Source organism: Xenopus laevis, chromosome 5L (assembly GCF_017654675.1).
Source record: "Xenopus laevis strain J_2021 chromosome 5L, Xenopus_laevis_v10.1, whole genome shotgun sequence".
Lineage (NCBI taxonomy): Eukaryota > Metazoa > Chordata > Amphibia > Anura > Pipidae > Xenopus > Xenopus laevis.
In genome coordinates this window covers 133,164,757-133,308,935 of record NC_054379.1, presented here as the reverse complement: position 1 = coordinate 133,308,935, position 144,179 = coordinate 133,164,757, and the positions used below count along the sequence as shown (strand labels likewise).

The following is a 144,179-nucleotide window of genomic DNA, read 5'->3' as shown; positions in this document are numbered from 1 at the left end:
TGGATGTGGATTTTTTTCCAGCACAATTTTTCACAATTTAACAAAAGAAACCTGTGAGAAATAACAAATGAAAATGATGCCAACTAAAACCAAGATGCTATGTATAAGTCAATGGGAAGTGTATCTTTACCATTCAAGTTGAATGAAAGTTGAAAATGTCAAGTTTTTTTGAAATGTTATCAACTGTATGGAAAAATAAAATGTGGTCATGGTCATGCTTATTTTTTTTCCTATAATCTCTTTTTTTACCAAGATTTTTGATAAATGTACCCTAGTAGCCTTTGAAATCATTGTAGTTCTGGATATTATGCCTGTCCTTATAGACCAGGGGTCCCCAAACTTTTTTTTATCTGTGAGCCACATTAAAATGTAAAAAATTAGGGAGAAACAAAAGCATGAAAAAGTTCCTGGGGGCCCTAATAAGGGCTGTGATTGACTTTTTGATAGTGCCTGTGTAGACTGGCAGCCTACAGGAGGTTCTATTTGGCAGTAAATCTGGTTTTATACAACCAAAATTTGCTTCCAAGCCTGAAATCCAAAAAAACACCTCCTGCTTTGAGGCCACTGGGAGCAACATCTAAGGGGTTGGCAACATGTTGCTCAAGAGCCACTGGTTAGGGATCACTGATATAGACATACCAGGGAATCTAAACTCACAAAATTCCCAGCAGGGCATACTACAGCCTCGCTATCCTCACTGCAAAACAAAAAAAACATTTCTGTTGCTTCAGGAGAAAAGTCTTAGGGGCACATTAAGCAAAACCACACACAAACACAGATTGCAGAAAAAAACAATTCTTGCTTCAATGCTTCCTATTGAGTACTAGGGCACCTTGACAGGTGTTGCCTGGTGTAATTATTCTTGCAATCATTTGTTGTTTAACCACTCAAAATCACAGTCATGTTTGACCTTGATTTTTTGATGAATTAGCCCCTGTAGTGTTACATCTTTATTTAGAATAAGTGCCCATGAATACATAATGACATAGGTGATTTCATTATTCTACATCTATATATTGGCCCCATGTTTATGTGGACTTCTTCTGGGTACTCAGATTTCCTCCCACACAGTAAAAAGACATAGTGGCAGCTTAATTGGCTCCTGATAAATTGACTGTGATTGTCAGTTCTACTAGTGCCGAGACTAATGTGAATAATGTACAGGCATGGGACCTATTATCCAGAATGCTTGAGACTTGGTTTTTTTTCCTGATAACAAATCTGTAATTTCATGCCTTAAATCTACTAGAAAATCCTTTAAACATTATGAGAACATATAATATAAGTTCAATTGATTTATCAGCCTTTTCGAAGGCTAATTCTACAAACCAATATTTTTAGATATTTGTTAGGCCAGCTCCAACATGCAATACTTAGGCTGGAGCTGATGCAATGGCTTCAGAATGCTTCTTGGCTGGATACGTGTGGATTAACTAAGTAACGTTTGGTGGACGTGTCAGTAAGAATAAGCTCCAACAGTACTTAATCACAAAAGCAGTCTGCTTACCTGATCACTGCCTGGATCGGCTTCAAAGCATTTCTATTGTACCTTCGTCTAGAATATTTACTGAATTTAGCTGACTAGTAGACTTTTTTTTTTTTGTTCCTTAAAATATACCTTCTCATATATCCTAGTTTATTTCACTCTAAATCCGTTTTGTTAAAAAAGCCAGAATATATTTCTTATTCTTTCAAAATGCTATTTAAAAAAAAAAAAAGTTACACTTTGTTTTGTGCAAGCTTATAAGTCCTGGCATTTGTCCTCCTATCATATGTCTTGAAAACAATCTAAGTTTGAAATGGCTGCTCTTTTTGAGCAAAGTCAGGGATCTGAAGACATTAAGGGGCCGATTCATGAAGCTCGAGTGAAGGATTCGAATTAAAAAAACTTCGAATTTCGAAGTGTTTTTTGGGCTACTTCGACCATCGAATGGGCTACTTCGACCTTCGACTACGACTTCGAATCGAACTATTCGAACTAAAAATCGTTCGACTATTCGACCATTCCATAGTCGAAGTACTGTCTCTTTAAAAAAAACTTCGACCCCCTACTTCGGCAGCTAAAAGCTACCGAAGTCAATGTTAGCCTTTGGGGAAGGTCCCCATAGGCTTGCCTATGTTTTTTTGATCGAAGGATATTCCTTCGATCGTTGGATTAAAATCCTTCGAATCGTTCGATTCGAAGGATTTAATCGTTCGATCGAAGGAATAATCCTTCGATCGTTCGATCGTAGGATTTGCGCTAAATCTTTCGACTTCGATATTCGAAGTCGAAGGATTTTAGTTCCTAGTCGAATATCGAGGGTTAATTAACCCTCGATATTCGACCCTTCATACATCTGCCCCTTAATGTATGTTGTCTACTATGTCTAAGCTGTTTTGGGATATGTTGACGATAAAATTACATTATCGCTGCAGTGCATGCAGCATGTTGCTTTAATTAATGCTAATAAATATGAATGTGCAGATAAATAAATAGAAATATTTTGTTAACTTTTATAGAGCAATACGTCCATTTAGCTGTTAATAAATACATGTCTATTTACTCTATAACTAAAAACAATTGTATATCATAAAAAATGGTTCTCAATCAGGCCTCAGCCTATAGTATTTACTGTATGTATCTTTTCATATACTTAGCACTTACAGCTATGATTAATCAGTAAGGTAAACTATGTTATAGAAGCCTATAACAACCAATCAGATCTTTGCTTTTAAGAAGGCAGTAAACTGTACCCGCTGATTGGCTGCTAAGGTTTACCAGTACTGGAACAGGCTGAATTTTCTATTAAATTACCTCATGTTTGTTTTTGTTTCCTATAGTCATCTTTTAGTCAAATGTCTCCATAAATAGGTTATTATTTACTGAACTCAGAAGTAAAGTTGTTATACCATTTAATGCACCTTGTATGTTTTTGATAAAAAAATAATCATGAAAAGTACAGTGTGTATTTTATACATTGTGTTACCCAAGTGCACGTTTCCCCATCTCCCTGATCCCTCTAGATCCTCAGTTTATACCCTATTAACATAATCTGCATGGCCCTTACCTTATGCTGAGTATATGTGGAAAAAGAATATGGTAGAAGATAAGACATTTTTGAATTATCTATTCTGCCTATTGCTTTGTTGTCTGAAAATGCACAGACATTATATGTAATTGGTCTTATTTAGGTTGAAGATAACCTTTTGGGGCTTTTTAGAGGAAAGAGACGTCACCAGCAAGGACACAACCCAATCATCTCTAAGCCAGTGATCCCCTTACATATTTATAAATAGTTATCAGCACCTCTTCTCCAGTGTGAACATCCCCAATTTGGCCAGTCTTTCCTCATAGCTAAGATTTTCAATACCTTTTACCAGCTTAGTTGCCCTTCTCTGTACCTTCTCTAATACAATAATGTCCTATTTGAGTGAAGGCGACCAAAACTGTACGGCATATTCTAGATGGGGCCTTACCAGTGCTCTATAAAGTTGACTTTGAATGAGAGAAAACCATGATAGTCTGCTGACCATTTCCCCAGCCATAGATTTTACAGTTACGATATTTCCTGGAAAAAATATTTCCAGGAAAGATTGTTCATTTCAATACACATGTGTAGAGCTGAATCATCAGATATACAGGTAGAAACAATAGAATTCTACCTGTATCTGTTTCTGATGATTCAGCTCTAACAATGGCTGATGTTCGGGTGCCTTCAAAGGAGACTGATCAAAATATTTTGGCCAGCCTGATTGACGAGCCGACCGCAATCTAGGTCTTCTGCCTTTGTCAAAGGATACTCCTCATTCATGAATATATTTACTGCATAGCTGTAGAAATGGGAATTTATATTAATAGGGGTTACTTTAGTTAAAATGTTTGTTTTTAGAGGAGCTTGGGTCTTCAGACAGCAGATCTGTGACAATAGAGGTATAGCATCACACACTGAAAAACCATCTTACCACCAACATTGTTGTACTGTGCAGCAGCCAACCAGACACTGCCATGCGATGGTCAAAGTCTGCATGAAGAAAAGACATACTTTATAAGAGGCCTTGGAAATAGGATACGCAGCATGTTATATGACTCAACTGAAAAGAACGTTGAACACTAACTGGAAATAGGTTTTGCTTGAAGATAACATGTTTTAATGAAAAATGTGGCAAAATACTGGTAAAATATACTCTTGTAATCCTAACAATGTTAACCTTCCATGACCTTTATTACAATGGATTATTAAAAAAGAATTACGTCATTATAAGAGTAACCCAAACACATTTCACATGTTGGTTTAAATCAAGTCCACCACTTCTTCCCCTCTCCTCTGTCTCTACAAACGGTTCTTTTCCTGAGTTTGACATTTGTTATACAAAACTGTGTGGAAGGAATTACTGATGCTCAACAAATGCTTACATTTCACAAATTAAATGTACTAGGGTATCATTAGCCCTGCATGGCGTTGCTGTTCCCAAGAGCCTCAACGATCTGCAAAGCCTTCCATATATATGAGTATATACAGTACTGTAATATTAAATGTATATGAAATGCACTAGATGACCAAAACTATCAGCCCTATTAGAACTCCACAAATAGAATCATCTTGTATATTTTTTTGCAATTTTCTATCAAGATGCAGATTCCTTCTGCTCCTCACCACTAGTTAAAGTTTTGTTAAAGTTTTATTAAAGTTTTGTTAAAGTTCCAACAGTTTATAGAAGTTTATTCTCATGTGCTGGTGAGAAAAGAGGAAGTACATTTGACTTTATGGGGAAGTTATTCGGTAGTTTGTAATTTTTGTTTTTATTTATCATTTTCTTATGACGGGCTGGCAACATTGTTCATTACACTTCTAACAGTTTTCAGCAATACATCTTTCATTTAATTGACTCTCTCACTGCTATGCTTATTATTACGAAATTTGCCTGCTGTCTGTCTGGTAATCTTACACAGTGGGGAGCTCTCATATATTGTCTGCTCTCTCCCTGAGAATAGGTACCCCTTCTATTCTATCTGTGCCAGGCATGTATTGCCTGTGTCATTCTTATGCTGCTCTCTGACACTTGCGTTGTTTATGCCAATCATATGCTGCCTACTCCTGCTGTGCCATTTCTGCTGTGTGTGCTATGCATTTCATCTTCACTGAACCCTGTGTTAAATCTTCTTCCAACGCTCTCTAAGCAATTGACAACATGACTGGCATCCATATGCTGCCCAATTCTATCTGTGCTTATTGTGTTACTTCCTGCCCTCAATTCAACATGTTCCACAACTCTACCTGCACCCCGTAATAAGTTCTGTGAGCCTTGCTTTTAGTGTGCCACCACCCTTAATTATAGCTGGGGTTGCTACCACCAAGTGTTGATAAGGATAACCTACTATATAAAAAAGACAAAGCATATGGATGCATTGTATATTTCATTTACTTTCATTTATGTTCCTTTGTTGAAGATTCATGGCCTCTTAGAAAGGAAAGTAAAGGGAAATTGTTTCTCCCTTGCTACCATATGCTGCTATAATACCAACAGTTTTTATTCAAAATAATCAATAGATGGTTTTTAGACGTGACTTGATGCCTTTTTAAAACTGAGATAATACCAGGTTACTGGTATCAACATGCTTAGTACTTAGCATTTTTTTACCCCAAGTTTGTTGATTTTCACCTTCCTTTGTATTAGAAGGGGTAACTGAGTTCAAATTCAAAGAAGGCACTAGCTCACTTAGTTCTCTCTTGTTCTACTTAAGTCTCCTCCGGGTAGTCCGGTTTCCTCCCACACGTCAAAATACAGCAAGTTTAATTGGTTCCTGACGAAATTCATCCTCGTTTGTGTGTTCATGGATCTTAGATTGTAAGTTCTACAGAGGGAAAGAACGGATGTGGATGAACATGTACAGTTTCTCTAATGCAATGCTTAAAGGAGAAGGAAAGCTACAGAGGCATTTTATAGCCAATAGATTAGCTGCAATAGTGCAAGCTAGAATGCTATATTTATTCTGTAGAATGTTTTACCATACCTGAGTAAAAAGTTCTAGAAGCTCTCTGTGTAGGATAGGAGCTGCAATATTAATGTGGTGTGACATCACTTCCTGCCTGGGCTCAGATTACAGTAGAGAAGGGAGGGGGGGGGGAAGAGGAGCAAACTGAGCATGCTCTTGCCCAGGGCAATGAGGTTTAAGCTGAAGGCAGGAAGTCTGATACAGAAGCAGATGTATACACAATAGAAGGAAAGAAATGCAATGTTTCTTTTGACAGGGGACTCAGAGCAGCACTACTTTGGGGGTTTACTGGTATATTTAGATGGACATTTCTGATAAGGCTTATTTAGTTTTTACCTTTCCTTCTCCTTTAAAGGACAAGGAAAGGCAAAAAAATAAAATCCCATTTTTACTTTCTTTAATGAAAAAGAAACCTATCTCCAGTATACTGTAATTCAAAAATGTGTACCGTTTTTATAAGAAACCTGACTGTATGCAGTGAAATTATACCTTCATTTACTGCTGTGGATAGGAATTGTCAGATGGTCCCTAACTGCTGAGCAGGGAAACAATCATACTAATGAACAGCAGGGGGAGCCCCCATCTTACTAATCAGCCATGTAGCATTCAAGCAGCTTTGTTTATGACGATCCCTAAGCAGCCCAGACCACACTGAGCATGTGCACGGTCAGGGTCAGGCAAAGATGTTTAACAAAGTTACAAGATGACAGCCCCCTGTGGCCAACTTTGAAAGCATAAATAATTTTTTGATTAGGCTTTGTGGTGCAGTAAGTTCATGCTTATGTTTAGTATACAAAATACAGCATTTATAGCCTTATTCTATTTTAGACTTTCCTTGTCCTTTAAGCTTAATTTATTTGTGACCACTGCCTCCCCCCCTTTAGCTCTGCTACTGACTGAATAGCAAATTATCAGTTGACAAAATGCAGTTCATTGAGGCATGAATTGAATGATTTTATTTTTTGCATTCATTTTCTTCTACTCTTTCTTTTATGCTAATTTTGAAGCCACTTAGTCTGCCTGTTAGTTTTGGAGTACAGGAAGGAACCCACACAAGCACAGGGGAACATAGAAACATTATACAGACACTGTCCTGGTTGGAATCAAACCCAGGTCTCAGTGCTGCAAGACTGATATATTGATTCACGATATCCAGCTGTTCCTGCTAAACTGAAACCATAGCTAAAGCAGCAGGGACTTGTTCTGTGACAGACCCTTTTCTGTGCAAACAGTGGAACATAACTGATCATCGAGGGCACTATAATGAGCATTCTGTTTGTAGCTTTTCGTAGAAACACATTATTTAACCTGTTTGTTTCTAGGTATGTGATACATACCTATAGCTTTCTGAATATACAGAGGTACCCTTAAACGCAATGGTATTTATGGGTTAATGCTTAATATAAAATGCTTTTTTGTTCCTTTATTGCCAGAACCCAACTCCATACCATATGTGATCACACAAGGCTGGTCACTCTCTCTCCCCACTATCTGCAGATATACACATGGGCACACAGCAGTTATTGCTCTAATAAATATTGTTTGGGGATTTGGTTTATATTGAGGGAAGATATAACTTTTTACGTTTTTCTTTTAAACATCAATGTCAACAAATGACCTTATAAGGTGTGGTAGTTAATTGAATATTTACTGCTGTCTGTCTTATTTTTATTGCTTGTCTGACTTCTTATAAACTGTATGCCGCTCAAAAGGTTACAGCGGTTATTTCTTAATTCTATCCAGATCTTCTAAACCTTTAGAAGATAATCCATACAGAGTAAGAAGCCGATATTTTTATCTTCCAGCACAGGACACAGTCTGCCAATTATTCTACTTGTTCGCGACTATCAAACAAGAAAGCCAAAGACAATGTTACGTTGAAGGAGTAACAAATAAATAACAACATTACACCATAAAATTTTGCAAAAAAAACCCATTTTCTGATTAATTGCAGTTCAGGATTTTAAAATTCTCTAGCCAAGTCACTGATTCAAATTGTACTGAATAAATAAATCCTAATGATGAGTTTCTAGTGAATCAAAAACACTCTAAAGAAACTGTAGAATGCCCTGATTACTATCTTAATGCAATTTATTTCAATCTTTTTATTCTCTGGCTCATTGTGTGATATAAAGTACAAAACCAAAGCAAGGGAGAGAATCTTGTATATCGTTTTTCTGTTCACACATTACCAGAATGTCTATGACAATCAACTGGTCCATTATGGAAGGATTGTTTAGGAACATTCAAGGAAATGCAATTATAGAGCAGTGCTGGGGCAAACCAGGAAATTACTTGGAAATTGTTTTGGCAGCATAATTTAAAGAAGGCCCTGTAAGAATATTAAACTGGTTCTTCTGGGAATTAAACACTTTTTTCTTTCTCTAATGGTATTAATTTGCAGTCGCATATGCTATGACTCTCTAGAGAACTTTGCAGAGTACATTCTGAAGTTCTATATTACTAAAGATTCCATCAAAAGAGAACAGCACGTAGTAGTTAAATATTTAAACCTGATATACCGTTTGCAAGTATTATATTCGATGTCTTATATATGTACGATGCAACTTGCATATTAGTTTAATAATGCTAAAGGGAAGTTTTGTTGTAAAGGATTATTGGGCACATAACATGACAGGGGCAGCATCAATCTGACAGGCCTCTCAGAACAACACAAAGCTTCTCCGCCCTTTTCTTACAAATAACAAACCAACCACATGTGATAACTTGGGTGAAAAGTCCGCAGCTAATTTATTAAATCACATAAATAACGACCAACATAAATCAACAACAGCGTAGGGCAATGTACAATCACATTTATATAATATTGAAATATTAACTTTCTGATCTGATAGCTGCTGAAGATGCAAAGAATTGTACCCAAGACTGAGGGACCCATCTGCTGTCCTTCCTAGGAGTGGCTTTCCTCCATAACTCACGCCCCTTTTACCAGGCACCTTCCATCCATTTTGCCACAGGCCTCATCCCTGTTGCGCCCTACACTTGATACCACTATCACCAGATCCCCTCTTCCAGGGGAGCCCCTCCCATTGCGACACTACGTTATTACACTACTACCCTCTTGTTGGTGGAAAGGCGGGATCTGTTCTCCCTTCACTTCCTTCCTCTTTTTATCCCTCATGTCTCCACCCATCTCAACAGCAACCCAGGAACTACAACACAACTGTAATCCCTAACCCCCTCTTCTGGTCCCCTCCTTCCTAACCCTGTCAGTTCCTGGCTCACTCCACACTGGCATTCTGGCTATAGAAACTGAAACAAGTTTTAGGTGCCATTTTATCTTTGTTTATGTTCTTGTTTTTAAATCACTGTAAAAAGGAACGTTACTGGTCACATCTTTCACTATCGTGAAAAAATGAACTATTATTGAAAAAGCTAAGCTCACATTCACTAAACATTCATTCCTGGTTTGCTGAGAGCACATGGGAGGTTTCTATAAAGATAACATTATAAATATCCCATCCATACTGATCATGGTTAAAATATTCTTCTATAATCTTCCTAGTCACCCCTATTTAAAAGAATTCGTTTTTGCATAGCTGAATTTTAAACATATAAGTGTTCATTTTAAGGGCAAATGCACGCCAGCAACAAGTAGAGGCTATGCAGGATATTTAGTATTATGAAGGTATGGGAAGGTGGAGATTATTATTAACATGTATTTATAAAGTGATAACATACTCTGCAGCACTGTACAGTAGAAGGTTGCATGCATCAAACATGTAGATTACAGACACAACTGATAATCAGTACAGCCCTTGTGAACTTTCAGTCTTTCAATCTGAATCAGAGTTTGCCAAATGTGCAGGATAGGACCATCCCAATGTAGATATAAGGTGTGATTTTTGATCATCTGTGGTGCTTTCAGTTCACTTACCAGAGTCCCTAGACCAAACCATGAAACCATACCGAGTAATCCAACTGCCAGATAGTAAAGCATTACCCCAAAGGTGGCAACTTTTACACTACTGAAATTTGGCATAGTGTTGTGATGCCTGTGTGTGGCTGATTGTCTTCTCCAAAGACAACACAAAGACTCAGCAGAGAGTTTTCCATGTGTAGATAACACGCTTTTGTAGAACCTTATCTAAGCCTCCTTTTCTTTCTCCAGTTATACGATCAGTTTCTAATAACAAGATGTGCATATTGAAACATTAATTTTGCATTATCCAGAATGTTTCTTCTAAGGGAAATAGTTTAGTCATAGACTTTATTTGTTTAAAAACACAGAACCATATGCTAAATTCAACTAGAACCTAGAAAAGCTTTTATTATATACAGCATGCCTAGACCACTGAGTATTGAATGTTTTCTCATGACTGGGGAGGCCCTGGCCACCCCATCATACCACAGAACCTTCAGATTTACCTTCACATTTATCATATAATGTAATGGTATGGGACCTCTTATTTAGAATGTTTGGAACATTTGGTTTTCCTGATAAGGGGTCTATTCAAAATTTGGATCTCCATATGTTAAGTCTACTAAAAAAATAATTTAAACATTAACTAAACCCAATAGTATTGTTTTGCCTGTAATACAGATTAATTATATCCTAGATAGATTTAAGTACAAGGTGCTGCTTTATTATTACAGAGAAAAAGGAAATTATTCTTCCATATATCTCTTAATTCTCTTGATTAAAATGAAGTATATGGGAGATGGCCTTCCCGTAATCTGTATCTTATTGGATAATGGGTTTTCGGATAATGGATCCCATACCTGTATTTGGAATTATTTTTCAACTCGGAACAAGAATTATTTTACATATATTTTATACATCTGAAGTGAATGTTCTTTCACATTTTTGCTAATGTTGGGAATTAGATTGAATTTAAAAATTCTGCTCTTGAATGTTTGCAACCAAATTGTAAAGAACAAAACAAACACATCTTAAACATTTTATAAAGTTCTGAGAACACTTCAGAAGCGATAGTAGGTACTATCTTCTACATTTCTGATAGACTGCTACTAGGTGTTAAAATACTTTGCATTTTGATTGTCACCTAAAATTATAATTACCTGATTTTTCCAAAACATTCTGCATTGAGTGAAATGTATAAGAAAATAACATAAACATGGTCTAGGGTTTACTAAATACTTTTTCCAAACCGCACCATTTGCCATTATTCCCTTATTGATGCGTCGCCTCACACAACTAAAAACAAATTGTTGCCCATAGACTTCAATGCATTTTGTGCATTTTTTTGTGAAATGAAACAGGTTACTACTCACAACTAAGGTGTTGCTCACCAGTGTCCTAAAAGTAGGTGCCTATTTTTCAATTTCAGCCTTGGAGACAAGTTTTAAATGCATAAAGGCCAAAATCCAAAAAGGGCTATTAAATAGCCAATCATAGCCCTTATTTGTCAACCCCCGGAATTTTTTGCACGCTTATGTTGCTCTCCAACTTTTTTTACATTTGAATGTGGCTCATGGGTTAAAAAAGGTTTGAGCCTCTGGTCTAAATGAAGACCTACTGCACATGTAAGGATGGTCAAATAAAGTTAACTTTTCAGACAGAAAATTTTTCAGGCAAAAACACAGGTTTATTTTGGCAAACTCTTGCCAACATAAAGGTAACAGGAACACAGTCCATTAGCGTCTGAACAGTGGCAGAACTACCGGGGGAGCAAGGGGTGCGAGTGGGCCAGGGCCCGCACACTGCAATCTGGCCTGAAAATCGTGTACGGAGGGGGGCCAGGCTGTGCGTCACGCACCAGGGTCCGTCCCCCTCTAGTTGCGTTACTGCGTTTGAACAGTATGCATTGAAGACTTTTCCCCACTCTGGGGTTCTCACCACACAGGGTGGCTTCCACACTCTGGAATATTCTGGGCTTTTCACTAATCTCTACTGACTCTCCCCTCCCGAGACACCAGCTCACCAGTCTCTGGCCTGTCTCACCTTCTGGCTTTCCTCAATCACTTTAGACTTTCAACCACCTGCTCATGTTTCCCTCTGCTCCTTGCAGTGACTACAGCACCCCCATGTAACCTCTCCTGTTTTGTGCCCTGCTCAGAAAGACTTAACACTCTCACTAGAATTAAATACCTTTCCACAGGACAGCCTTCCTGTGGAAGTGAGGTCCAATACTGGACCACTGGAATGGATTGGCTGTTCCTTCCAGAACACTTTGGGGTATATTTACTAAAGGGCGAAGTGGCTAAAGCTAGCGACAATTCAACAGCATTACCGCCCACAGGGACATGGCCAATTTACTGTAACGGTAGCAGGCACCAATTCGCTAGTGAGAGAGACTGGCACTAGCGGTCATTCGCACTCATTCGCCAGGCGACTTTTCGATCTGGTGAAAGAACGCTACTCCGCAAATTCACAAAAATGCGAATTTTACTGAACAGTACCACGTCCGCCAGAGTTGCCTTCGCCACCTCAGACCAGGTGAAGTGCATTACAGTGGCTAGATCTTCCTAAATCTACTGTCACTTACATTATATTCTGTGAGCTGAAAATGCATCAAAGTTCAAAAAACGCTGGCGTCTTTTCCTTTTTTCAGCCTGATTTTATTAAGGGTCCTTGGACATGTGTTTTTAAAAAAGCAATTTGTAAGAATATGCACCAACATTTTACATGAAGACGTCCATACAATTTCTCACCCTATGCAAATTGACCTGAGTGCAAGATCCATAGTCAAGTTTCGCTAGGCAGAAATGAACGCTAGCGCATCTTCACTATCAAATGCTTGCATTGCCAAAGTAACGTTAGGGAAAAGTCGCCCTTTAGTAAATCTGCCCCTATAGCTTCCAGGGCCAGACTTAAAAAATCCTTTAAACAGAGAAACCATCCTTTGCATCTGATATGTCCCGTTGGGGAGAAGTTAAAGGCAAAATTCACATTTTGGCAACTTTCTTTGATCATTCTACCACACACCTTTAATAGGCGTATACAATCTGCTCATTGTCAGAATATATAGGCAAAGTACAACTATAATGATTCAGAATATTCACCTGCAAAACAGAATACGATGCAACTGGTATCTCACCCTAGTGGATTGGATAAGTGTGTGCCACAGATCACTGAACTGATCGCAATGAATCCTCTGCACAATATAATCTTAAGAAATGTGACTATAAGCAAAGTAGCCTTAGAAAATATGAAGAAAAGATTTTTCTGTAAACTACAATGCTGACTATGTCTAGAAAGAGTAAACGAACTGTGTTGCTAATTCATTTTAATGAAATTTAAATGAATTAATTAAACAACAAGACAAAAACCTGCACTGTAATAAAAAAAAACATATGCTTGTATTTGATATCTTCTCCAATGCTTTAGTTATTTTGGATTCATGTCACACAGACACCACAGCTTGTAGCCTGAAAGTCTGGCCTTTCTCAGGATCATATGGGAAACGTGTGGCACCAGGTTTGGATTCATTCCAGTTTTTCAAAACATTTGCTAGCCTTCTGGAACCTACACGTAGTTCCATATTTCTCGTCATGCAAATAATTTAAAGAGACACATAATTAAAAAGCATTAATTAAAACTGCAGGAGTCGGGTCATATATGAGTTAAGCCAGAACTCGGCATTAAAACCGTAACAAAGCATAGCATTATGACCAAGTCATTTCTCAAATCACATTTTAATGACCACCAACAAAAACCTAAATGACCCTGTAAGGATATGCTGGTATTTAAAAAGCCTCTTTGCTGAATGTTTCTCACAGGACTGTGTTGGGTAACCAACATAATTAAAATTTACTTGCTATAATCCTTGTTTGAAGAACTATAAAATAGAGTGTCATAACACAAGGTTTACTGGTTATATCCTAAATTATGCAGGTTAAAGGGCAAAGTACCAGATCCCTGTTGGGGAGGGTTCTGACTATCCCTCAATAAATCTTACATCTTTCATTAAACACTCTGTATAGAACATTGAAGATTTGCCCAATGATTTGAAATGAAAATGCGCAGGTCAATCACTGAGATCCAAGGACTTGTTTAATAAGAGGATTTTCTTGAGTCAAACACAATGTCAGAGCCTTCTTACTAATCCCCTGTTCTTGCTGCAGGGCACAATTACATTGTCTGACATTATATTGCTCATCTTTTCACCCAAAACGTTTACTTATTCACATCTTTTTTATTAATTATTATTTACACCCCCAGACACTCAAAATAAATAAAAGAAAGGCAACCCATATGTGCAACCCATGTGAAAAACAAATAAAGGCAAAGCAAAGGATTACAAACACATTCCAGGATTATTAGGTGCTATGTTTAAAAACAAATAGCCAAAATATATATATATACTGGCCTCACATAAAAAGGTTCCTTTTTGGTAAGACCCTCAAATAATGGATGCTTAAACATTCTTTAAAATACAAATATATTTATTTTTAATCTTTGTTATAGTTTTTGAGAAGCAGATTGTTTATTGGAATATTTCCTCAATGTAATATTTTTTTCTGCTGCAAATAACAAATAAAATTTATGGCTGTACTGGATTGCATATTTCTGATCATCATCATCATCATCATCATCATTTATTTACAGTATATAGCGCCAACAAGATACGTAGTGCTTTACCTTAGTTATAACAAACAGGGAATAAATGGTGGATAAAAAACCAGGGTTACAGAGTACAATAGGATTAGAGGGCCCTACAAATTATAATCATCATCGTCATCATTTATTTATATAGCGCTGTCAAGATACTTTACAAAGTAAAGGTTAGGGTACAATTGAGACATTAGGATTTTAGAAACAATTTTGTGATTTATGATACAGCAATGATTGATTCAGGGGTGATCCATGGGCTGCTGCCTCCTGATTCAGAAACCCTGATGCCGTCCCGCTCTGTGCTTAAAAGTCGGATCAGGTCAAAAGAGGCTGCATCGCTAGCGCAATGAGCGCGTACTGTGCTTTCTGCACTAGCAGAGCCAAATTTCCAGTTTAAAAACCGGAACTTTGACTCTTAACGTTACAGGAGGCGGCTTTTTGCTGCCCCTTGTAACTGGCTGTTCACTGCCACCTAAGGCAAGGTGCTCACTTAAGGTGATTACTTAAGGTACATTAAATAAGCTTCTTTAAATAGGTGGGTCTATAAGGAGCCTTTGAATGTTTGGAAAGAAGGAGAAAATCTGATAGCTCAAGGCAGAGAGTTCCAGAGAAAATCAGAAGCCCAAGAGAGTTGTGAAAGGTGATTTGTTGGAATACCTGCAAGGAGTAGGTAATCAAGGTGGGAGATGATAAGAAACTGAATAAGTGTGGAAACATAAGCAGTGTCAATGACCAATGAAAAGCGAGCATGTCTGGCAAAAGGCTAGTGTGCTATCACCAAAGAGTGCTTGTGATACAATATACTGTATATATTAGTTGTGGGAAAAGTAATTCAACTGTACCTGATATTGGCCCAGATTCAGTTAAACGAGAATACATTATTTTATGGTTTACCATGTGAAAACTTTTCTCCTATATCAGTTCCAGTTTTTCCCAAAGACTTAAATACAATTTTCATGTGATACACTGTGAGATAAGTTTTTCTCCTTGAATTGCATCTGGCAAATAGATGCCTGAGCTGGAGTTCTACAACAAAATATAGTGGAACAACTGTTTTGTAAAGAAGGAAAATAGGGAAAAATATATAACCATTCATTTATTGTAGGGCCCCTATTTGTAATAAAATATTTTTGCAAGGGGATATGAGGTCAGATGTAAGCTCATAGGAGAGCTATGTATTATCATTGTCTCAAACCCAAAGAGATTCAAAATGCAGCCCATTAGATGACAAGGCTAAGTGATAAATTCCTGATTTAGCTCAGTACAGATAATCTCGCATAATCTCCAGAAAGCTATAAATTACAGTAAGGCCCTCTCCCAAAGAGATTTTTTCAGCAAATTATTCTCATTTTTAGAAATGTGTTTTTCTCTGTACTTGATAGCAACTAAGCTGCATGAGTCCATAATGGTGGCAAAACAATTCTATTGCATTTATTTAAGGGTTTATTTATTAAAGTCTGAATGGCAATAACTTGAAAAAAAATTTTAACTACAAAATACGATTTGTTTGTGGAAATTTTTATTTTAACCCCCGAGGATGGAAAAGTTAGAATCCGAAAATCCGGCATCTCAGAATTGCTGAGGTTGTATATAAGTCAATGGGAGAGCTCCCTAACCTATTTGGAAGTTTTTGTGGTCTGCGCCGGAATTAGCCCGAAAATCTGACTTTTCAGGTTTTTCAGACAAAAAAACGAAAAACTCGGGAAAAAGCCTGAAAAAATCGAGAGATTAGAGAAAAAATTCAGAAAAATTTGTACAATGATTTTTTCATATTTGTCCCCAATCCGATGAAATTTGATTTTTTATTAATAAATAAGGTCCAATCATGGATTTTAGTTTGGTTGGACTTTTTGGATTAAAATAATCCGTAAATTTCGGACTATGATAAATAAGGCCCCTAATGTTTCAATTTTTTTTGCAGAATTAAGGTACGGTGATCCAAGTTACATAAATATCCCTTATCGGATAAAACCCAGGTGCCAAGCATTCAAGAAAAAAGATCCTATACCTGTACTGAGACTAATATCCTCAGCTATTAGATGCTGTTAGTTAGCCACTGGATTAATATGATATAGTATGTGCCAATATTGTGGCACAATGTGTTAAAATCATCTGAGATTTTGAGTGAATCTAGAAAAGAGCGGCTGTGCTTCCTTCGGGCAGAATGAAGTCAGCTACATGAGTTTAGCAAATGTATTCATGGCTGCTCTTTACCTCCATAAATCTTTTCAACACGTGGCAAGGCTGGTTGGTTGCTGGGAAGAATTAGACAACACTCTGGGGTTCCTGGATTTACTGCCGGATGTTTGTCAGTTCCAGATTTGGTTTTAGAAATCCTGGTTCTTAATGCAAGCCTTGGAAACCTGCAAGCCTGCCATGTGCAGGAATATTACATTGTGAGCAATGCAACCTACAGCGAACAGATGCTTGTTTTCTAACAAAGAAATGAAACAAATCAAAGCAATATATTTAGCTTTATGTTTTCTATAAGCAATCAAATCTGAATACATAAATAGTATATCGGGTGATGCTGTGCACAGAGAAAAAAAATATAATTTCCATGTTCTGTTAGAAGTAAATATAGAGATATACTGGATATCTTTATCGTTATTTTGCCGCCCTTAGGTTTTCATAAAGGAGCACGTCTATGCATTATATAGAAGTTAGGCTATTAATGGATATTATTTCACATATATATATATATATAATACCTTTCAAAAGGGAGAACATGTATGGGATGTTATCCAGAAACCTGATATCCCGAAAGCTCCAAATTATGGAAAAGCCATCTCCTATTTTATCTAAATAATTAAAAATTTTTAAAAACGATTTCCTTTTTCTCTGTTATAATAAAACAGTACCTTGTACTTGATCAAATAAGATAAAGTTGATCTTTGTTGAAAGCAAAGCAAGACTATTGGGTTTATTTAATGTTTAAATGCTTTTTTTAAGTAGACTTAAGATATGTTGATCCAAATTATAGTATTACTGTATTGGGATATTTTTATTCACACCCCTGATATCTATACCTGATCTATCTATCTATCTATCTATCTATCTATCTATCTATCTATCTATCTATCTATCTATCTATCTATCATCTATCATCTATCTATCGTCTATCTTCTATCTATCTATCTATCTATCTATCTATCTATCTATCTATCTATCTATCTATCTATCTATCTATCTATTGTCTATCTATTTATCATCTATCTATCTAATTGTCTATCTATTTATTATCTATCTATCTAATCTTCTATCTATCTATCTATCTATCTATCTATCTATCTATCTATCTATCTATTGTCTATCTATTTATTATCTATCTATCTATTTATCATCTATTTATCTAATCGTCTATCTATTTATTGTCTATCTATCTATCTATCTATTATCTATCTATCTATCTATCTAATCGTCTATCTATTTATTATCTATTGTCTATCTATCTATCTATCTATCTATCTATCTATCTATCTAATCGTCTATCTATTTATTATCTATTGTCTATCTATCTATCTATCTATCTATCTATCTATCTATCTATCTAATCGTCTATCTATTTATTATCTATCGTCTATCTATCTATCTATCTATCTATCTAATCGTCTATCTATTTATTATCTATTGTCTATCTATCTATCTATCTAATCGTCTATCTATTTATTATCTATCTATCTATCTATCTAATCGTCTATCTATTTATTATCTGTTGTCTATCTATCTATCTATCTATCTATCTATCTATCTATCTATCTATATATCTATCTATCTATTGTCTATCTATTATCTATCTATCTATCTATCTATCTATCTATCTATCTATCTATCTATCTATCTATCTATCATCTATCTATCTAATTGTTTATCTATTATCTATCTATCTATCTATCTATCTATCTATCTATCTATCTATCATCATCTATCTTCTATCTATTTATAATCTATCTATCTATCTATCTATTGTCTATCTATTATCTATCTATCTATCTATCTATCATCTATCTATCTAATCGTCTATATATTTATTATCTATCTATCGTCTATCTATCTATCTATCTATCTATCTATCTATCTATTGTCTATCTATCTATCTATCTATCTATTGTCTATCTATTATCTATCTATCTATCTATCTATCTATCTATCTATCTATCTATCTATCTATCTATCATCTATCTATCATCTATCTATCTATCTATCTATCTATCTATCTATTGTCTATCTATTATCTATCTATCTATCTATCTATCTATCTATCTATCTATCTAATCGTCTATATATTTATTATCTATCTATTGTCTATCTATCTATCTATCTATCTATTGTCTATCTATCTATCTATCTATCTATCTATCTATCATCTATCTATCTAATCGTCTATATATTATCTATCTATCTATCTATCTATCTATCTATCTATCTATCTATCTATCTATCTATCTATCATCTATCTACCTAATCGTCTATATATTTATTATCTATCTATCGTCTATCTATCTATCTATCTATCTATCTATCTATCTATCTATCTATCTATCTATCTATCTATCTATTTATCTATCATCTATCTACCTAATCGTCTATATATTTATTATCTATCTATCGTCTATCTATCTATCTATCTATCTATCTATCTATCTATCTATCTATTGTCTATCTATCCACACACATATAAAAAAAAAAAGAACTAATAGCTTATAAACTGTAAGATAAATCCCTCAAATTTCGAGAGAAGCATTACATAGGTTGTCACAGTGATTGGTCTTTACTCACATATGGAAACTTTTACAGACAGATTAGTGAGAAGTTACAGTGGATTCTTTCATATATTAGTAAGCTGCATTGCAATATTAGTATTCTGTAGAAGAGGTCATTTTTCAGGATTCCTTGCTGAGCTATCACGTTTATTGCATGATTCAAAATTACCCGTAGGTAAGATTGCTTGTTTTACATGGACTAAAGAAAGCATTACATCAACCACAATTAAAATCTGTATACTGTTCTGCAACATGTGGGCTCTTGTGTCCCAATCATATACGGAAAAACAGAATTAAATCAAAAGATGGAATAAATTAGCACGGCTGTTTGAGCTCATGCAAGAACTCGAGTAGGAGGTATAATATTACGTTTTTGTCCATTGTATTAACCATTGCAAAGGCTGCAAGTAACCCCTATTAAAAGAGTAATTATATATTATTTCCAGGAAGGGGTTAAATTCCAATTAAGTGAATAGGCTGACTTGTTTAGACTATGGAATGATTAATTTTTCTTGGGGAGTCAGCACAATTTATTTATGAACACTTGGGGTGCTGTTATTACCAGAGGAGAATTGTTAATCTTGCCTTACAGGGGAAATTTATTAAATAACTATTTACAATTATTTCATATTATAGGGGTCATTCACAACCACAAGTGCTCTGTCCACAGTAGAATTTAAGATGCAATCACCATGTTTGTCACAATGCAGTGTTTTCCCCACAATTCCATCACCACCATTGGTAGCAGCTTCTAACGCAATTGCACTTGCATTTTGTCTTACAATGAGAGCTTTACTGAAAAGCTGCTATTCTGCCTCTTACAAAGAATCTAGTCACTGCATAAAATGTCTTAAATGGGTATGGCACCTCTTTGGCACCTTTGGGGCTAATTAAAAACTAATTATGCATTCCCACTAAGGCATGTAATGAATTTCAGAGGGCAAACAGCCTCTGGCACAATGTGCTTCTTACTGCAGCAGACACCCATGGGATCAGTGTTGCCCCCTAAGAACACCACTAGTAAACTCACAGACTGTACTCACTTGCTTTTTAGGAAATGTTCCGCTTTATGTTGATATCCTCAACATTTTTTGGTTTTTTTGGTCCCCATGAAGCCCCTGTTGAAAGGAACAACCTTACATGCTTAGGTGGAACAAAAGAAGCCTGACTTGTTGTCTTAGGATCACTGGTGAGCTTCAACCCATAGAAAATGTGCTAGTATAGGAACACACCGACTTCCAGATGATAAAAATATAAATAGGTTGCTGAACAGATGTTGGGGGGTTGAAATATCCTGGAAGTTTTCGAGAGCTTAAACTTCCAACTTAAGATAAACATTACAAATTGCATATATGAAAAGCAACAATAACATTGCTGTTTCAGTTTGAAGAAAGGTGTTAATGGGAAGCTTATCCATTTTCACCCAGTGCTTCCATAACCACAAAAATGCAAAAGAAACCTGCAGATCTCAGGCTAACAGTCAATCTTGCAGCAGGCAATGCATTAGCAGAATGTTCAGGCATGGATGAGGCATAAGCAAATGCATTTTATTTCAGTGATACCATAGAGGGGTGGTTCGCCTTTGCGTTAACTTTTACTAGGTTATAGAATGGCTAATTCTAAGCAACTTCATTTTTTTTATAGTTTTTGAATTATTTACCTTCTTTTCCTGACTCCTTCCAGCTTTCAAATGTGGAAACAAATACTCCATAAGGCTACAAATATATTGTTATTGCTTTTTATTACACATCTTTCTATTCAGGGCCTCTCCTATTCATATTGAAGTCTCTTATTCAAATCAATGCATGGTTGCTAGGGTAAATTGTACCCTAGCAACCAGATTGCTGAAATTGCAAACTGGAGAGCTGCTGAATAAAAAGTTAAATAGCTAAAAAAAAACACAAACAATAAAATAATTGCAAATTGTCTCAGAATATACTGTAATATATCTGACAGGTATGGGATCCGTTATCCGGAAACCCATTATCCAGAAAGCTCTGAATTACAGAAAGGCCATCTCCCATAGGCTCCATTATCATCAAATAATCAAAAATTGTATTTATTTGCTCTGTAATAATAAAACAGCACCTTGTACTTGATCCAAACTGAGAAATAATTAATCCTTATTGGAAGCCTATTGGGTTTATTTAATGTTTATATGATTTTCTAGTAGACTAAGGTATGTAGATCCAAATAGTAGAAACCCCAGGTCCTGAGCATTCTGGATAACAGATCCCATACTTGTACTAAAAGTTAATTTAAAGGCTTGGGGTGAAGGCAATTTCTATTGCAATGAGACCATAAATTTGAACAGGTTTATTTGTTATAATAAATTGGTAATTCTGCACATGAAATGTTACATTTCTGTTTGTTGTTGTGCTGTAATTATCAGCTAGTTGTAATAAATAGCTTTTCTCCTGGAGAATAACATATATATATATATATATATATACAGTATATATATATATATATATATATATATATATATATATATATAGTGGATAATGTACCCCCTACTGTAATTTATAAAGATATTATGTTACCGAGGAGTTATGTGACCATATAAAAGCACGAGGCCGAAGGTCGAGTGCTTTTATACAGGTCACATAACTCCGAGGTGACTTCTAATATCTTTATAAATTATAGCAGGGGGTACATTATGCATTATAATCTACAAAGATGTCTGGCTCTGTTCTGCCTTTGCCTTCTTGCCTGCCACAGGTGATGTCATAGGGGAAAGGCCAAGGAAGTAGGGAAACTTAAATCAGGACTGGAGACTGAGGTGGGAGGGGGAGTGTAAGTTGAGAGGGAGGTTATGTGAAAATTGGGTGAGTTGGTGAGAAAGAATGGAGAGAGACCAGAGAGGGGGTTAGACAGAGTGGACACAGAGATACAGGGAGTCAAAAGTCAGACTGTGTCAGTGCAAGATGCTTCACACCCCTCCTGCCAGCCTCTCCCCATCTGCAATGAATTTTGAAGCAGCACCAGAGCAGTACTGGTTAAATGGGAATGAGCTAGAATCAGCCTGTCAGCCAGCACGGACTGACACAGAAAACCAGCATACCTGCTCCTGCTGCAATCCGCTCCGCTTGTCACCCCTTTGATAATTACTCCTCCCCCTCGCCAATGAATTTCCCCGCACTAACAACAAGGGGAGGGGTATCTGAGCAGACAGGGATCAGCAGGGGGAGCACATGAGACGGAAGCTATGAGGGGCCATATCTGACAGGGAGTGAGAGAAAAGGAGCGCACTGTGCTGTAAGTAAAATCTGAGCCTGCGAGTCAGATGGGAGGGGGGAAGCGTGCTGAGAGAGCTGCAGGGAGAGAGCAGCGGCGGAAGTGATGTAACATATAAACGGCGCGTTCTGATGTCAGAACGCGCCGTTTATAAGGATATCATTTACAGTCTGGTCCCATAGGGAAATGACCAGACTGTAGATTATATATATATATATATATATACACACAATACGGAATGCTTACAGATCCCAACATGGTGGGTAACAATGTTTTATGTTATGAAGGAAAGGGCAAGAACACATTTGGAAATGTTTATACTTGAAGGCTCTTGGGATAGAAATGATGATACTCTTCTCATTTCTTGTTTTTCAGCAGTACAATTTCAGCAATGAAAAGAATAATAGAACATAGACTTAAAATCACCTCTTGAAGGAAGTTGAGAAAACAATAATGAAAGTCATGTCTGTGCATGTTAAAGAAATGAAGCCAGAGGACTTATCTACACTAGGCCATACAGTAATATAGTGAATGTTAGGGGCACATTTACTATTGGTCGAAATATCGAGGGTTAATTAACCCTCGATATTCGAACCTTGAAGTTAAATCCTTCGACTTCGAATATCGAAGTCGAAGGATTTACCGCAATTCGTTCGATCGAAGGAAAAATCATTCTACCGAACGATTAAATCCTTCGAATCGAACGATTCGAAGGATTTTAATTCATCGATCGAACGATTTTCCTTCGATCCCAAATTGCTAGGAAAGCCTATGGGGACCTTCGGTAGGTTTTAGGTTGCGAAGTAGGTGGTCGAAGTTTTTTTTAAAGAGACAGTACTTCGACTATCGAATAGTGGAATAGTCGAACGATTTTTAGTTCGAATCGTTCGATTCGAGGTCGAAGTCGTAGTCGAAGGTTGAAGTAGCCAATTCGATGGTCGAAGTAGTCAAAAAAACGTAGAAATTCAAAGTATTTTTTATTCTAACCTGGACAGTGGCATGCCAGAGGGGGATCAAGGGCAAAAATGTTTCTGAAAAATACATTGTTGACACAGCGCTGCGTTTTGTGCTGTAAAGGGCAGAAATCACACTACATTTCTAAACTTGTGTAATAAACTGCTTTAAAACGTCCGTCGTCTACATGCCAATCAAGTCGTGTAAAGGTTACAGCCTGTTCACACGCAAAGACAAAACGCGGCGCTTACTGCAACGCAAAAAAACGCAAAGAGCTTTCATGAATGATACCGTCAATATATTATTGCAATATATTATTGCTGCTTGAAAAACGTCACTCAGGTGGTGTTTCTGGAGACGGTATTATTATTGATATTTAGACAGAATGTGAACAAGCTCACACAGCTAGGTGGCCGTTGTTTGAAGAACACACTGGGCAAATAATGCCTGCAAGTGCACTACTATTGGTGCACTACTATGAAGAACAGCAAACAGCACTGGACACGTTAAAGAACAGTGAGATAAGTAAAATAAAAAAATATATATATATATTAAAAAAAAAGAATTACTCTGGTTGGTGCTGAACTACTAGGAGCAGCACACCAGTCCCACTCCCCACCCCAACACAGCTAGACTAATAGCACTGGGCTCTTATAGTAGCAACTAGCAAAGTAAAAAAACAAAAAAGAAAATAAAAGCAGTCCTTACAAGGACTATTGGGTTACAGGCAGCAGTCAGCAGATGAGAGATCAGCAGCAGTGCCCACAGCAGCTACATACAGAGCACTGCAGTAGAAGGTAGATTACTAGCCAGCAAAGCTACCTAACCTAAAATGTCCCTCAAATCCCTGCAGAGTTCTGTCCCTACAATACAGAGCAGTATCAAGTAGATTACTAGCCAGCAAAGTTACTATCAACTGTCCCTCAAATCACTAACAGCTCTCTCCCTACACTAGCTCTTCCAAGCACACACAGGCAGAATGAAAAAACGCTGCAGGGCTTCAGTTTATATATGGAAGGGGAGTGGTCCAGGGGGTGTGGGGGTGGTCCAGGAGGGGAGAGCTTCCTGATTGGCTGCCATGTATCTGCTGGTCTGGGGTGAGAGGTCAAAAATAAGCGCCAGCTATGGCGAACCCAAATTGGCGAACGTCGCGCGACTTTCGCGAACATTCGGCGGACGCGAACACCCGATGTTCGCGCGAACTAGTTCGCGGGCGAACAGTCCGCTACATCCCTAGTCATAACAGATTAAACCTGTCATGACCTAACAAAACTTCATACACGCCCTTGGGTATTGTTATGTTTAAATAGGAAAAGCAACTGAAAGGTAGAGCTATATGCAAAGTGTATATGATGGTGCACAAAATGGAAAAAGAATAACTGATATGTAATGTGAGAAGCTGCAAAATAAAACCCAACTTAGCGTGTGCTTAGTATTTTCCTGCCATCCTATACAAAAAGTCCTGAAACAATCCTGCAAAATCTTGTTATCTAAGAAAATTTCCCCAATGGTTTAAAGCATATTGACTTACACTGAAACTGAACTAATGAAAAACGTAGGGACTTTTCTATTTGTGCAAAAGGCAGTTATTTTGTTAGACTTTGTACTGGAATAAGTTATTTGACTGAGCTCTAATTCATCTGCTAGGAAAGGGAGCCCCCCCCATAAGATATATTGGATCATTGATCTTACACACAACTGCTGCATGAAGACAAAATAAAGAAAAACAGACACTGAAAGAGGAATAGTGAATATAAACTTGATTATTTCAGAAACAATGGAGAATTTTTAATTTATTGTATTTAGAATGTTTCTTACTTCAGTATGAGGAAGATTAAATTGAATTTTTATTTTCGCAATAGTTCCCCTTTAAGTTTACAGTATTGGGTGAAACATTTGAATTCTAATTGAAATGCTTTGGTACTTGCTATCTGTACAGCATTTTATGGACAAACCACTCCTTATATGGCAAACAATTAGGCACCGTTACTAAATCCTGTAATTAATGAGACTCCCACATTATTCCAAAACTATGGCATTAGCCCACCCATTAAGAATATTCTTTTAGGGCCTTTCAATCTTCTTCTCCATCTGTTAGTTGCAATTTCCAATCCCAAATAGTAATACTTATAGCTGATTAATTTTAATTTCTCCCCTTTTTTCTGTGCCAGCCCACATGTTTCTCAGGATATAAATTGCATTTGCCGTTAAACACAGACAGTATTATTGCTTCCCATCATTGCAATAACCAATACAGACAAGACTCTCTTAAATAATATAATCACTTTTCCCCATGAAACTCTACCCAACCCACAACCAAACTCATATTTAAGATCTAGTTCTAGATACTTAGGTACCTTGTGCCCATTTTATAATCCAATGTCTTGATCATTGTATCCCCTTCATCCTATCCCTAAGAACTCCTCCCCAGGTGAGAATATGCACAGTGTGAAAAGTAACAGTCATTACTGGTGAAATCTAGATATGTCAATAAATAAAATAATTTCCCGCTAGCTCTGAACAAGTTGGAAGGGAAAATAATGGCAAGTGTGAGTAGTGAATGTTAAAAACAAAGCTATTAGCCAGTCTGTTACACTAAATGGCAGTTTAGTAATGTTGCCATAAAATTCACTCTTTTAATGCTGAATCACCTTTGTTTGAAAAAAGTGTAGAAAATCCAGTGTGATTGCATTAAAGATATTGTATGCATGTATTACTTTATTTGTAAAGTGCTGTTAAAGGAGAACTAAAGCTTAACTAACTAAGAACTAGAAATGTTGTACACAAATGAACTACTATGTTGTGGAGAAGTAGCTGTCCCCTCATAAAGATGATCAAAAAATCTTGCACAGATGCATAATTAAATCTTATAGTGATTAAAGTATTGTTGTTGATGATGGGGGGGGGCTAGGCTTGCATGGGCTGTGATGTCAATAAACACTGCAGCTAAGTATCTGCATTCTCCTATAGACTCCTTCAGGTAAAATGGTTACATTAAGGGGCAGATTTATCAAGGGTCGAATTTCGAATTTCAAAAACTTTGAAATTCGAATTCAAAAAGACCAAACAAAATTAAATCAAAGTTTTTTTTTTTGGTCAAATAGGTCCTTTTTTGATTGAATTTGAAACATACGAATCGAAGTAATATCGCATTCGATCGAGTTTGATTCAAGGTTTTGCCAAAAAAACCTTAGATTTTTTAAAGTCCACCAATTGACTCCAAATAGGTTCTAGGAGGTCCCCCATAAAACAGCAAATCAGCAGGTTTTAGATGGCGAATGGTCAAAGTCGAATTTTTTTATTAACAGTACATGATAAATTTCGAAATTCTAATTTCTTTCAAATTTGAATCAAAATTGGACTATTCCCTAGTAGGGATGGTTGAATTTGTCCCGTATAGTTTCGGCAAAAATTTGCCGCCGGCGAAAAGTCTATGGGCGTCAAAAAAAATTTTTCGTGCGGTGAATTTTTTTTGACCCCCGTCTTTTTTTTTTGTTGCGCTAAGTCTATGGGCGTCAATACTGCAGCGAAACAAAAAAATAAAAATTCGCCCATCCCTATTCCCTAGTCGAAGTACACACAAATTAGCTTGAAATTCGAATTTTTTAAATTTGATTTTTCACTTCAATTCCGCGGCGAAACAAGGCGAAAAAATTCACCCATCCATATTCCCTAGTCGAAGTACACACAAATTAGCTTGAAATTCAAATTTTTTAAATTCAAATTTTTTAAATTCTAATTTTCACTTTGAACTTTGATCAATCTCCCCCTAAGAAATCTTTGAAGGCAATATGCTCTGTGTAGGGTATCTTTAGGGGATTAGAAAAAATCCTGGCTTTAATCATATCTAGGGCTTTAGTAGTAATGCCATTACTAAGGATTTTAGCGAAAAATGTAATTGCTAGAAAGTTTCACTATAAATCCAATGTAATAAATTTAGCACTCCAATGGGGAAATGTAATAAAAGTCGGTAACAGAATAAATATTTGCAATGAGTAAAGTTATGCCTTTGTGTGAACAAATGTGCCTTTGTGCAAAGGTAATATAGCTGTTTAGAGACCACTTCCGACGGGGGAAGAAGGTTTGCAAATTTTCTAGTTTGCGCCAGTGTGCAGTGATTGTAATAAAACTTCTTTCTGAAAAAATTATTATGTTTGCTCCAAAACATAACGACACCTTCAAGCACTTCTTAAAAGTGGGCAATGCGCAATTAAAATTTGCAATGCAATAACAGTTTAAGGACAGAGACTCTTACTCAGATTCGGGGAGATTTAGTCGATTGGCGATAAATCATCACTTCTTCAGGGTGACTAATCTCCCAGAACTGCCTCCCGCCCGGCGGGATGGCACTCGGAGCGCTTCGTTTTTCGAAATCACCCGAAGTTTACTTCGGAAAACGAAGCACACCGATTGCCATCCCGGCGATGACATTCTAGCTGCCGAGCAGATCGGGGAGATTAGTTGCCCTGCAGAAGAGGCTGTTGATCGCCGAGTGACTAATCTCCCCGAATCTGAGCGTGTGTCTCTGCCCTAAGGAAGAGTATTACATTGCGAAATACTAATTTTATTTCTTATTTGTGCAAATTGTTTTGCTCTTTGCAACTTTTATTTCATTCCCCCACAAGGGTCTTGTTCAGTACATCACACCAAACAGAGACAGATACTTTCTACTACAATAAAATCCCTAAGTGCAGAAATTGGTGCCAAAAGCCACCTCAATGATATCAGTGGCGTAACTAGTTGTTACTGGGCCCCATAGCAAATTCAATTTAGGGCCCCAAAATATTTATAAGTTGGCCTATTTTACCAAGATATATTAAAATTGCTAATTAATTAGGGTCTCACTGGGCCCCCTACACTCCTGGGCCCCCCTGCAACCGCAGGGTCTGCTTCCTCTATAGTTACGCCCCTGAATGATATCATCATGTAAAACACACATCATGAAGGAGAGTCACATGTAAACAGAGAAGTGAATACAGTGAAATGATCACAGTGATCAGTAACAGAAAGATTAAAAAGTGGAATCAGATGAAAGTGATCCATGATAACATGTTTTGCTTTCATCTGAATCCACTATTTTGTGTGTATAGCATAGACTGTTTGCTTATGTTGCAGCCATGTCAGAAATGTTTGTATCAAGCAGCTGGTTGCTCTTTTAGAATAGGGATGAAATATGCTAATAAAACGTCAGGGTTGACTATGGCAGATTGAGAAGGAAACAAAATCAGTATTCAAGTATTTATTTAAAGGACAGAAACATTACAAAGTGCAACACTTTCTCTAAATGAGTAATAGTAAGCCATGCTGACACTCAACACTGAGTATTGGAAAAGATTATGTAAGCCTTAGTTCATTTACACATTTCTTGTTATCCAAATAACTCCAAGTCTAATTATTCTGTCTGCATTATAGTCATCACATGCTTTCAGGAAAATTATAATATCCAATTACATTGGGATCATTAAGAATAGCCTGGGAAAAATATTCGGGAACAACTTCCCTTTTAATGGAGTGTATGTCTGCTTGAGTAATATTGCTTACAACTGACTTAATGGTGTGTAAAATCAAACTACCCATCATGTCGGGATTCATTTTAAGAGGGAAATGTGGCTTTTGGAGAATGCTGGGATTGCAGTTCATGGATGCAGATGCCTGGTCTAAGAAGAAACATCAGCGAAGTGTTGGGATTACATTGAGCAAATACCTATGGTTACCAGAATTGTTAGAGGACTGATGGGTATTTACCATTGTCAAAATACAAAAAATAGTAAAAGTTACACATAGTTAATTTTATTAAGCACACACACCAGAGCCAACGATAATCAATTTAGCCTGTTTATCAAAATTTGTGAATTTTAGATATTTTTTTTTAATCGAATAAACACAACATTTTACCAAACTCAAACTTTTGCTTATTTGAATAAAACTATGGGTTTCCAACTCTCAAAATAATAAGCTTTTAGATGCTGAATTTTTAAATTAAATTTTTTAAAGATTTTGGCGCTTAATAAATCTCTAAAATTCAAGTTTTGAAATATAATTCTAATTTGTGATTTTTATCTTAATATTTGAATTTCTAAATTTAAATTTGCCCTAACTGGCTCCCATGGACTTTAGTGGCAACCGCCTAAAACCATTAGTAAAGGTGGTTCTTTGAGAGATTCAGGCGCCTCCATCTGGCATAATTTCTTAATTTCTTTGTGCAGGTATGGGACCTATTATCCAGAATGTTCGGGACCTGAGGTTTTCCAGATAAGGGATCTTTCCATAATTTGGATCTTCATACCTTAAGTCTACCAGAAAATCCTGTAAACATGAAATAACCCCAATAGGCTGGTTCTGTTTCCAATAAGGATTAATTATATTTTAGCTGGGATCAAGTAGAATGTACTGTTTTATTATTACAGAGTAAAAGGTAATCATTTAGAAAAATTTGGATTATTTGATTATAATGGAGTCTATGGGAGACAGCCTTTCCGTAATTCAGAGCTTTCTGAATAACAGGTTTCTGGATAATGGATCCAATACCTTTACTTCATATTTTCTTTGTACTTTATAATGCACTAGTCAGAAGCTTCTCAAACTATGTGGGACATTTTTAAAAATCGTTTAAATTGTTTTTAAAGTACTAAAGCTAGTTATACAGGTACATAGGTCTTCTCATGTAATATTCAGATATAATACACAAAAGCCATGAATATCCTGTAAATTATATCCTTATAAACGGTGAGTTCTGATGTCATCAGTTATAAACGGTAAGTTCTGATGTCATTTCCATCACATGACTCACTGAAACTTGTGTATTATAATAAATAAAGTACCCCCAGTTGCAAAATATGAGGATATTAGAAGTTACCGAGGAGTTCCATGACCTGTATAAAAACACTCGGCCTTCGGCCTCGTGTTTTTATATGGTCATGAAACTCCTCGGTAACTTATAATATCCTTATATTTTACAAGAGGGGGTACTTTATTCACTATATAATATACAGTATAATAACAGCTTATGCTATAATTAAAAGTAAATGCAGATGTAACCTGGAAGGAGGCAAGAACAACATTTTCCCAGGTACAACCAGAAACCCAGAAAACCATAAAATGGCTGGTTTGTAAGGTCACGCTTTATGTTGTAGATAAGCATTTAATGTTTTACTTTTAAAGTAGATACTAAAACTTCAAATTCTTAAGTAAAGTTTGACTTTTGACACTCCGACCCCAGTCCAGGATAACACTCTCCTCTTATCTTGAATACTTTCTTATGTCTGATAAGAGAATGATATCCCGTCTTGTCTCTTGCAAAGAGTTTTGTTTGTTAATCTGAACCACTTTTAACATTTCATATTTTACACCAGTTCCCAAACACCCATAGCAAAGAGGAACAACAATAATTTTATACCATTATTTCCTGTCTCTGTGTATTTAAGAAAAAGTACTACAAAATGTGTTTTGATTTATTGCTCAAAATGCTCTAATGGCAGAAACACATAATACATTCAAAAATAAACATTGGATGCCTTTTTCATTTAAGACTATACAATATTGCTAGCATGAATGTGACAAAACACCATTATAATTAAGGTTTGTATATTGCCATCAGTTCTTTTTATGATGGATTCGTTTTTTTTCTACAAATGTATATAATTATATATAGTAATTGGTACTGGCACATTGACTATCCTTTAAAATCTTTAATAATATTACTTTTAATAATGCATTTCTAAGACATGTGCCCAATTTTAGTCATTCAAGATAAATATTTTTTTCCAGAATTGGAAATTTTAGTGAAATGTCCCTTCAAGAAACTATATGACATATTGATCTAGGAACTATTTTGCTCTTTACCCTGTAATTAAACATCTAAATAGGGATTATATGAAATAGAAAGTTGTGATTTATGCCTTTTTAAGCTTCAGTAGAAAATGTTGGTGTAATGTTTGTCTGTATATGTCTCGTATTTTTATACCTACGGGAGACAATGGTGCTATATAAATATTAATAATAAATAATAAAAATAAATAATAATAAAAAATAAGGTGTAGCTAGACCTGTGGATATATTGATCAGAAGTTGATCTGTGTTCTAAAGAGAGGCTGTCTAATTGAAGACTGAGGCCCTCCAAAGTTTTTACTCATAGACTCCATTAACTTCTTTCTATGACATTGCATAATAATAAAATATGAAAAAAATTTCCCTCTCCATGGAAAAAAATGGACATCACTGTCCTAGAGATGCACAGTATCTACAAATACAAATCTAGGTCATGCTGTTCCTTTCTCTTACATTGTGGTTGATATTTCAAATGGTGCCGATGCCAGATGGGCAGGCAAACAGTAGTTGTTGACCTCTTCCTGGGAGAGAAGAGGGGCCCCTGCAATTTGTTCATAGTGTCTGAATGCATAATGAAAATGCTATGTCCTGTATCCCAAACCCAGAACAAACACAAGGTTCCGATCATGGCTCACACTTCTGCCCATAACAGCTACTTTCCACGTCTGGAGGAGCCCTTCGTTACTCGGATGCTGCCAGGCCTATAGTGAGAGAACCAAGGCAAGGGTTCTGGGCAGGCAAGGGAACCGAAAAGTCTGTCAGGAAGGACGGAGAAAGTAAGTGTTAAGGTGGCCAGACACGGCCATACACGATGTCGCCAAACGAGCGGATCTCTCCCCGATATGCCCACCTTGAGGTGGGCAATATCGGGCTGATCCGATCGTGGGCCCTAGGACCCAACGATCGGATCCTAACGAATAGTAACGGGCGGTCAGATCGCGGGACCACATCAATGAACCTACCGGATTTTTATTCCCATCCGAAAGTCGGCTAGATCTCAATCTGGGAAGCCCGTCGGGGGGCCCCATACACAGGCCCATAAGCTGCCGACTCGGTATGTCGGCAGATTTTATCGGCCCGTGTATGGCCACCTTAAATTGTGGAAAAGGTCCTGGTTCAATACCAATCAGGCAGTGCAGTACAGAATCAGGAACCAGAAGCATAGTCAAGGAAATCTTTGCAAAACTGTGTCAAAAATTCACCACACGGCTTATTTTGCTTTTCGCAAAAAAGAAGAAAGGAGCACAAAAAAAAAAAAAGATGCGTGACAAAATGCTCAACAAACACATTTGTAATTTTATCCTGCCCCTCTCCTTACACATCAACCAAAGAGATCTGAGCCATCCCACTGCCTATATAAGGACATACACATAAATATATGGTTTATTCCTTTTAATGTGGGATACAAAGCAACAAGATTTATTATTAGTTGTGCCTGTGTTTGTAAGGTAGTAGTATATAAAGTAATATATAAACTAAAGATAGTCGTTTTTGCTCAAACACCAACATAGTGTAGTAGTAGATACCATTACCAATCTACCAGAGGTAATGTCAAAAATTGAAAAAAAGCTGACAACATGGGAGCCTTTTTCTCTATTGAAAAAGCAATTGTAGCATTGTGGATAGGAGATCCTCTAACAATGTGGGCATGTGTGTAGCAGTATACTGAGCAACACATGCCTGTGATTTTGCCCTCCCAAGTTTTATTGGCAGTCCCAAAGCAGAAACATGATGTCACAAAAAAACTCCCTTAGACTGTAATGTCGTTTGCAACAAAAGTAGCATACGACCAAAAAAAAAAAATTGTTTCCCAGCAAAATATTCACAACAAAAAAGTTTTACAAATTTTTCACTGTTTTACCAGTTTCAAATTTTTTTTTAGTGAAGCAAAATGGGTCAGATTTGCTCATCACTAGTCTTTATAGAATGCCGAAATCTAATAATTAGTAATGAGCGAAAAATTTCACCATGTACAGATTCGCCACAAATGTGCCTAAAAAAATTTGTCCTGTGGCTCATTTTGCTTTATGCAACAAAACAAAAATGATGTTGTAGCCTTGTGGTAGAAGGTTCTCTAACAGTGTAGAGCATATGTGTTGGAGTGTGTGTGTCCTCCAAAAACAGAAACAAGGTGCCATGAAAAAAACATACAGATTTGCTCATCACTACTAATAAAGTCTGATAATGTATTCTTCATTTGTTCTTGTCGGTCTCATATATTACTTGATCCACTGTGAAACAGGAAACATTTTCTGCATTTGGAGTTTATATTCAAGTTCCCTACATTGTTTTGCATTGTTTTCTTGTTAACACATGTACATTATTATCACAATATGGTTATTGACCCCATGGGCAGACCTCAAAAACATCAGCACTTTTGTCTGAAGATACCAAAAGCCAAGAAACAAACTAGATTTGAGTGGGGCCTGGATTTTATTTCTTTGAGGTTCACATTTTAAAAATCTAGTTTGTGTCTTTTGGATTTTTGAGACCTAAATTGGGAAAATAATCTTGTCATATATCTTAGTGCAGCAAAAGAGTAGGTGGGAATAGCATGGTCCGTTGTACAAACCCTACTGTCTACTAGATTGAAGAAAAAGTGTGTTTAAGGTATATAAAGAGGTCTTGGCTGTTGGCTGGCTGAGGGAGACAGGGAAAGAGGGGATTGGACACTAGTAGAGGGACGTAGCAGTCCAGCCATCTCTGTACACAGAGACTTCTCTGAATGTTACAAAAGCCAACACATGGCAACAGAGAAGTGGTTAATAGTAAAGGGGACTCGGGAAGTTCAGAGGGGATTGTGTTACAGGCAACCCCCTTATGCCTAACAACAATGAGCAGATTGGAATAAAAGACTGAATATCACCTTTGCTCTTTCTCTAGTTATGGAAGAAAATCATACCATATACTAAGAAAGCAATACCCGCATCATTGTGACATATTTTGTATTTTATACAAATGATGAGCCAAATTCAGTATCTAATATAGCCTGTTGCTTTGGATTGAGATGAGTGATTGCCCACTCTGCCGGTGAATTTAATATTTGTGGAAATAAAGTGATATAAACACCTTTTTATGTCAATATCAAAACAAAATTCAAAAACAACTGAAAAACGAAAGCCCATATATACTGTAAGGGGAAGATTTATCAAGGGTCGAATTTCGAAGTAGAAAAAACGTCGAAATTCAACTATCGAATAGAATCCTCCGACAGTCGAATCCGAAGTCGGAGGATTTTATACATCATATGATCGTATTCTGATCGTAGTACGATCGTACGATCGTACTTCGAAACAAACAATTCGACCAATTTTATTGTACGATCATACGATTTTCCCAAAAAATCCTTTGACTTAAAAAAAACTTAGCAAAACACAAAGGTGGTCCCTCATAGGCTAAACAGCACTTTGGCAGGATTAAGTTGGCGAAGTATTGAAGTCGAAGTTTTTTTAAAGAGACAGTACTTCGATTATCGAATGGTCGAATGGTCGAATAGTCAAAAGATTTTACTTAGAATCAATGGCTGAAGTCGTAGTAGCCTATTCGATGGTCAAAGTATCCAAAAATTACATCGAATTTTGAATTTTTTTACTTCGAAAATTCCCTTGAATTCACTTAGATCCTTGATAAATCTGCCCCTAAGTGTAAAATACCTGTTCTGTAATGTAATGAAAACACTGCATCAGTTCTAGAGGATATTGATGACTCTCTAATATAGAGCAAAACCTTTTTTTTTTAAGTCCTTTATATATGAATGGTTTACAACTCCAGATCACCACCATTCATACAAATGCGAAACTTGTATCATTGTTTTGCTCCTCTCTATCACTGAATGATCAGGGAAATGAAAAAGTATTTTACTATACTATCCATGTTGAAGTTTTCTTGAAATACAAATAATTTGCGGGGCTTGAGGAGTTAATGTATTGCCTTTCTGAAAACGCTACTGGTGCCAGAAGAAATTCAAATTACAGCAAGAGCAGAGTTGGTTCATGAGCGTTCTCTGGTTACCAGCCCTCCTTTCTTTTTTCACAAACCACATGCAGTCATGGATTTAAAGTGTGCAACCATACCATAACCTAATATTTTAATACACCAAAGTTGCAAAGGGAAATATTGAATGTGGTCCAGAGTCTTTACCCGTAATTCAGAAAAAAATGGGAACTTTTTATGAGAGCATGATAGATTATATCCATAAATGCCAACTCCCTCATGGAAAATTGGATTTTCAAGTGAAATAAAGCAAACTACTCCAACAGTGGTTACTTTAAATCTCATCTGTCTTTAAATGGTAAACCAGACTTGGTAAACCAGAGTGAAAACCATAAAGCATGGTAAGAGTAAATATAGCCTTATAGACTTAAAGGGGCAAATTTACTTATGGTCGAATATCGAGGGTTAATTAACCCTCGATATTCGACTGTCGAAGTTAAATCCTTTGACTTCGAATATCGAAGTCGAAGGATTTACCGCAATTCGAATGATCGAACAATCAAACGAAAAATCGTTCGATCGATTAAATCCTTTGAATCGTTCGTTTCGAAGGATTTAATCCATCGATCTAACGATTTTTCTTCGACCAAAAAAAGATAGCAAAGCCTATGGGGACCTTCCCCATAGGCTAACATTGACTTCGGTAGGTTTTAGGTGGCGAACTAGGGGGTCGAAGTTTTTTTTTTAAAGAGACAGTACTTCGACTATCGAATGGTCGAATAGTCGAACGATTTTTAGTTCGAATCGTTCGATACGAAGTCGAAGTCGTAGTCGAAGGTGGAATTAGCCAATTCGATGGCCGAAGTAGCCAAAAAAAATTCGGAATTCGAAGTTTTTTTTATTCTATTCCTTCACTCGAGCTAAGTAAATGGGCCCCCAAATGTATCAGAAAAATTATTAATTATTAATTCGGGAATCTGACAACAAAGTTCACAAAATAAACAATTTTGTGCGTTCTGTACGTTTATCCAATAACACCAAATATGTATCCATAGGCTATATAGTATTTATGCTGTGCCAGCAGGTGCCGTGCACCTATTAAATTACAAATATTTATATAAATGTCTACTTATTTTTTAGACAATTGGATAATTGTTTCTGCTACTTGTTGACCCTAAATGACACACCAACAGGTCACATGACTGCAGAGGGTATTGAGATTATAAAACACAATGTATCTTTTTGTCCAGCAATATAAATGTTCTTCTTATACAAGGCACCTGCTGCTGACCATAACTTTGTTGTATAGTTCCATTGATTCTTGCCTCTTATCAACTACTTTGCTTGAAATATAAACAAAGCAGACAGCAAACAAAAATTCTTTGTCATTTTGTTGCACCATGAAGTGAGCTCAGGTGGCAAAATCCTGTCCAATTTTCCTGATACGGCATCTTACCTAAGGAGTGTTTTTTCTTCTATTGATCCCATATACGCAACATAGATATTCTGAATCTCATCCACATAAAACAACAATCCGAGTGCATATATATAATAAAGCAATCAAGGGTTTGTGCCTGTCAGAAGACAATATAATATAATTGGATTTCATTTCTAGTGAGCAAGAGGGCTTTGTGGAATATGGTGTATGAACTGAAAAACAGTGACCTACTGGGGATCAGTAAATTTGTAAAACAACAGACAAATAATCAGAGATAAAAGTCTACCCTTTTCATTGTTCATTATTTCATAGTAGAGAAACTGTAACAAAAGTTAGTTGTCATCAGTGAAGACACACAATTCTAACAGATAAATGGATATTGCCATAAACATTGTATGTCTTAGAGTACTTTCCATGTGTAGATTAGTAACCTGCCGTGGGTGACTGATCTCCTGCAAATGCTTTCTCACCAGCAATAACGTATATCGCTGGTGGCAAAACATATGCATTGCCTCATTTTTTAAAAGTTGCCTCGCAAAGAAACTTGGAGTGACAAACAAAGCGGCTTGTACCTGCACCCAACCCCAGGCCCGGACTGGCAATCTCTGGGTTCTGGCAATTGCCAGAGGAGCTGCTATAAGGTGCCATAGAAAGTCACTATTTATTGGGCTGGTAAAGGGCTGTTTGGGCCTCTGTGTGGGCTGATTGGGCCTCTGTGTACCTGAAATGCCAGGGCCTATTTCCATTTTCAATCCAGACCTGCCCACCCTAACCCATAAACCTTAACCAGCACCCAACCCTAACCTGCAAAGTGTTGCCATTGTAGGACCCGCATCCAACCAGTACTCGCGTCTTTTCATTCTGTACACTTCTGTACAAGCCTCTGGTTCCAACACAGTGAAACTTTGGGAGCAGTGGAGGAGTGTTCTTCCCTAATCTAACCCGCACTCAAACTTAACTCACAATGGTTGGCAAAATTTCAACAAGAACCCGTCCAATTTACATACTGTATTTCCCATTGTACTAGTGAATAAGGTTGTTGCCTAGGACTAAAATATTGATGACACTAGGGGGCAGATGTATCAAGGGTTGAATTACGAGCTCATGGGAGTTTGTAAAAACTCCCATGAACTCCCATGAACTTGAATTTCTGAAAAAAAACAGCCAATTGAAAAAAATGTAAAAAAAAAAATAGAATTTTTCAAATTCGAGTGAATAGGATCGACCAGCAAACTCAAATCGAATTTGAATCAAATTTGATTTGAGTTTTTTCATGTAAAAAAACTGATTTTCAGGATGTCTCAAAATAACTCCAAATTGATTCCAGGATGTCCCCCATAGGCTAAAACAGCAATTTACTAGGTTTAAGGGGAGGGCGGATAGTCGAATTTGAATTCTTACATGATAAATTTTGAAATTGGAATTCAAATTTTTTTAAAAACTCGAATCAAATTTTAACTATTCCCTAGTCAAATTACACTAAATTAACTCGAAAATACTAATTTTTTAATTCAAAATTCACATTTTCACTTCGACCCTTGATAAATCTGCCCCTAGATATCACTAGTGATTAACAACTAGTGATGGCAAAATTTCATATTTCGCCATTTTTTTGTGTTCTCACAGCAAAATTTTTGACTTTTGACTAATGTATTTTGTGCAGAAAAAGCAAGAAGAAAAAATTCCTATTGACATTAATGAATTTCACAAATTTTCACTCATCACAATAGATAACACACACATATATGCATCATAAAACTGTTTCTTTTTTACACCTTCAGCTGAGTTTAATTTACAAGGCTTTATCTGTGAAAACCTCAAAATAGACATTTAAAAAAGCTCAACAAAAATTTTAAAAAGTATCTGTAAAAATGTAACTAACCTTCATATTTTTCATTCCTAAATCTAACATATCAGTAAATTGAAAGGCAAGCAGATCAATTACCTCTTGCAACGTAATCCTGTATCACATGGTACTTTCATGAAGTAAACCCACTACAGAAAACACTTGAACGGCTTCCAGAACCTCTCCCACAGATTCCAATTTGTGGGGAGAAAATAACTTTTGGTAGTAAATTCTACCCAAGAAATTAGATAAAGAGTTCAAAAACCACAAATAGAAACACACAACAGATCACTCACAGAAATCCATTTTAATAGTGGTTATCAGTGTCGGACTGGGCCGGCGGGACACCGGGAAAAAACCCGGTGGGCCCCGGGCTCTAGTGGGCCCCGCCGGCCCAGATCCGCTATTTAGTTTGGCTGCGCGACCCCACTTTGTCGGGGGTCGCGGTAGAATAGAGGATCTGCGCATGCGCACAAAGGTATTGCAGCGCGCGTGCGCACAAACGCGGCGCCGCGCGCATGCGCACTGCTCCGCTGAAGCACGCCGGAGAGGCAGCGGGGCCCTGGGGCAATAGCCCCGGTGGGCCCGAAGCCCCCCAGTCCGACCCTGGTGGTTATTTATTATTTAAAAAACACAACAGCAAGTCATGCAACCCCATGGAATTCCAGGAGAGCAAATTATGCTGCAAAAGTTAAAAAAAACAGCATATTGTGCCTAATTTTGCACATTGTCCACTGCTACCGTTGTAGGGCTGTTCACCTTTAAATTAACTTTTAATATGATGTAGAAAGTGATATTCTAAGAAAATTTGCTTGGTTTGCCAATAAAAAAAACATCAAAAAGGTTATCAGCTTTAATGAAAAACACACATTCAATACTTTTAGGACATAGCAAAAGTGTCCGGGACTGGGCTCCTTTTTCCTTTTCAATTTTCGGGTCATGCAATCAATAAGGTTAATGGCAATTTGCAATTTGCTGCCGTCAATGCCTCCATACACTCTATAAAGCTAATCGTATTATGTTCCCGTAGCGGGATTTAAATACGCCCTGTCTATTTGCTGCCTGTCAATCTTTATTGGAAAATCTCAAAGGAAATTAGCACATCTTTCATAAAATCTAAAACACATGTCTCCAGTTGCTGATTCTTTATTAGCCTTGAATGCAAAAGCCCCATAGCAGAGTCTAAATGGAATACATCCCAAGAATGTGTACTCTACTGTCACTGGGCCACTTCAATACAGCGCTGAAAAGGCGAGTAACAATGCCGAATGTTTGCTTATGGGGCCTTAATGAGCTTCATTGTGTTTGTATTTACACACTTGTGAGAATTTTCCCCCTTTGAACAATAAGGCTGTGTAGTCAGCAAAGAAAAATACACAACTATGTCAATCTTAGCAACACTGTACAGAAGTGGCAACCTCCACAAAGGATTTGGTTGAATAAGTAACCAAATCTGAATCTTAATTTGCATGTTTTGATCTAGCCAGCAGGGTACTGGACTATTTTACGTGGATGTTCTTTGTGGCTAGCACACAATATGCAAATAAGGGCACATAGGTGCAGCTTTTAGTAGCTCAGTCCCAGACCTAATAAAATTCCACCACTGCATCATTTGATCTAAAGTCTTGTGGCTTGTGAATCCTGAACCAATTCCTCAGGTCAGTGTTTGTACAACATTCCTTGGTGTAACTAAAATTCTACTATATGGAATTTAGTGTAGTAGCCAGAACAACAAATACATATTTACCCCCCACCCAACTTCTCCCTTTTTTATCTTCAGTCTGTGGCCTCCATGAACTAATTAGAACCAACTGGTTGGGGATATAGTTAAGCTTGCCATGGACGCAAAGATCCGATCGTATGAATCCTCGATTCATACGATTTTGGGACCGTGTGTGGAGAGTCACCATCATTTTTCGTCCCATGGAGATCGGTCGTTTGGTCAATCAGACAGGTTAAAAGATTTCTGTCGGCTGCCGATAATATCTCTGCATGTATTGCCGAGCAGACGATTTTCAGTGGGAGACTGTCACTAGCTTTTGTCGGACATAACTTTCATATGATTACTGTCAGGGGCAGAACATTGGCTGATCTGTTCTTTTACTACTTTATTTGATATGAAAGGTTAGTGGCAGCAGGGCCGGATTTACATAATGGGCGCCCCTAGGCCCACTGCCGTTCGTCGCCCCTGTCGCCTTCCCTTTATTCATGCAAATTTTCATCAATGGGGATTGGTGCATGGGAAGGTTAAAAATGAGTTTAAAAATCCAGCACATTCCAGTGTTTTTGGACCAATGTGGGTGTGGTTGGGCAGCATGCCGCCCCCCTAAAATACTGCCGGCCTAGGCCTGGGCCTAGGTGGCCTTTCCACAAATCCGGGCCTGAGTGGCAGGTCGGGAGATGGGGAAGTCCGATCATTCGAGAATTCGAACGATCGGATCTTTGCGTCTATGGCCAGCTTAAGGCTTGGAAAAGGTAGCTAGTGTTTCCACCTGTTTTGACTCAGACAGGCCGTTTTTTGGAAGAATTGTCTCAGTCAAAACTTTCTGCCTAGTTTTCCAAATAAGGAGATCTTGACAGGACTCCCCCAGACTGACACAGCAATCAACCAATCGCTGATCAACACATCACAACTCCGCCCCCCTGACATCATGACCCTGCCTCTCAATGTCACTCATTCTGCCAGTGTTGTCACCACCTACTCTGATGTGACCCACCTTCTGCCTGGACTTGACCCAATGGAAAGCAACCCTCAATGGAGTAACTGCCGCTTTAGGTTGGTTGGCGTCGGAGCAAAGGTGAAGAGGTGGCCTTTGATTTTAAACTAGCATTGGCATTGATGGACAGTAAATTATTGCTATGGTGAAAGGCTAGTGCTTGTTGCAGCTGGGGTGAGTCCTTGTCAGTCTGGCAGGAAGATCTGTTCTGATATAGTGGTTTATCATGGGCGATGGTTTAACCCTTATTTGTGTGGACAGATTTAAGGAAAATTTTTGCTGTCTAAGTTCTGGTGGGCGCTTAAAAACAATGGCTCTGGAGCAGTCTAATAGTTGAGATATTGACCAATAATAGAAAATCCCAATGCTCTTAGCTGCAAGAGAGCAACAAAAGTATATACTGTAGTGTATATATATACCATTTATGTGTGAGGATTGAAAAAAACAGGTGCACAAAAATGATTCCTGGTTGTCCCAGGAGACTGGGTAAAACATCTTGGATCAATTAGACCGCAACTGAAATGCATTAAGCTTATTTAGATGGGTACTCACATAACCTCCACTTGGGTATTAGCATATCAGGATCTCTGTTCTATGAAAAACTCACTAAAAAATATAGATGTGTGGAGCGCCCAATAGTGTAAAACACTTCTTTATTATAAAGCTTAAAAAAGTATTGCATTTACAAACAATCCTTATTATTATCTTTATAATGCATTATATTATGATTTTAGTATTTTTGCATTCAGCATTCTGTGAATGTTGGGAGATGCCTGGGTCATGAAATATTTTTGTGAATGAGTTGCATCAAACTATTTAGAATTAAATAGGTTTATCCAGCCGCTCAGAATTCACTTTGAAACATAAGTGGCTACGATCGAGAATCGGGCCTGCAAAAAGATCGATCATAATCCAACTGAATGTCTAATGCATGGATGCGCGCCTGCTGTTTTCTATTAGGCAGCCACAACAAAATGAGACATTCTGCTCAGGCTTATCTTAGGGGACATTTAATGCAGTATATAGAGCTGTACCTGTTCCTGACCACTTAAGGTACACAGCCAACTGAAGCATAATACAGACAGAACTTCTGTAAAGTTCATAAAAAACTTAGGAGACAGATATATAATTGATAAAGAATTCTGACTTCTTAGAATGACAGAGCCCATAAAAATAGATGAAAAGGCATCACAAAGCAGTATTCCGTGCCATATTAATGTTCAACCGAACCACACTTATTTAATTGTTTACTGTGTATTAAATTCTATTTTTGACACATCATAGTGTGTGACTTGGTAAAAGGTGTCTCCTGAACATTCTAGTTATCGTCACCATCTTCTTAACCAACATGCTCAGAGTAGGCTTGGTATACGTTGACACTTGTTATCTTGTCCAGTCTTGACCAACTTGGCTGTTATCAGTGATGAGCTAATTTGTGGTGCTTTACTACGTATGAGTTTGTGAAACCACAACATTTTGCTTGAATGCATTGGAGTCAATGTGAAGATGAAACTACTAGGTGTTTTTAGCTCAGCAATAGCATATACTGTACATTGACGTACCTACTTTCCATTATCCTACAATAGGAAAAAAAAGGCTCCTAAAAAAAGGCTGCTAATTTCTTTCAACACAGAGATAGAAGGGGGAAGGCTTGGGAGGGCCTTTATCCCATTGGTTGACGTGGAAGGTAAACAGCAGATGATGATGTTAGATTTTTCTTTTTCTATGCAACAGATCCCGTAGACCACATGGGAAAATTCAAGGGTGGTTTCACAAAATATTTAACCACAGGCAAAACTGTAAATTTCATCACAAAACTCTACTGAGGGAAAATGTCATATATTCCTATCATTACACCTGGAGCAGATGGGCCACTTTAATCAAGTCGGTTAAAGGGGATGTCGACCTTTGACTTAACTTTTAGTATGATGTAGAGCGTGATATTCGGAGACAATTCATTTTAATTTATTTGTGGTTTTTGAGCTATATAGCTTCTTCAGTTTGCAAACTTGTCATATCACGTCTAGACTTCTGTAACTCTCTTTTAATTGGCCTTCCCCTCCAGAGACTGTCACCTCTCCAGTTCATAATGAACACTGCTGCGAGGCTCATACACCTCAGCAACTGCTCCTCCTCTGCCTCGCCATTCTGTCAATCCCTGCACTGGCTTCTGCTACCTTTTTCTTAATGACCCTGACATTCAAAGCACTTCATAACTCCCCACCCTACATCTCTGAACTCAGCTCTATATACTCACCCAACTGCTTACTACGCTCCTCTACTGACCTGCTACTCAACTCTTCTCTCATTACCTCCTCACATGCTCGCATTCAAGACTTTGCAAGGGCTGCACCCCTCCTCTGGATCTCTCTCCCATGGTCTGTCCGACTTTCTCCCAACCTTTCTGCTTTCAAGAAATCTCTTTAAACGCACTTCTTTCGAGAAGCCTACCCTCACTCTGCTTAACTACCAAACGCAACACCACATACAGTACCACATTTCTCACCCACTTAATTCAATCTTGGCCACTCCCACACCTTGTGTATTACTCCCTTCCCTTTAGAGTGTAAGCTCTTTCTGCATAGGGCCTTCCTCACCTTTTGTACCGGTATTGATTGTGATGTATGTAACTCCATATGTTCTATGTATATAATTCATGTGATTTAGTATAATCACATTTACTTTACAGTGCTACGCAATATGTTGGCGTTAATAAATGCATTGATTTGAATGAAAGACTGGAATATTAATAGGAGAGGTTGTGAATAGAAACATGAGCAATAACACGTAGCAATAACAATAAATGTATAACCTTGCAGTACATTTGTTTTTAGGTGGAATCAGTGACCTCAGAAAAAGTCAGAAGAATAAGGCAAATAATTCAAAAACTGTAAAACAATTGAATAGTTGCTTATAGACGTTTGACATACTAAAAGTTAACTTAAAGGTGAACCACCCCTTTAAAGTGTCCATAAACTGCATAGATTTTGGTTAAGGAAAGAGTGAAAATGAGTCTTTCTTTTTCTAAAGAAAACTCCCTTAAAGGAATACGGCTTGCATTTGTTTGCATGTGCCTGAATACAATGTGCCATATTGAAGTATTGGCAAAAATGTCTTCTTTTCGTTTGGAGAATGTTATTGACACTTTTTTTTTGCTTGCATCAAGAAATCAATTTTCTAGTAATTATATCACCATTTGTATTTGCCTTTCTAGCAAACATCAGCAGTTCTGAATGCTGTATGGCAGCGTTCTAGCCGTGCGTTTATTATTGGTGTTACAGTTCCGTAATACTAAGTAGTATCAATTACCAAGAATCATTTACATTTACTACACTGCTGTTTGGAGATACTGTATCTTAGTGCTGTCCAACTTCTTGCATGATGTGCATAACCTGGAGACATGATTGAGGGCCAAAAAGCTTATGTGCTGATAGCACCACCAGTTGCACTTTATATCCAATTCAGAAATGAAAACACTCTTTAGCATATTTGCATGAAAAGCAGTAGTGCTGGTTCTTTCACCTGAATTCCATTGAACACAGTTGGAGGTGGCATGGAATAATATTGGGCATTTTGACTGATATTAAGCAGAAAAATGCAGAAGGTGAGAATACCCCACCATAAACTTTAAAGCCTGGGCAAAAACAAAATTGTAATTTGATAAAGGAAGTTAATATCCCTTATAACTAATACAGCTGAATTGCATACCAGCACATGCTCTGAATGGGATATTGATTTCCTTAGGGGAAACCAAAACAATCAAAGCTAACTAGTTGTTTTCAGATAGATCATCAGAAATAACAACCTTTTCCAATGACTTTCTATTTTCTATGTGTGACCATTTTTCGGATATTGAAGTGTAAAGTGTAATTTTTAACCTTCTGAAGCAGCCCTGGGAGGCGGGGTCGCTGACCATGTAAACTGTTCTAAATTGATTTAGTTGATACATTTCTTATCTTTGTCCCTGCTGAGCAGAATCCCTGGGTTTCATTACAGGCAGTTAGAATTGATACAATAGTTGCTAATATTCCAGAGATGCTGCTGAAAAATATATCAACTAAATGTTACAAAATTGTAACAGTTCACAGTTTGCATTAGAATGATTGAGCTGCCAGACAGAGACAGGACAGGAACATTCAACTTTACACTTAGATTTTGGAAAAACAGTAAATAATACAGTAAATAATGGATAGTAATTGAAAAAAGTCTTTATTTCCGGGGAACAATCTAAAAATAACTGAATTAAAAAAAGTGTTTGGAAGGTGAACAACCCCTTTAACTTATAAAAGGTTCAATAAAGGTTTAATCTTCCTCCATGGTCAGAGATGGTCAATATGCCTTACCCGCCCTTTTTATTACTAAAGACATTTCTGATATATCAGCTTGCCCACTTTGGATAAGTATCATATTTAGAGAGGTTCTCTACATTCCTGAAAATGCCAAATTAGGTTATGTTACACAAAAAAATGTTTTTGCTGCATGTGATATTATCTCAGTCCATAACCTTAAGGGCTGAAGGGGCCCAGAGTTAATAACTTTAAATGGCCTATAAAGGGTAAGGATTTAAACCATCAATTAGGAAACTGAAAGGGACTGCAATAGAGAAACCTATGCAATCACTTTACGCTTGAACCAGCCCTATGAGATTGTGCCATCTACTGCAGGTACCTCACCCTATATGCCCTTTAGCTCCCACTCCACAGTCGCTTCTCCACACCTTCCTAAGTGAGCAGCCTCACAGTTTAGGAATCAATAAATATACAGATGGTCTAACCTTTGCTTCTATAACAGGCTCTGCTCTTCTGGGGCGACTTTCCACTAGATGTTGGTGAAATTTGCTGCCATTCAGCCACAAGACCATTAGTAAGGTTGAGCAATGCTGGTGGGGATTAGGTCTGGATTGCAGTCGGCCTTCCAGTTCGTACCACTAGTGATCACTTGGGTTGAGGTCATGTCTCTGCACAGGCCAAGCTCTTCCTTAAACTGTCGCTACAAAGTAGGAAGCAAGGAATTGCCAAGAATGTAATTGTATGCTGTAGCCTTAAAGTTTGCATTCAATGAAATCAGGAGCCTTAGGCCAAATCATGAAAATCAGTCTCAGACCTGCTAAAGCCAAACATTACTGTTGGTATTATGCATTCAGTCAGGTAGTGTTCTCCTGGCAACTGCCAAGCCCAGATGGTGAAATGACAGATGGTGAAATGTTCTTTATCACTCCGTCTGATGCTTTTCCACTACTCCAGGGCCCAATGGCAGTGATCACTACCCTACTCCAGGTTTCATTTGGTATGACCCTCCCTCCCTTTGAATAGTTCTTGTGCTGACAATGCTTCTGGAGACAGTTTGGAACTCAGTAGTCAAGTGGGAGCAGTTTCAAGGGAAAACTTGAGTGTCAGGATACTTTTTCCAAAAGAAAAGATCTCTGGATCCTTTTGGCCATCAGACACCTTTTAAAAATAATAGTAAGTCAATGTTTTAAATAGTTTCTCAATATTAACTCTTTACGACATTTATGAGCTTGGGGTGATGGTTGTCAAACAATAGATTCATGAGTGTTTAAGTTACAAATAAGCAACTCTGACAATTTGTCAGCTCCAGGTGTCAAAGTCAAAACTTGTGTGAAACATTAACTTTTATGTCTGTGTTTTAGCAAACCTGAACCTCAACAGCTTCCCTCCTGTTAAAATGAGATACTTAATTTTCTCCTTTTCAGCACAAAACCATGGCTTCCATATAGTTCAAATTTTTTAAAAAAATCCAAATTTGGAATATTAATTCCCTGCAGGCCTTATTGCAGAGGGAGTCTCTCACTCTCTGGAATCTGTAAGCTGCTCAGACTAAACAGTCACAAATTGGAGGCATCCATCAGTTTTATGGCCATTTCTCCTTATCCTGGATTCAATTTGTTTAACTACTTCAAAAAGATCTAAGTTCTCAATGGCTGCTCATTTCAGCACATATTAGCTTATTAAAGGCGTGTTTGTTTTGTGATACATCCAAGAAGAACCACAAAGGAAAACGTCACATAGTGAAATGTATTCATTATTTCAAATTAATATCATCAAGCAAAATGGGAGAATGGCGAAAGATACATCTAATTGATTGTTAGGGCTTCCATTGCTCCCTTTCAAACATAACCATACTCAGGGTTAGCAGCATCCTGCTACAGTATAAAATAATGGGTAAATATGACATTTTTGTCAGCAGTTTTATAAAAAGAACTTGTCTCATCTATGGAGCTGATCTATTAAAAGGATATTTTTGTAAATTCAATAGTTTTCTTTTTTTCAGTATAGTCAAAATGTACGGTGTGCGTATCAAACATACAAATACTAACTGATACAGAAGGTCCAGACATCCCTGCTCATCAGAGCTTATAATCTAAAGAAATAGTGGGTATGGAGTGGGAAAAATTAAGAGGGTTATTTATCAAAGGTTGAATTTTATTGAATTTATCGAAGTTTTTGGTACCTCGAATGAACTCACAACTCGAATGGTTTCTAATTTAAGAAAAAATTTAGATGATGTTTTTGTGGATTCAAGCTATTTCCAGGTGTGGGGTATAATAAATCTCAAAATAATTTGAGTTTTTCTTTAAACCCAAAAATTAGATTTTTGACCAGAAAACACAACTCAATTCTTAATAAATAACCTTAATAAATAAGAGTCAGCAAATTGAGTAGTACATTAGGGGGCCGATGCATCAAGGGTTGAATATCGAGGGTTAATTAACCCTCGATATTCGACTGGGGAATGAAAATCCTTCGACTTCGAATATCGAAGTCGAAGGATTTTGCGCAAAAAGTTCGATCGAACGATCGAAGGAATAATCCATCGATCGAACGATTCGAAGGATTTTAATCCAACGATCGAAGGATTATCCTTCAACCAAAAAAACTTAGCCAAGCCTATGGGGACCTTCTCCATAGGCTAACATTGGGTTCGGTAGCTTTTAGGTGGCGAACTAGGGGGTGGAAGTTTTTTCTTAAAGAGACAGTACTTCGACTATCGAATGGTCGAATAGTCGAACGATTTTTAGTTCGAATCCTTCTATTCGAAGTCGAAGTCGTAGTCGAAGGTCGAAGTAGCCCATTCGATGGTCGAAGTAGCCCAAAAAACACTTCGAAATTCAAAGTTTGTTTACTTCGAATCCTTCACTTGAGCTTGGTGAATTGGCCCCTAGGTAATGGGTTAGCCGACGGGACGTGTAAGAGATGAGAGTTTATATATATTATATATTGCCATGTATTTTTTTTTAACTGAATTTTTTCATGTGGGAAGAAATACAATAAAAAAAGCCCTTTGACTCCAATTAATTTGACGCAAGAAAAAACAAGAGAGAAGACACTCACTGACTCCACCCATTTGAAATGTGGAGAGGAATAAAACCCATTGGCTCCAAATGCATTTGGTGCAAGAAGGAATACCGCATTCAATTGAATTTGATTCAAAGTTTTTCCAAAAAAAACTTTGATTTTTCAAAGTCCACCAATTGACTCCAAATAGGTTCTATGAAGTCCCCCATTGGCAGGTTTTAAATGGTTTTAAATTTCTATATTCAAATTTTTTCATTTCTTTCAAATTTGAATAGAATTTGGACTATTCCCTAGTCGAAGCACACAAAAAATAGCTCAAAATTTGAATTTTTTTCATTCTAAAATTCACCTCGACCTTTAATAAATCTGCCCCTAAGTGACCAACATAAAAAGTAGCAACCACTTGAAAAATGCCTTTCACTTGTCCCTTGTAATGGATCATTTCTGGGATCGCAATGTAGAAATCACACATAAAGAGAAATACACAGTTTTATAAATAGACCATTTATTTTACACCACTTTTTACACCATTTCTCTGGATGTAAATCATTATACACAGCTTTATAAATAGGTCCATATATGTGATCTGAAACGTATTTACTTTACCTTAATTACAAAATGGGCATACGCATGTACTACAGTTTCCTTAAAAGAAACATGGATTTTATAACAAATTTCATAAATGACTTTGCAGTAAACAAGGTCTGAGTACATGAGAGGGTTCCAGGTGGCTGTTATACAGGTCAATGGAAATAAAGAGAAAAGAGACCTTTACTCAAAAAACAATGATTTTATTTAGTAAGAAGAATATTAATATTATTAATATCATTTATGTTTGTTGTGAGTGGGTGTAATTTATTCAAAAATGATTTAACTACTGTATGCTGATTCTTTTTCTCACCACATAAGAGAATTCTCCAGCTTCTATACAATGTTCCCAAATCCATTCTTTTGTGTAGGAACTACAGGGGGATTTTGAAAGTAGGTACAGGTATGGGACCTGTTATCCAGAATGCTCGGGACCTGCGGGTTTTCCGGGTTAATGGATCTTTCCATAATTTGGATCTTCCTACCTTAAGGCTACTAGATCATGTAAACATTATAGAAACCCAATAGGATTGTTTTGCATTGAATAAGAATTAATTATATCTTAGTTTGGATAACATATTACAAAGTACTGTTTTATTAATTCAGAGAAAAAGGAAATTGTAAGAATTTGGATTATTTGGAGAAAACGGAATCTATGGGAGTCAGCCTTTCTGTAATTCATAGCTTTTTGTATAACAGGTTTCCAGATAATGGATCTATACCTGTACAGAGAATTTTCGGCAAGATTAATGATTGTGCACAGGGACAATTTTGAGCCCCAAACTATTCTGAGGTGGCCTTCCTAATGCCCCTTACCCCACAGACTTACAGTGTTACAACAGTAAGGAGCTAGTGCAATTAAATAAATTACTGAAGAAAGAGAAGTTAGAAAAAGTATGGTTAGTCAGCTACCCAATATTAAAATCACCTTATCCATTACCCTTCTACATACCCTAAAAATAGGGTGCTATTTCATCTCATTGCCAGAGAATTCTCCAGGTTCTATACAATCTTCCCAAATCCATTTTTTTGTGCAGGAACGATAGGGAGATTTTGAAAGCAGGTACAGGCATGGGACATGTGATCCAGAATGATCGAGACCTGGAATTTTCCGAATAATGAATCTTTCCATAATTTGAATCTTCATACAGTATCTTAAGTCTACTAGAAAATCATGTCAACATTAAATAAACCCAATAGGCTGGTTTTGCTTCCAATAAGGATTAATTATATCATAGTCTGCTACTGTATACAAGCTACTGTATTATTATTACAGAGAAAAAGGAAATCATTTTTAAAAATGTGGGTTATTTGGATAAAATGGAATCTATGGGAGACGGCCTACCAGTAATTTGAACCTTTCTGGATTATCAGTTTCCGGATAATGGATCCCATACCTGTAATACCCTTTCTGGACCATATGCTTTAGAGTCTGGCCACACGGGCAGATTCGGGGCGACAATCTTTTTCTTCGGCGCGTAATCTCCCAGATCTGCCTTCCCCTGGGTTCTGCCGGCTAAATTGTAAATCGCCTGGGGGCAGGCACACGGAGCGCTTCGTGTTCCAAAGTCGCCCGCAGTTTCCTCGTGAGGCAATTACGGCTGACTTCGGAAAACGAAGTGTTCTGTGTGCCTGCCCCCAGACGATTTACATTTTAGCCGGCAGAAGGCAGGGGAAGGCAGATTGGGGAGATTAGTCCCCGCAAAGAAGAGGAGATTTGTCGCCTGCCTCCCGAATCTGCCTGTGTGGCTAAACCCTTAAGCTATGGACAATGCATAGATAGGAAATTCTCACAGCATGGGATGGAGATTCCATGTTGAAAGGTGTATTAGATTGAGCAGACAGAATGGCACCAGTACCTCAGGCCTGTAGCGAAATTACTAAGCAAATAGCAGATTAGTTAAACCCTTTATATCCTTAAAAATGTCATTAAATCTCCGACATGAAATCAAATGATAAATATAAGATAAATAGGAACAGTAAATAAGACAAATATATAACAGAATTTCTATGGTTTAGTTACTTTGGCAATTGATTCCTTAGATTCCTCGGTTACAGGACATTACCGGGGATAAGTATTCTCAAACTTGTTGACTTTGAAAGTTCCCATGTATGGGTACATGTAAAATGTAAACAGTAGTAAACAGCTGCTTAAATGTAAGTTGTACATTGTTATATTAACATGAAATTGTCCAGGCCCAGTGTGACAAGAGATCCTTATCTGCCATTACTACTTATGTTACCTATAGCGATGTTAGTGTCTGAATTAATCCACTCGTTAACTTGAGTTCCCCCACGACAGCAGCGCAGACAAACTATAAAAGCTGTTATTCATTGCTGTCGTTTATCTAGTACTGACATTTTAAGATGATGATGCAGTGATTTAGATGAAAGGTCTCTTCCCCTCTCAGTATGTCTATAATCAATCATGCTTGAGTCTGTGCTGGTATTTGATTAAACAGCAGTTTTGTGTTTAATCCATAGGTAGACCAGTTAGTGACCTTTCCTCTACTAATTATTTTCCAATAGTTACCCTTTACATGTTCCCTAATTATTTAAATAGATTAAAAAATAAACAGTAAAACAAAATGACTGGAGGAAGTGAAAGTCTTCAGAATGAGAACACAAATGTATAAATATTGCACTTTGTCTGAGTAATCAAATTAAAGGAAAGAGGTCAAATTAGGGTGTACTTGTGTAAATGTGTTATTCTGCCAAGATAGACCATTAACAAATACTATAGTGGGGCTCATTCATCAACACTGAGCAAATTTGCCCCTGGGCAGTAACGCATAGCAACCAATCAGTGCTTGGCTTTTTTTTATAGGCAGCTGCTGATAGAACAATCAATGTAACAATTTGATTGGTTGCCATGGGTAAATTTGCCCAGTGTTAAAAAGTAACGCCTACTGAGCCTCAATTAAATGAAGCCCTAAAACAAAATTCTGGAATTTTTTTAAAAAAAAGGGGCAAGACAAAAACCATAGATCAGGCTTATGTAGATCTAATAGTTTCTTGTTTTACCAAGTTATAAATTGTCTTCATGTAGTCAATCAAAGTAGCATATGAGGAGTCATTTACAAGTACAAGGGTGCTCACTTACAGAGTATTTGCACCCCCAGAGTCGATGTTCTCTGCACTGAGCTCCGGGTGAAAAATACAACAGCTCAGTCTATAATAATAAGTCAAATCAACTGGACTTGCTGTATTTTTTTTTTCCTTAAAGACGTTTCCCTAGTCATCCTTTTTCAATTCTGAATTGAGATAGAAGCATCATCAAGGAAAAGGAAAATACAGCAAGTCCAGTTGATTTGACTTATTATTATAGATATACCATGACCTGGATGTATGAGGACCTTCACAGACAACAGGTCAGTCCTGTCCTAACACCTGCCCCAAGGTAGACTCTAAGGATAGGGCCCCTGGAAGGCTGCACCGCCTACAACCCTGTACCTTGCACCTCTGAATGACATGCAAGTTACTGGGTGGGATGGGGGTAGGATGGTAGATGCATATGTGCCTCCCCCTGCCCACCCCTCAGCAATAAAGCACTGTCTGATAATGTATTAGTGAGCTTCGAAATGGAATACAGAATACTTGGATCTTTCCTGCCTGCTTCCAATCTGCACCTGACCCAAATCCACCTGGTATTTCCATTTATAGGCCGCACCTATAAACAGACACTAGTAGAAGACGGTTGACGGTTGTTCCTGAAGCCGGCACAGAAAGGTCGTGAGCTGGGTGAGCAGAATAAAGAGCTCAAGCCGAACCTGCTTGAGTTTAAGCGTGGGTTTCAGGCTGGCGCACACATCAGTACTGCATTGTGCGTTGTAAATGAGGCCTGAAGTTTACTTAACCAGACCGATATAATTCTATTGGTCAGCTCTGGAGTCCGGAGTTTGATTTCAGCTTGGGCACTTGCTGTAAGAGATTTCAATATTTTCCCATGTCTGTTTAGGGGTCTTACAGGTACTCTGTTTTCCACCAACAATGAAATGTACAGACAGTTTAAAGGAACAGTTAATAGATGGTAAATAGATAGGCTGTGCAAAATAAAAAAAAAATGTTTCTAATATAGTTAGTTAGTCAAAAATGTCATGTATAAAGGCTGGAGTGAGCGGATGTCTTATATAACAGAACAGAACACTACTTCCCTTTTTGGAGCTCTTTGACTGTGAGGGGGGCCACATGGGACATAACTGTTCAGTGAGTTTGCAATTGATACTCACCTTTCAGCTCAGATGCAAAAGCAAACAGTTAAGACCTATTTGCCCCCCCTCAAGTCACTGATTGATAATTGCCTGATAACCAATCTGTGGAAACCAAGAGAGCTGTTCTGTTAGACATCCAGTCACTCTAACCTTTATATAGTACATTTTTAGCTAACTAACTATATTATTACTAACTAACTATATTAGAATTTTTTTTTATTTAGCACAGCCTATCTATTTACCCAGTTTTTATTTTTATACTGAACAATTCCTTTAAAGGAATTTTTCAGTGTAAAAATAAAAACTGGGTAAATAGATAGTCTGTGCAAAATAAAACATGTTTCTAATATAGTTAGTTAGCCAAACATGTAATGTATAAAGGCTGGAGTGATTTGATGTATAACAAGTCAGTCAGGACACTACTTCCTGCTTTTCAGCTCTCTTGGTTTACACTGACTGGTTACCCTGGCTACTAGGCAGTAACCAATCAGAGACTTGAGGGGGGCCACATGGGTCATATCTGTTGCTTTTGAATCTGAGCTGAATGCTGAGGATCAATTACAAACTCACTGAACAGAAATGTCCCATGTGGCCCCCCTTCAAGTCGCTGACTAACTCAGAGTTATAGAGCTGAAAAGCAGGAAGTTGGATTCTGGCTGTTTTATTAGACATCCAGTCACTACAGCCTTTATATATTACATTTTTGGCTAACTAACTATATTAGAAACATTTTTTATTTTGCACAGCCTATCTATTTACCCAGTTTTTATTTTCACACTGAACTGTTCCTTTAAATGGCTCCTGATAAAACTGACCTTAATGTGTGTGAATGTGATAGGGACTTTAGATTGCAAGCTCTACTGAGTTAGGGACTGATGTGAATGATGCATAATCTATATAAAGCACTGTGGAAATGTGTTGGTGTTGTACGTTAGGTAATAGATAATTTATAAATAAATAAACTAGGGTATATAAAGCTCATCACTATGTTCAGCTCAATTATTTAGGGGCATGGCCACTGTTCATAGAGAATTGAAGTTGTCCATGCATTGAAAGGGCCAAATGATATTCTGCTAACTACAAAACTTCCCCCTCCAACAAGCCTACCTCATGTCTACCATCTGACTGCAACATGCTTTTTTGAGAGACCTGTTCCTTGCATTTGCACTGCGGTTTAAGTGCTTAAAATCATCAGTGGGAGGAACCCACAAACTGAACAATAGTCACTAATTTGGAACATTTGCTAAATCATTTCCACCAGATGTGCCCATATTTTCTTAGACCAGTTGCTTAAAGATTTTAAGGCTGAAGACATTTTCTTTAAATGGGGTTTCATAAAAAAACAGTAAAAAAAACAGTGAATGGAACGTCTTAAATGTAAACACAATTAGAAGGATAGAAGTGCTGCCATTTCCAGTGGTTGAGGCATTGGGTGCCAAGTCTCTGTGATAGCCTGGTAAATAGGATGACTGGCTTTGAGGATTTTTCTGGATGCCAATATAAGTTAAAAATCACATGAAGATAGCAATAACCATTCTCTGAGGTGCAGCTGGCTATTCACAGATGTCATGTTCTTTAGTCTTTAAGGCACACATTGACTTCTGCTTCGTAGGTTGCATTTGGCCCTGCAGAGAAGCAATGACCCCTTTTCATCACTAGGGCAATGATATACAGGCAACATGTGGCCCTCTCTAAGATTAGTTATCGCCATCCATAAATGTCTCAGTGGGTTCTCTGGATTCTGTCCACCCCACCCACCCTGTTGACAGATAAAAGCTGTGTGAGCTGCATTAGTGGCCAGGCAAAGTCCGCTCAGACTTGATGTACCCTCTGCAAATCTTCTGTGGATTCATGAACATTATATGCTACCTAGTTCATAACCGATAATGTGATATTGTACAGTTATACACTTGTGATTTTTTCCAGTACTCTGAAGCTACGTTTGATGAGCACAAGGGCAATGCTGTGTTTAAAGGCCTTGTAGATTTCATATTTTTGCAAATGGACTGTCATGTTTTTATGTTATTTGTGGTTCAATGTGTGTATGTTTGCACTATAAAATATGTTGATGCTTTATAATACAAAACATATCTCTCTCCTAAGAGGGAACTTGTTCATCCTCAAGTAAATTCTTTATCATGGCTACCTATTAGGCAAAAGATAGCATACAAAATCCTTCTGCTTACATTCAAAGCCCTTCACTTCTATGCTCCTCACTACATTCCCTCAATTGTCTCCCCATATGTTGCTGGCCATCTCCTCATCTTTTCTCAAAGCCACTGTCTTCTCACTCCCCACACCCACTGCCACCTACCATCTTAAACCTTTCTATCTTGCTGTTCCTTACCTCTGGGATTCCATCCCTGAATTTCTTCACAAGGAACACTCTCTGAACCCCTCCAAAAACAAACGCACATCCTACCTTTTGGAGCACAAGAACATAACCTGCCAGTTGTGGAACTTAAGGCCCAATGCCTAAACCTTTGTGTACTTTTGCCCTCATATTTCACCTGTACTGTATGTCATTCACCCACTTAGACTGTAAGCTCTACAGGTCATAAATTCCTTTCAATTTATTTATTATTTATTATAATGTTGTCCTCCATCTGTGTAAATTTTATTGTATTCTAAATGGTACAGCACTGCATATCCTCATATCGCTTTATAAATTAATTTATGTAAGCAATACATTTCAGCAGTATATTTGCATTTTCATGGACATGTATTTTCTAATGTGCTCACATGTTACACTTGACGGGTACATGTTACATTAATCCAGCTACTCTGCAAATAGAGTAGGGTAGAGATAAGTGAAAACACTACACAAGTTTGAAAGTCTATGATTTGATTTATCATCAGTGATGGCACCATTGATATTTTTTCTATGATAGTCATTGTGTCAAAAAGGCAAAGAAAGGCCCCACGCTATTGGTCATATTCTGTTTTATTAAATACATTCCCTAGCTCACCCCTTCATCCAGTTTAGCCACTTTTTGCACACTTTTGCACACTACCCAGCAGCACTGGATCATTGGATTGGTGGAGGTACAATACAGTATTGTTAGAAATTTATCTCCAGTCTTCTGAAGGATTGCATCACTCATGGTTCATTGTTACCAACAGATCTGCCACATCTGGAGAGCATTCAAGAGTCTGGAAAAAGCAGGTAAAGCTGGATCTAATGTTGTGTTGGGGGACGTCTATTTAGCATTTAAAAAATTCTGCCAGAAGGGGTCTGGAAAAGTGATAATGACACAATTCCTAACATTGCCAGAAATATGGCAGCATGATTTTAAGGTCCTATACACTATATACTATAGAGCAGTGGTGCTGGCCCATGTGGGGGACTGAGAGCACTGGCAATGAGAATTCACTCTGGAGTTCTGTTAAGTTTTGAGGAGTTCTTCTAGATTCAACTGGAAGCCCACCCTGAAGGCCATTGAGGGTGAGATCTGGGGTGAACACATTTTGAGGCCATTGCTATGAACTCTGGCTGAATGGCTGATGTTGTAGCATTGGTATTGGGAAAGGGGGTTGCTGACCAGAGTTGTGATCTCTTAAGGGGGCTAGAACAAAAAAACGAAATGACCTAGACAGTCCCTGCCCCCACCTGTAGAATAAAACTGTGATGTCCATATTTTTAAAACACCAGTCATATTATATATTACAAACAATACTGTGGACATAAAAATAATTATGGAATGCAAACTGTTGCCAGGGGAAGGGAAGGCCTAGCTTGCAAGAACTTAGCAAGAACTAACAGGAACGCTAAAGCATATTTAATCATGAAACGGTAAAAGAGTCCCACATTGTTTCATAAATGGACCTGATGAGGAAATGAAGAATTGTGAATTTTACAAGTCTCCCTCTGAGAAATATTTTTTAGTTATTAAAGAGCAATTGGACTTTTTTTAGACAAGGTGAAAGCAAATGTAGCTACAAATTACTGGCAGAAATACGTTGGCTCATGCAATATAGGTTAATTAGACTCTGGACTGATTTATGGTATTGTTTCCCATATAAATTATTTTCATTGTGTAGTACCACAGTATGCGCTTGCCATTCCCTTAGGGAATATGTGGTGAAACACTGAGTGACATGTGTAATAGACTGCTTTAATTAAAGTAGTGTAATGCAAATTTCCATTCTGTTTAACCAAAACACAATAGATTTTGTTTTTTGAGGTAATTGAATAGATTAAAAGGCGAGGAGCCTCGCTGGAACTGGTTAATGAACTCTGACTCTGCACGAAATCTTGTTATTAATATTAACCCGTTCACTTCATTTTGGAAGGCAAACCTCATGCTGTAGATGTGCCTAAATCTTCATTTCTAATCCTGCAGGAAATAAACTCAATGTACACTCTTTTATAGGACTCATAATATAATAGAGATTGGACAAATATGAATTTTTAAAGGAAAAGTTCACCTTATTATTACGCTTCCTATTCTGCTTATTTCCAGTCTGCTTTTAGAAAACCTAGTTGTTAGTATCACTGACCTCGACATAAATGGACTGTGAGAGTATAAGTTTATTGTTAAACCTTTCTATGGTTTATTTTTCTTGTGGCTTCCTTCTATTCTCATTCCTTTCTGATTTCCAAATGGCTGCCTGGATGTAAGGGTGATTAAGCAGGCAGAATTTAAAACCTGACAGCTGCAGAAAAAGAAATGTAAATATTTCAAAAACCACAAAAAAATACAAATCAATTAAAACAATGCTGTCTATGTCATACTAAAAGTTCATTTTAAGGTGAACTATCACTTTAACAGTAATAGACTTTCTCTGGTGCTATTTGCAGGATATCTACTGCCAGTCTGCCGCAACTGATAATCTAATCAAGGGGTGTGGGATGTTGGGGTTCTATGCAACACATTAGCCTCAGTTCAACCTTGGTTTATTCCTATTTTCAGCCTGTCTCAAGAACTGCATTTAAATCTTAAGGCTTTAAACTGGAACATAAATAAATAAATATGTTCAATTCAACAAACAGGGAATTTTGTTTCTTGTTGTGCAGTGAAAACCAATTCAGGGAACATTGCAAGAGACCGCAGATTCAGCTGGCTGCAGCAGTCCAAACGGTGCCAGCTGACTGTAAAACCATAACAGTGATTGGAGCTGCAGGCGTGAAATCGTTTTTTCCAAATTGCCTGACAGCTATGTCAAGCCCGTTCTTATTTTCATCTTCCAACAGCTTCTTTGATCTCCCAAATACGCTAAAGACCCACCAGCTGGTTCTGCTTAAGGGAGTTATATATTGATGTCTCTATCTTGAAGAACAGGTCCAAGTATCATCGGATTGTCTAATAAGATTCCCAATCAAAATAAAACTCAGATGTACTGTATGTATATGTATATGTGTATGTGTGAGTCAGTTTATATTTACTTATAAAGCCAAGGCTTTTGAAATAACTTTGAGCTTTCTTTTTGGCATAAATTCCTTATGTACAAGCTTTGGATGCTCTGTTTATTAAAGCGTGTATATCTACCAAACATTTACCCTTCAACACATTTGGCTGAGCCAAGCAAGTCTAGTAGTCATGCATAGAAACATGCACAATTTTACTAACTACACTGGTTTGCTAGATACTGCAGTTTTTTTCCATAAAAGTCTACTTGCAGCTTATTAAATATACTACCTATCCATACACCAATACTAAAGATAAAATGCAAGAAAAAGCTAAAATGTAGAAAAAAATGGCAATATCACTCAATAGAGCAATTGCATTTACTGTATATTGCATTATAGGCAATACTGTAGAGCACTGTATACTCAGGGGTACAATAAAATGCAACAAACATTATATATAGGGAATAAAGTACCCCCTCTTGTAAATTATAAGGATATTATGTTACAGAGGAGTTTTGTGACCATATAAAAACATGAGGCCAAAGGCAACTTCTAATATCCTCATATTTTGCAACTGGGGGTACTTTATTTATTATAATACACAAATTTAAGTGAGTCATGTGACAGAAATTACATCAGAACTCACCGTTTCTAACTGATGACATCAGAACTCATCGTTTATAAGGATATATTTTACAGTATATTCATGGCTTTTGTGTATTATATAGTGAATAAAGTATCCCCTCTTGTAAAATATAAGGATATTATAAGCAACCGAGGAGTTTCATGGCCATATAAAAATGTTTTTATACAGGTCATGGAACTCCAAAGTAACTTCTAATATCCTCATATTTTGCAACTGTGGGTACTTTGTTTATTATAATACACAAGTTTCAGTGAGTCATGTGACAGAAACGACATCAGAACTCACCGTTTATAAATGATGACATCAGAATTCACCGTTTATAAATGATGACATCAGAACTCACCATTTATAAGGATATAATTTACAAGCTATTCATGGCTTTTGTGTATTATATTCATAGATTACTACAAGGATTCGTATCAGGACATATACTGTATGAGTTATCAATGAAATTATTACAGATGAATCAAAATTACGTAGCCATAGAAATCCATGGAAACATTATGTCAAAGCTAATTGTTACAAATACATGTTTTTGACATTCTAATTTTAGTTCATAGTCTAAGAACAAGTTAAATATTTGTTCTTCTAATGTTGCATTGGATAAAAGATCCAAGAATGCAGTGTATTGTTTAGGTCAAGGGTCCCCAACTTTTCTTTTTTATCTACAAGCCACATTCAAAAAAGTTCCTGGGGTGAAAGAGGCTCTCTTTGGCAGTACATCTCTTTATATGCAACCAAATCTTGCCTCCAAGCCAGGAATTCAGAAATAAGCAAATACTTTGAGGCCACCATTTGGGTGGTGAGCAACGTGTTGCTCATAAGCCATTGATTGGGAATCACTGCCTTAGGTAGTAGGGTAAGGATTCTGAATATAATGATCAATAATTTAACCTTTTGGGTAACACAAATTAGTCTAAAAAGAGACAATGAGGTTTCTTGGTGGATTAACTACACTTTTGTGCCCAGGACATATAGGAAATATTGCCAATAAAAAGACCAGATTCACTTCTATCATGATTCTACAGCCCAATTTTTATAGTGTGTTGTAGTGTGTTATTTAACCATATTTGGAATATGGGGCAGATCGATCTGATGCTTGGGCACTTTAGTAACTGGTCTAATGTAGTGATCATACACAATACTCAAGGAGTGGACTCATAACATTAAAACATTAAAAGCTCCCCCACTACCCTGGACCCTCCTGGCATTTCCAAATGATCTGCTAAATTGCTTGCTCATGGTTTAACGATTTGAATTCAAAAAAGCCTCAACTCTCTAAAGCCAAGCTTCACGTAAGGTGTAATGTGATAATGGTCTAAAGTCTATTAACCTAAGTCCTAAAGCAACCAATTAGCAAGTAGCATTTACTGGTTAGCTGTTTGAAAACACACATCTGATTGGTTGCTGTGGGTACTAGATGTGGCCAAAAGCTAGACTTTTTATTACATTAAACATTAGCCATAAAGGACAAATATGGTGAAAATCACTGGGGGGATTCCCCAGTTGTTACACTTGTTTTCCTTGTTCTCCTTTCTATTGCTCCTCTTTGCTGTAACATCGGCCTGGTGTATACTACTAACAGTATCACTCCTCAATGGCCACTTTAGCTCTCTTGGATCATGCACATGTGTGATGCGGTGTGGGTGGCTTAGTATTTGAAACAATTTTGCAACATTGAGTTGATACATTTCTCAGCAGGATCTCTGGAGTATTAGCAACTATTGTATCAATTCTAACAGCTGCCTGTAATGAAACCCAGAAACTCTGCTCAGCAGGGACAAAGATAAGAAATGTATCAACTAAATGTATCCATTTAGAACAGTTACAGGGTCGGCGACCCCCCCCCCTCCCAGGGCTGCTTCAAAAGGTGAAAAATTACACTTTACACTTCAATATTAGAAAAACAGTCACACATAGAAAATAGAAAGTCATTGGAAAAAGTCTTTATTTCTGGTGATCTAGCTGAAAACAACTATTTGTTTGAAGGTGAACTACCCCTTTAACTATAAGTTCCTTGGGTTTGCCAAATGTGGGTTATTATTGGCTATTAGTAACCCAGTGTGGACTGTCTTCAAACCTTGCATCCAAGCCAGAAAGCCAAAAAATTAACACCTGTTTCTAGTGCATTAGGATCAACATCGAAGGGGATGTTGCTTGTGAGCTACTGATGTAGACATTCATGAAGGTGAGCATCCCCTTTGCCAATCATCATAAGTTTTAGTTCAGCAACTGTCACAAGTCTGTAGGTTGTGTACTCTAGATCTATAGAAAGGGTTTTCACAATTTATGCTTGAAAATAAGACACACTTATATTCATGAAACATAAGAGTTCTAAACATGAAAGATAACAGTTTAATAGTGTAATAGTGTAATAGTGTAGTAACTTTAAGTAATGTAATCAGGCCTGTGATAAATCTCAGAAGAATCCCTACTGGTATCACTGTCTCTTAAACAACTGGAGAGAAATGTGTTGAACAAGCAGCCCTGGCCAAAAATAACCATTGACTAAATATACTTCAATGTAGCCGAGAGAGTGCCATATTTATTACCACCAGGAAAATCTTCTAGGCCAAATACTTCTTTCTTGCATCTAGATCAAAGCAAAGAGAAGTGGTGGTTTTTATTTATATTTCCTTTTGAATATTTGTAACCACAAGCTCATATATGTTTGAGCTATTATGGAATTAGAAGAACGTTTTTTTTTCCTAAAGATGGGAATTAGCAGAACAATTCAAATCTCATCTCCACAGACTGAACCCAGCAATTTAGCCAGAGTAGAAAATATGGAGTAGAACAGAGATGCATTTTCTCAAATGGCTTACAAACCTCAAGTATGCACAGAAACCCACTTAAAAAGCACAGAATAGCACGTGCAAAACCATGACTCTTGAGGCCTAGGTGGTCCCTACCTCATAAACATTACTCCCCTCAGGGCAGGTTACCAGTCTGTGCTACACTTCAGCAATATCTTGTAAGTAGAAGCCTGTGGCTTCACTAGTGATATAAATGTTTCCCTGGTTTCTGCTAAAACGCTGCGGTTGCATTAACATTTAGAAAGTAAAAAAAGATAATAAAATGAAAAAGTATTGGTTTGTGAAAGGAAAAAAATGAATGCTTTGGCTTTGACCCTTCCCGAACAGGGCATTTTAATACATACCAGGCACATGTGGGAATCTTGTAGCCAAAAATCATAAAGGTGTAACATGGAGCAGAAAATTGAATGATACACAAATATGTATGTAAAATGTAGCCTTTGGCTGAAGAAATGCTGGTCATGAAGCTTTTCTTAAATTAGCATCAGGATAAAATAGTGGTGAGTAGAATGTCAATCCAGATGTTACTAAAAATAAAATACCCCTATTCTTCAATAACTAATAGAGCAATGGTTTCCAAACTATGGAACTTGCGCATTTAGGTAAGCTCAGAGCCTCAATTGGGGGGGCAGCCAGGAACAAATTAGGGTAGAACCCCTAGTTTCTGTTCTAGTTTGTCCTGGAAGCCCATCTTGAAGGTCAAATAGCAAGATTTTGGCTGAATGCTAATTTCATATATTAAAGGGAGGCTCGCTGAATAGCTGATGATGCAATGCTTTTATATACAGGTATGGGATCCATTATCCGGACACCTGTTATGCAGAAAGCTCCAAATTACGGAAAGGCCATCTCCCATAGACTCCATTTTATCTAAATAATCCAAATTTTAAAACATTATTTCCTTTTTCTCTATAATAATAAAACAGTACCTTGTACTTGATCCAGACTAAGATATAATTAATCCTAATTGGGAGAAAAACCAGCCTATTGGGTTTATTAAATGTTTACAGGATTTTCTAGTAGACTTAAGGTATAAAGATCCAAACTATGGAAAGATCCATTATCTGTAAAACCCCAGGTACCGAGCATTCTGGATTACATGTCCCACACCTGTATCTGTAACCTTGCTATGAAGTTAGGCCCTGTACAAATGTTGGGCCTGAAAGGGGAACTTTAACCGAATAAGTCTGAAAACCACTGTCCTAGAAGAAGCTGGGAGTTGTGTTGTTTTGGTTAGTCACCATAACTGCATAAAGACAATATATATGTCCTATCATCTTTGGGATAGTTCTCCTATCTGGTGGGTTTCTGCACTCCCTGATAGGGATGTAGCGAACTGTTCGCCGGCGAACTAGTTCGCGCGAACTTCGACTGTTCGTGTCCGCCGAATGTTCGCGAACGTCGCGCGACGTTCGCCAATTTGAGTTCGCGTTCGATTCGAATAAAAATCGTTCGACCATTCGACCATTCGATTCCTTCGACCGCTAAAATCGAACGATTTCCATTCGTTCGAACGATTGTAAGCATTCGATCGAATGAAAAGCATTCGATCGAATGGCTTCGATCGTTCGATTCGAACGAAAATCCTTCGATCGAACGATTAAAATCCTTCGATCGTTCGAATCGAACGATTTTGCGGGTGTTCGAAGTTCGTGAACTGTTCGCGAACTGTTCGCATTTTTGCCGGTGTTCGCGAACGGCGTTCGCGAACACCAAAACGGCAGTTCGCTACATCCCTACTCCCTGATTAGCCAAATGCACCAATAAGCTTGGAATAGTCATCTGAACTGCTGTGCATAAACACCACCAATCCTTTATTCATCCTTTTTCATCCTTACATGTCTATGCTTTCAGAGCCAGTTTATAGGTTTAGGCATGTGCTGTTTTAGCAGCCCTTCTTTGTAGCACTTCTAAGCTTTCTATGCAGTGACTGTACTAGAGTATTGTTCCCTGGACAGTTTGTCAGAGCTATAAAACAAATCAGTGAAAGAGAATGAGGTTGTGTGCGAGTGACAAGGATTGTACACAGGACGAGCAGCAGGACAAGGCTCGCAGAGCTCTAAAACATCTGGCTAATTAAAAAGCTACATTTCCAATGTTGTTCCTATTGTCCACATCACAATAACTTTGCCATGAGTTTCATTTCCTAACTTTCCTCCCAAATGTATGGTAAAACAACACAGACAAGCCAATATTAAGCTCCATCCCGATCTTGCAGTTAAGGATTTAAGGAATCAAATGGAAGTCTGCAATAGTTATCATCACATTTTTTTCTCCCTTTAAAAAAAAATCATTTTCTTGATCACCAGCACAAGAGTAATGTATAAAGCCTATGCATTGCATTTTTGTGCTCCATGTGATAGTTACACAAAGCTGCACAGCACTTTCTTCTTCCACTGATTTGACTTTGACTAAAAGTAAGATCTGGTCACTTTATTCTTTATATATTAATGACTCTTGTTTACTATGTAAAGCATAATAATAGATAGAAGAGTCATAATACAAAGATAATTCAAGTATGTATGACATGCTTAATACATGTTGCTGTATACAGTACATGTCTGTAGTTGATTCAATACGTCATGCCCTGATGTATTTTCATGTCAGTTCTGTGTAGATCTGCATTTATCATATGTTATTATATTAAAGGGGTACTGTTGTCAAAAATTATAGTTTTATTTGTTTCTTACTAATTGCAGGACAGAGCACAGAGTGCAAAAAACAGTTGCAGGCTGCTATATTAGTCCTACCCTAACAAAGCCAATAGACCATAGTGATCCTGTCTGAGACCCACTGTTTACAATATATATATATATATATATATATATATATATATATATATATATCAGTTATTGAACCAGCCTAAAGGTTCAGCATCTTTATAGTAGTGATGATTCAGGCCTTCAACGTTGTCACAGGAGTTTCTCATTTTGGATTTTATTAGGAGCGTCAGTGACATGCACATACTCAGTGTGATTTGAGCAGCTGTTGAGAAGCTATGCTTAGGAGTTGTCACAAATCATCAAGCAGAAAATGAGGTTCATCTGTTTTATAAGCTGATGCTGCAGGGCTGATTATTAAATTATGATGTTAATTGTGCTGGTATCTGAGCTGCCACGTGACAGTAAATTATTTACTAATCAGAATTTGACCCGTTTCGCCATATGGGCATCATTTTTTCGGCGAAACAAGGTGAAAAAATTCGCCCATCCCTACTAATCAGCATCAGTCTCATATTGTGACATTTATATCATATATATTCAGTATCTTAAAAATACATGTTATTAATAATAATGACAATAATAATAATAATAATATCTTGTCAATTGGTCCTACACTCAGTAACTGTCATCAGCACAGAGCATGTGCTGCTGAAAGAAGATGAGGAGCTACTGGGGTATCTTTGGAGGCACAGATCTGGCTCTCCAACCCTACTACATTCAGTGACATTTATATCATATATATTCAGTATCTTAAAAATACATGTTATTAATAATAATGACAATAATAATAATAATAATATCTTGTCAATTGGTCCCTACACTCAGTAACTGTCATCAGCACAGAGCATGTGCTGCTGAAAGAAGATGAGGAGCTACTGGGGTATCTTTGGAGGCACAGATCTGGCTCTCCAACCCTACTACATTCCAAGCCCTTTAAGATAAACAGGCATAAATCATGGGATGCTCACCCTATGAGTGAGTCCGGGTGCACCTGCCCCAGGCCTTTTGCTAAAAATTTTACTTTACCATTCAGTAAGCATTTGATATTAACAGGTCACTCACCGCTCCACGTTTCTGGTCCCGGTATAGCGCCCCGAACCCACAGCTTGGGGAGACTTCACAGTGAACATGATTCCCTTGCAGAGCGCACTCAACGGGACAGCAGACAGCAGTGTGATTAAAATATCTTTATTCACTGGACAATCCTCCTTACGCGTTTGGTGTGAACACACATGTTCTCATAGTTACATAGTTACATAGTTACATAGTTAAATTGGGTTGAAAAAAGACAAAGATCATCAAGTTCAACCCCTCCAAGTGAAAACCCAGCATCCATACACACACCCCTCCCTACTTTTAATTAAAATTCTATATACCCATACCTATATTAACTATAGAGTTTAGTATCACAATAGCCTTTAATATTATGTCTGTCCAAAAAATCATCCAAGCCATTCTTAAAGGCATTAACTGAATCAGCCATCACAACATCACCCGGCAGTGCATTCCACAACCTCACTGTCCTGACTGTGAAGAACCCTCTACGTTGCTTCAAATGAAAGTACATAGGTACAGATCTGGCTGTGGTTGCCTTGGGCTGATATAGAAGCCCAAAACATAATGTTCAACATTTCTGCCCTATTTCTTAAGGGACCAGAAACATCAAAAAAAAAAAAAAAATTAGTTAGTATTCATTGAAAAATATACACCAACACAAATTAATCTTTAAAATTACAAAGCCTTTATTAAGAAATAACTTACCGAAACGCCACTTCCGCTCCTGTTCAGAAAAAGCGTCAAGCTGCCACTGTCGGGATCAGACATAAGGGAGGGATGTCCATAAGCAGCAGGGCGTCATGTCTGGGCTCCTGGTGGCTACTGATCCCCAGCACTACTGACATGTCCAAGTCCAGGGACCACCTGATAGGAACTGGCAAAACTGGGATAAAATGCAAATTCTTGTAAATTGTAAATTGACATTGTGGGACTGAGATGACCGGCAGACGTAGTAGCTGTTTCCAAATGGGTAGGCATAGCCAAGGGACGCATTGGAAGAAGACGGGGGAGCTGTGCATTGCCTTGCAGCTTCTGGAGAGGTAATGTCCATGTACACTGGTCCTTGGTGAGATCCAAATCCCACTCAGTCCTTCCAAGGCTGTGCTTTTCCTGGGATTCTTTTCATTCGGGCTTGTTTCATACACGTACATCAAGGTATCCGAAATGTACAATGCAGCTTCACACGCTGTCAGCACAATATGGGCGATAGCCAGGGAGGAGAAATAGAGCGCCACAGGATGGATCATCGCCGTGTTGTCTTTTCTGAACAGGAGCTCAAGTGGAGTTTCAGTAAGTTATTTCTTAATAAAGGAATTGCAATTTTAAAGTTTAATTTGTATTGGTGTATATTTTTCGATGTATACTAATGAATTTTTTTGTCGTTACTGGTCCTTTAAGTTAAACTTTAGTTCTCCTTTAAGGAAGACAGATGATGTAGTTCAGTTCAATGTAATATGTCCCAAACTCTTATTAACCCACAAGTAACCCTAATCTCTTCAGAGTACCTTCTCTTGAATCAAAGCAGCCAGTCCACTTTTAAGATGAGTTAATTTGTTACTCACCCACTCGCTTACTATGATTCTCTACTGAACTGCTACTCAACTCTTCTCTCATTACCTCCTCACATGCTCGCATTCAAGACTTTGCAAGGGCTGCGCCCCTCCTCTGGAACTCTCTCCCACGGTCTGTCCGACTTTCTCCCAACCTTTCTGCTTTCAAAAAATCTCTGAAAACGCACTTCTTAATGTTTGTTACTCCATATATTCTATTTATGTAATTTATGTAATCACATTTACTTTACAGTGCTACGCAATATGTTGGCGCTATATAAATACATGTTAATAATAATAATAAATAATAATAATTTTGTTACTCCTCTCATTTAATATCACAGGCAGCTACACAGTGTTGTAACTGTCATCAGCACAGAGCATGTGCTGCTGAAAGAAGATGAGGAGCTACTGGGGTAACTTTGGAGGTTTCCAGATATTAGCCCCCATGCCTATACAAGGGTGCGATCTGATCACCACTCTTTAATTGCTGCTTTCATTAGAGGTAATAAACTGAATTAGATGCACTGTTGCATGATGTCATGACTGCAAACCAAAAATGCAGCTGTGGTTGTTATAGAGCAGGCACAATCATAAGTGAAGGGCTCCCTAACCTATTCCTATCCCATTCGTAACACTTCAAAGTGATGCACAGAGTAAAGAAGACCTTTTGAACACTGTTACAAGCAGCACAAATCAAAGCAATGTATGTGCCGTAGCCCTAAGTACAAACGAGTACATGCAGCAGAGTGTATTTGCTCTTAAAAGCCTTTTATGAACTGATATTATAAGACACAAAGAAAAATGTAATGATGAATAATATTTTATAAATATTATATGAATTACAAAGCTGCAGCAACAACCCTCTGAGCCAGACTCCATCAACACAACTTAAACCACAAGATCCCAAGTTAATGAAGCACATCCCTTGTAAGTGACAAAGTTCCTGCAGTGACCGGTTCTAAATCGAAACCATAGGACACAACATTATGGCTTGGCATCAGTCTGAGATTAGGGCAGAAGCACAATTATCAATTAGATCATTTAAAATGTGAGATTATATGTAGTATTGTCTTTGCACCTAAGCCCCAAACCTTAGTCAGATCAGTTAGAATCACACCAATAACATTGTACACTTTAATGGTGATCATCATGGCCTGTAGAGTCTGTTTGGAGTGTGCAGTATACCTTATTGCTTCTGATCAAACTCACTAGTATCTGTGTTGGAAATGGGACCTGTGTTGAGAAGCAACACAAGCATGAAAAAAGTTCCTGGAGATGCCAAATAAGGGCAATGATTGGCTATTTGATAGCCCCTATGTGAACTGGCAGCCTACAGGAGGCTCTGTTTGGCAGTTCCATGAAAACAAAACTTGCCTTCAAGCCAGAAATTCAAAAATTAGCATCTGCTTTGAGACCACTGGTAGCAACATCCCATGGGGTTGGTGAGCAACATGCTGTTCACGAGCCACTGGTTGGGGAACACTACTTTAGATGGTCATGGAATTCCACCTTTACAACATTAGATTTAACTATATTTTCTATGCTGGAGCAATCTGAGATTATGATATTAGAAAGACCTGATAAATGCAAAAAAATTAAACTCTAGTAAGACCCACCCCAAAAACACGTTTTTAATTAAGGGTTGTCTAGCTTTATGTGTGATTAATAGGTTTCATCTAATGAATATTTTCAGCTAGTCACATAACTGGATTATTTTCCATTTTACAAATCCGTTTTCTCCTATTAAGATTGGGGGGTAATATTTCATTGCTGTTAACCACAGCTTTATAAGTGGCACGTTGCAAGGCTGATCTCATCCCAGTAAACAGAACAGCAAAAATGAAATAAAAGAAAATCCAAGGCTTTTGGTGAGGTAAGACTGCACCTGTAGCTCATAAACACCGCACCGCAACTTTATGTACTTGTGAGAAGTTTGGATACTCCTGGTATCATTTGGAAATCTTATGAGCCATTCATTGCTCGAGGGCTCTCTAATATTTTGTAAGGGAAAATGTTGCAGACTCCTTCAGCGTTAGAAATGGTTAATGTAGCAGAATGAAAGTAATTATCATTTTGTCTCCAGGAAATGATATATGATTGTGTGCACTGATAAATCAAGTTGCTAATGGTTCATGCTGAGCTTCCCTGCAAGTGGGATTATAAAGATAAGGGGAGGGAGCTAGCTGCAGGACAAAACTTGTGCCACTTATGGGAAAGTAAGAAATATCCTTGAAAGATCATTTGAATCTCACAGCAATTGAGCTTCTAAAGAAGCTTTGTAAGACAAGGTAATGTAGGGAAATTAAATCGCATTAGACAACTTCAGCAACAGCATTAAGTACTGTATTATGTAGAAAATGTTTCTTCTGCAATTTTATCCTTAGTCAGCCACCAGAACAGCTGGAAGGAGATCAGACATCTATTACTTTATTTTTTGTTCCGCATGGGCAGGCACATTTATCAAAGGTCGAATTTCGAATTCATGTGAGCTTTTAAAAACTCCCATACATTTGAAATTCTACCGAAATGTATTTAAAAAAATCAAATATTTTAAACTAGGATGAATGTAATCTACCCGAAAACTCGAATGGAATTTTAATCGAATTCGATTCAAATTTTAAAAACTTTTTTTTTCTCTGAAAAAAACTTGAATGGCAGGAAGGCTGCAAATAACTCAAAACTGATCCCTGGATCTCTTCCATTGACTTAAACAGCAATTTTGCCGGTTTTAGGTGGCGAATAGTCAAATTTGAGTTCCTAAAGGGAAAGAGTATGATAAATCTCTAAAATCGAATCAAACTCAAATCGAATTTGAATAACTCCCTAGTCAAATTTGACAGTTTTAACCATAAAAAAACTCGAAAATTCAAATTTCGAATTTTCAATTCGACCCTTGGTAAATCTGCCCCTTAATGTTTTTCTTTTGGTGGTGGTGGCAAAATAAGGATTGAGGATTGTGGATGATTGCAAGAAATTGAACCTAAATTTAATGAAACATTTACTCTAAAGATATCCATGTTGTCCTGTTCCTCCACTCAACCTCAAACTCATTTAATTGTTTATATTCACAAATCCACCAGTTTTTCGTAAGGGGGGATCAAAGGAGTGATAACTTTCTTCAGTCTTTACTGCTATTTAGCCCTTACTGAGGAGTTTTCTACAGCATCAGATGAACATGTGCTGTAAAGATTTCATCCTGCCGCTTAACACATGGGTTAGTTCCAGAATATCAATCCAACTTCCCTCATACCTAGATAAAAGGGCTTCCAGGGTATTAGTTTGCTTCTTAATTTATCCTTACTTTCAATTCTCCTATGACTACTTTGTGCTTAGATGGCAGAAACAATCCTTTTGATGTCTGATAGACACCTTTCAGCCTGTGTTTTAAATAAAATAGATAGTTATCGTGTAATCAATCACATTTCTTCATGTATCCATTTTTAATTGTTTAAGCCATTTAGTAAACTGGATTTCTTGTTTTATTTCTTTTGGTTTCTTATTTCACCTTACTTAACACTTGTTTTGTTTTTAATTTCAATGTTTTAAATTTACATTTTTTTACTGCCTTTAATATTCCATTTAGACTTTCTTTGAAGCTTCACATAAGGCCATCACAAAAAGTGCACTTTATTTATTTGTGCAACCTTTTACTAAATTACAGTATCTTATCCATTCTTATTAAACACAGTATCTTATCCCAATTTATTGCTTAGAATTCATACTGATAAAATCCCTACCCTATCTCAGTTGTAACAAGGTAAGTTTCTATTCATTAAAAAACTCTGAACAGGTATTGGATCCGTTATCCAGAAAACTGTCATCCAGAACACTCCAAATTACAGAAAGGCCATCTCCCATAGACTCAATTTTATCCAAATAATCCACATTTTTAAAAACGATGTATGTTTTCTCTGTAATAATAAAACAGTACCTTGTACTTGATTCAAGCTACAATATAATTATTCCTTATTGGAAGCAAAACTAGCCTATTGGGTCTATTTAAATTTGACATGATTTTATAGTAGACTTACAGTAAATGAGTAGTTAATCTTTGAGTTAACCTTTAGTATGATGGAGAGAGTGATATTCTGAGAAAACTTGCAATAGGTTTTAATTTTTTATTATTTATAATTTTTGAGTTAATTAGCTGTTTATTCGGCAGCTCTCTAGTTTGCAATTTCAGCAATTTGGTTGTTGGGGTGCAAATTACCCTAGCAACTAAGCACTGAATTGAATAAGAGACTAGTATACAAATAGGAGAGGGCCTGAATAGAAGACGAGTAATAAAAAGTAGCCTTGCAAAGTATTCGTTTTTAGATGGGGTAAAGTGACCCCATTCGAAAGCTGGAAGGAGTCAGAAGGAGAAGGCAAATAATTCAAAAACTAATAATAATTCAAAAACTATAAAAATAAATAAGACCAACTGAAAAGTTGCTTAGAATTGGCCATTGTCTAACATTCTAAAAGTTAACTTAAAGGTGATCCAACCTTTTAAAATGTGAAGATCCAAATTATGGAGAGCTCCATTATTCTCAGGTCTCAAGCATTCCTGATAACAGGTCTCATACCTCTTCTACCCACCACTGATCTTTTGGCTTATGTTGTGAGCTATGACAAGATGTTAACAAAAGAGTTAGAGCCCTGTAGCACAGTTACCATAATATTATCATTCTTTATTTCAGCTCAAATATTCATTATCATATGCAAGTCACACACACTAGATTAGCGTTAATCAGTAATAAAAGTGCTAACTAACAGGAAACTGTTTACTTTGGCAAATTTGGTACTTTGGCAAATTTGGAATTATAATCGTTTTAATCTATGTTTTACCTCTTTATAAGGAAGGGGCAATGTCTTCTACATAAATATTAAGTCACTGAATGTCACCTAGAAGTTCTGCTTTGACCTAAGGCCATTACATTGGTGCAAGGGCAAGTGCAAAGTTGTAGCATGGATTCAAAATTGAGCTCACATTGAATCTAATTGCATAGTCAATGGGCCAATGGGCTTTTTCAGCATGTTCTAATGAACCACTGTTCCCTCTAAGCTGTGCGCTTGTGCATGCACATACAAATTTTGAGTTCAGCACACACAAAAACTTGTGGTGTGTACAAAGAATTTAGTATGAAACACATAACTTTGATGTTCTTTACAAGTGCGCAATAAAGATTTTTTTTTCGTACACAGCCAAGAATAAATTAGAGGAAACGTTGTAGGGAACCTTGGGAATTTCTCCAGCTTGGACCTGGCAGTAATACCAAGTCCTCCATAGTCAGTTACATCCATGAACGCAAATGACGTCTGCCAAGCGAATCTTATGAGAACATTGTTATTGATGCCATCCCCACTATGATCATGTGTGTTTGCATCTGTGTTTTGTGCTTAGTTTGTTGGGCTTGGTTTTTAAATTTACCAATTATATAAGCTGCATGTAACATCTGCTTACCCCATAAAAAAAATAAACTTCTTCTTGTCCTTTCTGTGTATCTACCTGTCAATAAAATGCAGATAATATTATATTAAACCTGATATCTGAGTTCTGGTGAGATATAAAGGATGTCATCTGGTTGCTCTGTTAAATGTGTCTTTTTATTGCCCTTGAAAAATATGTTTACAGTTAAATCATTGTAACAGATGGCCGCACTGAAGACAATGCACACTGATGAGGTATTGAGAAGCTACCCTATTTGCTTGGTCTGTGAAGTAGGACCCCGCTGTTCCATTGCAGTCTGCCCATTATGATGGCTTGGATTCCTTGCACAGGTCAAGGGCAATTTCCCAACAAACATCTATAGCAAGTATCTCTATACATGCATCTACTATGCCTAATAGTTTCATTATTTTTGTAATAATATAATATGTGAGTTGGGAAACAGTGTCATGTGTTGTGCCCATCAGTTGTTCTGGCTACACAACCATCATTTTGGTGAAAAGCTCTTGTGTCAGAGAAAGTAAGTAAGATTTCTTTTCCTTTCCTATTCTCTTCTCTTGTGTTATAGCCTTCTAAAATTACCTGCTGTTTGGCCCCCACTGATCTCTTTTTAAATAGATTTCTGGCAAATGCTGCTGGACTGAACATTCTCTGTTAATTTTGTGAGGTTCAGGCTATTTAACTATATTGTTTGGAACATAATTGCTGCATCCGTGAGTCTTATAAGCCCACAGCTTCTCTTATGGCACTGGAACGCTCCATGCATCTCAGCTTACAAATGAAATAAAAACAGTGTAAAATGAATTCAAAAGTAACCCAGATACAAAGCTGTAACAGTCAATCTCTTTGTAAAAGTTTCAGATGTCATAAGATATTTACTGCTGCCAATAAAAAATAAAATAAATCAAATGCAAGTTAATATATTATATTTGAGCAGAAATACGTTCTAAATTAATTTCTGCATGTTCCCATGAATATTATAAAAAAAAAAAACGATATGCATTTTACACCCAAGTAACTGTAGAATTTTTAATAGAATTCCCCTTTGTCACAAGAGACAGACACTGCAGTTTGAAATAGTTTCTCACTGCCTTTACATAAATAGAAAGAAGTCTGCAAGATTATAACTATTATTATCCTTTATATTAAACCCATCAGTCCTCGCCCCAAATCCCTGCCCCAAGGACAATTAAGTCTAAGGTCCATGTCACACATACCCACACCATGATCAATTTTTTAATGACTTAACCTTTCCTGTTCTGCAAAACCACTGGAGAATTAGTGAAACTGACAACTAAACACTAATAAATGTTCACATACTGACACCCTATTAGAGGTAAGGAAACAAAATAGAATTTTGGCTATAGGATGTATAATAATGATTATGATACCTCCTACAATACAAGGCAATGCATATAGTTCTACCTCAGGCAAGATCGAAATTAAAATAGAAGTTAGAACAACAGATATAGTATAACATAATGCCATGCTTATCTACCACTTAGGTTACAAGTAAAAGTAAATTAGTGACATTTTTTATCAAACATGAAACCTTACTAGTTTACTAGTTTTTTCTATAGTAAAGAAATGATTGATATGGTTGACCCTAAAGCAAGAGAATATACATATTATTCTTCTATCTCTAATACAATGTCATTTGAAAACACTGAGCAAATTTGCACCTGGGCAGCAACCCATGGCAACCAATCAGATGATTGCTTTCAGTATTCGACCTGTGGTTGGCTGAAAAAACTAATCACTGATTGGTTATTATGGGTTACTGCTCAGGTGCAAATTTGTCCAGTGTTTATAAGTGAGTCCTACTGAATATCTTGTAGCACAAAACTGTACAAAGCAATAGGAATATAAAAAACATATTGATATGGAAATAAATGATATCCACTATGCATTACCATATCATAAGTAAAAATGAATCACTTGAATGACATATCTGTAGTACTCCTTAACAGTCTTTTTTTGAGCGTCACAGTTTCTAGGTTCAATTATAGTCTGATAGTGCTCCAAATGATACATGGTTTGTACCCTGTATTGGAAGCATGCACAAAGCATGATAGAGCAAGACTTTCTGTAGAATAATTCAAAGCCAAGTATCTTTATTACCGTATATACTCGCGTATAAGCCGAGTTTTTCAGCACCCAAAAAGTGCTGAAAAAATTGACCTCGGCTTATACGCGGGTACCTCTTCTAGATGAAATACAGTAGGAAGGCTGCCTCACCAGTAAATTTCAGGAGGCGCCACCCCCGAGTCCTCAGCCCGAGTCCCTGGAAGCCCCACAGCTCGAGCAGCAGCCGGACGCCCCCCTCGCGTTTCCCCGCAATTTATACCCGATCCCCGGCCGCCTCTGCCTTGTGCTCCCGGCCGCCTCACCTCTCTCTGCTCCGAGCCATATCTGCGCAGCTCTCTCCACTTCCGCCGGGAGCGTCTGTGTCTCTCCGCGGCTCTTCCCTCGTCTCCAGCTGCTGCTGCCGGGTCTCACCTTCCGGCCAATGGGGGAGGAGGAGCCGGAGAGTCGGGGAGAGCGACCTCAGCAGCCCCTGGCAGTCTGTGTCCGACACAAACAACTACCGGTATTAGAAACTTTCTCAGCTCTGCATTAACATAACGGTATGTTATCAGCCTTGTCATTATTGTGTGGGGAGTGTGTGTACGGTATATAGTGTATGATGGTGTGGGTAGAGAGTTTGTGTGTGTATATAGTATATGTGTGGGGAGTTTGTGTGCATAGTATGTGTGTGTGATTATTTTGTGGGAAGAGTGTGTGTGTAAAGTATATGTGTGTCTATGTGTGTATAATTGCTAGTGGAAAGTATATTTTGTCTCAGCTGAAAAATATCTGTAATATAAATCCACTGGGGGGGGGACAAATTTTCAGTGATTTCGTTTGCGCTGTAGTGATTGTAGCATAAAGGGTCTTAGTTGTGTCTAGGCTTATACGCAAGTCAATACGTTTTGCCAGTTTTTGTTGGTAAAATGAGGTACCTCGGCTTATACACGGGTCGGCTTATACACGAGTATATACGGTAATACAATATAATGAATGGACTCCAGCTGACCCTCATCAGTCAGGTATAGAGTATCTACAAGCACTGGTAGGTTACGGGTTGATTCAGGTGTTTGTTGCCATATGCAAAAACTGGTTCTGCAACAGATTAATGGAGTATGGGACCAACGAGGCCCTGCCAGAAAACCTACAGGTGTTCGACAACAGAATTTCTAATTAGCCATGCAGCATGAAGATTATACTATATATTTATATATATATAATATATATATATAATATCCTGTTTAATATGGGTCTACCTAACAGTAAATCATAGCACTGAGCCGGAAACCCTCAAATTGTGTATATATGAAGTGAAATATTATATAAAATGCATTGCCCCCAAAAGACCTACCAGAAAAACTAAAGATATTTCCAAATAGAATTGCTAATGAGCCATGCAGTATGAAGATTTTTACATTCCCTGCCTTGAAAGTGTGAGCTAGTAACAATAGATACCAGTACTACATTTCAATAAACACAAACAGAATAGAATAAACAATGAAATAAATTGAAATACTGTACATAGCATACCATTTTATGAATATAAATTTCAAATTCTACAGACTCAGGGTGTTAGAAAATGTTCCCATTTTTTATGCAGGCTTTCCTAAAAATACACAGTATTTTTTCAGCATTAAAACAATTTTTATATATAAATATATTTAAAGTCCGATAGCCTTTTTAAATTGATGTATTACAAAAAGTAAAGCTAATAAAGGACGAGGTGAAACATTTTGGTATCATTAGATAAAGGCAAAGCCAGTATTTGTATTGTCACTGATGACTGGGTGAGCCACTGTCAGTGTGAGATGCAGTAATGAAATGTGCTGGGGATATGTAATTACTTTATCTTGGCTCTCCTATCCTGTTTTGCAGATGAACTGTGCTCAGTGCAGGTTAATTACCTTGGCTTGTACTGATCCAGTGTGAATTGAAATGCATTGCACTGGTAACGAACCTATACTCAGCCAGGAATTAATACATCCAGCCGGTGATCTATTACTGCTCATAAAAGACTGTAAAGTTAATTGCACTGTATACTATACTTGTGGTGTCATGGCAACTGAGCAAAATCAAACTAATGGAATAACTGAGTCTTTATATTTGGTTAATAAAGTGTTGCACACAAATAATCAGTAATTGTAGAGTGGTGATTAATGTAAATGGTGCCGTTATAACACTGGAGCAACAGTGTGGTGTAACTTTGGAGCCCAGGTCCCCATCAAAATTTACATCACCGCTGGTAAAATAGGTGCCCTCAGGGCCGGATATACATAGTGGGTGCCCCTAAGCCCACTGACGTTTGTCGCCCCTGTCCCCTCCCCTTTATTCGTGCAAATTTTCATCATCTGGACTGGGCAATGGGGATTGGCACACGGGGAATTTAAAAAAATGATTGTATCTCCAGCGCATCCCCAGTGTTTTTGAACCAATGTCGATGTGGTTAACTCTTTGGAGTAGTAAAAGGGCCCAGTCTACTCTACTCTTTGGAGTAGTAAAAGGGCCCAGTCTGGCCCAATGCCCAAACTTTCTGAAATGCTTCCCATATACCTACAATATTTGCAAGACCATGGGTTAGTAATCCCAAGAGATGTGCAGCGCATTGTCATAGTTACAACATCCCTTGCTAGGTACATTTTGATGTATTATTCTGATACAAAAAATAAAAATCTCTTTAAAAACAAAACAGAGAAACAAAAAGTGAAGTGAGAAAAATAGAGTAAAGTAGTGATATGTGGGCATGTCTGAAGCACAAGGGTCGGGCAGATTCGGGTTGACTTCTGCTTTTCTTCCTTCCACTTTCCCGCCTGCCCTCTGGCAGACCCCTTTCATGACATCAGAGATGGGGGGAGTCGGGCATGGGTTTATATAAGAAGGGACTGGTTGGGTTCAGGTTGGGTGCTGGTGGGTTTGGGCCCGGTGTGGGCAAGTTTGGGTTGGGTGTAGATGGTTTGGGTGATGTGAAAAAACTTGACCCGCACCTCACTAGAGTAATGTGATATTCTGTCCCTTTCAGGCCTGGGCAAATATGGGATTTCTGTAGCCCTGTATTCCATCATTAACTACAGAGGAAGCAGATATGGGTCCCATAAAACCCTAATTCATACACAATTTCAATAAATATTGCTAAAACAAGTCAACCTCTAGACATTTTGGGGGCCTGAAAAATAATTTGGTGTGGGGCCCAGTAATATCAAGTTACGCCACTGATTATTACTTTATAAAATATATTCTAAGAATTGGTGTTTGGTCCTGTTTTAAGTTATGCAATCAGGTGGCCTAGTGTGCCACTATCTGATGTAAACAGATCCCCTGGGACAGGCAGTGGAGGCAGTGTGCAGTGTTCCTAGTGTGCTGCTTGCAGCATTCTCCACCAAGTGTCACTGGGGACATTCACCTATTTGACTGCAGCTTAACCACAACCTCGAGAAAATGCAATCTGAAAGTCTCATTAGGCCATGGCATCACATTAGTATTGTTAATGTAACTGCGTAACTTGCTGGTGCTAAATAAAGGAATCATAAAGGCGATGATAATCATGAGCACAAAGTCACATCCAAAGTCACATCCCTTTGAAGTTACTGCATAAAATGAGAACCATGCAGGCTTCTATATAACCTTCCTGTATTAGGACAGCAAGAGCGGCCTCCTTGCCTGGAATGCAGATATTCCATAAACAAAGAAGTGGTTAATTGTACACAGCTCCTGTCCTGGAGAAACTAATAAGTAGCTGCAGATAGAACTTCAAAGTAATATAAATAAACTATTGATCACAAACTAAAAGGTTTTAAATTATATCACTCCAAAATAATTTCATTAAATGCAAACAGACTTCTGCAAGCAAATTCCTTTCTCAATACTAATGAAAAGGTTGTGGAAATTCAAGGCCAATGCTTAATCTGAGGCCTGTTAGTCAGAAGCTTAAAGCCAGCAGCTTGCAGCTCGCGTGGCCACGTCAAAAGTGCCAGTAAATAAAGAAACCAAAACTGCCCTATATTAATTTAAATTCTGAATGATTTTTAGAAACTTGTATCTGTTATGGGGCAGAACCTAATTTTTTACAGAAATTAAACTATGATAATTTGATATCTCTGGTATCGGTATGTCACTCCCAGGACCCATTATCCTAGGGAATAAATATGTTTTTGTGTTCAAACTGCCCTACTATAGAGACTTCAGATTTCAAACCTCACTAAGCACATTATGAAGTTGTGTTGCTACCATATGGGAAAGTGGGCATCACCCAGACTTCTTAGTGACTTGGGCATAACGCTTTATATACCTGTAAAGCTACAATTTTTTTGGAAAAAAGCCCTATCCCATGGATATTGGATCTAGAGGATGACAAAATAAGGATTTTAAAAAAGTGTATAACACAAATCTATTTGGGACTATCTGAGAAGTTTGATGTCCAGCCCCATTTTGCAATAAATTCTTCATTGTTTACACTGTCCTATGGAAACGTCATCTAAAGAACAACTGCCTCACTAAACTTCTCTCAATGTGCAAAGCAAAGATTCCATTAATGCCTATAAACATCTCTTTTTACCTTCAATTTGGCAACATTGTTGATATTCGCACACACCTCTATGTCCCTTGCCAAATACTTCTTTCTTCTGTTTGATAGTTCTCTCACAAAAAAGAATGACTGGTCACGGCAAGAAGCAAAGTTGTCTGAAGTGATAACTTTTCTTTCCAACTGAAAGAAGCAAATCATGGGAAGACTACGGGAAATATATTCCTGAATTTAAGAATTCAATGGTCCTTAGTTTATGGGTCGGCAGCAATTTCATTGATCACAAAATCCCATCGTATACTATTTTTGTGCTGCAAAGGTAGTCTGTGGCACCTAATCGGATCGGAGGCCTAAGGTTTATTAAATTGACCTCCAGATGTTATTGCTCTACAACTATCATGTTACAAATAACCCCCCCTCATTTTTGCTCCCCGGAGCTAATGATTATCTGTAGCTCTCAGTACGGGATAGTCACTAGAATAATGTCTAACCTTGAATCGTGGAGCAAGTCATCTGGTCTCTAGCAGGAACAGTTTATTCTTATCTGAAAGCTGCCATTGACAAAGTAAACTAGTTATGCATACAAATGTCAAGTCTTTAAGTCCATTGTAAACAGCAGTATTTTCTTTGCTTTGGGAAAAATATGGTAAAACAAGAAACTCAATATGTGAACACAGTAATGTACACAAAGTGTAGCATTTACAGGGTATGTTGCTCATCCATTTTAAAACTCATCCGTGCTCAGTTGTTTTTGTTTGATAGAAAATTACCTCCTTGCTAATTCCCAGCAGGCATTTCTATCATAAACAATCTGTTCTGTAATGTCCTGTGTGAAATGCTCGCATGTTCGTTTTTAAACATATTCCATTACTTGAGTTAGGAAAAGAAAGTGTTTCTATGCAAAACTTTAAACAACCAGTTTGTTTATTTTGTGGTACATCCCATACTACCCCTGTGAGTTCTTTCACACCCCCACACTTCCCTTTATCTGCCTTCTTGTCACCCTCTTCCCAAAACAAAGACCAAGTGCTATATATATTTAAGTGTAATTATAAGTTCATTAGTGAAGCGCCCCTACATTTCTGTAAATGTTTGTGTTTCTGTAACCTTACTTTGCCCTGACCAGAAAGTAGCGTTCCAGGTGGCCATGGGGGGCAGGTCTGGTGGGACCCACTGCATTTTTTTCTTGGTGTCCCACCAACCCAGTCTGACCCTGACTTTATAGTTCTATTACTGAAAAAGTAGAAGTTATAGCCAGTCATTCTGATAACAATTTACAGTGAGCAAATTGTAATTTTGGACCCAAATCTGTAATGTAGCATTTCTCCTCATTTCCCCCATAATTGTAATTGTGGCTTAGCTCTGAGTTATGCCAAACATGACAAAATGGGCAGACTTTTGTATTTTGATATCAATCAGTGTAAGTTATAGGTTGTATGACTTCTGGTGCTTTTTTTCAAAATAGCATTCTGATTCAGTAGACACAAGTTTGGTGCATCTATTGATGTTACACACTGAACGAACCCTGGAGTTACCACATTACAGGTGCTTTTCTTAAATGGTCCCTTAAAATTGTAAGCTATTCATGGAAACTAGGGATGTGAATAGAAAATTGTAAGGCTCAGTTGGAGTGTGCAAAGTGAAGTTTCGGATGTTGTCAGTGTTTTTTCCCCCATAGTGTTTTCCAGCCTTGATTAAAAGGGGAGTTGTGCCCAATGTGACAAAATTAACAGCAGACAAACTTATAACATCTTAGAACTACTATACAGATGTAGAAAACACCTTTAAATGAGTAGGAAAGTCTTTTAATACATTGCCTTCAAATCACAGCCTTAATAAGCTGCAAGGGGAAGTGATGACAGTCATTTTAAAATGGGGACCGTAATCCAAAGAGAATACCTGCACCTTAAAAAAAATAAATAAGAATGCGCTAACAGGGATCCTGCACTGAAATCCATTTCTCAAAAGAGCAAACTGATTTTTATATATTCAATTTTGAAATCTGACATGGGGCTAGACATTTTGTTAATTTCCCAGCTGCCCCTGGTCATGTGACTTGTGCCTGCACTTTAGGAGAGAAATGCTTTCTGGCAGGCTGCTGTTTTTCCTTCTCAATGTAACTGAATGTGTCTCAGTGAGACATGGGTTTTTACTATTGAGTGCTGTTCTTAGATCTGCCAGGCAGCTGTTATCTTGTGTTAGGGAGCTGCTATCTGGTTACCTTCCCATTGTTCTTTTGTTTGGCTGCTGGGGGGGAAAAAGGGAGGGGGGTGATATCACTCCAACTTGCAGTACAGCAGTAAAGAGTGATTGAAGTTTATTAGAGCACAAGTCACATGACTTGGGGCAGCTGGGAAATTGACAATATGTCTAGCCCCATGTCAGATTTCAAAATTGAATGAAAAAAATCTGTTTGCTCTTTTGAGAAATGGATTTCAGTGCAGAATTCTGCTGGAGCAGCACTATTAACTGATGTTTTTTCCCATGACAGTATCCCTTTAAGCAATGTAGTCTTAGTTCCTGGTGATTGGCAGTGTTTGTTCCCCTGGGAACGAATACAGATTTCACAAAACTTATAGGGATAGTGAAAGGGTAGCATATCCAAAAGGCACCATTATGAATGGACTTTGTTGCAAAGAAGTAGTGGAAGACACCTGATAGGAACTTAGCAGCTTTAGTTCCTCCCTACTTGCATGCCATGTACCCGGGCCCCTACCTCCCCCTTCCAAATTAATTTTTGTGATGATTTGTGCCAGTGGGCCCCAGCAGGCAATCACACCCCTGGTAGTTCCGCCACTGGCTCAGTACACTGACTAAATGTTCATTCTTTGTTAAAGGGATACTGTCATGGGAAAAAAAAAAATTTTTCAAAATGAATCAGTTAATAGTGCTGCTCCAGCAGAATTCTGCACTGAAATCCATTTCTCAAAAGAGCAAACAGATTTTTTTTATATTCAATTTTGAAATCTGACATGGGGCTAGCCATTTTGTCAATTTCCCAGCTGCCCCTGGTCATGTGACTTGTGCCTGCACTTTAGGAGAGAAATGCTTTCTGGCAGGCTGCTGTTTTTCCTTCTCAATGTAACTGAATGTGTCTCAGTGGGACATGGGTTTTTACTATTGAGTGTTGTTCTTAGATCTGCCAGGCAGCTGTTATCTTGTATAATGGACACATGACACATTTCGGGAACACCCCTATGATTGTCTTTTTCTTTTGGTTTTGATTAAACAGTAGGTATTTTTCTGCATTTGCACATTTCCTTTTCTGTTAATGAATGTAAAAAAGACATGAAAATGTTGTTAGTTTTTTTAAAATAAAGCTCTGTGGCAACATTTCTGTGAAACTAGCTGCAAATCACCCACTCATCTCTAATGTTTGCCTTTCATTTATTTCACATTTACAAGCCATGAGAATAGACACATACTGACAGACAGGTGCATGTCAGTGTACAATAACTTTTAGCAAGTAGCAGTGTGTCCCCACCCTCCCTGTCATCGTGCATAGTAACTTGATGCAAGGCACGTGCATTCAGTTCCAGTTGCCTAGCAACACTTGGGAGCATATGTGGTCTGGGAACTCTGAGGAGCGATCTTTTCCGACAGAAAAACCAGAGTTGGGTGATTTATACTGAAATAACTTCTGCTCCATCTGTGTTTCATTATTTTAATGGTAACAAAGAAATTGATCCTGCAGTGCTTGTTGTTTAGTTTAACCCATTTCTGCAGTTTCACGAGGACGAATATTGGTAACAAAAATATGACTTTTATTTGCCACTCCAGCAAGAGTGTAGTATCTCCCCACACCTCCCAAAATTCCATGCACGGCTTGGACAACAGGTGGGCTGGATCCTGTATACTCCATCACTTATGCAATTGCAATTAATTTTATTCTGAAAATGTAAAAGCTATATAAAATGGAGTACAGGTATTGGACCTGTTATCTAGAATTAGGGATGCACCAAATCAACTATTTTGGATTCGGCCTAACCCCCGAATACTTCGTGAAAGATTCGGACGAATACCAAAGCGAATCCGAACCCTAATTTGCATATGCAAATTAGGGGTGGGAAGGGGACTTTTTTTACTTCCTTGTTTTCTGACAAAAAGTCATATGATTTCCCTCACCACCCCTAATTTCCATATGCAAATTAGGATTCGGATTGCCCTGGCAGAAGGATTCGAATCCTGCTGAAAAAGGCAGAATCCTTGCCGAATCCCGAACCGAATCCTGATTCGGTGCATCCCTATCTAGAATATACTACACTTGGGATTATCAAAATAAGGGATATTTCCGTAATTTGGAGCTCCATTCATTGTCTACCTAGAACAAATCTGAACAACAAAGTAACCCAATAGGAGTTTTTGCCTCCAAAAAAGGATTAATTATATCATAGCCTGGATCAAGTACAAGGTACTGTTTTATTATTACAGTGAAAAAAACTCTATTTAAAAAAATCTTAATTATTTGATTAACATGGAGTCTATGGGAGACTGCCTTCAGACTGAGTTGGAAGCTTATCTTAAGATGGCCATAGACGCAGAGATCCGATTGTACGAATCGAGGACTTGTACGATATTCGGACCGTGTGTGGAGAGTCCCGACATTTTTCGCCCGGTGGAGATCGGTCGTCATGTATTGCAGACCGTATGATTTTCAGAGGGAGACTGTCACTGGCTTTAACTATCGTACGATTGCCGTCAGGGGCAGAACATCGGCTGATCTGTTCTTACAACTTTATATTTGATCTGAATGGTAAGACTTCAATCATTATGGTTAGTGGCAGGTCGGGAGATGGGGAAGTCCGATCGTACATTGATTCGTACGATTGGATCTCTGCGTCTATGGCCAGCTTGACTGTGTATAGACAAAAGGATGGTTTTCAGGTTTGAAAGCCCCATTTGGTTGAGGACCACATTGGTGCTGTCCTTTTACAATGGTCTGCACAGATGGCTATTGTGATCCGATTGTCCACATGATTGGACCAGCCCATTATTGGAAAACACAAGTTCATTTTGGGGCACATTTACTTAGCTTGAGTGAAGGATTAGAAGGAAAAATACTTTGAATTTCAAAGTATTTTTTTGGCTACTTCGACCATCGAATTGGCTACATCGACCTTCGACTACGACTTCGAATCAAACGATTCGAACTAAAAATCGTTAGAATATTCGACCATTCGACCATTCGATAGTCGAAGTACTGTCTCTTTAAAAAAAACTTCGACCACGTACTTCGCCACCTAAAACCTACCGTGCCCCAAAGTTAGCCAATGGGGAAGGTCCCCATAGGATTTGCTACCGATTTGTGATCGAAGGAAAATCGTTCGATTGATGAATTAAAATCCTTCGATCGAACGAATTGCAGTAAATCCTTTGACTTCGATATTCGAAGTCGAAGGATTTAACTTCTATGGTCGAATATCGAGGGTTAATTAACCCTCGATATTCGACCCATAGTAAATGTGCCCCTAACTGTAAAGACTGTGCAAATAGACATCCAGTGCTGCACTCTATTCACAGTTCGGGTAAATGGGCACCTGCACTTTACACAATGCACCCATTTAGTTAATGGCTCCTCTTAAAGTCCATGACAGTTTTAGAGAAAATATTTAGGATCTCCCCTGCGGTTTGCTGTGTGGACAGAAGCCCAATCTAGCAGGTGAGGAAATAATCACATGCCAGTAGGCTTTTCCAACTCATGATTACATTTCCAATGTATTTTTCCACCGAGAGCAGAAAATTGATTCTAATCAATGTTGTCAAAGAAGAGTTCTTGGCTTGTGTCTTTGTTTGGTTTACTGATTGGATTCCCACAGACCGGTGCAGAGCGGAGCCTACTATTATACACACGTGATCACCAATCAAGCACCATAGAATAAAGGAAGGGGATGCAGGTGACATTTCATTCATCACAATGCAAATAGCCTGGCTCATGGTTGTGGTGTATTTGTGTGAGAAAACAGCCCACTTTGAGATTATGAATGCTATTGATTAGATCATTATGGTTATTATTTACAGATTATGTTCCCCTTTTCTCATAGTCAATGGCTTAACAAGAGCTTTCAAGACAGTCTTACCCTCGTCTGTATACAGAGAGCATATAAAAGACTTATATTGTTATCCTAATCACTTTGTGTCACACAGCAAACTCTGCTGCACTCACATGGACAAGTTAATTAATATCAGTTAGATATCATTGGCTTATATAATTGAGCTTACTGTTGAGTCAAGCTCCTACTAGTTGTATTTCAACTGCTGTCCTGTATAATGGACACTTCCACAATAAGTTAATGGGTGTTGTATTTATTGTTTATGAGTTGTGTAGCCACATACAATTTAAACTTCCAATCCTGTAGCCTTTGATAAGTATAATTATGGTTTATTATTTATTTATTTGGGTACAAAGGTATTAACTTAAAGAAAAACGATACCTTTAGAATGCATACTTAACCTACAGATAATTTTTATCAAAATAAGTGGCCTATTAAAAAAATCTTATCAAGCTGGCATATACATATCAGTAAATATTGCCTTTTACCTTAAACCACCATTCTGTGGGTTCCCTCACCTGACAGAAAATAATACTGCCCTAACTAATTAAAAAATCTATGAATAAAAGACAAACTCTGTCTTTTCATTGGCTGATGTACCCTAGCATGTATGTGTGCCCTTGGATTGTTTGTGTGCCCAGTGAATCTTACAATCTACAATTGCGGCCCTTAGTACTTAAAAAGGCAATTTTATATTTATGATTATCTGATGGCACATACTACACTGGAAAAGTTTATTTTTAAGAAAATGGTTTATTTATATGAAGTACCATTTTAAATATGGGTTGTTTTTTATGATACATTTTTATAGAGACCTGCAATGTCTGTGAGTATAGTTTCCCTTTAATGCAACTCAATTCTTTAAAAGCCACTATAGATCTACAACCAATGCATTAAAAGTTGCAAATTTTTAAAAGATCCAGCATAGCATAGCAACCAAGCAGAATGTAGCGTTTACTGGTGATTTGTTTAAAATCTAAAATCTGGCTGCTAGGCCAAAATTTGTTGAAACCACTTGAGCTAGGGTTGGCTAAGGTTCCTGCTCTTGAGCAATCCAGAAAGTATTTCCCGAGTAATCAACTAATGCAGGCTGCCAAAATGGTCAATCTGGTGAACATTAATGTTGCATTTTAATCTAGTCCCTTATGAGGATGTTGGCACTCATGTCTAGGGGTTCATTTATCAAAAAATTCTTCCAAACTATTCTCTTCCTTCTAATGCAAGTTGCTTACTTTTGGCATGATATTTGAACAGCTCATTTGTGAATGTTTTGTTATCAATGCTCTCCTGGGTAATTTATTGTGGTCTCTAATCGTTAGGAACTGATAGTTAGAAGCACATTGTTCCTATTAGTAAGTCTTTTGAATAAGTGGGTAATCAGAGTCCCCAAGACTGTTTCCAGGGTTACAATAAAATTGTGTAGATTGGATTGCAGCACCAATTATGTGGTAGTACATGTATGTTATAAAATAATAACGATTTAATTGGACCTTTCACAAATCTATGGCAAAGATGTATTTATTCAGGAAATATGACATTGTCTAGAAACATCTGTTTCCAGTCAAAAATATGAAAATATTAGCAAGAATATTGCAACTGGAGAGCCCTGTATAAATTCCCTGGAATTGTTAATACAGAAAATCCGCAACATCCTAATTGTATATAGGATCCTTACATCCTAATTATATATAGAGTCCTAACATCCTAATTATATATAGGATCCTAACATCCTAATTATATATAGGGTCCTAACATCCTAATTATATATAGGGTCCTAACATCCTAATTATATATAGGGTCCTAACATCCTAATTATATATAGGGTCCTAACATCCTAATTATATATAGGGTCCTAACATCCTAATTATATATAGGGTCCTAACATCCTAATTATATACAGGGTCCTAACATCCTAATTATATATAGGGTCCTAACATCCTAATTATATATAGGGTCCTAACATCCTAATTATATATAGGGTCCTAACTTCCTAATTATATATAGGGTCCTAACATCCTAATTATATATAGAGTCCTAACATCCTAATTATATATAGGGTCCTAACTTCCTAATTATATATAGGATAGATACATCCTAATTATTGTATTCAGACTGAATTGGAGTCCAGTAAAACAGTATTATTTGAATTTTCTCTGACTTACTATAATAAACAAAACATCCTCATCAACTGTGACAAAATGGTAATTTTGGCATAGAAATTAGGTTAGGTCTGCAAATCATTGGGTGTGGAGACTGAACAAATGAAAGATGGTGTATTTGGCCAGGACTACAGGTGTGAGCACAGAAAGACAGACAGACCCTAAAGGGGAGTTAAAGGTAGTGGTGAAAGGGAGAATAAACAGGCTGAAATGAGTCTAACACACACAAAAATGTGAGTCTAGTTTAGTTAGGAATGGAGTCAAGAAAACCAACCCAGGGCTGGGATTAAGTGAATAGGAAATAAGAAAATCTTAAAAATATAAAGGGAACAGACCAAACTGAGTAAAGAACTTAGTCAGCAAGTCAAGACCAGAACAGCAATTAAACTAGAACTAGAAATTAGGGAAAATATACCCAAACACCATTTGAAATGAGCTTATTCAGTAACTAAAAGGTGTTCATCACTAAACTGTCAAAATGTATTTACATTCATACAGACATGCATGAGTCCTCAGAGAGAGGAAACCATGATATTCTTAGTCGCAGTGACCATTTCCCCACATCCTTAGTTTGGTCAAATCATTCCACTCTTTCCTCACTTTGTTCCATGTTCCAACTGATGGATTCTGTGAGGTGAAGTTCCTCTACTTTCCAAAGAATCTATGCACTGTACACGGGGCTCATTTATGAACACTGGGCAAATTGGCAACCAATCAAACTGCTGCATTCATTGTTCTACCTATAGCTAGCTGAAAAAAGCCTACTACTGATTACTATAGGTTACTGTCCATGGGCAAAGTTGCTCAAATTTGATAAATGATCCACGTTTCCTCTAGATTACATCCCCCTTTGGTTAGAACCAAGCTTTATAACCACCAAAACCCACCTCTACTCGTCCCTTTCCAATATAGTGCATTCCAGGCATAGTCCTGCCCCTGGGCTATGTCCTTGGACCTCATTTTGTTGAACTGACTAAAAACACTGCTTCTGCTCACTGTATGATGTAGTAGACAGGATGGGCACTGCACAGATTATGTGGAAAGCAAAGGGGCTTCAACTCCAAGAATATATAGATCAAAATAAAGTGAGAGAGGAACTGAATGACTCTGCCAGTCTAAGATGGTGTAGAGCAGGGGTCCCCAACCTTTTTTTACTCGTGAGCCACATTTGAATGTAAAAAAGAGTTGGAGAGCAACACAAGCATGAAAAATTCGATGGGGATGTCAATTAAGGGTTGTTGTTGGCTGTTTGGTAGTCCCTTCATGGACTGGTAGCCTACAGGAGGCTCTATTTGGCAGAACACCTGGTTTCTATGCAACCAAAACTTGCCTTGAAGCTGGGAATTCAAAAATAAGCACTTGCTTTGAGGCCACTGGGAGCAACATCCAAGGGGTCGGTGAGCAACATGTTGCTCGCGAGCTACTGGTTGGGGACCACTGGTGTAGAGAATTGATCATCCAAAGTCAGAGGCACCCCACCATGGTTTTAACTTAATCTGAGGAATGCCTACATCTGTTTATATACAGTATACCTGTATATATATAGTTTTTAGCGGCATCCATTAAAATATATGCTTTCCAACTCCCTTGAAACAAGATTCAAATAATATATAGTGTAATTAAAGTTCATTTTGCTTGACTAATGTGATAAAATATGATTTTGAATAATTTTTTTGGACGAGGGGTCCTCTTTAAGCAACTCTGACAAATTTGTAAGAGGGGGACTTCTGGGCAAGAGCGGGAGTCAATCAACTTCAACATATAACACAAGAGGGTATCTTTAAAACTCTAGAACAGTTCCAACAATCCCCGGAACTGTCAGATCTGTCGGTATATAACTACATACAAATGCAACATCTATACCAGTCGCAATTTCATAATACTCCACCCAAAATACAACAAACAACAGTAGAAACCATAATACAATCACCAAGGAAACATAAGCTAGTGTCTAAAACATACACATACCTTGCATCTCAAAAAGATGACCGTAGACCCAGGGACAAACAAGTGGGAAGGTAGTGGAGTTCACTTAGAACCCGATGATTGGGAAGAGATGGAGGACAGCCTCTATCTCCCTCTAATCAGCATAAGAGACAGGCTCATTCAATTTAAAATTTTACACCAAATGTACCTGACACCAAAGAATCTACAACTTATGGGTTGCCTGGTATTGTCCAGATATACAGAAATTTTGGAAAATGTTGGAAAAAGGTAATGCTAGTTTTAGCCGATGAATTTACCTTACTGCGAGTATTAAACCCAGCTACCTGCCTATTGGGAGTAACAGACACTCTGGTACCTAGAGCCCACTCCAGATTATTGATGAGAGCACACTTGTTTTATGCCCGGAAAATGGTAGCCCTACTACACTGGTTGGGACCAACACTTCCTATGCTTAAAAAATGAATTAAAATCATAAACTCCCAGCTGGAACTTTAAAATTAACTTACATTGCCAGAGGCTGCCAACAGAAATTAGAAAAAATATGGACTCCTTGGCTGGATTCACCCGCAACAACGGTCCAATAATTCTGTTTAAGAAAGACCAATGTAATTTAGTTTATTAACAAAACTTAATAAAACTTTTTTTCAAACCATCAGATTCATGAATTGTAAGTGCTGTGATGCTTTGATTGGCCCACTCCACACTTTGGATGTGAACAGTTAAACAAAACCATAAATTCAATGTTTACATGCCAGATAGCGAGACAGATTTTTTAAAGTCAGAAAATTAATTTACATCGTTTGTTGTGATTGCTTAGCATTTGTGTGGCGCCGAGAAGATGACTCTGTAAATAGGATTTTCTAAATAAATAAAGATACTGAGATGACGCCTGTATAAGATGATTTGTGCAGATGCCCTTTCTACTCGGAACGAGTCTGATTTTTAATTTGTGTTCCTCAATGGTAAATAAAGCGGAGATCAGTGTGAGCCAGACAAACCCTGTTTAATTCCATGCGCATCTAATTTTGATGTCACAAAAGAGAATGCAATTTCACCCTTGTTTGCTAAAGCTTGTTGTTCCACCAAATAATACATTGTTTACCAACACCTTGACTTGTTCTGCTTTCATTATTTACTAAACTCTGACAATATGATTACAGTTTTTTCCTCCAGCAGAAACAAGTGCAATTCCACTACTGAAATATGGTGTTTAACAAAACCCTCTATGCTTTGGCGTAATATTCCATTTTTGTGTGAAAGGGAAGGATCCTCTTTCTATAAATAGTTATTGCATTTCGACCCTGCTCTGTCATGATGGATTGTCCTCCTCTGAGTCACTCAGCCCATAAGTTCAGGCAGTACAAGGCTTGTTGAAGGAAGGAGTTAAAGGCAAAACCCTACAATACCCCATAACATTATCCCTCCTGTACAGTATTTAACTATGATTCTTTGGGCTGAACTGCCCTGCATTGTGCATTAAAAGATATATAATATGTTTTCTATTATTTTCTAAGTTACAGCGCATTGGAAACTGTTTCTGAAACATAGTCATTTTCTATGGAATAAAGAAAAAAGAAATGTAGAAGTATTCAAATAATTACATTGCCATGCTACCCACAAGAGAGAGACAACAATGAAGTCTGGCACGTCTTTGTGTAGTGGCATTTCTGCATCAAAATTACAGTGTTTCCAGAGTAAAGCAATTTACTATACCAAGAACAGAAGGAAAGTCTAATGGACTCTACATTCATCATACTATGTGAGCATTTTACAGGTCAAAGCAGCTTTCCCAGAGTCGGGAACACAATAGCACTTAATGCCATTATGAGTACATTTCTGTCCTTAATACACACTCTGCTATGTCTGCATTCTAAAACCAAAATGCAAAATGTCAGTGACTGATCCAACACAGCCTGTTTATAAGCATATTGCACTAAGCTGACACTTCCCACTGATCATACTAAAACCCTTTATATGCCTATGAAATACAAACTTCACTATTATTATATTTCACTATTACGGTATAAGTAACTTAAGGTTAAGGCTATACATGATAAGATCCGCTCATTTAGAGAGGTTGCCTTTGGTGGATGCCCATCAAAGGCAGGACGATATCGGGTTAATCTGATCATTCAGTTTTAGGGCCAAATGATCAACAAAGGATTACAACAAAGGAAATAGGCGCCCATGGGTCATAGGTAGGGTTGCCACCCGGCCGGTAAAAGAACCAATATTGGCAGCTTTAATCTGCCAGTGTATGGCCACCTTTAGCCTAGACTCCCTAGTGTCTTACACAAGCCCTAATTTCTTTGTATCTGCAAAGTCTATCCCAATAACCAGCATACTGTAAATAGACAGACAAATGGCCAGATTCAATTGAGTGAGAAAATGGTTTATCACATGAATAGTCATGGATGAGATTCAATTTGAGATGCAATTCAATTCAGAAAAACATCTCACGGTTTATCACGTGAAAGTTATAGTCTATGGGAAAAATCTGGAACTGAATTTAGAGAAAAGTATTTTCTCATTGAATTGAATCTCGTCCATGTCTTTTCATGTGATAAACCATGAGATAACTTTTTCTCACTAATATACGTAAGAAAGAAGATATCAGCTGGCTCCAATCTTAGATTATTTAATCTCTTCTATTTATCTAAAGCAACAGACTATAGTTGTGCTTAAAGCTAATAGTGACGGAAAAACAACTACTGGGTATTTGCTCACCGAGTAGGAAGGTTGACCTGGGTGTGCGAACTTTATGGAATATACTTAATATAAGTCAGCAGAGCTTGCACTCACCGAATTGACACAATGGCCCGGTTGCCGTGCCCCGAACCCATAGTTTAGGTAATCTGTACTCAAGGAAATAATTGCGCACAAACTCCTGCAGCCAAGGTGATTGAGGTAAAACGCGTTTCGTATCGATAGATACGTAATCATAGGCACAGTGCCTATGATTACTTATCTATCGATACGAAACGCCTTAGGACGCTTACCTTTTAACATGAAGAAATAAAAGCTTTTTTTTCAGTTCGGTTGCTTTCATATTTTTCACTAGAAATAAAGACTTCTTTCTAATTATTTTGATCTCCCCTTATATTTGTCTAATGGATATACCAAGAGGAAAATATACAATTATTTTCTTCTTAAATTGTTTTCGCTATCTTCTCTGAAGGTGTTATTGGCTTGCAGTCGCCTAAGGCACATGGTTCAGGTAGCTATCATTGTGTGATACCCACCTGCCAGTGCTATTATCTGTCACAGACAGCCCATTACTCATTCAAGCAGCTGTTGGCACAGATGGAAGTGTCACTGTTCTCAATAAGACCCATAGGCCAAGTTTATGCATAACTCAGGCTAGCTGCCTTAAATCATCATGTATTCCCAACCATAGCCTTCCTATAAAAGTTATAGAAGTTTTAAAAGAAACCAGTACAAAACATGTTGTAATGACCCGGGTTGCATGGTCTGAAGTCATTGGGAAGGGGGCTTGGTTATAGCTGGCTGAAAATTATTGCTAATGGATAACCCAAAGCACAGTAGAATGAAGAAAAGTGGAACTATAATAAGTGGCCCATATACAATCAGCATTTACTCATAGCCTATACATAGAGATATCAGAAAATTGTGCTTGCCTAGGTATGCCCAAAAAATTTACAAAAAACAATCTGGAACATTTTAGGGCATCTATTGAAATGTAATGCAAGCAGTTTCTGCAAATTGCCCCAAGTGTACAGTATTCTAGAGGTTTGCTTCTAGACGTGCAAACTTTGCAAGTATTAGGGCATCTCCAGTGGCGTAACTACCAGGGGTGAAAAGGGTGCAACTGCACCAGGACCGTGGCCCCTGCACCTCCAATGGGGCCCAAGTCTCTGCAAAATGTTAACTGGAAAAGATTTCATCACAGGGTTAAGCACAGAAGGAAAATTAAATGTTTTTAAAATGCTGTTTAAAAAAATATACCTGCCATTATATTTCTATAGTAAGCAAGGAAAGGAAAAGGAAAGCAAACACATTATGGCATGATAGAAAGGACAGTGTTTAGGTTGTAAGAAAACATGTGCATTTATGGCATTCAAATTATCTGAGACAGCTAAAAATTTTATTAGGAACAAAGAGACCAATAAAGCATGCAAGCAGACAAGATAAAATAGAGAATGAAAAGAGCATTGCACCAAGGAGTAAACTATTTCTTAAATACGCAAATATTAGATAAAACAAGCAAGAAGGGGTGGAACCCATAGTATCAGTGGAAGGCAAACTGGTTGATAATAACAGGGAAAAAAGGAGAAATTCGGAACTATTATTTTTTATCTGTTTACACATCGAAGAAGAGACCACTCTAACTTATGTGATCCTGACCATTGCCTGTTATCTGACTATTCTGATCTCCATTATCTGACCCGTGCCTTTCAGACCATTCTGATTGATCCTCCGGTTTTGACCCTTGCCTGTCCAACTTCGCTTGAATTCTGCCTGACCCGGCCTGTTTGACTACGCTTTACGTCTGTTCCTTGAATGGTGATCTTCTGTCCAAAAGACTTTGTTTAACGATCGTGCCCCTCTGCTCACCCAGAACACTTGCTTGGCTCCTCTCTTATTAAGACCTGGCGGCATCCGATTAGCCAAGGGCTCCTCCCGAGGGGAAAGGCGGCTGTTAAAGGCGGAAGCAAAAGCCGAGGACAGGGAGCCTAGCATTTGTTCTGGATTCTGGGCGCCGATCGTGACACTTACTATGCAATTATGTAATTATGTTAAACAATAGGCAGATCTTTAATTTGGCCAAAGCTATTCTTACACCCACTCCTGCAAATTATTTTGTTCTTGCCTGCTATTCAGCTTTGTACCTGTTCTGCTGTTTAGATTTTTGATTTTCAATTTCCAATAATTGTATTTTACTAGGTAATAAAGACCATTTGGGTCAGTTAGTAACTGAATATCTAAGATGAATGATCATACCTTGCCTTGCTACACATTATAAAGAATATTATATTAAGCATTATTCTAATGGTATAGCAATATTGCTGCCCTTGAGATCTCTAGAAACTTGGCTCTAGGTTTAATCTCTTCAGAACCCAGAAATAATCCATAACATTTGCCACTTCCCTTCTTATAAAGAATTTTTACAAATGTAAAAAAAATCCAACCAAAATATTTATTACTCATAAAGAAAGTGGCTGCTGGTCTCTTGCTGGTTAAAGGGGACCCGTCACCCAAAAAAATTATTCAAAATCCTATTTTATCACATTAGTCAAGCAAAATGAACTTCAATTACAGTGTATAAATTATTTGAATTGTGTTTCCTTCAGTCTGGGAATTCAAAATGATAGCAAGCAGGCAGCAGCCATTTTGTGGACACTGTTTTTAAGGAAAGCCTTGCATCATCTCAGAATCTTGTTTGTGCACCAGAATGGGGGACCCGATGTCCATTCCCATGCCCTGGCTACACAATTAAATGGTAAAGAGAACGGGGGAATGTGGGGAGAGCAGTGACATCTAGGAAGTGTTGAATGAAAAGTGAAAGTAATTGTCTGCCCCGCCTCTATGCCCATGGCATAGAGGAGGGGCAGACAATATTTGATTGACATCTGAGATTTCTAAATGAGCTCACAGCAGCTATGAATGCTTTTATAAAAAATAGAAATTGGATTTTATGTTTAATTTGAAAAGGACTTTTATTATACAGATTTTTGTGTCTGGGTGACAGGTCCACTTTAAGACTAACCCTACTTATCTCTGGCATTTTCAGTTGCCTGCATGCAATAACCAAGACACTGATAAAGACTTGTTTTCCCACTTTGCCACTTAAATTTAAAAAATAAATCTGGATTTCCAGAAAACATGGCACTTTATAGGACATGTGCCAAGCAAGCTGGGTTATTCATCTTGGAAATTAACCAGAAAGCTGAATCAAAATTCCATTATTATTTAGAATGCAAAACCTTGCCATTTATTTCATGTGTGAGATTTTGTAGTTCTTTTTTCTGGGCAATCACCTTTGCAGTTTGGAAAGAGAACGCAGAGGCATTTGGCACATGTGCTTTTTGCGTTCCAAGATGTGTGCAACGTGAGGAAATGGAATTTGCTTCTTGCAATTTGTTTCCAATCTTTGGTTTATATGAAAAGATGGGACTGAAGCCTATTAGTATTAAGCAAGGCTGATTCTTTTCCTGCACACACACACACACACACTTATTTAATTTTGAATAGAGCTTTTATTTATATTAGAATTTAAATAAATTCTGCAGTAAATGCTGGCCAGCCTCCCGTGTGTTTTTAATGTGCTGTTACCTTATTTAATGCAGTGGTACATCGTATCTCTTGCTTTCTTAAGTGCGGCTGTTTTCACTTTTGTAGCACACCTGCACAAAACGATCCATTACAGAGAAACACAAGGTGATCCTCGGACACAGCCATGGTAAACTAGAGCCAGTCATTAGATGCTGAGGCCTGTTGGAAAGCTGCCTCTGCTATCCTGAATTGGCAGCTGGCTGTTTGCTGCTGTTCAGGCCTCCAGCACAGTGGAAAGGTTAAAGTTAACTAATAGTACCCGACTGTGGTCTGTAGTTTAAAAGACTAAATGGAAAGAACTTTCTCATTCCATTTCAACAAAAATCTTGAAATATAAATAGAGATATTATCTCTGCCGAAAATAATAAAAGAAAGAAAATACCTGCTTGCAAGCTGTTCATTATCCTGCAGGACCACCAGATGTGATTCACTGTGAAATTTTGGGAGTTTTCCTGGGCAGCAGAAAATGGAAAATTCTGCTTCCAACTACACATATAAATATTCTGTTGCGGCATCCAACTTTATCCGTGAAGTGGTCTAATGATCCAATATACTGCATGTTCATAGGCCATATTTTAAAAGAATGATGATATGCAGGCTGGGAACCATGAAAATGATTTGGAGGGTTAAATATGGAGCCAAGGCCTCCAGCTGGACAACCCAGAACTTGCAGATAACACCAGTTATGAGGTTTTTTTTAACAATATGCATACAGTAAAGCCACAGGTAATACTACAGTATTATAAAAAAAACTATATATATATATATATATATATATATATATAGAGAGAGAGAGAGAGAGAGAGAGAGAGAGAGAGAGAGAGAGAGAGAGAGAGAGAGAGAGAGAGAGAGAGAGAGAGAGAGAGAGAGAGATATATATGTATATATATATATATATATATATATATATATATATATATATATATATATATACAAATACAAGTGATTCTAAATGATGAGGCATTTGTAGAACTAGTGGATTCCTTTAGATAGAATTAAAAATATAATAGCCACAGGATAGATTGAAAACTCTAATGAATTTTCACTAGAAGGTACTGTAGGTATAAAAGGTAGGAACTATAGCCAAATGTGTAATTAAGGAACATCCCCCATATGTAATAAAAGGCACAAAGTTTGCCCTGGAGCAGTAAACCATAGCAACCAAAAAGATGCTTGCTTTTAACCATGTGACCAGGGAATGTTACCTGCTAATTGGTTGCTATAGTTTACTGCCCCTGGGCAAACTTGGTGCCTTTAATTACATAAACCCCAAAGAGTTACTGTGTAAGACTATAGTAAAATGAGCAGCACTGTTACCCTAAATAGTAGCTTTACCCAAATAATGGCTTGGGATGAGACCTTGTATTTTCAGTGGTGTGGAGGCAGAGGGTAACACACTGGAATCAGTAGTATTTTAAAGAATGGGAGCCAGTGGTTCTTTGACCTTAACCATAGAATGAAAGATAAGCAGGAACATTAAACATCAATGATAGATGTGGCATATACTCACTGAACCAATGGTCAATTCACTGCAGGGTGAGAGAGAGTACACAGCATAAACAGGAGTATTCGCAGCTTCCTTTAAGTGTAGCTTCAAAGGGCACCTCTCCAGAAACTGCTCTTGTAAATTTATATAGTATATTATATCATTAATAATAATAATAATATCAATATACCTCAACCCACTTACTAGGGTTTTGGTTCTTTTGAGCAAGCAGACAATGAATCCACACCAATGAGTATATTTTAAAGTGATATATTGTAAAATAAATCGAATGATTGTTCTACATAAATGCTAACACTTAGACTAAACAAAAATTACAATATTTACAGTTACGAATTACACAAGTCTACATTGTTGTTACCAAAAAGGTAGGGGAATAGAGTTCAGCTTCATCTCTGTCTTCCCCTCTGGTCTTCATTCCTCACATGTTGTCTTATCCCAGGATCCTCAGTCTTCTTCAGCTCTCTAGCTGCCTCCTCTCAGCTGTCCTGCTCCTCACATTTGTCCCGCGTTCTTTTATCCTGGGTTCTCACCTGTCCCCACAGAAACCCTCCCAACTGCCAAGATGCGGTGATAAACCCCCAACTTTCCTACATCCTGTTGAGCAAGTTTTCTAACATACAAAATCAGTTTTATGGTCCCCACAGCAGACATAGGTCTTAGTAGTCACAGGAAAAGCTTTGTTATATGATAATCTGGGCTTCATGTAAGTTCCCTGAACAACAGCTTTCATATTAAATAACAAAATCAAGATGGCAATTTCTTACAGTCTGACACGGGTAGTCCCTACTAGGTAATAAGTACCCGGGGTCCTGTACTGCTTGGCTAAATGGCCCTAACTATCTATCACTCCTAGCATGACCTAATAAAGTGAGTAGCCTATCACTTACTAGACCTGACCTGATCTGTATTTGAAATAATGTGACTATTTTGTGATAGAACGATAAAAGTGTATTTTGGTTACTCCGTAAAAACTTGTGAAGCAGTTTTTCATTAATGTTTTCAGCAGTGTCATGAGGATCAATGCACATCAGTATTTATCTGTTGGAAACCAGTATCTGTAACTCATCCAAGCACAAGGAGTACATACAATCTCCTTGCAGATAGTACCTTTCTGGAGTTGAACCCAAGGCAGCATTGTCACTCTGAGATAAACACAAGGGGGCATATAAGGTGTTAAAATGAATGTTATGCTATTATAAAATTGCTTAAAGGAAAACTAAACCCTAAAAATGTATATGGTTAAAAATGCCATATTTTATATACTGCACTTATTACACCAGCCTAAAGTTTTAGCTTTTCAATAGCAGCAATGATCCAGGACTTTAAACTTGTCACCATGTGTTCAGAAGCTAAACTTAGGGGTCGTTGCACATTATCAAGAAGAAAATGGGCTTGGCCTGTAATATAAGCTGATGCTGCAGGGCTGATTATTCAATTCTGATGCTAATTGCACTGGTTTCTGTGCTGCCATATTGTAATTATCTGTATTAATTACAAATCAGCCTTAAATTGTGACGTTTCTATTCTATATGTACTGTATCTTGCGAGTGGGTCCCTAAGCTCAGTAAGTCACAGCAGCACAGAGCATGTGCAGTGAATCAGCAGAAAAGAAGATGGGGAGCTACTGGGGCATCTTTGGAGATATAGATTTTTACTGCTAAAGGACTGCGGTTGCCTTGGTCTGGTACAGAAGCCCAAAACATAATGTACAACATTTCTAGCTACTTCTTTAGTTATGGCGGCCTACAGCATATGCAAGATGACTGATAAGAATATTTCCTTGTTATCTTGTAGTCCCGTTATAGGTTAACAGTGGATTGAACAAATCACAATGGAAGGGCTTCAACTTAAGGAGAGAAAATAACTTTTCACTCTGCATCTAGGAATAACTGTGTTAGAGGGATAAACTATCCTATCTGGTATATTTTAGGGCTTAGATCAATGATCCCCAACATTTTTTTACACGTGAGCCACAGTCAAATGTAAAATAAGTTTGGGAGCAACACAAACATCAAAAAAGTCCATGAGGTGACAAATAAGTACTGTGATTTGCTATTTTATAGCTGCTATGTGAACTGGCAGTCTACAGGAGGCTCTGTTTTGCAGTATACCTGGTTTTTATACAAGCCAGGAATTCTAAAATAAGCACCTGCTTTGAGACCACTTAGAGCAACATACAAAGGGTTGATGAGCCGCATGTTGCACATGATCCACTGGTTGGGGATCACTGACGTAGATCTATGGCACACACAATGTTTTGCCTGACATCAGAAGAGTGGATTTTTATCAATTTGGTCCCCGGGCCAAAGATCAGATCATAACAAGCGCCATGAGAAAGCCCTTTCCATAGAACCTCTGGAATACAATCCCGTTTTAACTGGATTTTCTAACCTGTCTAATAAATATTTGTATGATTTTCATCTGGATATTGGTTGGGTAGTCCATTTGGAAGACCCCATACACAACACATATATATCCAGTTATTAGCTAAACCCGCCAGGAGTCATCTATTCACTGTAACCCCCTTTGTGAGGTTACAGCTGCCTCATAACCTGACTGGCGCAATCAGTGGCCATTATACCATTTTAATTAATGCATAGAATCCTAAAGTGCTCTTCACTACCTTCATAGCCAGCCTTCTCTTAGGGAGCTAGCTGCATGGCAAGAGCCTCTTCTCGAATCTCGAATTGTTTGAAACTGAAGTGTCAATCAAGACCCATAGATTTACCAAAATGCTAAGTAGAGCTGGTGTATGGACATAAATAGGTATAAATCAGCTGTAGCATTCAAACATGCTATTAAACATGTGCACTTGTAGATAAATGTCATTTCTATACGGTACTATAAAAAATATAAGGAAGGCAATATTAATGCATATCGTTTTAATTGTAAAATGTTTCTAAGATATGCTGCAAATCATAATACCCCGAGGATTTTTTCTGCTTTTTTTAAATCTTTGAGAAGCAAATATATTGAGAGAATTATGTGTGAATGAATATCGCTCCAGCTGCAGGTCCTGAATTCAGCACTTTCCAGGATAGTAACGGTCACATTACCTTTGTCATCTGATTTTGCTGACTTTTCACATACCCTGCAGCCTAATCTAATGGCATCTGCGATTGTCCCTGGGATGCTTTCGGAACTCTGTTCATCAGCAGATGTGCTGGGAGACCTGATTCCCCTTTGGCAGAAGGCCGGGACCTTCAAAAAAAAGCTCACATCGGTTTTATAAAAGTAACCATCCAACCCTGGATCAAATGTTACGAAAACTAGGTTATGAAATGGCAGTCTTATTCAGCGGGATATCTGAATACTTCAATGAGCTCATTCATACTGTAAAGGAGGGCTCATTTTAACATTTGGATGCAGATGAGAGATGTTCCGACCTGTGGTACTGTACAATGCAGACAATTCTTTATCATCATATAACAACATCAAAGGACAATGGGTGCCAGAAAGATGTAACTGCAGAGAGAATTGCTTAAACTTTACACCAGCAATATCACGGAACACAGCTGCGAGCAGTGTATCTTATTTTGTAATGTAAGAAGCCCCAGTTACCTGCCAGACAAAAGATGAGATAATAAAGGGTCGCCTGGGACATCTGTTTGCCGGTGAATGTGCGTCTGAATGTGTATGTCTGTGAACAAAGTTTTTGTCTGCTGATCACTAAATGCTGATTTCTGGAAAGAATTTATTTCATCTTAATTTCTTTCAGACATCACAGAATATTCAGAAGGTATCCAGCAGCTACGCCACTGTTTATAATATATAGTATTTTTTTCATCCACACATAGTATTGGGCTTGTGGGCGTTACATCTGGATATGTCTTTGCAACCAATTTGTACATCATATCTTTGCTGAATTCGTTTAAACAGAAGAAGCTACAACTACAAAAAACAATTCACAGTAAATTGCTCTAAACATACTAAAAACACAGTTGCACCTAAAGGGGTTGATCCACTTTAATGAAAGTTTCAGTTGGTGTCTTGTTGCTAAATTAACAAACCCCATCAACAAGGCTTTGTTTTTTTAAGGAGAAGGAAATCTCCAAGATGGTTTATTGTCAACAGATTAGCCTCAATAGTGCAATCTAGAACACTATATTTATTCTGCAGAATGCTTTACCATACCTGAGTAAACAGCTCTAGACACTGTCTCTGTTTAGGATAGAAGCTGCCATATAAACTTGGTGTGACATCACTTCCTGCCTGAGTCTCTTCCTGCTCACTTACAGCTCTGAGCTCAGATTACAGCAGGGATGGGAGGAAGGAGGGGGAGAGGAGCAAACTGAGCATGCTCAAGCCCTGCCCTGGAGGTTTATGCTGAAAACAGGAAGTGTGATACAGAAGCCCATGTGTACACAATAAAAGGAAAGAAATGTGGTGTTTCTTTTGACAGAGGACTCAGAACAGCATTACTTTAAGGGTTTACTGGTGTATTTATATAGACCTTTCTGATAAAGCTTACTTTATTTTAGCCTTTCCTTCTCCTTTAAATGTCAAGATGAAGTGCAAATAGAAATTAAGCAATAAATGGTGATAATTAAAGAAACAGTAACATCAAAAAATGAAAGTGTTTTAAAGTAATACAAATATAATGCAGTGTTGCCCTGCACTGGTAAAACTGATGTGTTTGCTTTAGAATTGCTTTATTATTGTTTATATAAATAAGCTGATGTGTAGCAATGGGGGCAGCCAATCAAAGGATAAAAAAGGCTCAGGTTACATGGCAGATAAGCTCTGTAGAGTGTAGAACATAATGGTGTTATCTATTATCCCCTATTTAACCTGTGCCATATAGCCTTTTTTCAATTTCCACCATTGCTACACAGCAGCTTGTTTATATGAACTATAGTAGTGTTTCTGAAGGAAACATATCAGTTGTACCAGTGCAGGGCAACAGTACATGATATTACTTTGAAGCATTTTTTGGTGTTACTGTTCCTTTAAAGTCATAAACCTACCGTAATGCATTGTATAAAGTGCATTCTTGCATCCAATAGCCATGTTTTTTACCCAAAAAGATCTGATGAAATTGCTAATAATGTGTTAAAATAAGTACACTTATCTTTGCCCTTTGATGCAAATTGGAACAAATTTCTAAAACCCAATGGCATCACTTCCACTCAGCACCAACATGGCATAAGCGCATAATCCGTTTGGTACAAACGCGATGTGTCTACTGATACAGGTTGGTGTGTGAACTCTGGACGTAACATTAACTTCAGAGGTGGGGGCAGCTCCAGGGCTTGTCAGCATCAATAGACACACTTGTGCAAAAATTCATAAAGGCAGTGTTTCCTGAACCCAACTATATGAAAATGCAAGGAGCTGCTTTAACAATTGCCAAATTGTGCAAAAAATCCAACAATTGTGCCAAAAGTTAAGTGACCACAATTGCGTTTTTCGTCTTAAATGATCCCTTTAGACTGCTTTTTGGCTGCTGGACATGGCATTTTTCGTTTCTGTTTCAGAGAGACAAAAAAGAGGAAAATAATGTCACACACATACATTCAATCCACAGATAAACATCTGGATCAGTTTAAATTTAAGTTCTTCTTCTTTAATACTTGCTAGTTTATTAGATACACTGGGAGTTGCTGGGGCACATATAAGCACCCTACCCTTCCTCACTAACTTAAGGCAGATCATGGTATCTGTTTCTATCCTATAGGGCTGCAGTTGTTTCAGGCAGTTAATTGTTTATGTAAAAAGATTCATGTATTTATTTTGCTGTATTATATGTCCATTCTGTTTTGGGGCAGAGACAGTTTTTGGTATAGCATAAATCTCATGGGTCAGCTACTCCATGGTTTTTCATTAGGTGGCTCTGATTCTGAGTCCTTACCAATTCTTATTTAGGAGAACTAGAATCACAAAGGAATGGTATTGGGAGGAGTAGGCATTGCGTCTCCACTAAAATGAAGAAAGTGCCAAGATAACAGAAAGCTACTGTATCTTGCTAATACATATAGCAGAAATTTCTACATTGCCAAATAAATATCCCGCGACAAATACATATGAGTGACTGTGTGAAACTCACTATAAAGGCCAATGTGCATTTGAGGCATTTTTCTTAAAAAATAGAGACAGATTAGGATTAGGCTGGGATTTAAAAGCAGTCCCAGAATGCAGAGCAGTTCATTTTACATTAATATGTGTCTTCTATCAGCACAGTAGAGAAGTCATCTGTTTTTGTCCCATCTATGCTGCAAATTAAACAAGTAGGTTAGATGGGAGAACCTATATCAACATGTGTTTAGTTCATTCATGGTTACATAGTTACAGTAACTCTAGGCGAAAAAAAAAACAGCAGTTCATTAAATTCAACCTTTCATTTTTATTAATTCAGTTGTCATTTATTCCATGTTGCACATGTAAACCGAAGATTGTATGTTTCCTGGCAGCAATTAGACCTGCAGTAAGAAAAACACACCAAAAAGAAAACCATCTGTAGAGGTTGTTCCTTAGTCCATTCTAGGTTTGCCTAGCATTGTTGAATGTCTCTTTGATCCACAAATTATATGTTCTTCAGAGATCTTATATTTGCCTATTCACCTTAATGATCCTGTGATGGGTGGGTAATGATGCACCACTGAAGGCTCCAATTTGCCTCAAGAGACTGTCCTTGGTGATGGGAATCTCAGAAACTTTGTTTTTTTGTGCAAATAACAACCCTAATTGCACATACAACTTAGCTGACAGAATGGGAGTGAGAAAACCCCAAATGTAAACTAAAGGTGTCCGTAGACGCACAGATAATATCGTAAGAAACTAATTTTCTTTATTTGGTGCGTGTATGGTGGGAAAACTTGGATATCGTTCTGCTCGTTGATTGGGCTGGATGAAAAATTTTGATTGGATGCCTTCGAAGGCACCAGAACATTGGCCATTGTTAGTGCTGAATCGTCAGATACAGGTAGAATTCTATTGTTTCTATTTCTACCTGTATATTTGACGATTCTGCTCTACATGTTTGTATTGAAACAAACAACGTTTATGGCCACCTTTACTCTTTGGTTGTCTTGCCTTTACCTGGACATTTCAGAGTCGTAAGCAAGCTCTGAGTTGTAGGGCGCAAAGCAAACTCTCTGATTGGTTAGAATGACAAATGATGGTTTAGACTTTGATGGCACTCTAAAATTATACATGTGAAGTTGCAATATTTGCAGTGGCGTAGGCTGTTTGAAAAGATAGTGAAGCTTAAAAAAAGAACTGAATATTTACATAGTTTATTTCAGAAATCAGAATATATTTCTGGAAGATTTTCATCCATTTGGCAAATTGTGCTGCAGTATACATGAAAATGCTATAAATATGGCTATTTTATGTAGATATATTTAGTGGTTTGGAGGGAACAAGAGCATTTTTGTCAGGGTGGGTTGGTTTATTTGGAATAGATTTGTGCTTAATGTACTTTTTCTGCCCAGAGAAATTGAAAGTCAAATAAAGAAACACACTTTTAATGTATTTCAGGCAGCTTGGGGAAATGATACACTAAACTGCAAGTTGGGTAAGAGATTTTCACTCTGGAAGATTAGAATAAATGGTTCATATTAATAGGCAAAGCAATCACAGCTATCTCAGTGTATTTAATGAAAGGCAAAAACCCCACATTTGTATCAAGACATCAGATGGATGATCTTCTTGTTTACCAGTTGCAAAATATTCAGTTTGAAAATTAAAACACAGCTACAAACCAAACTAAATACAGAGCAGAAACCTCTAAAAAGATAAGTATTAAAAAATGAAGAATTCCAAAACAAGAGAAATAAAGCAGCAAATGTTCAAAGCTGATGCCTAAGTGGGAAGTCATTTTTTGATTTGATAAAAGCTTAAAAACACTAGATTAGGCTAGCTGTGACGAATTAGCATTTATTCTATTCTTGACTTTGGAAATGTCAGATTGATAATTTGAAGAGGTGACCTATTTTGTGCAAACAGAAAAAAAAAAATAGTAAACACATTAGGATAAAAGGTAAAAGGCCGTGTGAGGTCTGACTCATTTCTGCTTTCATTATTCAGCGTATGAGATCAGTATGTTAATGTGCTGTAAGAACAATCATTGTGTGTATCTTGTGCTAACCACAATATAATTCTTTAACTCAAAGGTAACCTAACAAATCAAGCACCATACCAAACTGAACTGGAATCTTAAAAGGCACATGCAAATTTCAGCATCATTTTGCTAATTATTTTTATTTTATATTATTAAAAATGTGTCTTACTTTTCCACTGCAGTAAAGTGACTTGAAAACTAGGGTTAGACTCAGATTAATAATCATGAAGTGAAGGGTGGGGATGAAGTCTCCTCAGTTATGTTTTAGTTATTGTTAGTTATTGGCCACCTTCTACATCCATTTTTTAATAATGTGTATACATATCATAATTTTTAAATTATTTGCAAGTGGAATATCCCCCCCCCTCTTGCTGTATGTTACCTTTATATAGATTCAATGTGTCTTGAGAAAGTTCTCCTGAGGGGACCAAAATTTTGACCAGTCAATTTTTCACTGCATTATGAAGTCCCAGATTGTCTCTCTATCTATCTATCTATCTATCTATCTATCTATCTATCTATCTATCTATCTATCTATCTATCTATCTATCTATCTATCTATCTATCATCTATATCTATATATCATCTATCTATCCATACATAGTCCAAGTTTTGTTTATATAAATATAGAGCATTTTCACAAATTGATTTCCACGCAGGGCACGGGGGCATCTCTTACAATTAGAACAAATGAGATTTCATCCTGGGAGGGGAGGCTATGAGAGTTTATTTTCACTGGTGGAACAGTGAGTTTTGTAATTGGACAATCTTAAAGGGATTCTGTCATGATTTTTATGGTGTAGTTTTATTTCTAAATTACATTGCTTACACTACAAATAATTCACTCTACCATGTCCAATTTCATTCCTGAACCAATAAGTGTATTTTTTAGTTGTAATATTGGTGTGTAGGCAGCCATCTCAGGTCATTTTGCCTGGTCATGTGATTACAGAAAGAGCCAGTGCTGCACTATGGAACTGCTTTCAGACAGGCTGTTGTTTCTCCTACTCAATGTATTGTTACTTTTTATTACTCATCTTTCTATTCAGACCCTCTCCTGTTCATATTCCAGTCTCTTATTCAAATCAATGTATAGTTGCTAGGGTAATTTGGACTCTAGCAACAAGATTTCTGAAATTTTAAACTGCAGAGCTGCTGAATAAAAATCTAAATAACTAAAAAAATACAAATAATTAAAACGAAAGCCAATTGCTAACTGTCTCAGAATATCACTCTGTGCATCATACTATGGGGGTTATTTAATAAACTCTAACTGCAAATGAAAATGTTTTGATTTTTATTTGATTTTTGATTTTTATTTATAAAATCGGACTCTTAATAAATCACAAATTTTTTGAAATCTATAAAACTGAGGATGGAAAGTCCGAATTCGAAAATCTAGCTTCTCAGACCTGTCGAGGTTGCATATAAGTCAATGGGAGAAGTCCCAATGATTTTTTGATGTGAGCTGGGTTTTCTGAGTTTTCAGGCAAAAAGCATAAGAAATTGGAGTTTTCGGGTGAAAAACCGGAAATAATTCGTGAAAATCTGATTTTTTCCTGCAACACAAATTTTCAGGAAAATGTAATATTTAGCCAGCATTCCTCTGAATGTGGTTTTGACCATACCTTCATAATTATATATAGGGCCTGCCTATTACATCAGACAGGTTCTTTGCTGAAAGAAGTAAACTGGATTTACAATAAGGCAATAAAATATCAAGTGTTTGGTCAGACAGAAGAACCTTAGTTAGCTGGGATGAGCACCTCCTGTCAATATCTAAAGTGAGGTATGCAATTCATTTATGTAAACCAGTTATTTATAAAGATCAGAATTAGAGGAAGGTAATCTCCCATAGACTCCATTTTAATCAGATAATTTTTTTTAAAAAAACGATTTCCTTTTTCTCTTTATAATAAAACAGTAACTTCTACTTCAAACTAAAAAATAATTCATCCTTATTGGAGGAAGGGTTGCCACCTGGCCGGTATTTTACCGGCCCAGCCAGAAAAATTATGGTTGATCCCAATATTATTAATATGGAAAAAAGATAAATATATAGGAAGGCGGTACTTTTTTCCAGAAAAGGTGGCAACCCTAATTGCAGGTAGAACATCCTTATTGGGTTTATTTCATATTTAAATAATTTTTCAGTAGACTTAAAGTATGGGGATCCAATTTGGAAAGATCCATAACCTGGAAAACCCCAGGTCCCAAGCATTCTGCATAATAGGTCCTATACCTGAACCAATAATTTGATTAGTACTTAGTATTTAGTGATGGGCAAATCTGACCCGTTTCGCAAAATGGCGAAAATTTGTCAAAATGTATTGCTCTATGGTGACTAAGGGGCACATTTACTTAGGGTTGAATATCGAGGGTTAATTAACCCTCGATATTCTACCGTCAAAGTAAAATCCTTTGACTTCGAATATCGAAGTCGAAGGATTTACCGCATTTCCTTCGTTCGTACGATCAAAGGAAAAATCGTTTGATCGAACGATTAAATCCTTTGAATGGAAAGATTTGAATCCATCGATCGAACAATTTTCCTTCGATCAAAAAAACCTAGGAAAGCCTATGGGGACCTTCTCCATAGGCTAACATTGATGCTCGGTAGGTTTTAGGTGGCGAAGTAGGGGGTCAAAGTTCTTTTTAAAGAGACAGTACTTCAACTATCGAATGGTCAAATAGTCGAACGATTTTTAGTTCGAAACGTTCGAAGTTGTAGTCGAAGGTCGAAGTAGCCAATTCGATGGTCGAAGTAGCCAAAAAAATTCGAAGTATTTTTTATTCCATTCCTTCACTCGAGCTAAGTAAATGTGCCCCTAAATGTTTTGAGTGCAGCAATTTTTTTCACCCATTGGCGTCATTTTCGCCATGAAACTTTGCTAAAAATTTTGCTCATCACTGGTTGTATTCAATCATCAGCCAATAACTCAGTAAGAGAGATAATAGCTGGCTAACCATGCAGAGATCTGAGACAATTTGTTTTTTTTAACCTCTTCAACTGCAGCATAAATGAGTAATTGCTAGTATGCTTTTTTTGCTGGGGTTCATCTTGTAATAATACTTTTTATCAAACCAGTATATGATATGTATGCATTTAGTGGCGCCAAAGTGAGAAAAGTAATGTATAATACAATGGTTAAAATTGTTATTTCAAAGGTCACTCTGTCTCAGTGAAGAAGCTGACCTTTTTTGATTACCCTTAATGAACAATTTACCCTTTATTCCTGTATGAAAATAAGATGCAATGGCAGAGAGTCGGAAAACGACAGCACTTGCAAAGCAGACTATGCAGGTAGCTGGAATACACACACACAGCAAACTGTCAGGCACAGAAAGGCAAAATATAGAGATGGAGTTGCTGTAGCAGAGACTGAAATGAATTCGGCTCTATGCCTGCCACACGTCTCAATAAATCAGCACTTGGTGAGGGTCAGCCATGCAGGCGGTGTCACTTCCCACTGTAATAAGCATCCATCACTGCAAAAGTCTGCATTGCCTGAGGGCCAGAAGACAGATAATATTAACCTCTTCATCCCAGACAGACTTGAACAACATGCTTTGCACATTCCCTGTGATGACAGCTATGTATTCACTCAAGTTTGACGACAGTGGCATAAAATAAATAAATATCTGGTTTGGAATTGCAACATGTGTTTCCATCATTTGGGGATGTGTTCTGCGTGGATTCAGTTTCAGATGCAAATCATTGGAATTATAGATCATTGTTTTTTTAGTTTCAGCAACTGTATTATAAATGATAAATAAAGTCACGGGCACACTAAACGGAATGCTAATCCCAATTATTTAAATTCTATATTACGTAGATATCACCTTAAGTGCTCGAATACCGTTGCATCACTTTTAAGCTTTAACCTTTTAGAATGGTAAGCAGGGGCCAAATTTTGATATCACATTTCAAAACTGCATTTTTTTTTGTGATTCTAAAAAAATGACAGCAAGAAAATGCAATCTCCAATATTTTCAAATTTATGTTTTTTTTCAAACTGGAATTTTCAAGATTTATAAATTGATAAAAAAATCTTGAAAATTTTAAAGAAAACATTTGGCAACTAAAACCTGGCAGGATTCTGTAGGAGTCAACAGAAGGTGTATTTCCAACTAATTCGTTTTTCCAGTGTTAAATGTTTTTCTTGGTTTTTGCATAAACAAGAAAATATTCAAATAGAGGAAAAAAATTAGAAAAAGGAGAAACCATCATAGCTCATATTGATATTCAATACAGGTATGGGACCTGTTATCCAGAATGCTCTGGACCTGGGGTTTTCCATATTACAGATCTTTCTGTAATTTGGATCTTCTACTACTAGATCTTCTTCTACTAGAAAATCATGCAAATGTTAAATAAACCCAAATAGGCTGGTTTTGCTTCCAATAAGGACTAATTCTATCTAGTTAGGATCAAGTACAATGTACTGTTTTATTATTACAGAGAAGGAAAAGGAAGTTATTTTTCAAAATCTGGATTATTTGTATAAAATGGAGTCTATGGGAGATGGCCTTTCCATAATTTGAGGCTTTCTGGTTAATGGGTTTCCAAATACTGGATCCCATACCTCTACAACCAAACAATATAACATAGTAAAATAAAATTCAATGAATCAATATTGTGGTGCATGCCTGATCAAAAAAAAAAATCCAAAAATATTCAAGTAATATAGAAAATGAATGGTTAGAAATCATAAAAAAATTAAATTAGATTGGAATTAGATGGAAATAATTCAAAATGCATTTAATATTGTATTGGTGTGAATTTCAATTCTATTCAAAGACTTTTGTAGGTGTAGAAGGGTAAACTGAGGAACTAGCTATATAAGATTTATTGATGCTACGAGTAAGACATTTTTGGTCATTATCATAAATAATGAAAATAAATCACGGTTTAAATTTTGACATTTAAGATTAATAGATTTGAAGGAGTTAGAAATTTTTGGTAACTAAGAACTTCTAAATTATTTCTACAATTCTAAGGGGCAGATTTACATAGGGTTGAATATCGAGGGTTAATTAACCCTCGATATTCGACTGCCGAATGTAAATCCTTCGACTTCGAATATCGAAGTCGAAGGATTTACCGCAAATAGTTCGATCGAATGAAAAATCGATTAAATCCTTCGAATCATTCTGAAGGATTTTAATCCATCGATCGAGCGATTTTTCTTCGACCTAAAAAACATTAGAAAGCCTATGGGGACCTTCCCCATAGGCTAACATTGCACTTCGGTAGGTTTTAGGTGACGAAGTAGGGGGTCGAAGTTTTTTTTAAAGAGACAGTATTTCGAATATCGAATGGTAGAATAGTCGTGCGATTTTTAGTTCGAATCATTCGATTCGAAGTCGTAGTCGAAGGTCGAAGTAGCCAATTCGATGGTCAAGTAGCCAAAAAAATCATTCGAAATTCAAAGTTTCTTTTTATTCTATTCCTTCACTCGAGCTAAGTACATGGGCCCCTAAGTGTGAAATTGCTACATATGGGTAGTAGGAGTTTGAGTTCAATGTTTAAAAACGAATAGAAAAATGCAATTTTCATTGTAACCAACTTATTTTTCTGGAAACCTCTATTAGACATTTTGGACAATAACTTTTTAGCTACAAACTTCATTTGTTGAAGTTTCTGATATGAGTCACTGCCGAACCCACAAAATATGTCTACATGACTCCCAAAAGTATTTAAGCTGTGTCCAGTGTTCTCATCATGAGAGATTGTTCCAAGATGATCCTGAAAAATATCGCGAGTTTATTGAGTGGGTGCAAATTCATCCCTGATATAGCCCTCCAGGGTACCAATTCTAGTAAACCGAGAAACATTCACAGCATCAAGTTTCCGTTTTCTTTAAACTTCACTTTAAATAAAAATATCTAAAATAACAAACCCCAGAGTATGAAAATGAAGGATTAGGCTAATATAATAACATTTAGACTGTAATATACGAGAGAAAAGGAGAGTAGGGAGCACTCACGGACCCGTCGATGTACAGCTTCTGCGCTGCTACGTGAAAAACGCTCCCGAAGCGTGTCTATCAACAATTTCTTGTAACCACGGAGCACCAGCAAGTTTAAAACATCCGTTTATTTGAAAATTGTTAAAAAGTGAAAACAGAGCGTAATGAGCCCAATAGCTCCATAGCTTTGACACGTTTCGTGGTCCGTGGTTACAAGAGTTTGTTAATATAATAACATTCCCAGAATCAAAGCAAAAAGTCTTGATCATATGAACCATTAGATCATAGTCTTGATCATATCACCAACCACCGCATTTGACAAAGTGAACCTCTCTCCTGTCACCTGTGATGAGAAATATTCTTAATACTCGTAAAGAGACAAACTACATTGAAAAATATCTCATTAACATAACAGACTGGCAGAAATGATAGAGCAGTGTTCAGTTGGCAAATATATACAGGAAAGAATAAACTAAAAAGAGAAACCAGTCACTGAGCACACAGTCAGGAATGTCTATTGGCAAAAATTGGGATATGAGAGTACAATATTTGATTAAATATACTGCATAATCTTGAACCCATGAGCAGGTGCGCACAGACAACCTTGCATCTCTTCATGGAAATTGAACTGTCTCTGTGCCAGTCTCAATGTTTAAACCCCTACTCTGCTCCTGCCCAAGCTTGGCTCAGATACCAGTCCTTGCTGAAGCCATTGCTGCTCTTGATTCTGTGCTCCACAGAATTTAAACCTGTTTTGTCTGCTTTGAATTCTGCAAGGATTCGGACTTTGCTGATTGGTATCCTTGACCTTTGACCCATCTCACTATATTTCTCTGCTTCATGGTAGGGTGCTGCTTGGCCTTCAGCATCTGGCTGTACGTTCACTTGGGTCCATGGGCTCTCCTGCACCCTGAGTTATACACTTTTTCATTATGCATGTTACAGTCATGCTAAATACAAGATACTACTATGTTATACATAAAAAACTGGACATAGGCAGATAGACAGCGATATTTAAAATGAGCGCTTTCTATATAATGGCTCTCCTAGTAAATGGGTTGCACTATTATATCTGTAGCGTGTTTCTATTTCTGCTCATACACATGTAGACCCATTTCTGTACCATATGAAGCGTGAAGACTATAATTCATGCAACATTGCTATCATCTGTGGAACCCACAGCATGTGTAATAGCCTTTCACTTCCTTTCTAACGCAACATTTTATGTGTTATCTGTGGGGAAACTTTTACATTTATGTATGTGGTGTGTATTTGGAGATTGTAATCTTCCTTCATGAAACGTTGTTATTTCCATTGGAGAGCAGCTATTTAGCAAAACTGAAATTATGTTCAGTCTCCATGTTTTTTTTATATGCTGCTTCTGAACTTTGCATTAAAGGGAAAATATAAGACTTGCAGCTTGACATACAGTATAGGCTATAAATAAAGCCTATTACACAGAGAGGCTCTTATACACAGAGAGTCAACCTCTGTAGCAATCGCTCTCCTTCAGTTAAAAACAAAAACAAAATCTCAAGTGCACATCCCTTTGTACTAATTTCCTAAGCATTTGTGCCCCCTTGGACGATGTGCCCTGCACTGACCACTGGATTAAAAAGATGCGCATCCTGGCACCTCAGAATGACATGTAAGGTGGGGCGGGGATTGGGCAGAAGGGGAGGGTGCTCCTATGCCTCCTCTACCCACCCCAGCACTCCAATCAAAACACAGTATGCAATTCTCGGCTCTCCAAATGAAGCACACTGCCCCACGCATTTTGAACAGTTTGAAACCTTTTTATTTTAAAACACATTTGCAGTTACAAGCCAAAGTATATCAACACTGTACAGTATATCTTTATATTAATATCTGAGAAAAAATGGCATTATTTGTTTAAAATAAAAAATCGTCCCATGTACAGTCACTATAATGGTTTCCATTGAAAACAATAGGGCAGATCTATATTTCTTCAAGCTTCACATTTGGGGCTAATCTTTGAAATCAAATGAGTTCTTTAGTTCTTTTGCATTTTCCTGTGTCGACTGCTTCTACTCTCCCCGCCCCCCATTATGGTGTTTTTTCAAAAAATAAAAAGATTGCCACCTAAAACCTGGTAATTTAAAAAAAATTGAAATTAATATTTTTAGGTAAATGTTACTTAGTTATTGTGTGTACTTGGTTATTTCCAAACAAAGCCAATTTACTTTGTTGAAAGATACTTCATCTACATCCTACATACTACCTCTATAATCATTTTTGGAAAAACAGAGATCAAAAATATTAAAAAAGAATATGATGCCTTGGTTGCTGCTTAACAATGCAATGATGTGTGTGGTGTATATCAGGCTAGAGAGGGTGACATTACCAAGCATTTCTTATGCCATACATTTCCTTTTATCAAAAAATTGAGTTTGGTTAAAACACTGTTTGGGACAAAAAGCTGGTTTCAGAACAAAACCAGTTTCCCTGTTTTCTTGGACATCAACACTTTTAAAATGCCAGTTTTGTGCACTAGACAGGGTTTCAGAATACTTGCAGACTCACAGGAAAACATAAAAGAAAATATTCCCTTCAGTACAAGGTAAAAAGAATAAATATTTTAGAATGTACATATATGATGTCAGTTATAGCTGCCGATCACTGTTTTGGTGGTTAAATATAAAGCAGAGCAGACAGACCAACCCTTATCATTATCTTTGCTCCGTCCCTTAGTTTGTTTCTGCTTCATCCTGTCAGGACAAATAATTCTCACTAATGCTTCTCCTGTCACTTATTAGCATAGAATGACAAATGGTACATATGAGCAGTAGTATTTATCAAAACCTGAGAAAATGTGATGACTTCTACTTGTACTTTTTCAAAACAAACCAAGTTTCTCAAAATATCTCCACCAGGACCAGAATCCCACAACAACAAAATGTATTTAGTGATTACCTCTTGAAAGTACAAGGTGCTATGTGTTTGTGCAAATGTTGCAACTTTTATTACATTACCCTTGTGAGTTAGTTAGTTAGTAGCAGCAGCTCCTTGCACACATCACATTTGCACCAACACAAATGCCTTGTACTTTCTCCTCTTCTGTTGACCTGAAATTGCTTCAGACAAATGAATGACTTCTGACACCAGTAATTCTTATTACATATGTAATCCAACATTTTATCAGCCCTCTTCAGCTCAAAGGAAAGTTATTAATATTGTTTAGGTCGTGATTCTGATTCTGATTATAATACAGCAAAAAAATTGAGAACCTCAGAAGCAGAATAAAAGTTTGTGCATTCAATCATCATCATTTATTTATATAGCGCTGTCAAGATACGCAGTGCTTTACTGCAGTTATAGCAAACAGGGAATAAATGGTGGATAACAGACAAGGATTACAGAGTACAATAGGGTTTACAAACTAAAAGGTTAGGGTACAATTGAGACATTAGGATTGTATAAACACTTTGTCATTTTTGATATAGCAATGATTAATTAAGGTACAACGAATAGGCCTCTTTAAACAGATGGGTCTTTAAGGAGCGCTTGAAAGTTTGGAAGGAAGGAGAAAGTCTGACAGCTTGTGGCAGAGAGTTCCAGAGAAAAGCAGAAGCCCGAGAGAAGTCTTGTAGACGAGAATGGGCAGAAGTGACCAGAGGAGAAGTGAGGCGAAGATCAGAAGCAGAGCGTAGGTTTCGTGAAGGAGTGTATTTGGAGATTAGAGATGAAATATAGGGAGGGGTTTCATTATTAAGGGCCTTGAATGTGAGTGTAAGTAATTTGAATTTGATTCTAGAAGAGATTGGGAGCCAGTGAAGGGACATACATATGGGAGCAGCTGATGTTGAGCGGCGAGCTAGATGAATGAGTCTAGCGGCCGCGTTTAGAACAGATTGGAGTTGTGAAAGGTGACTTGTTGGAATACCTGTGAGGAGTAAGTTGCAGTAATCAAGGCGGGAGATGATGAGAGACTGAATCAGTGTTTTAGTTGATTCTGAACTGAGATATGGTCGTATTCGAGCAATGTTGCGCAGTTGAATATGGCAAGATTTTGCAAGTGTTTGAATGTGTGGTGAAAAAGACAGATGAGAGTCTAAGATGACTCCTAGGCAGCGTGCCTGTGTGGTGGAATGAAAGGTGGTGTTGTTTACGGTGAGTGATATCTGAGGGACAGGGGAAGATCTTGGAGGAAATATAATGAGTTCTGTTTTAGAAAGGTTCAGTTTCAGGTGGCGCTGTGACATCCAGGAGGAGACAGCAGAGAGACAGTCTGTGACTTGGGAAAGGACAGAGTTAGAAAGATCAGGAGTAGACAAGTAGAGTTGGGTGTCATCAGCATAAAGGTGATACTGAAGTCCAAATGACTGAATGAGTTTTCCTAGTGAAGTTGTATAGAGCGAGAACAGCAGGGGGCCAAGAACAGAGCCTTGAGGAACTCCAACAGAGAGTGGGAAAGTAGTAGAAGTAGAGTTAGAGAAGGAAACTTTAAAGGAACGGTCAGACAGATAAGATGTAAACCATGAAAGAGCAGTGTCCCGAATGCCAGATGAGTGTAGAAAAAAAATTGAGAACCTCAGAAGCAGAATAAAAGTTTGTGCATTCAATGTGGATGTTAGTTTTTGGTGTGTCCAAGACTTAAACACAAGCATTACTAAATGACCTACTAATATTTTTTCTCTGAATAGTCAGCAGTCAGTGGGCTTCTTTTGCTGCATTTTTTTTTTCTGTGGCTTTTTAGAACAAAAGGTTGCAGCGGAATTTCACAGCAAATCCATGCCTGGTGAAAAATCTCACTCATCACTAGTTGGCAGCCATTCACTTGGAATTCTCTGACTTTTAGTGGCTGCTTTGGAACAGTACCTTTATTAATAAAAGCTTATTTTGAATTATCTCTGATTGTAAGGATTCTTAAAGGAGAAGGAAAGTCTTTGTGCACTTGGGAGTGCCAAATGTTAGGCACCCCAAGTTTTTATGATTAAATTTACTTACATGAAACCCCGGGCCGGTGCTCCTATCAGCAGAAAACTGCACAGGCCGGGTTATTCCAGCGAGCACCACGGAGCGATCCTCTTCCGTCTTCCTCTTTCTTCGTGCGGCTGCGCATACACAGTAGAATAAAAAGCCAAACTTTAACTAAAAAGTTGGCTATTTCGTTTTACTGCTCATGCGTTTGCCCCGGGAAATTTGATGAAAGAAGAAGCCGGAAGAGGATCACTCCATGGTGCTCACTAGTAAAATCAGGTAAGTCAATACAATCACTTGGGGATGCCTAACATTTGGCACCCGCAAGTGCAAGATGGCTTTCCTTCTCCTTTAAGCTACATTTGGGCCTATAGCTTTTAAAACAAGGGCATAAAACAGCAAAATCGATTTAAATAAATCAGCCAGGATAAATTCCCATGGCTCTCCCAAGATCGAAAAATGGCACACAAATGCCACCTCTTCATATCTGGATAATCCGCAAAGACAGTTTTAATTGTTAAAATATTTAATTATTAAAGTATTTAAGTTCAGTGAATGGGGCTTGTGTTGAATATTCTTTTTGCCTACTATTTTCATTGCAAAAAAAACAGGCTATACAGGGTAATTGAAGCCATTCCATGTTTGGTCTTTGTAAGGTAGACAATTAGATTCCCAGTTTACAGTCCCCTCCTTTCATCCTTTATTGCGACTGTTTTGTAAACAGGAGACCATCATGAAAAGCATTTCTAGGAAGACACAGCTGATTAGAGATGTTCCTTGGTCATATGGAATCCTGGGAGAGCAGCAGAGTTTATATCCCTGCAACTATCCAATGCAGGTGCAGATTAGCACACGTGGCCCCTACAGGAACAAACTCTCCAAAAATACATTTATAGTGCTGAATATACATTTCAGATTCATAGGATTTTTCTTTGAATGGAAAGTTCATGGGCCACATTACAGAGTTTCTTGGCAATCCCACAATTTACAATCTTGACCTTTCTTTCTTCTTAGAACAACCACTCCCCTCATTCTCATCTAACCACCTGCCGAGAAGGATGAGAGTTTCAATTCTATAAAACACCTGGTTGGAAGAGGTAGATGCACTTGAGCTTTGTACTGTGTATTAAGCCAAGTTCATTCCTAAAAGACACAGCTAGCTTCAGGTTCTCACAAGACAGGATATTCTGAATAAACGTTTCCTTATCATCTCACCAGACAATTATTTTGGCACTTTATCAAGTCTTATTTATAAACCAGAGATTCCGAGGCATTCAACTGCAATAATTCAAACCTGGTGTCAATTCTAGTCTCCTCAAGCAGAAGACAGTTATCACCATGGAGCCAGTATCCCCGACTATATAGTATTTATGACATTTGTTCTCGCTAAGCTTTATATTTCTCCATATGTTGAGTGTTGTGGTCACAATGAGTCTACAGGGCTGAATATGATCACAGTTCCTGGAGCTAGTTTTATCGTTACATTACGAACAGAGCTTTAAAATACTTTTTAATCTTTCCTTATTGTTATTCAGCAATGTTTTGCAGATGCTTTCCATGACATGAGGCGTAAATGGTGTTTCCACGTGTTGTAAATGTTGTGGAAAAGGCAGTTGCTAAGCAAAGAGTTTTAGAAGTCATCCTTATGATTTCATATTGCAGATCTATCAGATTACTTGGTTTTTTACACACTTCTCTCTATACCCCAATTCACTTTATAACTTATCAAGTTCTCATAAAATGACTGCTCCAGTTATTTTAAAAGGCTGCTATATTTCTTTTTTATTTCTGTATTTGCCAAAGGTAAATATTATTGGTTAAGTGTTGCTTTATATTGTTATATTGTTTTTTTACTTTCTATGAATGTGTCTTCTCTGAGCTGCCATTCTCTAAGGCTGGCTGAGCTCAATCTTCCCTATGATTTCACATAATACAATACTATAATATAATTCATTATGTTCTCAAAAGGATTTGTGGTATAGTAGCCAGAGATGTAGTCAGTTGAGTACCTTGTTCAGGCTGGGCCCCCCGGTAAAATATTTTGGAGGGGGCTCAGCACATGCGCTTAAGCCCAACCCTCCCCCCCTTCAGGCCCATCCCCTAGTTTGCTCCCAGCCAGCCGTAAATAAGCCAGCTGGCAAATTTATGATGAAGTACCATACAGTGGAAAAACTCCCGCATAAGCCAGCGCTGTTCTCAGACGAGTGTTTAGGCAAGAAACTCTCAAGTCTAGCGCACTGCACAATGCAACTGCACAATATCTGTACCACATAGTATTTTTATAAAATTAAATTGGTTCTCCATGGAGGTCCTGGACAGCACCAGTGTATGCAGAAGTTTTTCACAGTATCTGTGTGCATCTTGCTGGAGGACTCACAAGCTAGGTGGGCTCTGATGTGGACCATATCTGATAAAAATATTTATACCATACAGTTAGGGGCACATTCACTAAGTTCGAGTGAAGGAATAGAGGAAAAAAAACTTTGAATTTCGAAGTGTTTTTTTGGTTACTTCGACCATCGAATGGGCTACTTCGACCTTCAACTACGACTTCGACTTCGAACGATTCGAACTAAAAATCGTTCGACTATTCGACCATTCGATAGTCAAAGTATTGTGTCTTTAAGAAAAAACTTCAACCCCCTAGTTCGCCACCTAAAAGCTACCGAATTCCATGTTAGTCTATGGGGAAGGTCCCCATAGGCTTTCCAAGTTTTTTCTGATCGAAGGATAATACTTCAATCGATGGATTAAAATCCTTCGAAACGTTCGATCGAACGATTTGTGCAAAATCCTTCGACTTCGATATTCAAAGTCGAAGGATTTTAATTCGCCAGTCGAATATCGAGGGTTAATTAACCCTCGATATTCGACCCTTAATACATCTGCCCGTTAGGGTTGCCACCTTTTAATAAAATTTCCACCGCCCGGTGGAGGGGGCGGGAAAAAAAGGGCGGGCCGTGATGTCAAAGGGGTGGAGCCACAACGTACGATTGGCCAGAAGCTGTCAAAAAGGTGAGTTTTGACCAGACTGGGGGCAGGCCACAGGCTTTTGTTAGGTGTATTAAAAATTTACTGGCAGCTACATTGCCGGTAAATTTGTAATACCGGCCCCAGCCTTGGCAGGTGTTTTACCGGCTAGGCCGGCAAAATAGCGGCCGGGTGGCCCTAAGCTGGACCCCTTTACCCTACCCCAGGTCGGTGTCTGCTGTATGGGTAGCCACTGGATGCATAGGGATTTATAGCGACTATTGTGCCTTGGTTTACTTTTCTCTTGTTTAACTTTCTGCACTCAACTGAGACGTACAAAGTCAGGTAAAAATATGGGCTGATATTTTTTTAGGGATAAAAAAGTTCCCTATCTTGCTCACTAATGATGACCATTTTTTGTCTCCGTGGAACCTAACCTTGTTTGAATGCTACTGTATGTGCTCTAAATGCTCCAAATGTATGACAATACCAATAGAGTAAAATAGGAGGACCCAGCTAATTGTTATGAAGATGATAGAGTAACTCAAACTAACATGATTAGGTTTTATGAATAACCTGATTAAGATCATCTGAATAAACAGTTAAATAATACAATGAAACAAGAAGAACGGTGCATCTTGGAAAGAAAATAAGTCTACAAAAGATAAATAGGGTTACGACAGCACTAAGCTGTATAACTGGTTGTACATTGACTTTTTATAACAAATTACTTTTTTTCAGCAGTTTTATCTGAAGCATCAAACTGCCCTTTTTCTTCTTAACAGGTTTCTGTTTCCCTAGCTGATGGCTCAGGTGGTGTGCATGCCTCCCTATTGTCAGGGAGCCGGGAGCCCCCTCTGGGGAGTAGTCCGGATCTAGGAGGAAGCCCCTCAGGAGGGATCAGGGTCGTGGTATCCAGGGGTTAGGCAAGAGAATAATCAAAGTCCAAGCACAGGTCAGAAGGCAGGCGGAATACAACAAAGTCCAGGGCAAGGCACGGGGTCAAAGGCAGGCAGAGTAACAGCGAAGTCCAAGTCCAGGCAAGGGGTCACAACAAGGAATCAGGCAGATATAAGCAGGGAAAAACAGCAAGGGAACCCAGGAATCTCTCAGGGAACAGGATCCTATTTTCGGGCGCCATCTTGGCGTCTCAGGCGTCCTTTTATCTTTGAATTTGGCGCCCTTGCGCCAGCGTCAGCGCGCCTGCGACCGTCGCGCCGTGCTGGCATCACAACGCCGGCGTCGGAACCCACGTGGGTTCCCTGGGCGCCGCCATCTTGGATTCTTCGCCGCCGGGAGCGGACGCGACTCCTCGCGCTCCCGGCGGTCTTGACAGTACCCCCCCCCCCTCACGGGGGGCCTCAGGACCACCGGGACTTGGTTTCTGGGGAAACTTGGAGTGGAAGTCTCTTACCAAACGAGGAGCATGCACATCACGGTGTCCCTCCCAAGAGCATTCTTCGGGGCCAAAGCCCTTCCAATGGATGAGGTATTGAAGGGACCCTCTGGAGATTCTGGAATCAAGGATTCTCTCCACCTCGAATTCTTGTTGACCCTCCACAGAGACAGCAGGAGGAGGAGATTGGACACCAGAGAAACGGTTGGAGACGGTGGGCTTCACCAGGGAGACGTGGAACACGTTGGGGATTCTCATCTCTGGTGGGAGTTGAAGTCTGATGGCTACAGGGTTAATTATCTCCAAGATGGGGAACGGACCCAGGAACTTCGGACCCAACTTGGGAGATGGCACCTTCAAGCGAATATTCCTGGAAGAGAGCCAGACACAATCACCCACCTTGAAGGGAGGAGAGGGCCTTCTACGGCGATCCGCGAAAGTCTTGTGGACTAGAGCACACTTCTCTAGATTAGACTTGGTTGCAGCCCAAATAGCAAGCATATGGGCTGCCAGATCATCTGCAGCCGGGACGTCCGACAACACGAAGTCCTGAGGAAAGGCTTGAGGATGCTGTCCATACACCACCATAAATGGGGGACCTTCCTGTGGAGGAATGACATGCATTATTATGAGCAAACTCCGCCCACGGGAGGAGGTCAGACCAATCGTCCTGGCAAAGAGACACGTGGTTCCTCAGGAACTGTTCTAAGGCTTGGTTCACACGTTCAGCTGCCCCATTCGTCTGCGGGTGGTAGGCAGACGAAAATTTAAGTGTTATTCCCAAGTCTTTACATAGAGAACGCCAGAACTTGGCGTAAACTGGGTGCCTCTGTCGGAGACGATCTCCACCGGGAAACCATGCAGGCGGAAGATGTACTTAATAAAGAGTTGAGATAATTCCACCGCAGAGGGTAACTTCTTCAAAGGGATGAAATGGGCCATTTGCTGAAGCGGTCAATGACAACCCAGATCACAGTATTCCCACCGGAGGGAGGAAGTTCGACAATAAAGTCCATAGAGAGGTGCGTCCACGGACGAGAGGGAAACCGGCAAAGGCTGTAACAACCCGCTGGGGCGGGAATGGCTAGGCTTAGAAGTGGCACAGACATTACAAGCAGCCACAAAGTCCTTTACATCCTTGCGGATATCAGGCCACCAGACTAGGCGCCTCAAGAGTTCAAGGGTCTTGGCCGGACCAGGATGTCCAGCTTGCCTGGAGCAGTGGGTTTGTTGCAGGATGGCCAGGCGAAGTTCTGGAGGGACGAAGGCCATGCCAATCGGAGTATCTTGAGGAGCCGAAGACTGCCCAGCCAGAATCTGGTCGGCAAATTGGGGATACAGAGAGGCAATGATCTTGACTGGTGGAATGATTGGTTCCTGCCTCTCAGGGTCACGGTCCACCGGAGTGAAGCTACGAGACAAGGCATCGGCCTTCAGATTCTTGGAACCTGGGCGATAAGTCAAAACAAAGTTAAATCGGGAAAAGAAAAGGGCCCACCTGGCTTGTCTGGGATTTAGCCTCTTGAGGGACTGTATAAACTCCAGATTCTTGTGATCTGTGAAAATCTGGACAGGAATTTCAGAGCCCTCCAGGAGGTGACGCCATTCTTCAAGGGCAAGCTTGACTGCTAAGAGTTCTCGATTTCCGACATCATAGTTCTGCTCTGCGGATGAGAACTTCTTGGAGAAAAACGCACAGGGGTGCAATTTTCCATCAGTGGAGTGTCTCTGAGACAGGATAGCTCCGGCTCCGACTTCAGAAGCATCAACTTCGATGCAGAAGGGTAGTGCAGGATTGGGATGTCGGAGAACAGGAGCGGACGTGAAGGCCTCTTTCAAGGACTGAAAGGCTTCTATGGCAGATGGAGGCCACAGGCTGGGTTTACCCCCTTTCCGGACGAGGGCCAGGATAGGTGCAATGCGGGAAGAGAACCCCCGGATGAACTGTCGATAATAATTAGCAAATCCGATGAATCTCTGGATTGCCTTGGTACTCAGTGGGAGAGGCCACTCCTGGATGGCCGACACTTTCACGGGGTCCATCTCAAATCCCTCTGGAGAGATAATGTATCCTAGGAAGGGGATCTTGGATACCTCGAAGACACACTTCTCCAACTTGGCGAAGAGAGAGTTCTTCCTCAAACGAGAGAGTACCTCCTTCACCTGGGAGCGATGACTTTCAAGGTCCTTGGAAAAGATCAGGATGTCGTCCAAGTATACGACTACGAACCTTCCTAGGAGATCTCGGAACACATCATTAACAAACTCCTGGAAGACGGCAGGGGCATTGCAAAGGCCGAAGGGCATAACAAGATATTCATAGTGCCCATCCCGAGTGTTGAATGCCGTCTTCCATTCGTCACCCTCCCGGATGCGAATGAGGTTGTAGGCCCCCCGGAGATCCAACTTGGAGAAAATCTTTGCCCCTTTCAGCTGGTCAAAGAGCTCGGCAATCAAGGGCAGGGGGTACCTGTTTTTCACGGTGATCTTATTCAGACCCCGATAGTCTATACAAGGCCGAAGGCCTCCGTCCTTCTTCTCCACGAAGAAGAACCCAGCCCCTGCAGGAGAGGTAGAAGGGCGGATAAACCCCCGCTGGAGATTTTCTTGGATGTACTCCTTCATAGCGGTAGTCTCTGCAGGAGAGAGAGGGTAGGTGCGCCCTCTGGGGGGCATAGCTCCTGGCAGGAGTTCAACCGGACAGTCGTAGGAGCGATGTGGGGGAAGGAACTCTGGCAGACTTTTTACAAAACACATCAGAAAACCCCTGGTAAGTGGAGGGCAAAGTCTTTAGTTCCGCAGTGGAGACATTCACCTTCTCGAGGGGTTTTGGCGGAAGGCAATGTTGCAGGCAAAATAAACTCCAACGAGAGATCTGCCCAGTGGACCAGTCTATGGTGGGGTTATGCAGACGTAACCACGGAAGACCCAATATTACTGGAGTAGAAGGGCAGGGAATGATGAAGAAAGAAAGTTTTTCTTGATGCAGCGCCCCAACTTGTACGGATAGTTCCGCCGTGAACATTGTGACGAATTCAAACTCCAGGGGTTTGTCATCTATGGCGGTAATTCGCAGGGGTGAAGACAATGGAAGCAGGGGAATCTTCATGCGTTCGGCAAAGAAGGCGTCCATGAAATTGCCATCCGCTCCGGAGTCGAGGAAGGCCCTTTCGAAGATAGATTTACTTGCCAGGTGAATCTGCAAAGGAAGGAGAAGTCTGCGTGAATTTTCTTGATACTTCTCCTGAGGCCCTCGAGTGATGCCCCCTACATGAGAAACCTGAGACATACCTCGGGGTACAAAACTCTTGGCTTTGGCAGGACAGGCGTTGGCAAAATGGGAATGCCCACCACAGTACAAACAGAGACCTGCCGTACGTCTTCGGAGTCTTTCCTGCTCGGAGAGGCGAGCCTTTCCTACTTGCATAGGTTCCTCCAGGGGAGACGTGGACACATGAGTCACAGGGACAGCGGATGCTTGCAGAATCGGCCTTTGAAAGCGAGGGGCCAACATGGGAGAAAATCGTCTGCTGCGCTCTCTCTCCACCTGGTGTTCTCTGAGACGGGTGTCAACCTTAATGGATAGAGCGATCAGCCCTTCCAGGGTGTCAGGAGTCTCTCTGGAGACGAGATCATCTTTGATGCGGATGGATAGGCCTTGGTAGTATACGGCCTTGTAAGCGTCATCACACCAGGAAGTCTCCGCCATCAGAGTTCGGAAGTCTATAGCGTACTCATTGACACTGCGGCTTCCCTGCCGGAGCTGCAAGAGACGGGCAGGGGCGTTCGTAACCCGACCTGGAGCATCAAAGACTATGCGAAAAGCTTGGAGAAATTCTTTAACATCATAAGTCACCGGGGAATTCTTCTCCCAAAGAGACGTTGCCCACTCCAGTGGCTTGCCTTCCAAACGAGACATCACATACCCCACCTTGGAACGCTCACTTGGAAACTGTGTGGGTTGGAACTCAAATTGAATTTGGCATTGTGTGGCAAATCCCCTACAGGCTTGTGGGTCCCCCACTGAAGCGAGGGGGAGGTGGAATGCGAGGCTCACCTGTCGGGTAGCTTGCGTTCGTAGAGGCTGCCGCCATGGGGGGATCTCCAGTAGGTGGAGCAGCGGAGGGCGCAGAAGGCACTTGAGCTAGCAGGACATCGAGTGCTTGCCCAATGCGAACCTGCTGGTTTTCGTAGTCCTCCATGCGGGATGCCAGTCCGCGGAGCGCTCGTCCGACATGAGGTGTGGCTTCCTCAGAAGGATCCATGGCCCGAAAATAATGTCAGGGAGCCGGGAGCCCCCTCTGGGGAGTAGTCCGGATCTAGAAGGAAGCCCCTCAGGAGGGATCAGGGTCGTGGTATCCAGGGGTTAGGCAAGAGAATAATCAAAGTCCAAGCACAGGTCAGAAGGCAGGCGGAATACAACAAAGTCCAGGGCAAGGCACGGGGTCAAAGGCAGGCAGAGTAACAGCGAAGTCCAAGTCCAGGCAAGGGGTCACAACAAGGAATCAGGCAGATATAAGCAGGGAAAAACAGCAAGGGAACCCAGGAATCTCTCAGGGAACAGGATCCTATTTTCGGGCGCCATCTTGGCGTCTCAGGCGTCCTTTTATCTTTGAATTTGGCGCCCTTGCGCCAGCGTCAGCGCGCCTGCGACCGTCGCGCCGTGCTGGCGTCACAACGCCGGCGTCGGAACCCACGTGGGTTCCCTGGGCGCCGCCATCTTGGATTCTTCGCCGCCGGGAGCGGACGCGACTCCTCGCGCTCCCGGCGGTCTTGACACCTATCTACATTGGTAAGGGTTTTTAACTGTGCTAGTATACCTTCCATATATTTTTAGATTAAACCAATTGAATCTAATTCCTTAGCTAAAATCTCAGATCATTAGAATGGGCAAGACAAGTGCCTATATTGGGGCATTTTTGGCAATATATCAGAGCCTTTGTCTTTTGCAATTAAAAATACATATATTTGAGACAGGGAACAAGAGAATCCCACTACTTGACAAAAGATCCAATTTTAAAGAGCAGCAAGATAGCATATTTTATGAAATGTGCTTACTCAAGGCATCCTAGGGCTGAATTGTCCATAAAAATGCAACAGACGCTGTCATAAAAAGGAAATCTACTGCTTCTAATAATGAGATGATCAACTCTTTAGCCATTCAGTCCCTACATTATAAAACATAACAACTTCATTCCTTTTATTATCCCATGTGTGCATTTTACTGCAGCATCCAAAAAGCAGAAGAGCAGAATAAGCAAATGCCACAGTATTATAATACACAGTTGGATGCTCAGGAAGTTGTCCATAAGCTTTGGGAAGTAAGCCAGAGTACAGCCATCTTAAACTCTCTCTCCCTCTCTCTCTACATAGATAGATAAATGATAGATAGACGAAAGATGATAGATAGATGATAGATAGATGAAAAATGATTGATAGATAGATAGATAGATAGATGATAGATAGATAGATAGATGATAGATAGATAGATGAAAAATGATTGATAGATAGATAGATAGATAGATAGATAGATAGATAGATAGATAGATGATAGATAGATAGATAGATAGATAGATAGATAGATAGATAGATAGATAGATAGATAGATAGATGAAAGATGATAGATAGATAGATAGATGATAGATAGATAGATAGATAGATAGATAGATAGATAGATAGATAGATAGATAGATAGATAGATAGATGGTTAAAAGATCAGTGTTCCCCAACTTGGATTTGCGAGCAATGTTTTGCTCACCGACTTCTTGACTGTTGCTCTCAGTGTCCTCAAAGCAGATGCTTATTTTTGAAATTGTGGCTTGGAAGCATAGGGGCTAACACATAGTTGATCATAGCCCTTATTTGGCACCCCCAGGAACTATTTTCATGCTTGTGTTGCTCCCCAAATCTAAATTTGAATGTGGCTCATTGGTAAAAAAGGTTGGGGACTCCTGTGATAGATAGATAGATAGACTCCTGAGTGCCATGCTCTGATTTTAATGGCTGATCTTTAAACAAAGGAACAAGAAGTTCAAGGCACAGAGCTCAGTAGATGAATGTGCTAGGTGAATTCTGCTCTAAGGAGCTTTCTAGCACTTGGGTATATCAATATAAATATATAAGATATAATATATAATTATTAATATACCGAGTATATCTCGAGTATAAGCCGACCCGAGTATAAGACGAGGTACCTAATTTTACCTACGAAAACTGGGAAAACTTATTGACTCTAGTATAAGCATAGACACAACTACAGCCCTGTCTCCCAGCAGCGCACATTCCACTAAAGCAACCCCCCCAGTGATCAACCGGACTTCTTTGCAAAGTTGATGGTGACAGAGAATTGCCAAACGGATTACTGAGGGCACTGTGTGATATTGCAGTCACTGTTAATCCTTCATATAACCAACAGAGGGCGCTGTGTGATATTGCAGTCTCTCCCCAAGTGAACTGTTCGTATAGGAATGATTAAAAGTAACTGCAATCTCAGCTACTGCCCACTGACTCGATTATAAGCTGAGGTAGACTTTTTCAGCACATTTTGGATGCTAAAAAACTCGGCTTATACTCGAGTATATACGGTAATATAAACCCTTCCAAGTTTTGCATTAATACAATGTTTGTTACAATGTGTTTCAAATGTTTGCATGTCTCATCAAAGACTCCCTTTAACATTTAAAGGAGAGAAATATTTTAACCAAGAACTAGGCATGACATAAGGATCCCACTGCCCAACTGCATGGTGGTATGAAGGAGCCTGAAAGCATTTCCTATAGGAAATCAATTGCAACATCATTTGTATTTTAGAGGTCTGCAAGTTGGGTTACTGAAAGGCAGATCAGTTTTATCCATTTAAGACGTCATTATACAATGGAACATAAGAAAAGGAAGGCAGCATGTTTACCGATGTTGTAATGACTGTATCATTTCAGTGTCTAAACATCCTCTAGCATCATTTTGTTAAACTGCTTGCTGTTTCGGCACAGGTGTGCTGCTTTATGGCAGCAAGGAATTAGAGCAAATCAGATACAGTATGTGACTGTGAAGGAAATTAAATAACTTAAGCTCAATTCAAAACGTAAGAAAAGTGTAACCCTTCCTTGGACAAATCTTCAAAGGCTAAAATGACACTCAGGGCCCATTTACTAATAATTGGATTCCAATTTTTTTTCCACGAACCTCTAAAAATGTGTGGTTTTCTCATTTAAAAAAATGCTCTAAATGTTTGAGATTTATGAAGTGTAAAAACCACAAAAAACCTCTAATACAAAACTTTGCTGGGTAAAAATCGTTGAGGTCATATAGGAATCAATGTGAGCTGCACGGTTCCTATTGGACCACTCTAAATCAATTAACTTTAAGAGGTTTTCGAACTTTTCTTCACTAGGAATTGCCTGAAAATTTTTAGAGGTTTTCGAGGTATTTGTATTTTTAGCACAGAGTTCAGACTAATTTTCTGTTCATAATTTTTTAATTCGTTTTTTTTTAAAATAAATCTCATGACATCAAGCAAAAACCTGAATCATACAAATTTGACAGCCAAATTGCTAAATTTTTTTTGGTTATCGCCCTAAAACCCTGAATTTTTCAGATTATCGGACAAAACCCAGCACAGATCACGATATCTTCAAATTGTAAAAGGGACATCTGCCATTGACTTCTTCATGACCTCTGCAGGTTTGAGATGCGGATTTTCTGATTCAGACTTTTCAGTAGCTTCAGGTATAATACATCTTGAAAAATTCAATTTTCCCCCCAAAAAAACCACAACCACAAAAAATCGAGGTTTAGTAAATAGCCCCCTTTGAGTTTGTGAGTTTAGTTGTGGTTTTTAAAAACCACTAAAACCATGTAAATGAGACTGTTGATAAATAGGCCTCTCAATATATCCTGGGTGTTTACCTGCTGTTACTTGAGTAACTATTTCAAAGATAGAAAAACCTAAAACACACATTTCCACAATGGATTCCAAGGCATGTACCCGGGGTGGAGGTCCAACTAGGAATAAAAATATTAACTTGACAATATTTTAAAGCTATAACATGTCGTTTTTCATAACAAAAAGAATTTGCAAGCTGTTATCTATAGTATAAAAAGTACACACTACGGTGCAGATTTATACATTTTGCATTGCTGTTGTGCCATAAATGGTGATTTCTAGTCGAGATTTATGCAAATCACTGCAAAATGTAAATGCAAATATTAATAAATCTTTTCACTGGAATCATACAAGTAATCTAACTTTTTAATACAGTCCTTTAAATAACTATGGGACAAAAGGAAAAGTTTAATCTTTACACATACCCCCATACATAATAAAAGCACTAAGTTTGCCCAGGAGCAGTAACCCATAGAAACCAATAAGATGTTTGCTTTTAAACAGGTGACCAGTAAATTCTACTTGCTGATTGGTTGTTATGGGCTACTGCTCCTGGGCAAACGTAGTGGTTTTTATTACATAACCCCCAAAGACTGTGAAGGAAAAATTTCCAGGAAAAATACAAACTCTGCACCCAGGCTATCTCCAAAAGAAGGCAGGGAGGAGAAATCGAGCGCCGCACGATGGATCATCGCCCTGTCGCCATCGTGACATTTCTCCAGCTGCAATTTTTTTCGCAAAACAGAGACAAATATTCGCTGTGACAAAAAAAAATTGCTGAAAAGTCGTCAAGACAAAAAAGTTGCCAAGACAAAAAGGTCAACACTAGGAAAAAGCCTTGTCTTTAATGCATTTGGAGTGATAAACATTCGTTTTGCATCGAAAAAATTGTTGCTTATTATTTGTTGTGAATTTTTCAGCAGTTTTGCAAATTTTTTGACAAAGCGAAATGGGACATATTCACTTTTCACTACCTACAGGTAATTTTTTTTAAACTTATTTTTACTGTATATGTAGAACCAGATTCAGAATTGGCCTGTTTCTCTCCCCAGAGCTGCAAATGATCAGAACCAGGAATTAATTGTGCTGCAAGATATTGAGGGGCCAATTTACTAACATAAGGATTTCTATTTTTCTCACAAATTTAATTTTTTTCTCTTAAAATGTGTTTTTTAATCTCTCTAAAACTCTAAAAATTTTAGATTTATTAAGCTTAAAAACCTAGAAAAACTCTAATACAAAACTTCATCAAGTAAAAGCAATGGAGGTCCTATATGTCAGTGGGAGCTGTGCTGATCCTATCTGACATTTATTTTAGTGATACAGACTTTGGATTTGGATTTTTATTACTAATAATTGTACGAAAAATGCAAGTTTTTTAGAGGTTGTAGAGGTTTTCATAATTTTTAGTACATCGTTCAGTATTTTTTTCCATTCCGACTTTTTTTTAGTTGGATCTTTTAATAACGTTCATGGCATTCATGGTTATAGAGAAAATTTGTTTAAGGGAGTTATTTATCAAAGGTCGAGTCAAGTGTTAGTTTTTTACGAATGACCTTGAAACTCGAATAGTATTTTAGAAAATATACTTGATACATACTTTAGAAATATACTTGATACAATAGATTGTAAGCTCTTCCGGGCAGGGACCCCATCCCAACTGTGTATTGAAACACCTTTAACACCTAAGCACTTAAACACAGACTTCCTTATTTTCACATTTTAATTTCATTGTTACTAAACCCTGTTTGTGTTTATACCTTGTAAAACACTATGTACATTTGTATTTCTAAATATAAAAACAAATACAATACATAACAGAGTTATTCAAATCAAGTTTGTAAACATGCTAGAGACTGAAAGAAACACAATCCTGAATAAAAACTTGAATAAAATCAAGTGTTAGTTTTTTCTAGATCAAAATGTAAAAAAAAAAAAGTCAAATTCTAAAATTGATAAATTGTGTTACCTACCCCAGAGTACCTTTCCTTGAGGCAAAGTAGCCACTCACATAGCTCTTCCTGCTAAAGATCTTAGGCACTTGGACCTCATGGTTTACATTTCAGGAAGAAAGTGGAAATAAAGGGAATGAAAAATATTATAGGAACTTTATGCCAACCAAAGATAGATTTCGAAAAAGGCAAAACATTTTTTATATGGCATTGTTTATTGCTTGAAAATCACAAACGTGTAGTGATAGTAGTAGATGAATTCTATTTATTGGCAGCTCCCATATATTTCTAAATCAACAAAATGAACATAAAGGTACAATTGTAGGTGGTAGTAGGGATGTAGCGAACTAGTTCGCGCGAACTTCGACTGTTCGCGTCTGCCGAATGTTCGCGAACGTCGCGCGTCGTTCGCCAATATGAGTTCGCGTTCGATTCGAACAAAAATCGTTCGACCATTCGACCATTCGATTCCTTCGACCGCTAAAATCGAAGGATTTTCGTTCAAATCGAACGATCGAAGCCATTCGATTGAATGAAACCATTCGATAGAATGGCTTCGATCGTTCGATTCGAATGAAAATCGTTCGATCGAACGATTAAAATCCTTCGATCGTTCGAATCGAACGATTTTGCGGGTGTTCGAAGTTCGCGAACTGTTCGCATTTTTTGCCGGTGTTCGCGAACGGCGTTCGCGAACACATAAACGGCAGTTCGCTACATCCCTAGGTGGTAGTACAACCGGGACATAACGCTGGGTACAGATTGAGGAGAATGTTTTATTTGTAACATGTGCAGCAAATGTATAGCATGCTGGTGTGTGAAATGCACTACTGTTTGCACAGCAGACTCCATTTATTATAGTTATTAGGGAAAACGGAATGCTCTGTGAATGTACAATATAGGACTGCATTATAATCTTAATTGAGACACAACAGTACCCAAATGAATCCACGGCAAACACGAAACATGTCATATCTGAGAAAAATGTTCAAAGGTTTTACAAAGCCACTAAACTCTCCTCCTTCTGTTTTTATTTCCTACTTCTTCTCTTTAACCCTGGGAGAAGTCCTTTCCAGAGGCTTGATAGAGTGCAGCATAATGATGACTTCACTGTGCCAGACAATAACCAGCAGCCAACTTGGGGAAGGCAAATGAAGGCTGCTTATTCCATTTCAAATCAAGAAGACCCATTAAGGTTTGAATGGTAAATTTGAATTTTTGAGTTGTTTTTTTTTTGGTCAAAACTCACAATTTCGACTCGAATTTGAATCTGAGATTTGTCACCCCCATACCGTGGAAGAACCTCTAATTCGATAGGTCTCCACCTAAAACCTGCCAAGTTCATGTAGAAGTCAACGGCAGAGGTCCGCTTACCTATTTGAAGAATTTAATACATTAATTAATAACATTCGAGATTTTTGCCTTTAAATACGATTCGAATTTGATCATTCGTTTGAATTCTATATGTTTGAGAATTTTCTAAGATACCGTTCAGGTCATTCGAGGTAAAAAACTCTAACACTCGTGACTCGACCTTTGATAAATAACTCCCTTAAACGAATTTTCTCTATTACCATGAATGCCATGAACGTTATTAAAAGATCCAACTAAAAAAAAGTCTGAATGGAAATAAATACTGAATGATGTACTAAAAATTATGAAAACCTCTAAAACCTCTAAAAATTTGCATTTTTCGTACAATTATTAGCAAAAAATCCAAAAACCTGTAAAAGTCTGTATGGCTAAAATAAATGTCAGATATGATCAGCGCAGCTACCACTGACATATAGGACCTCCATTGCTTTTACTTGATGAAGTTTTGTATTTTTCATTTATACTTAATAAATCTCAAATTTTTAGAGTTTTAGAACAATTAAAAAAAAACATTTTAAGAGAAAAAAAATACAATTTGTGAGAAAAATAGAAATCCTTATGTTAGTAAATTGGCCCATGGCAGCACAATTAATTCCTGGTTCTGATCATTTGCAGCTCTGGGGGAGAAACTGGCCAATTCTGAATCTGGTTCTACATATACAGTAAAAATACATTTAAAACAAATTACCTGTAGGTAGCGAAAAGCGAATGTGTCCCATTTCCACTTGTCAAAAAATTTGCAAAACTGCTGAAAAATTCACAACAAATAATAAGCGAACAATTTTTTTGATGCAAAACTAATGTTTATCACTCCAAATGCATTAAAGACAATGGGCTTTTTCCCAGTGTTGACCTTTTTGTCTTGGCGACTTTTTTGTCTTGGCGACTTTTATACAAATGCATTAAAGTAAATGGGTGTTTTTTCTTGATGTGACTTTTTTGCTTCAGCAATTTTTTTTTCTGTCACAGTGAATATTTGTCTCAGTTTTGCGAAAAAAATTTGCAGATGGAGAAATGCCACGATGGCGATAGGGCGACGATCCATCGTGCGGCGCTCAATTTCTCCTCCCTGCCTTCTATAGGAGATAGCCAGGGAGGAGAAATCTAGCACCGCACGATGGATCGTCGCCCTGTCGCTGTTTCAGAAGAGGAGCGCATGCAGAGAATCGGTAAGTAATTTCTTAATAAAAGCTTTGCGAATTAAAAGTTTAAACTGTGTTGGTGTTTTTTTCCTTAAAAAGAAACTAATTTTTATTTATCAACACCACACAGAAGATAGGAATTTCCCCACTTCATCCATTTTTTTTTCTGATGAAGCCCAACGCATGAAGCAAGCCTGGGTAACTGATACTCATGAATCTTTCAAGCCAATTATTTTAATATTCACTTAAATTTACATCTATTTATGCTTAACAAATGCTTTCCTCTACAATTTATTCTTTCACTGCTCCCTCTATTGTTTGGTAGCGACATAAAAATTACTCCTCTTATTCAGTAAAGTGACAGACAGCCACAAAGCCATTGTAAGTCCTTGCACTGTAGGCCAAGAGGTTAAATTTTTCCCACGTGGATCCACCGCTTTATGGAACTCCCACTGCTTCCCTACAGGAGACCATTTGTATAATGAATCCTGAAAATGAAAATGAATCCTGAAAATGCAATGTAGAGCCGCATATGGAACATGTCAAAGATAAATAAGAATCATAATATTTTATTGCAAAAGATTTATATTTGTGCAGTCTATGATATGGTGCTTTATGTGTAACATTTGATTTCAATATACGTATATATTTTTCCTGTAAAAGCCAAATAATGGCGAGGAATGAATGTTAATTGTGCCATTATTTTGCAGTTGTCAGGAATTTCACATGGGGTTTTTCATGTGTTCTAAGAAAAAGGAAATCGTTAGTCTAAAGAAAGGGAACACGGAGAACAACATCCTATAAAATATTATTGTATTTTCTGTTTAACTCAATCTTGGAAAATTAGATCATCTTTAAAACGAAAATGTAATTTGACGGAATGGCAAAAGTTAAAACCGTATAATGAAGGCTTGCCTAAAATATCAGGCTGCAACAACCCCCGTCTTGGAATTGGAAAGTCGTTGGATCAGTTCAAAGCTTTCTATTGGATCCAGATTGCAAGACTAGTTCCAACAAATATAGATATTTTCCAGTTGGGTTATAAAACCAAAAAACGGGTTATATCTGCCTCTTGTGGCATGATTTCTAGCAAATTCTCAGCATTGTGTGTGTTTTTGCCAGCTACAGGCTTAAGCAACAGGGAAACCTACACTTTTAGAGAAGTTATATGCTTGAGAAAAATGAAAGGCACCAAATAATAATTGATATTTACATTTACAGCGGTACACAGTAAAACAAAAAGACAATTGAATAGCCTTTATGTGCTGTCAATAATGTGCTACAAATTAGATAAATCTCTCAAAGGCAAAAGGCAATAGGAATGTGCTGAAATCTAACTGCCTTTAAAATGTTTATAGTCAGCATATTGAAATAATGAGCAAGTGATAAGCTTTGCTTTAGCTAACAATATCTTAAATATAGAGCAAAGACACAGAAAACCCATGCAGACAATTCACTAAAACTAGTACAGACTCCTCCTGTAAGGGTTACCATAGGTCAGGACTGTCCAATTGAAACCCTATTGGTTGGATGTGACCCTCTAAGAGATTTTCTTACAGACCTTTTGGTATAACAATATAATTTTGTTATAATTAATCCTTAAACCTGACAAATGATCAGCCCCTCTCAGCATAAGCATTTTCTCTTTTCATTACCTTTGTATATAACAATATTTAATTCCTTAGACAGGTATATTTTTTGGAAACCTGTAATCCAAAAAGCTCAGAATTACAGAAAGGCCATCTACCATTAACTCCATTATAATTAAATATATACGTTTTTAAAAATGATTTACTTTTGGTTGCAAAACAATCCTATAGGGTTTTATTAATGTTTAAATATTTTTTTAGTTGATTTAGGGGGTTATTTACTAAACTCCGAATGCAAAAATCCAGAGAAATTAGTTATTTTTTATTTATCTGAAGTCAATGGGAAAAGTTGAAAGGATTTTGGATGTGCTCTGGGTTTCGTGCAATACCCCGACGTTTTCAGAGTTTTTGGGCAAAAAGCATAAGAAATCTGAAATTTCGTGTGAAAAATCGGAAATACAGTAAATCATGAAAATTGGATGAAAAATCTGAAAAAAATCATGAAGATCTGATTTTTTTCCGGCAAAGCAAAAGGTAAATTCAGACTTTGATAAATAACCCCCTTAGACTAAGGAGATTCAAATTACAGAAATATCTCTTATCAGGTCCCGAGCATTTTGGATAACAGGTCCCATACCTGTAATAATGTCCATTTTCCTAGAGTAAATACGGAGGTGGCATGGTTCATGTTAATATGCTTCAGATGACAATATGTGTTTGATAACTGTATTATTTATATATATATTGGGCCAGATTTATAGTAATTCAGTGAGAAAAATATGTATTATTGGAAAAGTCATGGACAAGATTCAATTTGAGATACAATTCAATTCAGAAAAACAAATCTCACTGTTTATCACGTGATAACTCTATTGAAGTCTATGGGAAAACCTGGAAGGGAATTAAGAGAAAAGTTTTCTCCTCAAATTAAATCGTGGCCATGTTATTATTTTTTATGACTTACTTTTCTATTCAAGCTTATTTTACAAAGGCTATTATTATATTTATTTGTCTCCTTTTATCCCACCTCACTATAACTTTACTGGTTGCTCTGTAAGACTATATACAGTAAACTGGCCTGGATTTTTCCTTACAATCATCATTTTTCCCAAGCCATTCTGAAACAGTGCACAGACTTTAGCCTCCATTATATCTGGTTGACAAAGAGAAACTATGGGCATCAAGCACACTCCTACACAGCCAATGCCAGAGTAAAACAACTGAATATTACTGCTGGATTATTTGAAAGCAATAAAAGCAAATCTTTCAGAGTGCCAACAAACACACACACACAGAGTATGTAGCACCTAGCATTGATTTGTTAGTGTTTCTATATAGAGCAGCAGCTAATTACTTTCATTAGATGGTTTTAATCTCAGCACAATGTTCTTTCAAGCAAAACCCCTTATTGGTGAACCCTTAGGTATATTATTCTAATAGGGGGTGTAGCAGATGGTTCAATATCTACCATGCAGGGTACTTGGCAATTTATTGTGGAAAACATTTCTGTACCCATGGTGAGAATCTGTACTCTCTGACTTTATTTCAAAATCACAGTCTCTGTAACTAATAACATGGCCTTAGATAGAGAAAAAGTTCTGCGTGAAAGAACATTCCAACTGCACTTTGGCTGAAGTCAGTAGCAAGCCCAGAAAACTGCACAGATCTTATAGAAGAGATAATTCTTATTATTCAGAATGCTGGGGCCTGTGATTTTTCAGGATAGTGTAATTTGGATCTTCATGCCTTTATTCTACAAAAACATTTAAACATAAAAAACCCAATAGGATTGTTTTGCCACCAGTATGGAATCATGTAGCTTAGTTGGGATCAAGTGCAAGGCAATGTTTTATTATTACGAACAGTGATGGGCGAATTTGTCCCATTTTGCAAATTTCGCAAATTTCCCGTGAAATTCGGGTCAACGGTGAAAAATTTGCGAAACGAAAATTTTGGCGCGTTCCTCAATTATGCCATTCCCGTAAATGTTGACGCCATTGTTAAAGTCAATGGGCGTCTGAATAATGTTGATGCATGATGGTTTTGATACAAGCAACTTTTCCATTTTCGAATTCTCGTGGCAGTTTCGTAAATTTATTTAAATGCGGAGAATCACTGCAAATTCGCACCTGGCAAATTTATTCGCCCATCACCAATTATGAAGAAAAAATAAAATAATTTTTAAAAACTTACTAAAAGCTTACTACTGGACTCTATGGGAGATCTGAGCTTTCTGGATAACAAGTTTCTGTGAGCTTTTTATAAACTTAGAATGAATTCACATCTGGAATGGTTTCTAATTTAAGAAAAACACTCGAATAGAAAAAGTTGATTCAGCATGTTCTGGGTTAAAAACCCGAAAACAAATTGATTGATTTTTCGGTGGGAAAAAAAACTCAAATTGCGAAACCCACAGGAAAAAAATTGAACATCATGAAGGCTATCAACATCTTCAAATGGACCTCGACAGGTTTTAGATGGTGTATTTTCGGATTCAAGCTGTTTCCAGGGTCGGGGTATAATAAATCTCGAAAAAATTTAGTTGTTTTTTTTAAACTCAAAAAAGGTTTTTTTTTTAACCTGAAAATAGATTTTTGACCAAAAAAACCTCAAAAACCCCAAACTCTAACTTTTCAGTTTTTTATTAATGCTATTACTTTTGTTGGACCATAAGGAAGCACAAAAAATTTTGTGCATCTTTTTAGAAAAAGGACACGTTAAAGGAGTGGTTCGCCTTTAAGTTAACTTTTAGTTTGTTATATAATGGCTAATTCCAAGAAACTTTTCAATTGGCCTCCATTTTTTCTTTTTATAGTTTTTGAATTATTTACCTTCTGTTTCTGACTCTTCCCAATTCGGGTCACTGACGCCATCTAAAAAACAAATACTCTGTAAGGCTACACATTTAGAAAAATTTACTAAAATCCGAATTTATCTCATTGTCCCAATAAAAAAAGCTTGACCAAACCCCCATGTCTGGTTTGAGAGTATTTATCAATGAAAAAAACTTGAATCTAATCTAATTGTGAAAAAACGCAATAAAATCAAGTGAAAACCCATATCGCTCAAATTTTTCGGTCTTTTTCCCAAAAAGCTTGATTTTTTGGAGTTTTAGCCTGAAAATCCCAAAATGGACTTATTTTCGGTCTAAACCCAGCGCAGACCACGATAACTTCAATTTGGGATAGGTGCCTCTCACATTGACTTATACAAGACCTCGACCTGTCTGAGATGGTGGAATTGCGGTTTCTGGCTTTTTGCAGCATTGGGGTATAATAAATCTCGAAAAATTCAAGTTTTTTTTCCATGAAAAATTCAAGTTTTTACCCCAAAGTGAATCAGTGAAAGTGAAGTTTAGTAAATAACCCCCATACAGGAGAATGTAATAAAAGTCGCAAACAGCAAAACAATTCGCACCAATAAGACCAAAAATCCACATCTCGCAATGTAATATTGTTCCTTAAACTGTTATTGCATTGCAAATTGTAATTGCTCATTGCGAATTTTAATTGCGCACTCATAAGAAGTCCTTGAAGGTGTCGTAATCTTTTGGAGCAAACATAACGACTTTTTCAGTAAGAAGTTTTATTACATTGACTGCGCATTGGCACAAACTATAAAATTCGCAAACGGTCTTTCACTGTCAGAAGTGGTCGCTAAACAGTTTCTGGGCTCGCAAAAGCTATATTAAATTCAGACAAAGCAAAATTTGTTCGCGCAAAGGCATAACTTTTCGCATTACGAATAGTTTTTCCGTTAGCGATTTTTATTACATTCCCCCATTAGTGTTTTATTACTCGTCTTTCTATTCAAGCCGTCTCCTATTCATATTCCAGTCTCTCATGCAAATTAATGCATAGCTGCTAGGGTAATATGGATCCTAGCAACGAGATTGCTGAAACTTCAAATTGGAGAGCGACGGAATAAAAAGCTAAAAAACCACAAATAATAAAAACTGTTAACTAGTTGCAAATTGTCGCAGATTATCACTCTTTTCAACTTCTTGCCAAAAGTTAATTTAACCCTTTAAGTGCCACAGAACGTAGAATCTACGTTCTGTGGAAAAGTATCTTGAAATGCCACAGAACGTAGATTCTACGTTCTGCAGCATATGCGTGCGGGGGAGCTCAGGAGCGGCTTTAAAAGCTGCTCGCTCCTTCCCCGCTCGCTCAGAACCCCCTAGGCAACGAGCGGAGCGGGTGGGAAAGGGGCTCCTGGGGCGCGATCATCCAGGGGCCCCATAAACGCAACAGACGCACGTGTCTGCGCGCTGCTGCTGCCTGCACTTCCGGGTCCCTCCAGCGACACCCACGCATCGGACCAACGGATCTGGCGACTCCCTCCTGCTTCTCCACTCCTCCTGCCATCATGGACACAGATCTGCAGCTACACACCCCAGGTTAGTGTAACACACACACAAAATACACTTACACACACTTTATACACTAATACATGGTTAGATTTACACTTACACACACTCACATACATTTTTTGGGGGATCAGGGGGGTCACACACACTTGGGGGGGTACATACACTTGCACACACAAACACATGCACATAACATGCAATTTACCAATTGTACACATGCACACACACACACTGTTGTGTAGCTTTTTTTTTTTTTTTTCATATTGCATCGTTGTGTTTTTGGCTGAAAAAAATGTTTTATTGCCTTTGCGAATAGCGTATTCGCTAACCGTACCGTGCAATACCTTTTGTATGTTATTTCGGTGATTATTTTGAAATTTTGGGGATTTTGGTGCATTGTTAGCCATTTTATTGCATTTTCAGCGCTGCATAACTGTTGCTTGCTTTATTCTGTCCGTAAAACCTATTTTGCCAAGCTAAAATATTCAAACTGTAATTCTGATGTCTGATTACACTAGTCTGAAAAAAAAAGCATAGATTTTTGTGGTTTTATTGGATTTTAGTAATTTATTTGAATTTCACACTTTCTGTATTATTTTGTTATGTCTTTTAAATTTTATCTACTATATAGCGTCTCTGTGCGCCACATAGTTTGGTAAATCTGTGAATATTGGGCATGAAAGTGTTCAGTAGACCCCTGTCGTTCGTATTTAGGATGGTTTATGCGGAAACTTTACGAAATGTGGGGCATATAATGGGGTAAAATTCAAGCTTTGTGACGATTTTCAGAAATTTGATAAAAAACGTTACGTTCAGCATTGCTTTGCAGTTTGGCAGTTTGCAGTAGAAACACATATTTACCCATATTGGATTTATCAGAATGTGTACTTTCTGAAAATATATGGTTTTCTGGGGTCTCTGTACTGTTGGGGGGTCTAATGTCGCATAATACACACAGCAGGTGCTTATATTGCAGCAGCCAGAGCGTCAGCCGTGAAAATTTATATACACTATTGTCATTTGGGGGTCTCTGTGGGCCACATAGTTTGGTATATCTATACATATTGGGCATCAAAGTGTTCAGTAGACCCCTGGCGTTCATATTTCGGATGTTTTATGCTGATACACTACGAAATGTGGGGCATATAATGGGGTAAAATTCAAGCTTCGTGACGATTTTCAGAAATTTGATAAAAACCGTTACGTTCAGCAGTACTTTGCAGTTTGGCAGTTTGCAGTAGAAACACATATTTACCCATATTGGATTCTTCAGAATGTGTGCTTTCTAAAAATATATGGTTTTCTGGAGTCTCTGTAATGTTAGGGGGGTCTAATGTCGCATAATACACACACCAGGTGCTTATATTGCAGCAGCCAGCGCGTCAGCCGTGAAAATGTATATACACTATTGTCATTTGGGGTTCTCTGTGCGCCACATAGTTTGGTATATCTATGCATATTGGGCATCAAAGTGTTCAGTAGACCCCTGGCCTTCATATTTAGGATGTTTTATGCTCATATGTTACAAACTGTGGGGCATATAATGGGGTAAAATTCAAGCTTTGTGACGATTTTCAGAAATTTGATAAAATCCGTTACGTTCAGCAGTACTTTGCAGTTTGGCAGTTTGCAGTAGAAACACATATTTACTCATATTGGATTCGTCAGAATGTGTACTTTCTGAAAATATATGGTTTTCTGGGGTCTCTGTACTGTTAGGGGGGGTCTAATGTCGCATAATACACACACCAGGTGCTTATATTGCAGCAGCCAGCACGTCAGCTGTGAAAATGTATATACACTATTGTCATTTGGGGGGTCTCGGTGCGCCACATAGTTTGGTATATCTATGCATATTGGGCATCAAAGTGTTCAGTAGACCCCTGGCCTTCATATTTAGGATGTTTTATGCTCATACGTTACAAACTGTGGGGCATATAATGGGGTAAAATTCAAGCTTTGTGACGATTTTCAGAAATTTGATAAAAACCGTTACGTTCAGCAGTACTTTGCAGTTTGGCAGTTTGCAGTAGAAACACATATTTACTCATATTGGATTCGTCAGAATGTGTACTTTCTGAAAATATATGGTTTTCTGGGGTCTCTGTACTGTTAGGGGGGGTCTAATGTCGCATAATACACACACCAGGTGCTTATATTGCAGCAGCCAGCACGTCAGCTGTGAAAATGTATATACACTATTGTCATTTGGGGGGTCTCTGTGCGCCACATAGTTTGGTATATCTATGCATATTGGGCATCAAAGTGTTCAGTAGACCCCTGGCCTTCATATTTAGGATGTTTTATGCTCATACGTTACAAACTGTGGGGCATATAATGGGGTAAAATTCAAGCTTTGTGACGATTTTCATAAATTTGATAAAAACCGTTACGTTCAGCATTGCTTTGCAGTTTGGCAGTTTGCAGTAGAAACACATATTTTCCCATATTGGATTCGTCAGAATGTGTTCTTTCTGAAAATACGTGGTTTTCTGGGGTCCCTGTACTGTTAGGGGGGTCTAATGTCGCATAATACACACACCAGGTGCTTATATTGCAGCAGCCAGCGCGTCGGCTCTGAAAATGTATATACACTATTGTCATTTGGGGGTCTCTGTGCGCCACATAGTTTGGTATATCTATGCATATTGGGCATCAAAGTGTTCAGTAGACCCCTGGCCTTCATATTTAGGATGTTTTATGCTCATACGTTACAAACTGTGGGGCATATAATGGGGTAAAATTCAAGCTTTGTGACGATTTTCATAAATTTGATAAAAACCGTTACGTTCAGCATTGCTTTGCAGTTTGGCAGTTTGCAGTAGAAACACATATTTTCCCATATTGGATTCGTCAGAATGTGTTCTTTCTGAAAATACGTGGTTTTCTGGGGTCCCTGTACTGTTAGGGGGGTCTAATGTCGCATAATACACACACCAGGTGCTTATATTGCAGCAGCCAGCGCGTCGGCTCTGAAAATGTATATACACTATTGTCATTTGGGGGTCTCTGTGCGCCACATAGTTTGGTATATCTATGCATATTGGGCATCAAAGTGTTCAGTAGACCCCTGGCCTTCATATTTAGGATGTTTTATGCTCATACGTTACAAACTGTGGGGCATATAATGGGGTAAAATTCAAGCTTTGTGACGATTTTCATAAATTTGATAAAAACCGTTACGTTCAGCATTGCTTTGCAGTTTGGCAGTTTGCAGTAGAAACACATATTTTCCCATATTGGATTCGTCAGAATGTGTGCTTTCTGAAAATACGTGGTTTTCTGGGGTCCCTGTACTGTTAGGGGGGTCTAATGTCGCATAATACACACACCAGGTGCTTATATTGCAGCAGCCAGCGCGTCGGCTCTGAAAATGTATATACACTATTGTCATTTGGGGGTCTCTGTGCGCCACATAGTTTGGTATATCTATGCATATTGGGCATCAAAGTGTTCAGTAGACCCCTGGCCTTCATATTTAGGATGTTTTATGCTCATACGTTACAAACTGTGGGGCATATAATGGGGTAAAATTCAAGCTTTGTGACGATTTTCATAAATTTGATAAAAACCGTTACGTTCAGCATTGCTTTGCAGTTTGGCAGTTTGCAGTAGAAACACATATTTTCCCATATTGGATTCGTCAGAATGTGTTCTTTCTGAAAATACGTGGTTTTCTGGGGTCCCTGTACTGTTAGGGGGGTCTAATGTCGCATAATACACACACCAGGTGCTTATATTGCAGCAGCCAGCGCGTTGGCTCTGAAAATGTATATACACTATTGTCATTTGGGGGTCTCTGTGCGCCACATAGTTTGGTATATCTATGCATATTGGGCATCAAAGTGTTCAGTAGACCCCTGGCCTTCATATTTAGGATGTTTTATGCTCATACGTTACAAACTGTGGGGCATATAATGGGGTAAAATTCAAGCTTTGTGACGATTTTCATAAATTTGATAAAAACCGTTACGTTCAGCATTGCTTTGCAGTTTGGCAGTTTGCAGTAGAAACACATATTTTCCCATATTGGATTCGTCAGAATGTGTTCTTTCTGAAAATACGTGGTTTTCTGGGGTCCCTGTACTGTTAGGGGGGTCTAATGTCGCATAATACACACACCAGGTGCTTATATTGCAGCAGCCAGCGCGTCGGCTCTGAAAATGTATATACACTATTGTCATTTGGGGGTCTCTGTGCGCCACATAGTTTGGTATATCTATGCATATTGGGCATCAAAGTGTTCAGTAGACCCCTGGCCTTCATATTTAGGATGTTTTATGCTCATACGTTACAAACTGTGGGGCATATAATGGGGTAAAATTCAAGCTTTGTGACGATTTTCATAAATTTGATAAAAACCGTTACGTTCAGCATTGCTTTGCAGTTTGGCAGTTTGCAGTAGAAACACATATTTTCCCATATTGGATTCGTCAGAATGTGTTCTTTCTGAAAATACGTGGTTTTCTGGGGTCCCTGTACTGTTAGGGGGGTCTAATGTCGCATAATACACACACCAGGTGCTTATATTGCAGCAGCCAGCGCGTCGGCTCTGAAAATGTATATACACTATTGTCATTTGGGGGTCTCTGTGCGCCACATAGTTTGGTATATCTATGTATATTGGGCATCAAAGTGTTCAGTAGACCCCTGGCCTTCATATTTAGGATGTTTTATGCTCATACGTTACAAACTGTGGGGCATATAATGCGGTAAAATTCAAGCTTTGTGACGATTTTCATAAATTTGATAAAAACCGTTACGTTCAGCATTGCTTTGCAGTTTGGCAGTTTGCAGTAGAAACACATATTTTCCCATATTGGATTCGTCAGAATGTGTTCTTTCTGAAAATACGTGGTTTTCTGGGGTCCCTGTACTGTTAGGGGGGTCTAATGTCGCATAATACACACACCAGGTGCTTATATTGCAGCAGCCAGCGCGTTGGCTCTGAAAATGTATATACACTATTGTCATTTGGGGGTCTCTGTGCGCCACATAGTTTGGTATATCTATGCATATTGGGCATCAAAGTGTTCAGTAGACCCCTGGCGTTCATATTTAGGATGTTT

General features: G+C 38.1%; 1 long non-coding RNA gene across 1 annotated transcript; it reads left to right on the top strand.

The window, feature by feature from the left end:
- Positions 1 to 41,287: 41,287 nt before the first annotated feature.
- Positions 41,288 to 120,223, top strand: LOC121393817. Its single transcript, XR_005961384.1, has 3 exons — positions 41,288 to 41,312; positions 56,470 to 56,512; positions 120,192 to 120,223. It is a non-coding gene; the product is annotated as an uncharacterized LOC121393817 (long non-coding RNA).
- The last annotated feature ends 23,956 nt before the right edge of the window (positions 120,224 to 144,179 follow it).